Consider the following 144179-nt stretch of genomic DNA (forward strand, 5'->3'; position numbering starts at 1 on the left):
GGGCTTGGTTTAGAAAACCTGATGGTGTGTAATAGACCTTACCATTCTCAGATCAATGCCACAGCACCAGTGAATTCAGTTCATTTCCTTCTTTACAACCAACCTACCTTGACTGGATCGTGAACTCTTAATATACAATCAAAGAACAAAGGAAGACAGGCAAACCAGAAAAAGGAAAAGCGCTAGCTAGCCAAATGAGGCTCTGTCTAGTGCTCTTCTGACAGAAATGCTAATTTGTGTGCTTCTACTTCTCATATATGCCAAGTTTGTTTTTGTCTTCTGGGCCTTTACCTTCACTGTTCTATTTCTGGTTCCTTCTCATCCTTCATGTTTCTCTTACAGAGGCCTTCCCAGATGACACTTTCTAAAGTACTGCCCCCAAGCAACTCTCTCTTCTACTTCTCAGTTCATCATCCTGGATATTTCCCCATCACTATCAGAAGTTTGCTCCTTTACTGTCTACCATCATTAAAATGTGAACTTAAGTGTAAAGGGGAACCTTCTTTATTTTGCTCACCCTTATACCCAAGCATCTACAAGTATTTGCTGAATCAATGAATGAACGGAAAAGAAGAAAATGATTAGTAAGAGTGACAATGACTAGAACTCGAAGATCCAGAATGGCAGTCATGGGAAGCACATGTGTCAAGTTCCATGGTTACCTCTGGAAAGGAGGATGGAAAAATTAAGAGATAAGCTGGAGAAACAAAAGGCATGAGAGTCTAGCAGAAAGGAAGGAACAACTCATTTTTAACTCTTGAGGTACTGTTTTAATAACTGGGGAAACACAGAGACTTGGTAGGGGTATTGCTAGCTTAAACCAGCCAACACTCGCACAACTGCATCAGCACAGCACTGTGCCAATTATAACCCATAAAGCCAGGCTCTTGAGTTTTTTTTCTGGACCCAACCTTCTCTTGCCTCTAAGTTCCCAACTGTCTTTTCTCCTGAACAGATACCAGAGCCCTAGTCCTATGGCAGTGAACTTCTAATATTTTCCTATCGGGGGCGCGGGCGAGGGGGGGTAGTTTAAGAAACTGGCAACACTGGCACAACAGAATAAATAGCCGACTAAATTATGACTTAAAACAGTACAAAGTTCACTCTAAGCTCCTGGAAGGCAGGGGCAAGATCTTACACATCTTTTTTATCTCCAACAGCTCAGACATCTGCTCTCAAACTGACTGAACAGAGGACACTTTGTGACCAGAGATCCTGCATTAGTTCAATCTATTAAATAGGTAATGATTACAGTAAATAAAGATGGATTAATGACCGGTAGGGCAGTGATTTCCTTTCTTAATTACATTTAAAATAATATATCGTATAGATTTCTATTTCCTCTGTATATTTAATAACAAAAAGGCCACTTTACCTAGGTTCCAAAACATTTTGTAAAATGGGAAAACTTTCCAGAAAATGAAGTCTTGGCTGGAATGAGTAATACAAATATAATTTTAGCAAGCACATTAAAATATAAAGAGTTTTAAAAATTAACTTTAGAGGGTGTTATTTTACCTATTTTATTGCTAATTTAAAAGGTTAGTATTAATTACATCAATTTAGGGGGAAAATATTTTTTTCTTTTTTTAAAATTAGGTATACCAGGCTATTAGTATGAAAGGCAAGGAAAGCCTTACAACTTTTTACTTTCTGATTGGTAGATGTTTTTACTTGAGAAAGATAAAGCTTTCAAAATGACATCTCTGAGAAATGAGGTTAAAATTGGTATATAGTTTCCTACATACAGTATCTAAACACACAAAGAGCATCTTTTGGAATTAGCTTATTATGTCATTTACAACACCTATTTAATAGTATAAATTTACAATTAAGGAATTAGAGTTTGGTATAATTTCAATCTACTCTGTAGTTCATATATTTAAACTGGACATCTTTTCAGTCTTTAACAGGTATATACTCTTTTTATATCAATGCTGTTCTTAACTTGGATTTGGAAATAAATGTTTTCTACCTCTAAAAGTCAATTAAAATTCAGTAATCAAAGTAGCTGTATACTAACTTTAATTACTATGCACTGTTAGTATATTTTAATAGTCATATCACTATACTCAACACTGTATGGGGGTGTTTTCAATCCTAAATACATGCACTAAAAAATCTTATACATGCAAATGTGTTCAATTAGTATTTTAAGAGAAAATCTTTTGACCACTCCACTTGAAAACAACAAAAAGAATGAAAATGAATAATTCACTAAATAAAAACCAGTAAACATAAAAAAAGATATTCCACTTTACTAATAAGCAAATGTATGAAAATTAAAACAAGATTTATGTTTCATCTTTTAAGGAGGAAAAGATGCATCAACAATAGTAAAATTGGTATATAGTTTACTTATAGGAGGAAATTATCCTCACACAATTGCAGGACTAAAACCGATACAATCTTATTGGAGGGAAATTTAATAGGTATCAAAGTTTAAAATGTATATACCCTTCCACCAAGCAATTTTACCGGTGAGAAATTATCTTAAGGAGATAACAGTCCAAGTTCACTAAGATACAATATATTTGTAATACAAGAATACTTCATTTTATGGCGCTTCGCTGTACTACACTTCACAAATACTGCGTTTTTTGTATATTGAATGCTGGTAGCAACCCTGCATTATCAGATGATGGTTAGCATTATTTTAGCAATGAAACATTTTAAATTTAGGCATGTACATTTTTTAAGACATAATACTATTTCACAGTTAACGTACTACAGTGCAGGGTAAACATAACTTTTATATGTACCGGGAAACCAAAAAATTTGTGTGACTTGCTTTATTGTGGTATGCACTTTTATTGTAGTGGTCTGGAACTGAATCCACAATATCTCCAAGGTACGCCTGTAGTGAAAAAGAAGAAATCTGTCTAAATGTTCATCCAGATGAATCTTTTAAACTAGTTATGGTATATATGAAGGCTTTAAAAAGAATATAAATATCAAAGACCCTTTTCTACTTGAGTGAAAAAAGTAGATTACAGGCAAGCATACATGGTATGATGACATCACTGTTGAGAAAATAAAAACAGTAGTTTTAACAGTAGTATAAATTCAGAAGAAAATAAGAAAGTTAAGAAAAACAAGATGTTAAAAATAGTAGTCAATTTACTTTTAACTTTATTTTAAAAAATGTTAAATTTATTTATTTTTTGGAGGTAGAAAGACTCTGCAAAAAGCAATCACACAGGACATCAGTCAGTCAGTCAGTTTGAATATATGAGAAAAAACTGGGGCAAGGTAAACTTCACACGACTATAAAAGAGCGATTTTTTTCTTGGCCCGAAGAGGGGTAAATTATGTCTTATGTACATCCTTATACCCTTCAACATATCACCCCAGTCAAAGTGTATATACTCAAATGCCTACTGTACCTCCGAGGATATCATTATTGACAAGTTATTACCACTCTAGGATCCTAATATTTCAAAGCAAACAGCACTTAATCTTAGTTTCAACTGTTACCTGTGTATTTAGGCTATTTCAAGTTTAAAATATTCCATTTAAAAATTCCTTCCCTTTTAGAAAATCCTCATGGAACCACTGGAAATTTTCAACGGACAGTGACAACTATTCCCTGCTTTAAATACAGACTGGAGAAATCATACACAAAATAGAAATATGATAATCTTGTGGCACTTCAATTTCATCCCAGTATCTGAACAACAAAAAATTGTAACTAAGTTCACAGGAGCTTTCTTTTATCTTAACATGAGTTACCAGGGTGTATACATAAGCTGTGAACAACAGAAGCTCTATAAGATATCCAGATACACAGCTGTTGAGAAACAGTCTTTACAATGCCAATCAAAGAGCAAAACATCTGGTTACTAAATGAGCTGCTCTGCCCTCCGTGACAACTGCCAAGCAATAGGCCCTTTATGTCTTTCCCATTCATTACTGACTGATGCAGTAGTTCTCAACATTTTCACTAATTCTATGATCATTCCATTTTTTCCCCCAATCTTTCAAATGTATCTGTCCACTTGCTCACAGATAAAATTAGCAAGTTAAAAAAAAAAAAATTAGCAAGTTGATGGCACACAAGATTCATTTTTAGCTCTTAATTAAAAAAAAAATGTTATGGAGGGACTTCCCTGGCGGTCCAGTGGTTGGGACTCCACACTTCCACTGCAGGGGGCGCGGGTTTGATCCCTGGTCAGAGAACTAAGATCTGGGGAGCGCACCCGCCCCCCCCCCCTCAAAAAAGCTACGGAATTTTATTTTCTAATTTTAATATTTTTTCCAGTGGAATGTTTTTCAAAACATTTAAACAAATCTTATAATAGGTGACCTGGTATCAACATGCTACTTAGACATTCCTAGAATAAATTAAAGTTTACTTTAAACTAAGTTTAAATGAAAACTTTCATATTACTGAGTAAATTTCTGAGGATCCCAAATTAAAGAAATCATTCAAAATGTGATACAGTCTAGTGTTTATTTTATGTTATGGCAGGTACACTTGAATTTCAAAAATTTAAAACATATAAAAAGTGGTTAGGGACTAACATTTGTATCAACAGTTGATAAATGTCTAAGATTGTTTATTATACAGCAGGGTTCAATGGTAGTGCTAATGCCAACAGGGCACCATGGAAATTAGTCTAAAAATTATCATTAGGCTTTATACAAGCAACAACATTTGCTGCTGTTTTAGAATTTTGGGACACAGCCTGCTTCTAATGCTAAGCAGTCCTTTAACATTTTTAATGTTATACAGTGTTATAGTAATTAGTTTGGCAAATGTTTCAAAATAAAGTAGAAATGTATTCATAACATCACAGAAATGCACATCCAGTTTTGTTTTCAGTAAGAACCATAATAGGTACAGGTTAGAACTCTTCCCTATATGAAATAATTTACACACAGATGAATGCTATAATATCACTATCTAAAATAATCACTAAATACAATTCTTTTTCAGAAATAAACAAGCAAAGGTTTTTCATATCAAATATCAAAAACATAGAGAATGCATGTTTTTCAAACAAATGATACTCTAAAATTATTGAAATAATTTCAGTGAATTCAGTGAATGTGCAACCTAAATCAACCAAGTATACTGAAGTACAACGATATTAAGAAACCAATGATCAGAAAACACAACTGTATGAAAGAAATTTATAATCCACGAAACTGTTTCTCAGGCCTTAAGGTAAAATAGTTCCACAGTTTACAGGTAAAACCGAGGCAACAAAAATGCGTGCTTGTCTTCAATAAGTAGGTATTTTATGCAGAAGATGTAACACTTTGCTTGTAGACAGCATGGTATGCATTTCTCAGCAAGACATAAGGAAAACAAGATTCCAAAAGATCCATTGTCAGGAATGGGGATTCCTGCACAATCTGAAAAATCCCAAAAATGCATCAATTCAACTTATTTATAATGGGAACATTTACTGACAACTAGTAAAGCACAATTTTATATTGCCGTTATTGGGAACAGACATAAGTTTTCCTTTCACTTTAAAATCTGAAATGCGAATGTGCCACAGTGTATGCTATCAAAACGTTTTAAATCACTACTTTTCAATTAAATCAATTAATCAACAGGAAATACTGAGCACTTGCATTGCCCTCAACAATATATCACATTTAAAATATGGTCCATATCATCAAGTCTAACTGGAACCCAACATTAAGCTAAAAAGCCAAATCAAACATGAGACCATCTATGATTAAGTGGAAAGCTGTTAAGTTCCAGAGAGTTCAAAAGAGTAGAAAAGTTAACATAGGCCAAAGTAATCAAGAAAGTCTATCTGAAAAAAGATTCGAGCTACGAGGTATGCCGAATCATTATTAGGATAGACACAGACCTCTGCAGATAAAGGAAATTATTGTGAGGAAAGAATCACATGGTAGAAACAAGCACAGGTGGTTTCACGGCAGTAAAGAGAAGGAACTGACGAGGCACAGAAAATTACAGGAAATGTTATTAGATGGGTGGGATGAAGTCAAAAAACAGAAAATTCGGAAAAGAGTTCAAACTGATACACTAGGAAAATATAAAGCCTGAGTGTTTCCCAATAGGTTGAAAAACTATTCATAAAAGAATACTCTACAGGTAATGGTGATCTTTTATTCTGTTGTTTTCTGATGCGATTATCATATGGTAAAGTACAAGCGATATCAGTCTATTTAGCAATTATTAGAAAGTGTGTGGCTTGGGTGGAGTGAATATAAATGGTCAAAAAAATACATCACTGTTATAAAGCAGAAACTAACACACCATTGTAAAGCAATTATACTCCAATAAAGATGTTTTAAAAAAAATACATCAGCTCTTATTATAATTTAATGACTGAAGTATCAAGAAAAGACTATCAGGAATGACTGGAACTTTTTTGTTGTTAGCAAAAATTAAAATAAGACTTACCATATCTAGCAGTAAATAAACAGATTCTCTATTTCTTGTTGTTGTTTTATCTGTCTCCTGGCCAATTTTCAGTAGACTGGAGGATGCAAGCTTAAAAGTGTACATACATTTTAAATAAGTTTTTTAAAATAAATGTTCACCACTTATTTTCAGTATGCTTCAACTTGCAACACATTTCAATCATAAGGTGAGCTTAGGCTCTTTACATTCAAGCAACAATTTAAGAGCTATTAAGGTATAAACAGATACAAAGGTAATAAATGTAATCAAATATTCTTATTGGTTTTTAAAACTGATTTTTTTCAGAACAAGTCTTTTTTAAAAAAATGATTTAAATTGCTTTTTCTCTTCCCAGTAACTGTATTAACTATATTTCTTAATTCCCAAATAAGAAGAAAATTTCACATTGAGTTTGAGTTAATAGGACCACAATGAGATTAAAACATTAAGTCTTAAATAAAGGAAATAAAGAAAATGAAAAGAAAAATTTTAACTCTTAATACCGTTTTCTTTGAAATAGATGTTATTTTGTCCTCAAGTTAGTTTGCTACTACGTTTACTTTAAAAATTAAAAAAAATTTTTTTAAAGCTAACAGGATTTATAACTTAAAAAGAAGCAAATATTCTAGTGTTCTTTATACCACACTGCATCTTTCTTTTAATTAAAATATGAAAAAGGTTAAGTTGATAAAGGGAGGGAAGAGCTACACTACCACAGAAACTAAAAGCTATACTTCATGAGGCTAGAGTTAGCACTACTACCCTCTTTTGGCAGTGAATAGTATTCTTACTTTTGAGTTTGATTCCATTAACTGTCTTTCTCCAAATAAATAGAAATAAGTAAAATACATCCTTTTAGAGGGATACATTCATCTTGTGCCTCAATTTTCCTTTGTTTTGTTTTTTCCTCTTTCAAACTCTAGGCAAAATTCTAGGGCAGTCCAAACATCAGCTTAGGAAAAAAAGTCACATTGCAGAGCTCTAGAAATGAGAGACTTCTAAGTCAAAGGAAAAAATGCTAAACTAACTGCTCTTTGACTTCAATGCCCTGTCTTTACTTATTCCTTATTCCAAAAATTAATTAATTAAGAGAATTTACTTTGTTACACTTCATAGTTACGATTTTTAATTTTCTCTAAAAATTGTCATGAGTTTTGTTTGATTATACACACCGCCAGAAATTCTTTAAGCCGATCTTCAATGCTTCCCTTGTGAATTGTAAACAAAGCTGCAGCGATCTGGTTGATGGCTTTGGCCAAGCAGTGTATGTTGTTGCAGTGCCCTGAGAAAGCGCAAATAGGGTTTGTGGTTTCTGTGTGACCCCAAAATATCAAATCTTTAATGACTTCATAATCTACATAAATAGTGGCATGATTAAAAACAGAGCTGAAGCATCATAACCTGCCTTGCTTGCTCTCCCTTCACTTTCATGAGAACTAGTGCTTTTAAGAACAGTGTAGAAGAGAACAACAAATAATTATATCTATATTAAACAGGCATATTTTCAAAAACCCCTAAAAGAAACCATATATCAGTTTTATATTGTCTTGGAAACTTAAAAAATAAGTGCTTAGCTGCTTTACAAATATTTCCTCATTCAATCCTTAAAATAATCCTAAGAGTTGGATACTCCCTTCACCATCCCCTGCCACACACACATTCAGGCACCCACAGGCTCACATATACACATTTCATATGTGTATACGAAACTGGGGCTTAGAAAAAGAAAAACTGACTATCCAAGGTTATACAACTAGTAAGCGGCAGAACTTAACCCACTTTTTATTATTAAAAAAAATCAATTACTTGAAAAGTACCTACTATGTCAAAACTCATAACTTTTCCAGTGCCAAAACAATTTTAAACCACTATTACCTTCTATAGCAGGGCTATACTGAGACATCACATTACTGGCCAGTGTTGGCAAAGAAACTGCCACAAAGACCATGAGGAGGCAGGCAATTTTATATTCTTCTTCTGGACTTATGTTTTCTAAGGGATAAAAATTAAAAATAAAGTCAAGGTATTTCTGTCAAGATTAGTTAAGAGTTGATCATCTAAACCAGAAAAAGCATAATTTAATTCTTGTGTATTTTACTGAGTCTCTATAGAACTGATTACAATTTTGTTACAAGACATACAGAATGAATAGAAATAAAACACATTACTATTGGCTATTATCAAGTCCTTAGGCATATTTCAAGGACCTCTAATAAAACAATAAAGCAAAAAAAATTTTTTTTAAACTGTAAGATTTAAAAATATTAGTCCTGTAACTAAATACAGTTTTAGTTACAGGACTAAAAATATGTTTAGAATTACTGGAATCCTAAAATTTCCTAATTGAAAACTAATAATAAATTACTTTATAGGAAAATTCTATGTTTCAGTATAGAAAATTATGTCATAACTTACTCTGCAAAATCATCCAGAAAACTCTTTAGTTTTTTTTCTAAAATAGATATAAGTGAAATGTACTATTAAAAAGAGATAAATGTGGAAAGTAGACTGGATTTCTAACTTCTCCATTTTAGAAGACAGGAGAAACCAGTCATAAATGAATACAACTAGTATTGTCCTAAGGTTTTAAATATTTATTGTAAAATAATTTATCTAAAATATTTATTGTATCCATATACTAAAACTGTGGGTTATCTAGGTACTTCACTTATCGGGTACCTGGGAACTTCTAGTCACCTTACTATTTATCAACACATATAACTAAGAATTGAACATACGAAAAGAGCCAGAATATATTTTAAAAATCTGGCTGGTCATGACTATTCACAATAGCTAAAACATGGAAATAACCTAAATGTCCATCGACAGATAATAGATAAAGAAGATGTGGTACATATATACAATGGAATACTACTCAGCCATAAAAAAGAATGAAATAATGCCACTTGCAGCAACACGGATGTAACTAGAGATTATTAAACTAAGTGAAGTCAGTCAGGAAGAGAAAGATAAATACCTTATGATATCACTTATATGTGGAATCTAAAATATGGCACAAATCAACCTATCCACAAAACAGAAATAGACTCACAGACATAGAAAACAGACTTCTGGTTGCCAAGGGGGAGGTGGGTGGAGGAGGGAAGGACTGGGAGTGTGGGATTAGCAGATGTGAACTATTATATACAGGATGGATGAACAACAAGGTCCTACTGTATAACACAGGGAACTATATTCAATGTCCTGTGATAAACCATATGGAAAAGAATATAAAAAAAAGAATGTTTGTATGTGTATAACTGAGTCATTTTGCTGTACAGCAGAGATTGGCACAACACTAAATCAACTATATTTCAGGGGAAAAAAATCTGGCTGATTAAGAAAAATATAGCTGTGGCAAATCAAGTAATTATCCATGTAACTATAATTAACATACTGTAAGAATGATGAAACAAAAGTAATGTCAAATCAAAAAAGAACTGATGGGGCTTCCCTGGTGGCGCAGTGGTTGAGAGTCCGCCTGCCGATGCAGGGGACAAGGGTTCATGCCCCGGTCCGGGAAGATCCCACATGCCGCGGAGCGGCTGGGCCCGTGAGCCATGGCCGATGAGCCTGTGCGTCTGGAGCCTGTGCTCCGCAATGGGATAGGCCACAACCGTGAGAGGCCCGTACAGCAGGAAAAAAAAAAAAAAAAAGAACTGATGAACTCAGTCAAACACCATGTTACATCCAAGGAAGTAGGGGAAGGTATTTCAGTGCCAGAAGCAGATGAAATGTTTTTACTTTGTAGAAAAATCTAGAAATATCTAGAGAATTCTGTGTACCACATTTCAAAGGGCTGATTCTAAAATATTCTGAACGTTTAATATTACATAATAATGCACAGACTCTTTATGGTAAGTAGCTCTAGTCCAATTAATATAAGACACCCTTTTCTATTTTTCTATACATTTTATCTATTTGTTTGTTTGGCTGCACAGCAGCTTGCGGGATCTTAGTTTCCCAAGCAGGGATTGAACCCTGGCCCTGGCAGTGAAACAGCTGAGTCCTAACCACTAGACTGCCAGGGAATTCCCAAGACACCCTTTTCTAGATAACAATGCTTCTATCTATTAGACCATCTCCATCAGCACACAAATGCTATTATTTCCCCATGTGAAAAATATCCTTCTCTTGATTTTACTCTTGCCTCCTGCTACTATAATTTTACTTCTTTGCTCCCCTTTTTACAGTAAAACTCTGTGAGAGAGTTGTTTTATACTCATTATCTCTAATTGTTTTCTCCTAAGCCCTCTTTAATGAGCCTTTTGCCTCTAAGACTTCACTGACATTGCTCTTGTCACACGTATTAATTCTACATAGCTGATCATTCCCTTTCCACTCTCCTCGAAGCGATTCTTTCCTGGTTTTTCTTCTCCTTCACAGATCCTTCCTTCTCAAATTTATCTTTTAGTAGTTCTTCCTCTTCTCCCTGAACTCTTAAACTTGAGAGTGTACCAGGACTCAGACTCTGATCCTCCTTATTTCTGCACACTAAATGGGCTTAATAACCTCAGTCTTATGACTTAAATATCTAATCTGTATGTACAACAAACAAAAAAAACCCTTGATATAAAGCAGGCAGTTGAACAAACAAATAAGTATCACAGCTATATCTGTGTTGTCCTGGTTATTTACTAAGACTACTACATAATTACTAATGCATTTTACCTGATTTTTGTGAGGAAAGAGCTACCACCAAGGCAGGATCAATCTCACACGGTAATCCAGCAGCTGATGACAATTCATATACATTCATTGCAACCTAAAAAATACAAGAATTATAGATTTCTTGATATAGATATAGATTATAGATTTATAATCTATATAGATATAGATTATAAATTTCTGAGAAATCTCACTTTAGTAAGAAAAGGTATAGTGTTTAAATTAGAGTCTGCCTACAAGAACACTAGAGAATTTCAGAAACTTGGCTATAGAAGGAACTACAGAAACTTGGCTATAGAAGGAACTACAGCACAACTAACTACACTGAACAAGCTGATTTAGTATTTTGTGTGTGTGCACTGCTGATTATAACTTGACACTACTAAGCCAAACAAAACTTGTATGCTTTCTGTGGCAATTCCAACAGAATCATTCTAAAGCTATTATTTTTCTTGGAAGCATAAGTGTAAGATCAAGATCAAACCAACAGATATGAAAAAAAGAACAAAAGTGAATCAAAATTACCGGCCTTACGTTTTATGTCCATACTTGTCTAATTTAAAATTATAGTGGCTCAATGCCTAATCATACAGTAAATTACTTATTATAATAGATTTTTAAAGGAGTACTAATTTAAAACCTGATAAAGCAATTTCAAATGACTAATTTCTTTTGGTATCACATAAGGATTTCAAGGATACTCCGCTCAATAACTCAGTTAAAAACTACCTACATGGGACTTCCCTGGTTCCACAGTGGTTAAGAATTCACCTGCCAATGCAGGGGATACAGGTTCGATCCCTGGTCTGGGAAGATCCCACATGCCGCAGAGCAACTAAGCCGGTGTGCCACAACTACTGAAGCCCGTGCGCCTAGAGCCCGTGCTCCGCAATAAGAGAAGCCACTGCAATGAGAAGCTCGCGCAACACAACGAAGAGTAGCCCCTGCTCACCACAATCAGAGAAAGCCCGCACACAGCAACGAAGACCCAATGCAGCCAAAACTTAAAAACAAAACAAAACTACCTACATAATTGGTTAGCCCTGATATTACAACAACAAATGTTTACAATCTAGTATAAATTTAAGTGTTAAAACACAACTATAATACAGGGCAGAATATATTTAATTCTACAATGAACAAACATAAAGTTCTCTGATAATACTAAAAAAAAAAAGAAAGAAGAGATGAAATGATCACTTGGGGATCCAGCAATATTTCTTAGAAGATGGCAATTGAATCAGGCATTAAAAGATGGCAGGATTTCAAAAGGCAAAAATAGAAGCAGCCAGGATTTTCAGGAAGAATAAGTTAGAGAACAAAGTAGAAAATGTGAGAATGCACACAACAAGATTCGGTCATCTTACAGGACCCAGTGGAAGAGAGGGATAAAGTAAGGAAGTAAAGAGAGAGAGAGAAGGATGGAACAAGTAATGGAAGCTAAGCCTCAAAAATAAATTTGAGACTTGAACGCCATACAGAAAGTTTAGAAATAACTTTTTCAAGTCAGAACTTTTCAAAATATGCAAAACAGAAAATAATCTTTCCAAGAAACATTAAAGTTTAGAAAATATAGATATGATAGGTTACTTACTAGATGTGTAACCACTGGTAAATCTGCTGGGATTAAATCAGTGGCTGATTTAATAAATAAATGATCAATAAATTTACAAAACAAACAAAACCTGTGGACTCTGGTAAGGCTACCAACCTTCTTATATTTATTTAAAACAGGATACTAATTTTAAAAATTATAGCCTATAATAAACATCCTTTTATAAGATTTTTTTAACATCAATTTTTAAAAACTGAAATTAGCTTTATTTAAAACAAAACAACTCTCATTTCACTGGCTTATCTTTTTTTTTTTTTGCAGTACGCGGGCCTTTCACTGTCGTGGCCTCTCCCGTTGCGGAGCACAGGCTCCGGACACGCAGGTTCAGTGGCCATGGCTCACTGGCCCAGCCGCTCTGCGGCACATGGGATCTTCCCGGACCAGGGCACGAACCTGTGTCCCCTGCATCAGCAGGTGGACTCTCAACCACTGTGCCACCAGGGAAGCTCTGGCTTATCTTTTTCATTCTGCTTATGACCATGTATAAACAGCTATCAGTTTAAGGAAAAGGTGATTGATCTTAACCCATTTTACATTGCTATAGGTGATCAAGGAAGATTGACTTTCAAAATGCCTATATAGTATTTTGGTGCTGAGCTCTCTAAGATGCATTTTCAAAGGCAAGCATGCTAACCCATCACTCTAAAATATAAACTTTATAGTAGCTTAGGATTTACTAAATTTTACTTCGTATGTAAGTTAAATATGTCATTTTAGAAACTGTAAAATCCAAATAGAAGTTTTATTACCTTCATATCAGTTTCCCTTGGAATGTGATCCTTGAAATCTTCAATTGAACTGACAAGAAAAGGAATGTGGTAGGACAAGACCTAGGCAGGAAAACAAATTAAGAATGTAGAATTATTTTTAAAAAGCAACCTCTAAACTTATGAGATATTACCATTCAATTACTTCTAGTTTGCATAAAAATTATTTTACTTTGTCTATTTTCAAGTGATTTTCTAAAGTACTACAATACACATAAACGGAATGTATTTGATGCCAAACCAAGTATAGTCAAAATGGAAAATGCTCTAATGAAGAAAATAGTTGAAAAAGTAGCACAATATTCAGGCAAGTTATATCCCCTAAATTTAAATACCAAAACAAAAAATGAGTTTAAGTAACTATAATTTTTATATGCTTTATTTCACATAAACTATGAAAACTGGAATTTTAATTATATTACTGCCAACTATAAATTTTTAAAGTTACTTTTAAATTTCTGGGAAATTAAAAAGGATTATTTGGCTATAGGATATGTACTCGTAATGGTTTCTTACATCTCTAAGTGCTTCTTGTGCCAATGATCGGAAGGATAAAATTACACCAATTATTGTCATCCTCTTCAAGACACTGTCAACAGCTAAATTTGAAGGAAGGGGAGAAAAGAAGAGAGTGAATTGGATTCTTTCTTAACCATGGAGAAAACTCTTAGTCATAAAATCCCCATGATAAAAGGCACAATTAAAAACAATCTGATTACAACCAATGATTAAAGAGGCAAGGGTACTGAAAACTGATGTTAAAATTAGGAAATTATAGTTTACTTCCAGTGGAGTACACCCTGTTCTTTAAAATGGTTTAGATGGTTCATCAGAATCCTGAAACAATCATGCAAGTAGCCACCTGTATAATCCTATCACATTAATGGTAGTGATAGGAGGAAGGAGAGAGAGACTAGGGGAAAAAGAAGCTGATCAGAGTGGATCCTCAAAAATCAACTGGTGGGACTTCCTTGGTGGTCCAGTGGTAGAGAATCCACCTTCCAATGCAGGGGATGAGGGTTCAATCCTTGGTCGGGGAACTAAGATCCCACACGCCTCCGGGCAACTAAGCCCATGCACCACAACTACTGAGCTCACATACCTCAATGAAAGAGCCCGCATGCCACAAACTACACAGCCCGCGTGCTCTGCAGACCACGTGCCACAACTACAGAGAAAAAAACCTGCATGCCACAACTAGAGAGAAGCCCACGTGACACAATGAGGAGCCAGCGCACTGCAACAAAAGATGCCGCATGGCTCAATGAAGATCCTGTGTGCCGCAACTAAGACCCAACACAGCCAAAAAAAAAAAAGAGAAAATATCAACTGGCCCTGGAACTTGGAGATGCTAAATTAAGCAGTTGAGATCTAGAGAGTCCAGAAACAAAATGACTATTGAGATCATAAGCAGTAAGACCAGGTTTCTGAAGACTATGAATGGATTTGATCACTTACATTTTGGTTAGAGAACATTATTCTGAAATTTATTGCTATTATATTCAATATCAAAACTTGGTTAAATAAAATCAGGAGATATTAGAATTAGAAGGATCAATATCTTCATATTTTAAAAAACCAAAATTTATTGAATTACTCCCCATACACAAGTCATTGTACTATATAAAAAACAAATATAAACAAAATAATAATCTAGACCTTAATAACAGTCTAAATGGACTGTCAAGAAAACTAAGAAAATATGACCCTATTTATATGAGAGAAGGTATATATGTATATACATATATACACACACATATTTATATATACATAATAAATTTCTCGACAGATGTACAGAAAACTGTTAACTGTAGTTAAACCTTTGAGAAGTAGAACTGGAGAGAATTTTGTTTTGACTTTCTACCTCCTGTGTGGTTTGTTTAAACCTTTACCATAAGCATCTTTTATTAATACACATGGAAGGCATAATAGAAGCCAAAATGTGATGAGAATTAAAAGTGTTAACAAAATCATGCAAGGCACAAATATGTTATAAATTCCACAGGAGCAAAGTCTTATTAATCTTTTTATCTATTTATAGCACTCAGCAGAGTGCTTAAGACCCACAAGACTAGAAGATGTTCAATAAAATGGTTATTCAAGAAATGAGACTAGAAAGTTGTTACTATCCAGATAAGGAGAGAAGAAATGAGGGTAAAAGAAAATATTTCTCTGAGAATATGTCATCCAATTTATGGGCATAAAGGAGTGAGAACAAAAGGGCATTCCAGTCCAAAAAACAAGACAGCAAACCCAGAAAAAAGAATGCAGAGAATAAGGTGAACAATCAGAAAATAAGTAGTGTGATATAATCATATACTTCGATGTTACCCAGAATTTAATGAAGTTTGCAAAGACTATAGCTATAACCTCCTCTTGAATATGCACAATAACATTAAAAGTTCTGAGAAACTTCACATTAAGAAATCTTGTTTAACTTATTGTTTTAATAAATAAAATAAATGTGCTCAAGTCACATAGTCAGAAATTCCAAAAAACTAAAAGTTAATTTCAGGTTGTCTCCCAATTCAGAGCTACATTTTTTTTTTTGGCCGTACCACGTGCCTTGGAAGATCTTACTTCCCCAACCAGGGATTGAATCCAGGCCATGGCAGTGAAAGTACCTAACTATTGGACCTCCAGGGAATTCCCCAGAGCTACTTTTAATAAATTATATTGCTTTCTCTTTTTTAGGGTATTTAAAAGAATGTGTTTGTTGACTATGAAAATCAAACTGCTACAAAAGTAAAGCAATTTCTGTATATGGGATAAAGGCAGCACAAAGGTAAAGAAGAGATCAGAAACAGAAGAGAGTATTCTGGAAAACAGTTCAACTCAAAGCGTAGCTTTCTCTATTCCCCTAAATAAGTCACTCTCAAGCAGATCTTTTCTTTTTCCAAATCACAAAAAAGATTTTGTTTCAAATCCACGAATAGAAGAGTTAAAGTAACAGTAAACATGCATTGAACACTGCAGTGGATTAGCTGCTTCTAACCAGATGACACAGTCAAAACGTTGTTTATTAGCATGAAATTAAGTAGGGTTAAGGCCAGCTGGGTGATCAAATGAGTATTTAAAAATTAAAGAAATGTGAATAATAATAATAAAGTAAAACATACTAGAAAATATAAGTATATAGTATAACAATGAACAAAAGATTGCCAGCAAACACAAGAAAGGATGCTCAAAATCACTAATCATTAGAGAAATGCAAATCAAAACTACAATGAGGTATCACCTCACACCGGTCAGAATGGCCATCATCAAAAAGTCTACAAACAATAAATGCTGGAGAGGGTGTGGAGAAAAGGGAACCCTCTTGCACTGCTGGTGGGAATGTAAATTGATACAGCCACTATGGAGAACAGTATGGAGGTTCCTTAAAAAACTAAAAATAGAACTACCATACACCCAGCGATCCCACTACTGGGCACATACCTTGAGAAAACCATAATTCAAAAAGAGTCATGTACCACAATGTTCACTGCAGCTCTATTTACAATAGCCAGGACATGTAAGCAACCTAAGAGTCCAATGACAGAAGAATGGATAAAGAAGATATGGCACATATACACAATGGAATATTACTCAGCCATAAAAAGAAACAAAATTGCGTTATTTGTAGTGAGGTGGATGGACCCAGAGTCTGTCAAACAGAGTGAAGTAAGTCAGAAAGAGAAAAACAAATACCGTAAGCTAACACATATATATGGAATCTAAAAAAAAAGAAAAAAAAAATGGTTCTGAAGAACCTAGGGGCAGGACAGGAATAAAGACGCAGACGTAGAGAATGGACTCGAGGACATGGGGAGGGGGAAGGGTAAGCTAGGAAGAAGTGAGAGAGTGGCATGGACATATATACACTACCAAATGTAAAACAGATAGCTAGTGGGAAGCAGCCACAGAGCACAGGGAGATCAGCTCGGTGCTTTGCGACCACCTAGAGGGGTGGGATAGGGAGGGTGGGAAGGAGACACAAGAGGGAGGGTATATGGGGATATATGTGTATGTATGTATAGCTGATTTACTTTGTTATAAAGCAGAAACTAACACACTATTGTAAAGCAATTATACTCCAATAAAGATGTTAAAAAAAAACAATGAACAAAAGAGATCAGATAGGGATTTAAAAAATAATATCCTACTAAGATTTTTAAAAAAATTTTTTTATTTTTGGCTGTGTTGGGTCTTCATTGCCGTGCATGGGCTTTTTCTAGTTGCGGTGCACGGGCTTCTCGTTGCGGTGGCTTCTCTTGTTGCAGAGCACGGGCTCTAGGCACACAGGCTTCAGTAGTTGCAGCACGCGGGCTCGGCAGCTGCAGCACATGGGCTTCAGTAGTTGCGGCATGCAGGCTCAGTAGTTGTGGTGCACGGGCTTAGTTGCTCCGCAGCATGTGGGATCTTCCTGGACCAGGGATCGAACCTGGGTTCCCTGTATTGGCAGGTGGATTCCGAAGTGCCACCAGGGAAGTCCCCTTACTAAGTATTTATTCACACTCCTCCTCCCTATAATGCTACCAAGTCAATCTTTCCTTTTTTTCATTTCATTTTTTAAAGTTCCATACAGTAAACTTGACTTTTCCCCCTTTCAGTGTACAGCTCTAGGAAAAATTTAACTTGTGTAGATCTGTGTTACCACCATCACCACAGTGGTGACCAACTTCATCACCCCAAAAAACTCCTTTGCTGCCTTCCCTTTACAGTTCTGGCAACCACTGATCTGTTCTAAAAGGCAACCTGTAGTATAGTTTTTTTTTGTTTTTGTTTTTTTGTGGTACGCGGGCCTTTCACTGTTGTGGCCTCTCCCGTTGCGGAGCACAGGCTGCGGATGCGCAGGCTCAGCGGCCATGGCTCGTGGGCCCAGCCACTCCACGGCATGTGGGATCCTCCTGGACCAGGGCACAAACCCGTGTTCCCTGCATCGGCAGGTGGACTCCCAACCACTGCGCCACCAGGCAAGCCCCTGTAGTATAGTCTTATATTAACTTTTATTAAATAATTTTGTATTTTTTTATTCATTTATTTTTTGGCTGCGTTGGGTCATTGTTGCTGCGTGTGGGCTTTCTCTATTCGCAGCACACGGGCTCTAGGCGCGCAGGCTTCAGTAGTTGTGGCACAAGGGCTCAGCAGTTGTGGCTCATGGGCTCTAGAGTGCAGGCTCAGTAGTTGTGGCACACAGACTTGCTCCACGTCATGTGGAATCTTCCCGGACCAGGGCTCCAACCCGTGTCCTCTGCATTGGCAGGCAGATTCTTAACCACTGTGCCACCAGGGAAGTCCCTAAGTTTCTATTTTTGAAAGCAGGATAAGATAGCCTAATAAAGTGATTCTCTAAATCATTTTATAGTTTTATAAAATTTGATATAGCTGCAAAACATTTAAAAGAAAAACATCAAAGGAGAAGTATATAAAATATATGCATCTTTAATTTACTTCAGGGTTATTTTTTACTTGGGAAAATAAACTCTCTGGTTTTCTCAAATACGGAGAATATTTTATTTAGGATTTCACTAAATTTTTAATGTTGTAAAGGCTTTTGAATGAATCAGTAAGAAGTATGACTTTAAAATAATTTTTAATTATAACTTTGAGTTCAAGGACAAAAATCAAATGAAATTAATTCAAGTACATCTAAAATAGGTACTTGGCTAAACATACTTTAATAAACACTTAAGATTCACTGCTATTTCAAATATCTCCCACAAAGAATCAGTATCAAGAAGATTTTTTTTTAAGTTGTAGGCTCAGGTTTTCATACAATGAATACTAGTTAGCAATAAAAGGAACAAAGTACTGATTCACTTAACACAGAGGGGTGAATCTCAACAATATATACGAAAGAGTATATACTGTGTGATTCTGTTTATATGAAGTTCTGGAACAGGCAAATTTAATCTACAGTGATAGAAATCAGATCAGTCACTGTCTAATGGTGTGAAACTGACTACAAAGAGTCATGAGAAGTTTTCTGAGGTGACTGGACTGCTCTACATCTTGACTGTGGTAATGGTGATGTGGATGTACACAACATTTGTCAAAATCCATCACACCGTTCACTTAAATGTGTGCATTTTACTTACATAAGCAATACCTCGATAAAGTTGATTTTCAGAAAATTACAGACTCTAAAGTTAAATCTCCTTCAGTCTAAATTAATATAGACTTATTGTATTTAATTTAATGGGTTCATGAACTAATTGATAATGATATCAAATATCTGACACATGGTACTAAGAGTATTGTAAAGAAAACAAAATATGAAACAGGTAAGCCATTCACTTAAAAGTTCCTTTGACTGCAAAAATTTTCTAGTTCTCCTCATTACTGAAGAGTATTTTTCATAACTTACTATTTATATTTATAAAATTTGAGCAAAAGCTAAATACTGAGTGTCAAGGTGTTCTTAATGCTTATAAAAAGTATCATGATTTACTCACATGATAATCTTTTAAAGAGTGCAGCCATCTGGTCGGGTTTGTCAAAGCTGGTCCTCATTTGTGTTAGCACATCAACATTTTCTACCACAAGTTTCTAAAGAAAGGAAAAGGAAGATTCTAGGTCAGGCATAGACCTCCTTATGTTGATGAGATAAGAACATGCTTGGAAATTACAATCTAGCAAGTAGGAAAAATAATACATGAAATCTAGATGCTCTATGCTATGTTTCTGTTATTGTTTTCATAAAAGAATTTTAAAATTATTTACATAAAATTAATGTTTTCCTTCAGTTTGCAAATTCAAGAAGGGAGGAGTTCAGGAAAAAGCAATAAAGATAAGTAGTAGTATAAAGGATTATCTTCTGCTTAGACACAGAACAGCACCAATAATAAAAAGCAGACACTGAAGTGGATATAGAGAGCAATAAATTCCAACTAAAACAAAAAGAACTTGCTAAAGTTAAAGCTGGCTAAAGGTAGCCTAGAGTTCATCATTGGATATATATATAATCAGAGGGAGAAAAACTTGTAGGGGTATGGTACCACTTCACAGAGAACAGAGCAATGTTTCCTAGCACAAAAAGGAAATGTCAATTATCTACCTCCTCTTTCAGGGACCACTGAGAAAAGGGAAGAGAAGAGAGGGAAGAGAGTGAAGGATAGCTAATTAAGAAAAGTATAACTCATTAAACAATGCTTTTCTTAAAAGGAGTACTGGAAAAGTAATTTCATTTAAAAGTTATAACTCAAACAAATATAATTAGTTTTATTCTGGCAGAGATAGTGGGTATATGTATTTGGAAAGCCTGGATATCTCAATTCAGCAGGTCTGGGTGTGGAGATGTATGTAGCAAGCATATTGTTGAAGTGCCATAGTGGTTGTGTTACAAGCCAAAGGCTGATGACAACTGATTTAAGGGGAGCATGAAAAACTCCATGGAAAGTCTATAAAAGTAATTTTTCCCATACTAGTATGAATTTTGCTTATGTTCCACTTGAGATCATTTCTGTTTATGCTCTCATTCAGATGTTCAGCTCCAGTAACATTTATTTGCTAAATTCAACCTCTACAGTGTCTAATTAGACTACCTGCTCTCTCTGAGGCCTATTCAATACTTGTCCCATCAATCAGTATACACTCAAATATATGCCCAACCTTGACTGTGCTCACGCACCTTGAACATAATATCATGTATCAGTGAATCAAAGACAGCAATGAATATTAAATGCACCATTATCTAATGTGCCATTAAGAAAAAAACTCAGGCTTCCCTGGTGGCGCAGTGGTTAAGAATCTGCCTGCCAATGCAGGGGACATGGTCTGGGAAGATCCCACATGCCGTGGAGCAACTAAGCCAGTGCACCACAACTACTGAGCCTGCACTCTAGAGTCCGCGAGCCACAACTACTGAGCCTGCGTGTCGCAACTACTGAAGCCCGCGTGCTGCAACTACTGAAGCCCGCGTGCTGCAACTACTGAAGCCCACGCACATAGAGCCTGTGCTCCGCAACAAGAGAAGCTACCGCAATGAGAAGTCCACGCACCGCGATGAAGAGTAGCCCCCGCTTGCCGCAACTAGAGAAAGCCCGCTCACGGCAACGAAGACCCAATGTAGCCAAAAATAAATAAATTAAATAAATTTAAAAAGAACCTCTACCAATTAAACTGACACAATGTTTTCTAATCATATGACTATAAGACATGTATAATTTCAGAAATGCTAATATAGGATAATTGTTTTAGAATCAATAAATTATTGTATATATTTAATAGTAAGATTCTGTAATCATTTTTAAGCTCCTCTACTAGGAAATTTACAAACAATCCCATTTACCCTGATCCAAATGAGGGAGGTGACAGTCCAATTTCACAACTGAGAAAACTAAGGCTCAGAGAAGTTAGATAACTTGCCCAAAGTTATAGATATTAAATAGTGGAATTTGGAATTTAAATTCAGGTATGCCTGATTTTAAAATCCATGCTCTTAATCCCCAAAGAAATGGTTGTTAATCTTCAGTGTGCATCAGAATGATCTGGAGGACTTGTTGGGTTCTAGCTCCACAGGTTCTGATTTAGCAGATCTTAGGTAGAACCAAAACTTGTGCATTTTTATTAAGATCCAAGGCAAGGCTGCCACTGCTATCTGGGGACCATGGTTTAAGAACGATTACCCTGAATTATTTGTTTGCACATTACTCTTAAAAAAAAGTTAATGATGTCTCCTCTTAAAAGTATAGTTTATATAAATTTCTTTTCTCCCTCAATTGCACCCTGAAACAGAGCTTTCTATACATTTTTTTTTTTTTTTTTTTTTTTTTTTTTTTTTTTGCGGTACGCGGGCCTCTCACTGTTGTGGCCTCTCCCTTTGCGGAGCACAGGCTCCGGACGCGCAGGCTCAGCAGCCATGGCTCACGGGCCCAGCCGCTCCGCGGCATGTGGGATCTTCCCGGACCGGGGCACGAACCCGCGTCCCCTGCATTGGCAGGCGGACTCTCAACCACTGCGCCACCAGGGAAGCCCTTTCTATACATTTAAAGCCATTGATTAATATCTCTGACAAATGGCCCAAAAGCTGTAACTAGGAATTATAACTAAATGGTTTGGAACAAACTGAGACTAATCAAGTGAAAAGAATCAAGACTACTAAAAAAAATGTTGGTTTTCTGTTAGAAAGTGTTAAATTCTTGGCACAATTCATATTTAAATTTCTTACTTCATCCTTCTAGGACTCTGAAGAACTAGAACTGAAAGAACTGGCAAGACTTGAAGAAGTTGACTCGATGGGCACAACACCCCAAGAATTTTAGTAGGAATGGAGACACTGGTTGTTTTCTTCTCCAGAAAGTAATAAACACGTTTTATCATTAGTACATGTGCATAGTGTTGACTATGTCTGACACATGATTTACTCACAACCATTAAGTATAAAGAAGCTTTCCTTTTTTTTAATTGGCCCACAAATTTACTCTGAAATAAAAAAGGTCCTCAGCTAAAACAGGAACTGAAACAATCAATTAAGGTAATCTTTAAGATAAAAAGAAGATGCAGCCACATAATATTTAGTTTATGTCAGTTTAGATTAAATATAAAAAATAAAAATAGAGAAAATTAAAAGCTAAGATGTTACAGAACTATCTTAAAAATATTATAATTCCCCCCAAAACACTGTATTCACTAATTTCATAAAGATTAAAATGCTATTTCGGTATCATCATGCTCTAATATGGGGAGTGTGAGTTACAATCTTTTCTGAGGGATATTTGACAATATCAGAAAAAAATGATCCACTTTCAGAAATTTGTCGTATAGAAATGTTCAAACAAGTATGTAGACTACATGCTGGCTAAATGTAGAGAACTCTATATGTATGTCTAAACTCTGCTTCTTTCAGAAATACACTGAAGTGATAGGAAAAAAATAAAAAGGCATAAATCTTTGGTAACAAAGGAGATAAAAGAAGAATGAGAGACGCCAACAAAATTCTAGAAGATGAAAACTGGAGCAAAGAATAAGTGGAGATGAGAAATTTGAGCATTTAAGTTCCTATAGGGGAGATACTATGCAGAAGGCACGCTAATGCAAGCCTCAGGGCCTAGGCAGGACTCAGAAATTGTAGGCAGTGGCATAGAAAGGAAGACTTGGGCTTGATAACAAGAGGGTTATTACATGTCTGTAAGGGGGAGGGGGTCGTTACACACCCAACTTCTCATCGTCTTAAGAAGTGATGCTGACAAGGAAGACTCTACATTCAGGAACATCAGGAACAGAAGGTGGCCAGAGAGAAAGGGAGAACGACCTAAGAATCATGATAGCCAGCCAGATGTATTAGACCTTCTCCCTCCTCCCTCCCTTAATCTCCAACGGACTTCCACTCTTCAACTGGAGGTGACTGCATGTGAAAAATTATTTGCAGGAATCATTTGAATCCTAGGATGAAGATACCTTTCTCCAGAGAGGATTTTTATTAGCGTCTGCCAAGCACCTTGGGGCACTACTAATCTAGGACCACTTTTAATACACATTCAAGACTTGAGATTCAAAACAAAAAGAGTAACACAAACAGGGCTGAAAATCCTGGGGTACGGGGGTGTGTGTGAATCATTTCCAGTTCACTGTTACCCTGAAGGTATAACTCTTTGGGGTATCTATGTAAAGAGGGTGAAAGGGAATTTAAGCAGAATTCCTTTCCACTCCCACTCTGGGCAGTCTTTGGGTTTTGATTATGGAGCCCCTTGTTCCACAAGACCACCAAGACTCAGCTGAATCTTAACAAATGTTACTTCTGGATCAGCAAATGTCCTCACATCAGCACAGTGGCTTCCAGGGCTTTCCTTGATTTTAGCCTAGAAATAAACACCTCACTGCCCTTTTAGCTCTTTTTTAGAAAATGTTTCATATATATATGTATATATACATACATTTCAAAAAAGTTGTCCTTAAGGGAAAAGTTGATCTAAATAACCTAGCCTACCAGTATTGGAAGCAGCAATCTGTATGTTATTTTACTTCCATAATTTCATAAATTTGTATTCTAAGGAAAGTAATTTTATAGGACACTGAAAAATGCAAAGCAATTAGAATCAGCACTGATAGACAAGTACTTTTGGAGATTTATCTCAATGAGATATAAAACACACTGAACAGTATAAAACACACTGAACTTGTCTATATGAAACACCATTATATTATGATCATAAGATTTCTTATGGAATAAATTATAAGAATACACATTGAAGTATGCCTCAGTACACAGAGGCTGAGAATACAAAGTCATAAATAACACCTCCAGTTCTTAATAATATACAAGTAGTTAAATTCAGAGGGACTTCCCTGGTGGCTCAGTGGTTAAGAATCCACCTGCCAATGCAGGGGACATGGGTTCAATCCCTGGTCGGGAAAGATCCCACATGCCACGGAGCAACTAAGCCCGCGAGCCACAGCTACTGAAGCCCACGTGCCTAGAGCCCATACTCCACAATAAGAGAAGCCACCACAGTGAGAAGCCTGTGCACTGCAACAAAGAGTAGCCCGTGCACTGCAACAAAGAGTAGCCTGCACACTGCAATGAAGAGTAGCCCCCGCTCGCCACAACTAGAGAAAGCCCACGTGTAGCAATGAAGATCCAACGCAGCCAAAATAAATAAATTAATTAATTAAAAAAATAATAAATTCAGAGAAATCTGAATTACAATTTGGGATTATTAAGAAGGATCTCTAAGAAAACCACTGTAAAGCACTGTGCAATTCCAGAAAACTAAATCCTCAGGACTAGCTTTGTTTTGCAGAAATCTAAATGATAATGGGCACAATGCTAGAAATGTAACGCTTTCATATTTACGGTTGACCACATGAAGAAGACGTCTGAAAAATACTCAACTAAATCAGGATTTAGTGTTTGAGAAGCAAAAAAATAAAAATAAAAAGCCCCTAAATACCAAAACATAATTATGTGATTTTCTAAAAGTCTTACAACTAACATTAAATCATTAATAAAATAGGCAAGTTTTTATGAAGGTAAAAAGAAAAGTTAAGGAAAATCAAATAGATTACTAAAATCAAAAGTTTTAGAGAAAAAAATTTTAGTATCCTAAACCATCTTGGTTTTGGGGTATACTACATTTAATGAGAAACCCAAGCTAATTCACACCCATGTATCTCCAAAGATAATAAATCTAAGTTCTTACACAAAAAGTTTCTCTTGTCTAGCTTTTTAACTCAGGTTTAATATTACCAAATATTTGAAAAAGAATCCAGCCAAGAAATAACACTCATGAGTCAGAAAACTCATAGTATTAAAAAAGAAGTCAACACTATACTATTATGACATCAACTTTAAATTAAATTTTAATATCTGAGAAAGAAAATATGGTCATTCCAAGATACAAAAGAGAAATGTTAAAACATAAGCTCCTTCCATTTCTTTTAAAGAATAGGAATGTATTTGATAACATTGATACTTAAGGACATAGCTAAGACAGTTAAGTTTATAAAAGGATTACTGAAAGACTATGACAAAATCTGAACTAAAAAAAATCCAGAAATAATGAACAATATCTAACAAGATAAATTATTAAAGGAACAAAAATAAAGGTCTAAAAAACGAAATCACACAAAATACAAGATGTAGAAAGCCTGGTTCAAGTCTGTATATGAAAACAAAAGGGGAGGGGGACAGGGGAAAGGAGGAAAGGAGAAGGAGGAAGGGGGAAGGGTACCTGATTCCAAGTTGAAAACAGGATGGTATAGCTATGTAAAGTGCTGATGCTATCTTAAACTGTATCAGTAAGTATGGTGTCCCGGGTAAGTAGGTGCACCCTCACTACTCAGATCTCTAGCTGAAGTTTATTCTCAGTTCAGGGCACCAGCCTCTAAAAGTGACACCAGTAAGACAGAATTTGTAACAGAAGAGAGTGAGACTAAATATGAACATACTTCACTTAGGGAAGAGAAAGGTAATACCAACAAAAGTTTCTAAATATGTGAAGGGTCATGTTGTTAGAGGCAGTCTCTACCTCTTGATGTAAGAATGAGGACCAATCAAAAATTACTACTTAGATATTAACATAACTAGAGATATGCAGTAATTGATACGACTGCCTCATTTTCAAGAAGACCAAATCATCCACCCAGAAAAATGTATATTCCAGCATCAGATAAGGGTGGGTTAGCTGACTGCTAAGATCTCTTGCATTTCTCAAAACAGTGTAGTAGGGTACTAGTATAAACTCTGGAGCCAGATAGACTATATAGATTCAAATTAAAAGTTTCACCACTTATTAGCATGTGAGCCTGGACAAGTTACTTCATCTTTCTTGGTCTTACTTTTCTAATTTGTAAAACAGGGACAATAGCAGTTTTAAGAATTTAAAGGAGTTAATAAAAAATATATAAAGAGCTTAGAAGAGTCCTAGAACAAAGTAAAGAGTAAGGAAAGCTACCTGTTTTTATTTTTGAATCCAACAGATATTTACCAAGCACTACTATGTGCTGGACACTAATTTAGCACCAAGGTTTTTTTTTTTTTTTAATTAATTAATTAACTAAATTAATTTTTGGCTGTGTTGGGTCTTCGTTTCTGTACGAGGGCTTTCTCTAGTTGTGGCAAGCAGGGGCCACTCCTCATTGTGGTACGCGGGCCTCTCACTATCACAGCCTCTCCTGTTGCGGAGCACAGGCTCCAGACACGCAGGCTCAGTAGTTGTGGCTCACGGGCCTAGTTGCTCCGTGGCATGTAGGATCTTCCCAGACCAGGGCTCGAACCCGTGTCCCCTGCATTGTCAGGTAGATTCGCAACCACTGCACCACCAGGGAAGCCCTAGCACCAAGGTTTTAAGAGCGTTTATAATTGAGTTTTTATTCTAGTGAGTGACGTAAGATGCATGACATGAAAGGTCACAAGTAAAATACAAATAAAGCTGGATAAAAAGAATAAAAAGTAATGGTTGCGATTTTTAAAAGTGTGTTCAAGGAGGGATATTCTGATAATTGAAAATACATGAATGTTATGAGAAGACAAGCTGAGACAGTATCTTAGTGAAGAGTATTTTGAGATGACACAATAGCAAGTAGGCCAGCCAGGATGGAGGAGTGTAAAAGGTGAGAAAAAGTGGAAGGCCAGATCCTCTAGGGGCCTTGCAGCACTGTTAAGGATATCAGATACCTTGAATTCTCATAGATATGAATAGACTAGTTTTTATTATCACATCATAGTACTCAACCCACCACATTAAATGGCAAAGAAGCACTAAAAATACAAACAGTTCTAGAAGAATCTGCTTATTCAGTCTGAAATAAAAAATAGTTGGCAAAAGCTAAATTACTGGACCATAATTCTTCTATTATTTCATACAGAAAAGAACACAAGAAATTAAAGATGAGAAAATTGTTCCCTGAGGCTTCTAGGCTTGCTGCTCATATTCTTGAAATGTTTTAAAGCTAAAATCAATAAAGACTATATTACCTTAAGTTCAGCAACTTGTGATGAAATATGCCACATAAGGCTTTCACTTAGGAACTTCATACCATATGGGCCTAGCAGTTCTGATAACGACCTCATTTCTGAAAGGAAATGGAATTTTATACTTTGACACAGCAAATATTTTAAGAAGCAAATTATTAATGGAAAACCCGAAGAAAAGTCAGTAGAATAAATAAGAACACAAATGCAAAGCTAAGTCTAAGATACAATGTATGATTATCCATATAATTGAATAAAAATAGTCACAACAGAATCAAAACCAAAAGAATCAAGCTTTCTTCATTCTCTAAAACATGTCAGAGTATTATTCACCTGATATGTCAGAATATTCCTCTGCGTTAAATGTTAATTCATTTTCCGTAGGTAAGTTCACAAATGCTTTCATTGCAGGGAAATAAGCTATATGACCATTGCTGACTTGTCTTAACAAAGTTTCCAGATACCTAAGGCGAAAAGTAAATTTACAAATGGAGAAATTAATTCAAAATTTATTATGGTATACATTACTGCATATAATTTTAAAGCTGACTAATAACATGAATGAGCAATTATCCATTAAAAAAAAACTTTCAGAACGCATTCATTACAAAGAAACTTTATATCACTCCAAATTTCTAAATATGTTCCTTACCAATTTGTGTACAGACTTGTAATGGTTGGCTCTCCATGACTGTCTAAATGTTGTGTTTGTTGAAGAAGCACATTATTAAATACTCTTGTAATATCAATTTGCACATAGTTTTCTATTGACTGGAGTACAGTCATGTATGCTCTTACACTTGTCAGAAGCTCTGATGGTTTTGCAATTTCCTGTGTGGCTTGATTATACATAGTCATTCCAACAATAGACCTGGGGGGGGGGTAAAAAAATAATTAAAAAGTTCTAATTGTTGTATCTATATAAACAGGCCATTCAATCTACTGCTCTCTAATATTAAATAAGCAATGAAATTTTAAATACACTTTGTTACAAGTTCATGAAATTACTACTATGTTTATCTTCCAAAGAAACAACTTTAAAAAAGAATATACACCTAAAAGGTATAATGAAATGGAAATGCAAGTGATTAAAAAAAATACTAAGGGCATCAGTAATAAAAATTATTTAAGAATAAAGAGGTTTAAAAAATTCCTTTAACACGATATGCTGTCTCCAGCAAGTACAGTGGACTATTTAGTCCATAGCCTGAATTCCTTTGGCACTGTTATGTGCCAGTAGTTTTTTAGGCTTTATATATATTACCTACAATCTTCATATTTAATAACCCTACTATGCGGTTATCAGCACCATTGCATAGAGGGGGGAAAAAAAACAACTAAGGTGCAGAATTCAAGTAAAATGCTCAAGGTCAATTTGTTTGGAAGTGGTGGGTCTAGGATTTGACCCCACACCTGCCTGACTTAGGGTTACCTCTCAACAAAATGCATGACAATCAAAGCATGGCAACAACAAAAGCTTTATTGTACAATAACCACTCACACCACATAAAACACAGATCTGTTTGGTTTATATCCCAAGAAACTGTATAAGCCTAAAAGGAAACAAATGTTGAAAATACTTTCCTAAACTATCTTTTCCCACATTAGCCACCTTCTTTAAAACTCCCTGAGCATTAGATTTACAAAGATCTTAGACTTGTATTTGTAAGGATGAATCCATAAAGACACCAGACAAACCCCATCACTAGTATCAGTCCCAGAAGAACAACTCAAGACAAAAACTGCTATCCTTGTACACAGCCCCTAAGTCCTAAGACTGTGCTCAAGTGATCAGCAAAAATCAACAAACTAATACTCACAAGCTATTTGTCCTGGCATAAAAATCTTTCCCAGGTAAACAAGTTTATATAGCCTTGCCTTGATCCTGATCACTAAGTAGATGTTTGGTAAAAAGAACATCTGCTTCTCCGTGGATTAACGGACCAGACTGTTTACAGAAGGAAAACAACGGAGTTGTAAACTGAACCCTACCTTCCACCCACCACTCCCTACCCCACCCAGTTGAGAGCAATAAATACCAGAAGGCGTAATGTCCCTTTGGTCTAAATACTGGAACAGTCTGGGTTTCACTTTCAGGATGCCTACCTTACTAAAGAAGAGCAAAAGATAGTCTTTGCTCAACACTGGACTCTTCTCAGCTGATGACTTAACACTCAATTTACTGCCTATTTAAATATTCTACTTTGTTCTATAATTGTCGAAGCTCTAAGCTTTATACCGTTTCATTACTACTCATAGTACTTAACAAACACAATGTTATGCATATGGCACAAACACTTGTTAGTGACTACAACCTTTTGCTAAAGTTTTTGAAAAATCTTTGGCAAAATTTTGCTTCATAAATTGCCTTAAGGCCTTCAAGAAAAATATGTTGAATCAATATTTTCTTTAATAAATAAGTGTGTAATTTTAGAAAAAGGCTGAAGCAATATTTACAAAATTAAAAGATTTCTGACTTGTTACATAAAATATTTCAAGAAACATATATATAACTTATAAAATTAGAATTGAGCGCCTCAAGAGTCTAGAATTCTACTGGCATAACAGCATACGTTGGAATTCACAAGACTTAAGTGTTCACCTAGTCCTGAGGTTTTCACACATTTGACTGTGATCCACTATAAGATATGTATCTAGCATCACAACACAGTACACACATACATAAACAGTTTCATGAAGCAGTATTTCTACTTACTACATGCAATGCACTGATTTTTTTCCTATTTCTTCTTCCTTCTTTACTTCCCTCCCTCTTCTTTCTTCCTTTAAATATTGACTACAACCTTCTAAACTGATTTCATGATCCTACTGGGTTGCCACCTGTCCGCTGAAGTACACTGATTTGCTCTAATCTTCTCCCTTTTTCTTACAAGGAAGTTAAGACTCACAGAGATTAACTGGCCTGTCCAGTGTTACAACTAGTTAATAAATATGGGATAAGAATCTGGATAATTTAAGTAATTCCCAGTTCACTATTCTTTATACTTCCCAGTTCATTATTTTTTATACTACAGTTTCTACTAATTTATATATTATTTATATACCATTTCTACTAATGCTTTCCCTCATAAAAGTAAACATTGCATAGATATGAAGAATAAATATAACAAACTCATTAACTAAACCAACAAACAAAAACAGTTTTATACTCTTTCTTACTTAGTAAAGCGGATTTCCAGATGAGAAGTCAAATATTCTCGTGGGGTAAAGGTATGTTCCCAAACCACCATGTTTGGTACATAATTTATAGAGAAACACAACTCAGAAAGTGCAGTGTGCAATTTATCAAGGCTGAAAAAATATTATTAAACAGTAAATTAAAAAAATTTTTTTAGCATTTCATCACAGCAATACAAAATTAATTTTATAAACATATCAGACTTTATTTGGGAATAATAACTGCAAAATCGATTTTTTCTCTCTTAAGATCTGAACTGACAAGTTCAAAATCTCTAAGGGTATCACTAACCTTTGAGAGCAATTTTCTAAAGACAGCATCATTCGTTTCTTCATTCAGATGATGACTATACTGACTTAATATACAAGAAAGCTTATTCTGCACTCATAAAGAATTATTTCCAACTCCTGCTGTATTTTCTGTTCTGGGGGAAGAAAGCTGTCTACAAAATGGCCAATAGCTTGCTCAACACAGGAGGCAAGGAAGTAGGAAATTTACTTTAAACAAAAAATATTCACCTATTATTGCTCATCTATACCTCCCCTACAAACAAACAAACAGCACTGAATGCTATCTAGTCTAATATACCCATTAAAAAAAAAGGACGTCAAGTATTTTCTAATATATGACAAGATGCCAAAATAGTGTCAGACATCTGACTTTAAATAAACTGAAAATTATAGACTGCTTATAGTATACCCCCCCAAATTTTTAGACAGATTCTTGGTCTTCAATATTCAACATATAAAGACAAATGACATCTATTACATGTATTTTCTTCAAAAATCCAAAATATGTATTTTGAGATAAAATAAGCACTTACTGGCTAATCAAGTTCACAAAGGTCAAAAAAATTAACAACTGGGAAATGAAGAATTTACAATTACCAGCATTTCCTCAGTACTAATGCCATACAAAAAATGAAAAAATACTCCTCTACCTGTAACAAAAAGATACAATAATAGTGGATGGCTTACTTGGTCACTACCAGCCTGTTTTTCCTCATGCTCTCAACTCCTGGTTTTTCCCTTTCAGGTTCCCCTTTCTTACCAGTCTGTTTTTTTGACTTCTTATTCACTGCTTGACTGATGGTTTTGGCACAATGCTTGGGCAGCAACTAAATTTAAAAAGAAATGAAATCATACAAACCAATTATTTTGAAAACATTAACTACTGAAACAAACCTTAGCTAAATCCAGACTATGTGGCAAATATCATGCTAGCACTAAGAAGAGAGGTAATAGGTGAGATGTAGAGTTTACCTAGCCAGCTTGGAGAGCCCACTCAGCTTGGTGAAAAACAGAAACAGGTAAATCTTGTGTGAAGAAACACTTCATAGAGGTAGTTATATCAAAGCTACAGTTAAAGGACAAGTTAAAAAATACCAGGCAAATGAGGAATAAGAAAGAACATTTTACTGAAAGGAAAATGGCCTATGAAGACCAAGACTATGATAGGACATGATGTGTTCAGAATCTAGTTAGAATGACTAGGTAGTGGTGTATAAAGTACAGGCTAGAGTGGTTTGAGCTACCTTAGGAAGGGACTTGAATGCCAAGCTAGAAGCTTAATTTTAAACTGTAATCCTAAGGACAGAGGGAAGATTTTAAAAACCTAATAATGGAGTTTCACAACATGAGGTAATGAGATTTACTGATAGTGTGAGAATAAAATTAAAAAATGGAAAAGAACTAGCTAAGAGATCATTTTCTTGCCTTCCTACACAATTTTCCTATCTGTAAGGGAACATTTAAATTATCACCTGGTCACTAAGAGTACACTGTTCCGTGCAAATATCAGTGATGAGATTTCTAGCTTGTTTGGCCATTTCATCGAGGAACATATTACATAAGGAAAGACTGCGATCTCCAATATGATGTCTCTGTTAAAGCAAAACAGTAACAACAACAATAATAAAAATGATAAGAAAGTAGTTTGAATTAAAACACTTTTTAAATAAACATGGAAAATAAGGTTCAAGTCTATTCTACAATAAGGAGTGAGGATGGGAGATGTTATAGATTTCTTTTATCTCTTTTAACAACTAACCTACCGTACTGTATTTGCACACAACCGACATAAAATAAGTACCTGGTGATTATACAATTATGATTGCAAGGAATCTGAAAGGATCAGTGTCTTCCTTAACATGAAAAACTATTAATTTTCAAATTCCAATGTCCTATATCCAGTTCTTAAATACTAAAATATCAAACACACAATATGAAAGATCAGACTTAAGAGTTATGTTTTCTGATCTCACCTGATTATATACAAAAATCTTGAAAACACAGAATTTTGTAGTGTATAAACAGAAAAGAAATGTTAAAATATTTAAATAAAATCATTAGATATCAACTCAGTAAACAAGCAAATGCACAAGGCATTCAACTCTCTAAAATCAAACTCCCCATCCCAGAAGAGAAAAAAAAGGCTGACCACAAATGCATTTTCTGAACACAACAGGGGAGAAAAGAACATTATATCTAATGTTTGGGAGATTATATACGTATATGTAGATACATACACTCACTCAAATCAATCTATCTCTAGCTACAGAATTCTGTATCATTTTAGTTTTGGTGGGTGTTGCAATAGTTTAATGGGTTTTTCTTATCAATGGTAACTGGAATGTTGAGTATATAATGCTGTACAACTTTGCACTATACATTTGCAATACTTACTAAGAGACAGCTTTTTAAAAAAATTTTATTGGAGTATAGTTGATTTAAAATGTTGTGTTAGTTTCTGGAGACAGATTTATAAGTTTTCCTTCCCTGATCTTCCATAATTATATAACAAACATATGCAGACATTACAAACATTATTTCTATGCTGAAATAAATATAAGATAATATAAAAGAATATAAAAATACTTAAACATGTAAAATAACTGTTCCTAGATGTACCATGCTACCTTATAATGTATTTTAAATGCCCTTTAAAACTTGAATAGGGGGCTTCCCTGGTGGCGCAGTGGTTGAGAACCTGCCTGCCAATGCAGGGGACACGGGTTCGAGCCCTGGTCTGGGAAGATCCCACATGCCGCAGAGCAACTGGGCCCGTGAGCCACAGCTACTGAGCCTGCGCGTCTGGAGCCTGTGCTCCGCAACAAGAGAGGCTGCGATAGTGAGAGGTCCGCGCACCGCGATGAAGAGTGGCCCCCGCTCGCCACAACTAGAGAAAGCCCTCGGACAGAAACGAAGACCCAACGCAGCCAAAAATAAATAAATAAAAAATTTAAAAAAAAAAAAAAAAAAAAAAAAAAACCTTGAATAGGAAGCAAAACCTAAAGGGATCTACAGACCAGATACAATTAAATAATGGTTCACTTTATTTAAGGAAAAATTTTAAATTATAAACATTTGCATTTTATTTAACCAAATTTTGACTCTTGAAAGATAAAACATATCCCTTGCTATCCCTTCTTCCTGAAAAAAAGAACTCTGAACTAGCACTGCTTCAAACTTACTAGACTAACTTATTTAAAATACAGATCTGATTTCACAACTTCTCTTCAATGGCTCAATAATGCTAAGACTGGAAGGAAAACAACTAAGATTTCTTAACTCTGGCTCTGTGCTGAGAACAGAGGATAATGGCAGAAGCAAAGAGACCACTTAGGAGACAATAACAATCAACCAGGCAAAAGATGATGTGGCTTGTTCAAGGGTGAGAAGAGGCAGGAGTTTGAATATATATATATACATATATAAAGGCAGAGCCCAAAACAGAAAGGCTTCAAGTTGGGGTGGATGTGGAAAATCAATAATTCTATTCTGGACATGTTACACTTCAGATGGCTAAAAATATCTAAGTTGCAGCAGGATATAGAGAAAATCTAACTCGAAGGGAAAGGTGTGGGCTGCAGATATAGATTTAGGAGACATTAGCATATGGAAGATTTTTAAACAATGAAACTGGAAACTGGAAAAGATGAGTGAACTACTCTACTGGATGGTACAGTTATAGCAACACGATAATTAGTTTCTCATTAGTACTGGCTACCATTATCTGGGAATCCTGCTGACCCAGGAGGGTGTGAATTTCAAATCTAGTTCAAAAGGTACCATCTTTCTTCAAATTCACTGTAAGTACTACAGCTTAAACTAAAGCCTCAGCATTAAGAAGTTGTTCTAGAGGCCTTTTATAACCTTTCTGATCTAAATGAGATGAATGGCTATAACTAAAATTACAAAGCAAGACTGCACTGAGAACTATTAACTGTGCACACCAACTTACTCTATCCTCTCTTAGGTGAATTCCCTCATCACCCTTAAGTGAATTCCCTCATCACCCTTAAGTGAATTCCCTCAATGTTCCCAGAATGCCCCATGTATATTTCTACCACAACACAGATCATCAGATCACGGATTTGTCTAGGGTAAAGACTGTGTCTTTGCATCCTTTCAATCACAGGTTTAAGAAGGCACAGCTGGAATATAACAGGCTTTAACAAGTTAGCTAAATGAAAAACAGAATAGTACCACTTACTAGCTATATGAATATAGGGAGAAAAAAACCATCAGTCCACCAGAAATTATCAGTAGTTCTGACTATGCTGTTACTTTGTTGTAATAATCAAATACAACAAAAGATGAGAAAAGCTGTACAAATTTTATGGTTCTACATAAATATAAACACACTATTAATTACCTGTTGTAATTATTTGGTAAGAATTGAGTCTTACCCCATTAAGGAACCATAACTTTACCAACAAAATGAGGTAGAAACGTTAAAATAAATGATACAGGTAAGATGATGATAGATAAAATAATGATGAAAGTGCTATGAAAATATGGTTAAGGAGAGACAAATTTTAACTGGAGGAATGCTGAAAATCTTTTTGGAGGAGGTGAATTTAAGCTGATTACTGAAGAAAAAGTAAGAGTACGACAGGTAGAGGTGTAGTGAAATGAATTTTATGTATGAGGAAAAAAGCCTCTAAGATGCCAAAAAGTAGACTAGTAAATGAGTACAGTTTACCTAAGGTGGGATAGTTACAGTAGGGAGTGGAAAGTAGAAGACTGTGAGTATATAGTGGATAAACAAAATGTGATATATACATACAATGGATTATTATCATTCATAAAATGAAAGTTCTGATATATCTATAACACAGATGAGCCTTGAAACAGTATGTTAAATGAAACAGGCCAGACACAAAGGGACAAACATTGTATGATTCCACTTATATGAACTCTCTAGAAGAGGCAAATTCATAGAAAGCAGACTGGAGTATACCATTCCAGTGGAATGCTGAAGGATGGGGAGTTATTGCTTAAGGGTATACAGAGTCTCTGGTTGGGGTGATGAAAGTTTTAGAAATGAACAGTGGTGAGGTTGCACAACACTGTAAAGGTAATTAATGTCACTGAACTATACATTTTAAAATACTTAAAATTACATTTTTATGTTTATATATTTTTTTCTTAAAGACATATAACAAAAGAAAAAAAAGAATGGGGGTAGAGATCAAATTGTTGAGGATTTTAAATGCCTAAGAAATTTTTACTTTCTCCATATGCAATGGAGAACCACTGATGGTTCTTTAAGAAGGAAAGAGGCACTCTGGTGGCACTGTGTTAGTCTTTAAGGCAGATATTGAAGGAAGAAAAATCATTTAGCAGTACGGATGAAAAACATTGAAAAGCTGAACTACAATATACCATACAAATAAAATGAAGAGGACTTGATGGGTAATTAATGGGAAGGATGATGGTGAGGAAAAACTGACAATATATCTTAGGTGTCACGATTGGGGGAAAAAAATCTTTTAATTGTAAAAAATCTACAAATCTATTAAAATTGGTGGTATTATATCCTCACAGATATTAATCCTAAAAGCACTCCCTAATAAACTTCCTGCAGGCTAATTTCTGTCTGAGTCTGCTTCCAATGGAATGCTGAAAAACAATCTACAACAGATACTACCTAATGCTTAAAGATAATAATAATGCTGCTATTTGTAAGTTTTTTTTTGACAAGTTCTGCAGCTCTAAGTAAAGGGATTCAACACTAAGTTAAATTATTTTTTAAAATACTATTTAATTTTAATATATATTCTTACCATACTCACAAAGTGATATTTCTTCTTGAAAGATTAGAAGAAATACTGAGTACATTTTTGATAGATACTTGGTATCTGTAAAACTTGAGTAGTTCAATTACTCAGTAACTGTGTGTGCCTGTATGTGAATATATTACAAATACCAGCAAATCTGGATTTTGCTTACTGTATCTATTATATTGACGAGTCAGTGAAATTTCTCTTTGAAATGTTTATGTTTAGTCAGTAATCTCTCCAATTTTCAAGTCTTTTCAATGAGCGTTTCAGAGGAAAACTAAGCATTCAAAAATCAATCACTATATAACTTTACCATAAATATTAATACCTGACTCACTATTTTAATAAAGGTAATTCCAAGTGACTTTATATGTTCTTACAAACATGTATGTATATTTATCTGATTATTCAGATATATATTATGTCTATATCATATATCTATTCAAGCATTCTTCTGATTCTGCACAGAGATGCATTAAGTGGGCAGCTAGATTAGATAATTAGGACTTTGTGAGTCTTTGTGAACATTCGGTCAGCTTTATGTTTGGAGTAGTTTTTTCTGCATACCATATAAATCACAATACTACTCTGAAATTACCTCTTCTGGACACAGTTCATGTGTGCAACTCATAAAATGAGTGCAAAGTAGTGGGAATGCAATTGAGTATCTTGACTGAGAGGGTAACTCCAAACATTGTTGAAACATCTTCTCAAAAGCACGACTATAAAAACTATAAGGAAACAAAAATTAGAATCACAATTTTTATAGTTAAAATTAAAATTTTATGACCCAGTACCTTATATTTAATTTAATTTGATTCAAGTGAGTAAAAATTACCAACTGTAGCATTTATTCTCTTAGGAAAAGAAAAGTTATTTTTCCAAAGAGTTATCTCTTACACACCAATAATCATTTCAGAGTAATAAAAATATTATTTATATAACATCAACACATTTTTAAATAAAAAAATTAAAGAGAAGATAAACCATATCTATGGCATATGAATATATGACATTCAAATCTTACATCATCAAATTTTATCAAAGCTAAGTCACTATCAATTTTAAGAAACACCATTATTTTATGTACCACTAAGAAAGAAAAACATTGTCAATTAAACAATGACACACCATCAATTTTAAATTACTTCCGGATTTAAGAGATGTTAAATCTAAAAGAATGTGAGGTGATAAAATATAGTACATCTTGGAATAATGAAGACAAACAGAAGTCGTAAACATGTCTTTATCTTGGATATGACAAAGTAAGAATGTGGTTAAGAGAAAATATGGATAAAAACTAATTAAATGACTGAAAATTTGCAAATTTTAAACATTATTCAAAGTGCCTTTATTTCCAAGAAAGAGAAGAGGAATTTCTGATTGCTGTATCCTTCTTTTGCAATAGGAAGCTTTCTGTAGCTCAAAAACACCTAAACGTAAAATGTTCCATTTTCTTTCCAAGGTAGCCTTTGGGTCAGACAATAGGATAGGGTTCCAAATAATCCTTAAAATTCTTACAAACTTGTTATGTGATAACTGTGTTTCATGAGTTGCATTAAGAGATCCCTATGCCTTCCCCACCTGGCGATTTGGATTTCTTCTGTAACACTGTTAATTAAAGCCATACTACAAACTGCAAAAATCAGTGTAGATTGGTTTTTTCCCCCATAAATAAAAGCAACGAGACACTTTTCATAATGATCTCTATTCAATACAAAGAAACTACTATCACTATCCACTGAGACTATCTCAGCATTTTAGAATTAAAGGGATCTACTAGACTATTCCCATCAACTTCCCTAAAGGAAAAAAGGTCAGGAAGCAGAAACAGAGTTGTTATTGTACAGCTCTGGTGTAAGAATACTTAAGTTTGAGTCCTGACACCACTGTCTATTACTTTTATTACAATCAGGCTCACTTATTCATTTAGATATTTATTAAGTACCAACTATATTAGACATTAAGGAAACAAAAACATGACCTTCTTCAAGAACCATATTATGGGGCTTCCCTGGTGGCGCAGTGGTTAAGAGTCCGCCTGCCAATGCTGCAGACACGGGTTCGAGCCCTGGTCTGGGAGGATCCCACATGCTGTGGAGCAGCATGCGCCACAACTACTGAGCCCGTGTGTCACAACTACTGAAGCCCGCGCACCTAGAGCACATGCTCCGCAACAAGAGAAGCCACCGCAATGGAAAGCCCACGCACCATAACGAAGAGTAGCCCCTGCTCGCCCCAACTAGAGAAAGCCCACGCACAGCAACAAAGACCCAATGCAGCCAAAAATAAATAAATAAAATTTAAAAAGAACCATATTATGTGGGGGAGAAAAAGAGTTGTAAAGTACTAAGTATAACAAAAGAGCTATATGATAGAAGCAAAGGAGAGTGGAGCACAATGGAGGGAATAGTCACCACATCATCATAATATTAATGTCTAACTTAATACTACAGAGTGAAATTATGTGCTATTTAATTTCCAATGTTTGCTCTATTTAACCCTGACCCAAAACTTTTTTCCTTTAGTCTAATGACACAATCTGAAGTGACTGTTTTCACCTCCTCAAAGAAAGTGTAAAAAATAAATTCACATCAGTAAGAGTTGCTCTTATAGAGAAAAACAGATATAAAATCCCAACTTGGTAAACTTCATTTTATTGGCAAGCTGTCCACTATTCCATTTATTCTTAAGAGTCTATTACTGAACTGTATTAAGCACCACACTAACATAAATAATCAAGAAATATACCTTTGGATAATAAAAATTTCAAATTCTGATTTAAAGAAAATTACAACATACCAAAATATGGAGAGATCTGATGTTTCCACCAACATTTCCACCAGGGAATCTACCATTTTTGTGTGAAAAATTATTGTATTCATCATCTTTCCAAGTTCTCTGTGATCTGAAAGACTAAGTGAAGCCTTAGAGACACTAGTATATGCCTGTAAAGTAAAGCAAAAAACAAAAGTAGTTTAGGTAATGACTTTAGGTATAGACCAAGTCTACAGGGGGGAAAGCAAAAAGAAAAACACACACTACTGAAAAATACTTAAAGTTTATTATGAGCAACATCACCTTTTAAAAATTGTCTACAGTGACCCAAACTTGAAATTCCTATCAAGAATTTCTTTAAATAAACTGAAATACTGTCCATAAAACAGAATCTAATACATGGGTCATTCATCTTGAATGCCCAAAATAAGTGAAGCTACAACATCAAAAGTATAAAACAATGAATTGTCACAGTGTCCCTACCAAAAGAGGTTTTCAATCTATTTCAAGAGAAAACATATATAGGAAACCATAAGATGAAAGTAGGTATTGCACATGTTGATTCAGGGAGGTTTTAGATTATACTGAATCATTAAAAACTGGATAACATAACACATTGTATTAACTGATGGATTCCAGAAAACCACTGTGAAGATGGTAAAATTAGTGTAGGTTGACCAAAAAGGCAATAGGTCTTAACCGAAACCATCAGGATAGGTTGTGAGGGAAAGAAATTCCACTAAAGAGGTACCAACTCACAGAAAGCGAAACCTGCCCACAGATGGTGGACATTTCAGAAGGGTGGAGAACAAGAATAGGAGGGGTGCCTACAGAACAAAACACTGCTCACTATGGCTGTGGTTAGAGTGCAAAGAAGAGAAAGGAAATGGTAAAAGAAGAGATTCAACCAGATCCTGCAGACCCTTGAAAATCATGTTAAAGAATTTAAACTTTTTGGTGAACCACTGAAGGTTCTGTGTGATAGCTAATTATTGTTTAGAAAGATTATTCTTTGTGGAAGGGGAAACAGAGAGGGGTGGGCAGAAAGGGAACAGGAGGCAGAGATCTGTTAGGATGAAGTGGTGGCAATAATCCAGACAGGATTATGCTATGGTCTAGGGTCATACAATTCAAAAGTGTTTAATCTGGGAATGACTAGATGTGAGAGGCAACAGAGAATTATGGATGATGGCCAGGGTTCTGGCTTTAGGGAGACATTCCTTCATAAATCTCATATGCGTGCCTACACACCCTGCTGGATATGCCAAAAACGCAAGGCCCAGACCACTCACTATCCAGGCCATTTCTGGGGGTTATATTTGCATCTACCAAACTTGAGAAATAAAGAAATGTGTCCCTCTGGAACAAAGAGCAAGTATGCTTACTGTTGATGACAAAACAGAGGGTTCCTCAAACTCAGTCCTCCTTAGCTGCAAGACATGACCAATGCATAGCATTCATCTGGGTCTCTCTGTACTACCCACATGAGACACGGAAGCAAGGGAAAAATGATGTATACATACTGATGTTCATGCCACTTCCTGTGCAGTGAATTAAGTCCTTTGTCTCTGATCCAAGACCCCCATGTCTTCTGCTAGTACCCATGAAATATTAAGAGACTAAATAGTTATTGCCTTTTAAGTAGGATAAAAATCAAACCTCAGCTTCTACAATGGGAAATCTCAGCTTCTACATGGAGAAAATTACCATCCACTGAGGCAGGCACATCACAAAGCAGAGTTTTATATTTGTTGTTTGTGTCTGCCAGTAAAGGGGAGAGAATGAGGAATATGATGGCAGTACTCTAATGGCAAGATATATTCTGGACATTTATCACAAACTAAGTCTAACGGAAGTTTAATTTACCTTTCATCAGATTTAAAGTATAAAGAGAAACCAGTAGTGGCCATGAGTTCAATAAAGACTTCCATTAACTGAGCCTCATTTTAAAAATTCTGAATTAAAATATCACTGTGAAAATAAATTCAGATGAAATAGATGGTGACAAAATGAGATAATTTGATTTAAAACACTCATTTGAAATGCCTGACAACAATGGAAGAAGAAACATACATTACTAAAAAAGAATTGGTTTAAATAATAGTCTAAGATTTGAACAACCCAAGTAAATTAGAAGGCAGAAGAGAAGAAGCTAAATGAATGAGTGACTGAAGATGCTTAAGGGACTAATGAGACACAGTGGAATGAGATGCCTTAGGAAGCAGAAAAAAATGGCAGAGAATACATGTAGAGAAGGAGAACTCTTCTTTTAAGACTACAAAGACTCCAGTGAAGGCACAAAGCATATTATAACATTCCCCCAAATGCTTATCCTTCTAGCCCTTCTCTACTCAAGAAGTGATATCTATAGAGCTCAGGACATCTCTCTCTGGCCATATGCTTATACCTAATAACTCTTGTCCTTCTACCAAATCACTGATCAAACGCAGATCATTCATATCTTTTGTGAAGATACTGATATTTTCCTTCTTGTAGTAATACTTTACACTAAAAAGTTTCTTTACTTGCCCTTTCCTGTGTAAGCTATTTTCCTATTCAAATTCTACCTATCTTTCAATGTCTGGGTTAAAACGTTGCTTTCTCTATAAAGCCATTACTAGCAATTCCAACTTGAAAAAAACTTTCTCCTTCCTAAGAAAACTATAATTAATTGTTAATCATACTCTGCTGGTGGCATATTTCAACTTAAGCTTTTAGAATTTTAAACTGCTATTTAATTTTTCATGTTTTATGCCTTGTCTTCATAGCCAGATTTATAAAATACCCAAAAGAGGATTTGTACTCTTCTACAGATTATATAATACTACTGTCAATATTTTATATCCTGCATCCTATGGTCTAGTCTGTAGTCTTAGAACCCTCATTGTTGACCTGCTCTTAATAATCTCTGCAAACCTCCTAGATTCTGGACACTGCCACCGACCTCGCACTTCTGCCCCCTCTTCCTAGTTAAGACTTCTCTGGCTCAGTTTTATGTCCCATTATTTCTTCCTTGGTATGTTCTGACCTATTATCACTAAAAAATAAGAACCTACTATGCAATAGAAAGGGGTTGAGTGACTGTATGCCACAATCCTGGTTAAGAGCAATGTTACGGGTTAAATTATGTCCTCCAAAATTATAATCCCTAATACCATAGAATGTAAAGAGTCTTTATAGAGGTAATCAAGTTAAAATGAGGTCATTAAAGTGGACCCTAATCCAATATGATCAGCGTCCTTATAAAAAGAAGAAATTTGGGCTTCCCTGGTGCCGCAGTGGTTGAGAGTCCACCTGCCAATGCAGGGGACACGGGTTCGTGCCCCGGTCCGGGAAGGTCCCACATGCCATGGAGTGGCTAGGCCTGTGGGCCATGGCCGCTGAGCCTGCGCGTCTGGAGCCTGTGCGCCACAACGGGAGAGGCCACAACAGTGAGAGAACCGCGTACCGCAAAAAAAAAAAAAAAAAAAAAAAAAAGAAGAAATTTGGATACACAGATAAACAAAGGAAGACTATGTGAAGAGAGATAGCAATGTCATTACAGTGTTGCATTTATAAGCTAAGTAAAATTAAAAAATCTCACAGAGGGATATATCAATTCTATACCTCTAATGCTCACTCAGATGCTTTATATTCTGCTGTATGACTGCACTGGACAAAGGTAAAATTCTCAAGTAAATTTTTCAAATGAATAAGTTTAAGAATCCTGGAAGTATTTAATAAGGGTAGATTTGAACTGCATCTAAATCTCTAAAATTCTCTGAACCTAAATGTTGGTTTAGGCACTCCCACAAACTAAGAGTAAGAGACTGAAAGCAGTTCAAACTTTGTGGCAATGACTTTTAAAATTTTTGATGTATATATCTTTTGGCAGAGTAATTCCACTTCTATTTTCATTCATTTTATAAGCACTGCTTATGTATTGTTTCAGAGTTTTTTTGTTTTTTGGGTTTTTTTTTTTGCGGTACATGGGCCTCTCACTGTTGTGGCCTCTCCCGTTGCGGAGCACAGGCTCCGGACGCACAGGCTCAGTGGCCATGGCTCACGGGCCCAGCCGCTCCATGGCATGTGGGATCTTCCCAGACCGGGGCACGAACCTGCGTCCCCTGCATCAGCAGGCAGACTCTCTACCACTGCGCCACCAGGGAAGCCCCAGAGCATTTTTTAAAACAAGAAAATGTTAATTTCTAAACTTTATTTTTAGCTGGAAGAAAATAACCTATAATATATACACATTAAACATTTGGGGATGGTGGTATCTCAAGTATTCTTTCCCTGATCTCCCACTAACCAGCTCTGTAATCTCAGGCAAGTTACTTAAAACTGTGGCTTAATTTATAAAATCTTAATTTCTAAAAATATGCTGTTGTAGAACACAGATCAAGAGACAGAAAAGTGTCTATATATTTTGACACTGGAAGGAAAGAACCTAACAAAAGCAAAAGCACCTCAGGGAACTAAGCAGACTGCCAGAAAACTATGCTCTTTCTATGAGTGCTTCCTGAGACTGTATTCATCTAAAAATCTCTTCCTCAAACACATGGTGCTTATATTTTCACTTTTAATTAAAACGCTTTAAAATTTTTTTATGTTGCAGAACAGTATACAGTATAACCTCATTTATAGGTTTGAACATCTAAAAGGATACTGCATAGACCAATTATTAAAAGTTAATATTTCTGGGGAATGAAACTGGGAAAAGTGTGAATTTTCCTTTTCTACTTTACCTCTGGATACTTTGACTTTTTATAATGAGAACATATATTATTTTTAAATATACAGTTATTGAAAATACCATGCCACAGTTTTCCCATAATTATGAAATATTTAAGGGGCAATTAAATTCTATCATTAAATTTACAGTACATACAAAAATTTCAGGCTCGAATTTTAAAAAGTCCTTCAAAACTATTTATGTGATGGTTATATTTTGAATAAAAACTTTTTAAGTCTAATATTTATTTCTGCATTTCAGAAAAATGAAGCTTTTAGCACTAGATCAGGGGATGGTAAACTATGGTCTGTGAGCCAGCTGCCTGCTTTTATAAATAGTTTTATTGAAACACAACTATGCCCATTTGTTTACATATTAAATAAAGCTGCTCTCACACTACAATGGCAGAGTAGTTATAACAAAGACTACGTGGCCCAAAAACCTAGTTATGTAAAAAATATGATACTGTAATCAAAACTTTTTTATTGGTATAAGTGAGAAATATATTTATCCAAATTTAACAACTAATACAAATTGTGTCTTCTATATATACAACTCAATAGCAAAAAACCAAAACAAATCAATTAAAAAAGTGCAGAGGATCTGAATAGGTCTTTTCCCAAAGAAGACATACAGATGGCCAACAGGTACATAAAAAGATGCTCAACATTACTAATCATCAACTCACACCTGTTACAATGGTTATTATCAAAAAGACAATAAATAACAAGTGTTGGTGAGGATGTGGAGAAAAGGAAATCCATGTGCATCATTGGTGGGAATGGGAATGGGTGCAGCCATTATGGAAAACAGTATGGAGGTTCCTGCAAAAATTGAAAATAGGACTAACATGATCTAGCAATTCCATGTCTGGCTTTTTACCTTAAGAAAATGAGAACACTAATGCAAAAAGATATCTACACCCCTTTGTTCACTGAAGCATCATTTACAATATCCACAACATGGAAACAACCTAAGTGTCCACTAATGGATGAATGGATAAAAAAAGTTGTGGGACACACACACACACACACACACACACACACACACACACAGGAATATTATTCAGCCATGAAAAAGGCAAGAAATCCTGCTATTTGTGACAACATGGATGGACCTTGAAGGCATTGTGCTAAGTGAAAGAAGTCAGACAGAGAAAGACAAATACCATATGATCCCACTTATATGTGGAATATAAAATAACAAAAAAACAAAACAAAATGAACAAAAGAAAAAACCAAACTTGCAGGTACAGACAACAGATTGGTGGTTGCCAGAGGCAGGGAGTCAGGGGTAGGTGAAATGGGTGAAGGTAGTCAAAAGATATAAACTTCCAGTTACAAAATAAGTAAGTCCTGGGTATGTAATGTACAGGATGGTGGCTATAGTTAATAACACTGTATTATATATTTGAAAGTTGCTAGGAGAGTAAATCCTAAAAGTTCTCATCACAAGAAAAACTAAACTTTGTAACTACATGTGGTAACGGATATTAACTAGGCTTACTGTGATCATTTCAAAACATACTTATATATTGAATCATTATGTTGTATACCTGAAACTAACAGAACGTTTCATGTTAATTATACCTCAATAAAAAAAAGTTTCTTTCATGAAGTGGACTATGTTAGTTATACAAAAAGAGTCTTTTCAATAGGTATATAATAATGAATATTTTTTTCATATTAAGTTATGTTTTCATGTTAACTAAGGTATTCAATAACAAAACAGAATGACAATGAAAATTATTCTTACCTGTAATCTAAACCAATCTAATCTCATTCCTCTGAAATCAAATACTTCCCCGTCTTCAACTATAATAATAGAAAAAAGATTACAAACCAAATTAATGTAATTAAGTTGTAATTAATATAATTTGTAATAATGTAATTATACAAACCTATAATCACATTTTAAAATTTAAGAGCTAAGACAATTCCACTTCTGGACATATATACAAAAGAATAAAGCAAGGTCTTGAAGATATGTGTACACTAATGTTTACAGCAGCATTATTCACAACAGTCAAAAGGTGGAAGTACCAATAAGTCCATCAACAGGGGCTTCCCTGGTGGCGCAGTGGTTGAGAATCTGCCTGTTAATGCAGGGGACACGGGTTCGCACCCTGGTCTGGGAGGATCCCACATGCCGCGGAGCAACTAGGCCCATGAGCCACAACTGCTGAGCCTGTGCATCTGGAGCCTGTGCTCCACAACGAGAGAGGCCGCGATAGTGAGAGGCCCACGCACCGTGATGAGGAGTGGCCCCCGCTTACCACAACTAGAGAAAGCCCTCGAACAGAAACAAAGACCCAACACAGCAAAAATAAATAAATAAATAAAATCCTACCCCCAACATCTTAAAAAAAAAAAAAGTCCATCAACAGATGAATGGATAAACAAAATGTGATATAAACACACAATGGCACATTATTTAGCCTTAAAAAGGGAATAAATTCTGCCACATACTACAACATGGATCAAATGTTGAGGACACTATGCTAAGTAAAATAAGTTAGTGACAAAAAAGACAAATACTGTACAATTCAGTTATGTGAAGTATCCAGAATAGTCGAACTCATAGAAACATAAAGTAGAATAGTGGATCCAGGGGCTGGAGGGAAAGGAAAATGGGGAATTGTTATTTTTTAGAGTTTTAGTTTTACAAGATGAAAGGTTCTGAATATTTATTGCACAACTATGTGAGTATACTTAACACTACTGAACTGTACACTTAAAAATGATAAGATAGTAAATTTCATATTATGTTTATTTTGCAATTTAAAAATAATTTAATAGGTAAGAGTGAAATAATTCTCATATCCTATGAAGATGATGATAAAGGAGGCAGTTATGCTAAGAGAAGTGTAAAGTACAGACTTCTCTCCTAAACCCTATGACTCTCAGTTTGCTTACACGTCAATATAAAGGACCTAAAATAGAGCATGAGGAATCCTGCAAATAGAAACTGCAAATAGAAACGTGCTGAAGTCCCACAAAATAACTTTATATAAACCAAACACAACCAGGCAAGGTTACAGTAGATTCATTACTTAAGTGTGATAACTATAAAGGTTAATAAAACTAAATAAATTTATTACTCAGAAATTTTCAAGGTTTCTGATACCTTTTACTTAAAGATTATAAAACTAGAACATCATATCAGTCTACTGGAATAGAGTATTCAACTAATGGAGAGGCAGTCTATTATATGACATCAACTTTTGAGATGGACAGACCTGAACTTAAGATCCTACTGTAGTAGTCAACATCTGTTAGAGTGTGGGCAAACCATGTTAAATAATTGGGAGGTTAACCCTCAAACCTTAAGTTTCCAAATCTGTCAAATAAAAGTAGTAACAGCTTTTTAACACTGATGAGGATTAAATAGGATAATACATATAAAGTGCCTGCCCAGATTAATCATTTTATTAATGGTATCCATTATTGTCATAGGTAATGCTTGGACCAAATATGCACTTTGTTACGATGTGGAGTGCTCATTTTTCTTTATTATTTTTTTATATTACAAAATGCTTTCTTCCCCCTGCTGAATAATAGGAAATGTTAAGCTATACTTCTTATGATTTTATAATCATCACACATCCATTTTGGAAACCTCTGCTTCAGAATGAACAAGTTAAAACAAAAGAGAACAGGTTAAATATGTCCCAAAATGAGATAAGTAATTCTGTAAAAACTAACTGCTAAATCCTCTCCTTAATAACCTAATTTGAAACCTGATTACAAGAAAATGTTTTTATTTAAAAGACTTATTACCTTGTTTTACACTTAGAGAAGTCATAGTGTTCACAAAAGAGGACATGATGATTGATTCATCTTCAGGGCAAACAGAAAGATTCTGAAAATCAAAAAATAATGATAAAAACATCTAGCTGGGAAAAAAACTCATAGGTCCATCAACTGGTAGATGGATAAACAAACTTGCATATCCATAGTATGGAGTATTTTTCTGCAATAAACATTCCTTTCCGGAATGGAAGGTTGATACACACAATAACATGGATGAATCTCAGAAACATTATGCTAATTGAAAGAAATGAAAAACAAGAAATTATATCATGACAATTTCATTTATAGGAAAAACTTTTTTACAAGGCAAAAGGTGACAAAGAGCAGACAAGGGGTTGCTGGGGGTCTAGAGAGGGAATCAACTACAAAGGTGCAGAAGAAAACTTTTAGTGTTGGAAATGCTCTACATCTTGACTGGTGATGTTACATGAATGTATACAGTTGCCCAAATTCAAACAGTACACTAAAAATGGATGATTTTTATCATATATAAATTCTACCTCAACAAAATTACGGCCAAAAAAAAAATCCCTCTCAAACTGGCTAAAAAAAGTGAATATTTGATAACTGCATGTAAAGTAGATGCTAAATGATTAACTTTTTAAAAAGTGGATGCTTAGCTCACAAAAAGCATAAATAATTTTCAAAACATTAAGACTTATACAACAACGTAAATGTATACAATGTCCTATACTATACACTTAAAAATGGTTAAAATGGTAACTTTTATGTTATGTATATTTTACCACAATTTAAAAAAATTTAATACCTATTACAATGAACTATTTTAACAGGTTAATCTTAGTTCTAAATTTAAATCCTAACAAATGGTTAAAAACACTATGCATATACTTTACAACAGAAGTGGGTGGTAAAAAGCTCAGACATTTGAGTTAAGACTTGAGTTCAAATAGTGGCTCTATTACTCATGAACTGTGCAATACTGATCAAGTTACATAAGGTCTTTTTTCTTCACTATACCTACCGTCACAGAGTTGTTGTACAGAAGTAATATACTATCAATAAATTTGCCAATTATTAATATTAGTATTATTATTTCTGCTGCTACTACTATTACTATAATCCCAGAAAAAATAGAAAATTAATTTTCTCAGTATTGTTAAAATCCAATTTATATAAAAGACACCAGAAGACATGGAGTGACTTAAAAATTCTAACACTTTAACATAAATCTGTAAAATGTATTAATAAATATCCAACTAGTCACAGTAAGTTTCAAAATGCCATGAAACCAAGAGTCTGGTTTACTTTTTTAGATTGTGATAGCACAGTAGACTTTGGTTTATCTGGTAAGTAATAACTATTCCAAAAAAAACTGCAGCAAAGCAATAACACTCTAAGCATAAAATCAGCTTTTCTATCCCCTCTTTTAATAGACATTATTAAAGGAAGCATATGAGCTCCATCTAGTGGATAAAAGAAATAAACTAGTTTAGGATAGTAAACTATAAACTGTATATAATCCAGGGTAAACAATTTTTTTTTAATTTGCATTTTTAGGTAGGTTTGAAAGAAAATTCAGATATCAAAGTATGGTTATTTATGTGGAAAACGACTAGTTTTAGAGTAGTCTTAATATAAAGATAATTCGTGATGCTCTTCCTCTGTACCATATGTTAGCTTATAGTAGTTTATAGACATCTGATTTTTTAAAATGAAAACACTGAAATATTATTTTCCTTACAGTCAATTTATTTGGCATAAAAATAAATCTATATTAAGATTAAAAAGACTGAATCAAGAAATTATGGAAAGCAAAAAAATGAAAAAAGCTAAGACTAAAAGTCAATAGAAGAAAATCCAAACTGAAAATAAAATTAGGACATTTTATTAAACTACGGCATCTAGACGAATTTTTTTTTTTACTCACCGTTCTCTAACACACTATGCGAAAAGATTTATCTTCTGTTTTCCTCTAATACTTAATTATCAATTATAATGTCTCCATGAACTCTTCTTGATCTCCATAGCCACTGCCCAAGTTCAGGCTCTCAACAGCTCTCACTTAGCCTACTACAGTAATTTTTCTTCTGATCTCTCTGCATCCTCACTTGGCCCCCAGCAATCTATCACCAACACTGAGTCAGGGTGATCTTCCTAAGTATTAAATCTGATTTATGACTAACCTCCTCCTTTGCAAGACCCTCTATAATTTGGTTACTGTACCTCTCCACCCCCAAGATAAAGAATTATCCCCTGCATGTGTTCACTATGAGTTTTATACACACGTAAGCATAATGCCCATCACACTGAACTACAAGAAAATGTTTTTGCCCCTCTAGATGATGATCCCCTTAACAAAATATGACCATGACTTACTTACATTTGTATCTTCACCACTTGGCAAAAGATTACTTTCGTAAATGTTTACTGAGCAAATAAATCAGTTATTAGAGAGGAGGGAAATAAGGAACAAAAGGGAGAATATGACATAATTTTTTACCTGCACAAGTTCATTGAGGACAACAGCATCAAAGCCAGAAAGGTACTGCACGTAATACCTCTGCATTACAGGTCCGTATTTCCTTACATGTGCTCTAAGCTCTTCCATGTAAAATATTAATTCAGCAATGTGCCTTTTTTAAAAAATTCAAGAAAAATATTTCAAAAATTAAATTTACTGTTATCAAGGAAAATATGAAATGCCTTTGATATTGCTACATTAAGTTTTTTCCTTAGAAAAAGCATTGTTAAATATTTAATGTCAACTAATTTCTTTTTATATTATTTCATATAAATAAAGAAATCATGGAAAGCAAAAAAAGAAAGCTAAGAATAAAAGACTGATAAAGGAAAACACAAAATAAAAATAAAATGAGGATATTTCATAAATATATCATTAAAAAATCATAAATGAAAGAAGATTACAGTATTAGGGAGAAGTAAGATTTTTCTGTATGCTCTTATTTCTCTGATTCATTTACCTAACTTGTATTGAGGGACCATGGACTAAAATGAGAGAAAGATATTACAAATGACACAGTTGCAACTCCATTAGGATTCTTATTCAAATTTTTGTGTAGTACATAATTTTGAAACATGAATTCCATAAGAAATACTATACTATAGCAAGAAAACAAACAAGAATTCTATGACCACCTAGAGTACTAAAGAGAAAATATTTAAAGCCCTAATTCTAGGCTAAAATTGACTTTGCATTGTAATTCATATCACCTAACGATATATTATAAATATTCCCTCCATTACGACAAATATGAAAAGCCTTAAAAAAAGTTTTTAAAAATAATGTTACTTTAGTCCCCAAATTCCATAGCCCATAAATCAAAATATACAAAAATTATACTTTTTAAATGTTGCTAACTTACTTATCTATAAAGTCATCTGCACTCTTCTTTGGCATGTTATCTGCATGACGAAGTAGCCAGATAATTTCATCACGGGCAAAGGATAATGCCATAAAAACAAAAAGTGCCTGATAGATATTAAAAAAATAATAACAACATTATTTACTCTCATGCAAAGATTAAAAACAAAACGTATTCATAATCTTTCTCCAAGTGAAAAGTCATTAGCAAAACTGATAATACCAACTTTAAAAGACAGAAATGAGAAAACAAAGGAAAACTTCAATGTATCAGGGAAAGCATGCACATAAGCAAGATGTGAGGAAAATGCAGGAAGGTCTGATTTACGAGTGCCAAGTCAGCAAATCCACTCTCAGCTAAATATAAAATCCACTTATGTAGTCCCTGACTCAAAGTTTAGTAAAATTTCACTGAGAGAGAAGAAAAAAATTTTTTTAATTTTAATATGACACACTGATTGTAGTTGAAATAAGGATTAAATCAATTACCTTGGGACCTAGCAAGCCAGGTTGATCAGAGAGGACAGTAGCCAATTCTTTCAGTGCAGACCTTAAAAACTTGCGTCTTTCTCTGTGCATTGAACCGCTATAGGGAAAGACACCCACCATTACAGTTTATCTGTTTCTAGTAAACTTATTATTGGCAATTAAATAACATCATTTCAGGGTCAACTTCCAAAGTTTTCTTAGGAAACAGAAGCCCTTACAAATATCTTCTATGTGTTTGTCATTAAGTGACTTTCCAATCTCATCTTTATCTCTGCCTTTCTTGTGCTGTTTTTTTTTTTTTTTTTGCGGTACGCGGGCCTCTCACTGCTGTGGCCTCTCCCGTCGCAGAGCACAGGCTCCGGACACACAAGCTCAGCGGCCATGGCTCACGGGCCCAGCCGCTCCACGGTACGCGGGATCCTCCCGGACCGGGGCACGAACCCGTGTCCCCTGCATCGGCAGGCGGACTCTCAACCACTGTGCCACCAGGGAAGCCCTCTTGTGCTGTTTTTAACCATGCTTATTTTCTTCTCTCTAGCTATCAAAATCCTACCCAAACTTCAAGACCAATCCTTCAAGAAGTATTTCCCAATACACAGATGTCTATTTCTGAGTAATTTCTGCCAGTTTAGTACCATATAGACTAGCACTCTATAAACTATACTGTGAAATCCTCAAAAGTAAGCACTGTTCTGTTGTATACACTTGTCACCCCCACATAGAATCAATAAATATTACAATAAATATCTGATAATCTATATCCTACTTTATTAAGTAATATTCCTATTAAATATATAAAACTGACTAAATAGGGGCTTCCCTGGTGGTACAGTGGTTGAGAGTCCGCCTGCCAATGCAGGGGACACGGGTTCGTGCCCCGGTCCAGGAAGATCCCACATGCCGCAGAGCGGCTGGGCCCGTGAGCCATGGCTGCTGAGCCTGCACGTCCTGAGCCTGTGCTCTGCAACGGGAGAGGCCACAACAGTGAGAGGCCCGCGTACCGCAAAAAAAACCAAACAAAACAACAAAAAAGAAACTGACTAAATAAAAGCTATATTCAGTAAGGTACTGGGATGAAATCTATTTGGTGCTACTGTTCAAAAACAGAAAGATGAGGAAAGGATAATCATAAATATTCATGTACTAGGTATCTTAAAAATAAAATACAAATTAGAAAAATTTATTCTCACACATTAACAAGGAAAAAAAAATCACAGAATATTCTATAAATTCCAACTACTCATACTATTCAAAACATACACCATTCCAAAAAAGTTTTAAAATTTAGATAGTTGCAAAAAATAAACGGCCACACACACACCACACACACCATATGCCAAAAAACTAAGTATTGATAGAAGAAATATGCAACACCAGAAATTAAGCTGTGACACAACAGATTAATTTTAGAAGATACATTAAAACCCAATCTTTGCCTATGTGACCTTAGGTTCCATTTCTCTAAGCTTCAGCCTCTTATCTATAAAGCAGGGATGATGACACCTGACTCAAAAAATACATCTTTCATGATGCCTAATATATAGTACCTTTACAATGTCAGTATAATTCTAATGACAAGCTCTCTTTTAACTGACAATAATAAACACATCTGGTGTAATATCTAAGAAGAAAGTGGGCAAATGTTTTGATTATTTTGCTACACAGGGTCGCTGCAAGGAATATTAACATCGAGAGAAAATATGGAGTACCATGGCACGTGTTAATGAAGGATAAGAATTACTACTCCTCACTATTTATACCTGTTTTATATAATAAATAAAGGGAATAAAAATGCCTTACTTTTAAAAGATCTTTATAAAAGATAGCTGAGACACCATATATCTGCCTAGGGTCTATCTAACACATGAATAAGTCATAATCATATGTATTTCTGTAGGTCAGGAAAGAAATTCTAACACATTCCAAAGTATGTTATTTGTACTAGAGAATCATTTTATAATAATATAAGTACTTTATTCCAGTGAAAAAATGCATGGGAAATAATATACTACAGTTAGCAATGAATAAAGATGATTTAAATTCCCAATATCCATTTTATAGCCTAAACCTAAATTCTAAAACTTCTTGTGGTTTTATATTTTTACCTGTGACAATGGTGCTTATCTTTTCTCTGCCTTATAGAAATACTGAAAGATCAGATAATGTTATCTCTACATTACCTAGACTTACTGGAGAAACTATTCTATACAAGTATATCATACATAACAATTAAATGAAATATCAAATTATTCATGAGAAAATTGAAAAGTTGTTCAAACATCTTAAATACACTAATTTATATATTTACTAATAAAATATATTTACTAAAATTTGGGAAAGGTATGGGATTAACATACTTTGAAAAGTAAATATCATTTGGGAGAGTGTAAAGATATGTCAATTTTCATGAAGTATCATAAAAATCATCATAACTTGCAAAGTATTGGCACCAAAGCATAGTGGCAACAAGAGAACTGAATGATACCAAAATAAAGTCCTCTGTATAATACTCCTTACAGCATTTTAAAAAACAATTCAAAAATACTTAAAATCTGTCTGCATTAGCACCAATACAGAGATGTTGGTGTTAATACACTGTACTCTGGTACAGATACAGAGGTTATAAACTTATTCCTCACTGGTTGAAAGTCCTTCACTTCTACGACCATATCTTACACACCATTAATCTGCACTCACTTCAACAAAATAATGCTTTAAGAAAGGAATTCTTGATTAAAAGATCCACAGGTAAGTTAGAACTACTTACGCATGTGACACAGCTGCCTCTTTGCATTCTCTTATGTCATTAATACGCTTATTATAGCTATGAGCAAAAAGAAAAAAAGGAAATATGTTAATCTTAATTTGGTCAATAACAGTAAAAATAAGTTAGTCAAATACTAGTCAATTAAAAATGTCTTATTATCAACAAGAAAAACTGGCCTTCAAACTGGAAATACATGGAAGAAGTCTATCCACATCCTTTTCTAGCACCTTAAGTATCCAATCAACTATTCTTAGAAAAATAAATCTCATATTATATTAAAATCCAATAATAAAATTAAAATTTACCACGTAGATTTTTATTTTATTAAATACACTTCCTTAAACCCCCAATAGAGACATTAAAATTATACTTCTAATATAATAAGCAGTGATTTCCAAAAATTGGAAGTGCTGACAAAGCTATTACTTCTGGCTTTTTATCACTTGACTTTTTATGCTATCTCGTAAGCATAAAAAAATTTCTCAAAGGACACATACTAGTGATCAATACTAGTGACTGTTTGGGAATACGGCTTTTGTGGTGGAGAAAACTGGGGCAGGAAAGCATTTGACTACTTTAAATCATTTGAAGGAACAGAATTATGGGTGATTTTTACTCACCATTTTTAAAAAAACACTTTTTTTTCCGAATTAAAAACATTTAAATAAAAGAAACTGAACACCAACATCAAACAGTTTAAAGGTACCATCTAAAAAATAAACGCTAATAAATATATGTTAATTTCCTTACTACTAAACGCAAAAACTCAAAATTCCTAAAATGTTAAAGAAAAATTATCTTCCTGACAACCTGGCTAAAACCACTTAGACCAAGAACTTCAACTTCTAAATTAAGTACGCTAAGATTTTTGTGTTCTTTAGGGAAATGTCTAAAATACACTAATTCTGTAATCACTGACCTGTATAAATAATGAGCTTTTATACTTGTGGTCTGACTTGTAATTACTATAATAATTCACATTTTAAGTTGGATCAATCACTCACGATTTAATAAAAAATTAAAACTTTTCAACTTTAAATACAGAGATTCTTAAATGGTAAATTTAACAAAAATTTGCGTAACAAGGGAATCCCCGGGCAGTCCAGTGGTTAGGATGCAGGGCTTTCACTGCTGTGGGCCCAGGTTCAATCCCTGGTCAGGGAACTAAGATCTTGCAAGCCATGTGGCATGGACAAAAAAAAAGGCGTAACAAAAAGACAATCAGTTTCATGATGCCATTTAACTTATCTGTACCATATGTACCATATGCTCACTCGATATATGGAGACTGTCTGGTTCTAAATGTTTACATATATTTAAATATAATTCCACAGACAGGATGTCAGTATGCTAAGACATCACGTAAGTTTCAGGATTTTTGAACTGAATCAATCAGAAAATGACAAAGCTCACAACGACACAGGATATTTCCAGGTACTCCACCCTATATAATAAAAGGTGAACTAAGAGTTGAAAAATACAGAGGGTACTGTTTCTCGTACTATGACTGAGAGACTACCTGCATGAGAATATCAGAATCACTTATGGTGACAAAATCAAAACAGTGGTCACTTGAGAAGGCTAGAGGGAGAGGGATCAGGGGTGGCAGTACTGATCAGAAAGAGGCACAAGAGAATTTTCTGGGGATAACGGAAATATTCTGTATCTTCATCTAAGTGGTCACCAAGAGTATTCATATGCAAACTTGTTGAGCTGTACACCTAAAATTTATGCATTCTTCTGTTTGTAAATTTACCTCAATAAACTACTGGGGGGGGAAGGGCAGATTTCTTTAATCTCTCTAAGATACAGATAAAGGAGATACAGAAGGTTAGAGGTGATGCCCAGGAACCTAGATTTTAATTTGCATCCCAGGGTACTTCACATGCACACTAAAATTTGAGACAGTATAGTGGCTTCAACTGTCAGTACTAGACATAGCTTTACGTTTTAACAACTAATAGATTTTTAAAAATCTCAATTTCTTTAGGACATTACTGAATTGGATATGAAACAAATGTAGGTAAATTTCACTTCTGTGAAGCTGCTGACAAACCCAACACAATTATTCAATATTTTCAGGTTCGGGGGACCCCCAGGATATTTTAGATGCTCCTAATTTCAAAACATTTAAAAACCAAGCCTGAATTCAACAAATGCAGGCATTAAAAATTCCAAGAAAACAAATTTGAGGATCATTTGTGTTACAGGGAATGAATTACTTAGAATACTTCCTTATTATAAGGAAACATGATTTCCTTTTTGCAGTGTCTGACTTCTGTACTTGTTATAATTAATTTAATGAAGTGTTTTTGATTGATTCATATACTTTTCTAAATGCAAGATATTCTAAAATACACTTGTAAAATAGCACTTCTAAAAATTTCAACTCTTAAAATGTACATTGTGCTTTTAGTAATATTTATGTCTAAAACCATATTACAATATGCAAAACAGTACATATCTTCTTTCTCCTAGAATGTACATTTTGAAAGGGCAGGAACACTAGATTTTTTAACCTGTGAAATTACCTGTAAAAAATATCAGGATCATTGCTAAAAACAACTTGGTGTGGCTGGTAAGTTGGTATAGGCTATATCTTCTCGTGTAATATGATCCATCTCTATCCCCAAAACTTTAATAGATATTCCACTCACTACTCTTCTCCAAAAAAGACAAAAAAATTGAAAATGCCATACCCTCGTATGTTTACGAATAAGTCTTCCGCAGCTTTGTGAATGTGGAAAACTTCATCCCGAAAGAGAGAGAGGCAAGAGCTACTTTGAAGAGCTAGCTTCCAAAGGTTCAGTGCTGTTGCATCAGTATTTAGGATCCCATGGCACAAAATAAATCCAACTTTAAACAAATGAAAAAGAAGTGCAAATATAAAAGTATTCCAAAGTTAGATTATTTCAGTTACAGGGTAGCTTTTTAAAAATAAAGAAACATTAACAAATCACTAAACTGAGGCTTTTAAGTGACAGTTAATAATACATATACATACAAGATACCAGCAATATTTCTCTTTTTCAATTATAATTTTCTGTACTCTGCAAAACCAGTGCTTTGAACCTACACTGATGAAATGGGGGAAAATGTCACTTCTGGGTTGAGAAGGAAGCGGTTTTAAAAAATGAGTAAAAGATACTTTAAGCCAGAGATCAGAAGCTACCAATTCACACATAATACAGTAATCATTAGTTTTTACAAAAACTGAAAAAGCTAATCTACTCTTCTAAATCTCCAGAAGAAATTAAATAGCATCTCACATTTTCATAGCAAATTATAGTTACTAAATAAGTCCTTTGACATGATTATCCTATAGTGTAGAAAGAACCAGTGGTATCCTTTTCTTATCATTGAAGAAATGAAGGTCAATGACTTGACTAAAGTTATACTAATAAAGTATTAGAGCTAGACTTTGCCTCAAGCAGTTACCATTAAAGTCCAATATTCTTTCAATATATTACGCTGCTCCCTATCATATGAATTTGAGTATCTTTTACCTTCTGTCATCTAATTTAGAAATCCTACACAAATGTGTAATGCTGCATGTTTGTTTATGTCCTCCCTAGCGCTCTATTCTAGGCCATAGAACCTCATCTTTCATTCTTTCAACATTACTGAGTGCGTATTATAAACTAGGTACTGTACTGGCCAGTTACAAATTCAATCCTATTTTCTGAGATTTCCCTCTGATTCTCAATAGTCACTCCCATCTTTAAACTCCTGAATCGTTAACATTTAACTTGCCATTTGTCTTTTATTCTTAGCTCAACCTTCCTTTTAAAGGGTCACTATACAAAGCGAGCTAACTCTTAAGCATATATTGAGGAGTCATACATACAGAAGTACATTGGGGCTTCCCTGGTGGCGCAGTGGTTGAGAGTCCACCTGCCGATGCAGGGGACACAGGTTTGTGCCCCGGTCCGGGAAAATCCCACATGCCGCGGAGCAGCTGGGCCCGTGAGCCATGGCCGCTGAGCCTGCGCGTCCGGAGCCTGTGCTCCGCAACGGGAGAGGCCACAACAGTGAGAGGCCCGCGTACCGCAAAAACAAAAACAAAAACAAAAGTACATTGAACTTCCTTAAATTTCCTGAAATATACTAAGATGTTTTTCATACAACAGGGCCCCTAAATGCAAGCCTAATTATTTGATCTAGTATGTAACCAAAGAAATAGAACATACTGTATGAAAATTTTAAAAATCCTTGAGAAGTTTTATAAAAATTTTTGCCTCGTGTACTGACATTTTTTTTTAAATAAATAAATTTATTTATTTATTTATTTTTGGCTGCATTGGGTCTTCATTGCTGTGCACGGGCATTCTCTAGTTGCAGCGAGTGGGGGGGCTACTCTTTGTTGTGGTGCGTGGGCTTCTCATTGCAGTGGCTTCTCTTATTGTGGAGCATGGACTCTAGGCACACAGGCTTCAGTAGTTGCGGCACGCGGGCTCTAGAGAGCAGGCTCAGTAGTTGTGGCGCACGGGCTTAGTTGCTCCGTGGCATGTGGGATCTTCCCGGACCAGGGCTCGAAACCATGTCCCCTGCATTAGCAGGCAGATTCTTTTTTTTTTTTTTTTTTTTTTTTTTAAGCAGGCGGATTCTTAACCACTGTGCTACCAGGGAAGTCCCATGTACTGACATTTTATACTCTAATGCCCTTAGTACAATGAAATTTCACTTAGTGCCTTGTACCTCAATGTATACTTAGATTCACAAGATTGCTGTTGATAATAAAATTTCTCTGAGAATATTATCAGTTTCATTATGGGTTACTGTATATTTTACTTTTTTAAGATATGAGTCACATTATACATTAAGATATATTCATTTGTTTATGATAAGGTCAATAAAAGGTAAATTAATTTAAAATAGCCCAAGATTAGGAAGACAATTTATTAATTGAAGCACACATTAACCTCCTTTCCCCACTAAGGTCCTAATAAAAGGACAGGAAAAAAATTTTTTTAAGCTATAAAAATATTAGAAAACAAGATAGAAGACCAATACTAGACAAGAAAGTTGGAGAAAATCTTTGAAGAAAGAAAGACTGTACTATCAATTTAAAAAGAGGTCTTTCCCAAGGAGTCCTCTTAGTGTAATTAATAGAGTAAGAACGGACCCTGAAAAGAATATCAGGATAAGTTATGGTGTAACTGCATTCAAAAGAGCAGGGTCCTCAACATTCCAGACCCTCAACAATGCTTGGTCCTAGGCTATAATCTAGACCAGTGACTCTGAAACTTTAGCTTTCTAGCAGGATCACTGGGAAGGCATATTAAATCACAGGTTGCTGGGATCCATTCAGAGTTTCTCATTCAGTAGGTCTAGGGTAGAGATCAGTATTCTGCATATCTAACAAGTTCCTAGGTGATACTGCTAGCCTTTGAACTAATCTAGAGCAAAGCTCTAAAGAAAGTAGACCATCTTCTATAGAAAGTCCTAGAGTGGGAATTGATGTCAAAAAGAGAAGTGCACAGTTTGACCTAATTCTATTAATTCTACTCAAGGCTCAAATAAATGAAAGCAGTAAAACTGAGTAAACATTCCTTACTTTGGGCAACTGTGGTTATCCCAAATCTGTTTGCCTTTTCCATGCCCAGGTATCCTCCCTTTCCATGCCCAGGTATCCAGACTATCCTCCAGGTAGTCTGTCTTCTGACTCGCATCCCTGGCTCATTACACAAAGCCTGTATTCAGCATTCCCTTTTAAGGTAAAGACTGCGGGGAAACAGTCCTATTTAATGCTAGAGGTCACTCATGCCACCTAACTCTACTAATCACACTAGTTCTTTATCCACACATCCATAAACATAAAACAGTCAAGGATCACCATACTTTTGAGCAAAATCAATACTGTGAAAGTTGTGTTTTTAAATCAACAAAGCACGAAAACCTTAACTACCATTATAAAAGAAAATATAAACATCCAAACCTGATCAACATAAAAATTATAATTAATAAAAATGGCTAAGGGCAGGGGGTGTGTGCTAAATTCTTCCTCTTTCATACTAATAACAGTGCTACTCAAACTGCCAGTGCATACTGAGATTAAGTAAAGAACTAAGAGTATTTAGAAACTTTCATTTAGAAAACTTTTCATTGACAGCAATTTATAAGTAGAAACCTAATAACAATCAAATTGTTAGATTAAATTGAATCTAATAATTAAAACGTGGGCTTTTATTTTGTCTTTGCTTATTACTTTATCTGATAATTCCAGTAATTCAGTTCCACTGTACTTTATAAAAGTATCAATCTAAAAATCACTAAAAAAGAAAAACTGGTCCTTCACCAGTTTTAGAAACAGTATAATAAAAAGTCATCAAATAGTACCTAAATGTTAATAAATTAAGAAACAAGAACTATAAGAACTAAAAAGCACAAACTGCTCAAAATTATTCCCCTCTGCCAGTGGACCTGGGGTGGTAGAAAAAATTATAGCAATTCTCATTTATATTATATCTGTGTGTCTATTTCTCCCATAGTTTGTGAACTTCCTAGGAGTGCAAACAAGTAATCTTATCTCCCATGCAAACATATGAGTTATCTATTACATATACTAAAGTAAATTAAGACCAAAAACTTTAACTGAATAAATGCAATATGAAGAAAATCATTAAAAATAAAATAAAAATTTAGTTTGGATGGCCGTGTTGAGAGGAAATATAATGTAGACCATCAGCCTTGGATTTAGTGTGGGTTCTCTGTCTTTGTCACTTACTAGCTGTGTGGACGAAACTTTAGATTCCTCATCTATAAAATAGACCATCTACCCTAACAGGGTGAGTATAAGGGTTGAATGAGGTAATGTACATAGAAGTCTTAGTACAGTGCTTGGCACAAAAGTAATACATGTTACCTGTTATTTTTCTCTAAAACTTAAACCTGAGGGGGTAATCAAAAACTAACCAGTTTTACTTACAGATAATCCATTTTTCCATGGCATCCAAAGAGAGATATTCACAAGGCATCTTAAAAAGAGAAAATATAAATTTGTGGCTTAAAGAAAGTCTTAAAAAAATATTCTGTACTGAGTCACTCCTCCTTCTCTTCCTCCTGAGAAGTCTGACTACTCAACTCTTGGTTCAAATACCACCACAACATATTTGAAAAGTTGGATGAAAGTTTTATAACCTATATTTATACTTGCAGTCCATAAAGGACAATGAAAGCTGTGCCTCTTTCACATTTACACACCCTGAAACTTCTCTTTAAAAAATACTGTTGCTAAATTGTTTTCAATCTGGTAAATGACTAGTTCCAAATTTCCCAAGTCTATTGTAGAGTTTGCAGTATTCCAAAGGATAAAATTTTCGTCAAGTTAAAGAAAAGATTTATGTACCTCGATGTTCACTGTCTCACCCAAATCAGTAATTATGTGTGTGTATTCTCCATATGCGTAACATCTATGTTCATATACACAGAAAAAAGCTTGAAAAGAAATGTAACAGAATACAACAGCGATTTTCTCTAGTTGGTGAGATTTGGGATGATTTTTGTTTTCTTCTTTATAATTTTCTGAATCTTCCAAATTTTCTACCATAATAAGGCTAAGCAAATTTTTAAACCTTAAAAGAAAATACTCGTACTACTAATTTTACTAACTTAACATCAGAATCTAGAAATACAAAAACTAAATGGTATGATTTTAATATTGAGCATTTTACAATAAATAAACTTCACTGACAGGCTAATACTTATTAGAAGAAAAACTGCAATAGCACTGCTTAACTGATATTTTTTTTAAAAAATCAACTTTACTATTTTCTTTCAAAAAAGAAAATACAGAACCATACAGTGTCAGACTGTGCAGGGTTAAGCATTGTACTGGGTGCACTGATGAGACTCAATAATTGAGCATTTCTCCACTGGTCAGCTGAAAGATTCCTTCGTGGATACACCATCTGAAGAGAAATCAGTGCATCTGAAAGAGACTAATTAAATAGAAAAAAAGAAAGTTGAGGAATAAAATGGTTTTTTTTTTTTCAATTTCCATTTAAATTCCAGCTACAACTGCTGTGTGTTTCTAACTGTATCATCGTAAAACAATAAGAGCATAATTACAACTATGCTCCATATAATATTTGAGGTGGGTTCCAGTTATCCTCCTCTAGATTTTTTTTTTTTTAACTTCATGAAGCTACATAGATTCTGCATTCCTCAGCAAAAGCTTAGCTCAAGAAATCATGTTACTTTCTTCAGGTGAAAATGTTTGGCAATCTTGAGATCTTTATTTCAAAAAGGGTAGAGAGTCTAGGGTAATCATTTTGTGCATCACTTTCTACTCAATAGCTCTCACTGAAAGAAAAAGACATTAAGGTTACATGACTAAGTGTTAATAGAGCTCAACATGTTTCATATTTCTTCAAAGAATGCCTTCTAAAAATAACCCACTGTACTTTATCTTAATAAATTACTTAACTTCTATTTGCCATTTGGTCTATTAATTACAGCTTTACTATCTAGGTATTTAATTTTTCATCTCATCTGATTCTTGCTTGCTTTTAACTATTCTTTGCTATTCACTCCTCCTTCCTAAAAATTCTGTACGAGTGGTTCTTTAATCTGGCTGCACATAAACTGCCAGGGAAGTCTGTTCAGAAAAAGAGAATCCAGGGCTCTGCCTGAACCAGAACCTCTGGGAGTAAAGCCCAGGAATCTGTTCTTATCACACTCCACCAAGTGATTCAGAATAGCTTTTTAAATTAAATTAACTGAATTTTAACAAATCCTAGCAAATACATGATGGTTTTTCTATCAAAACCCTGAGATATCACAGAACATCGGAAAAATCAAGATTAGGAAAAAACTGGTCTAATCCAAATGGACAATTCTCCTCAAGTAATTATTAATTGTCTAATATAAGCTAATGGCTATGGAGAACTTAGAGATCCAACAGCCTTTAAAAGAAATTTTCATCAACTAACTGGGAAAAGAACCAAATTTGAACTGGCTAACTAAAAACAAGGCCATACATGATTGGCAAGAAGTTAGAAACAGATCCAGAGAAAAAATAGGAAAGGAGTAGGGAAGACATTTCTAGATGAGGAAAAAGGACTATCAAAATCAGAGAGACAGGGGCTTCCCTGGTGGCACAGTGGTTGAGAATCTGCCTGCCGATGCAGGGGACACGTGTTCATGCCCCGATGCGGGAAGATCCCACATGCCGCGGAGCGGCTGGGCCCGTGAGCCATGGCCGCTGAGCCTGCGCGTCCGGAGCCTGTGCTCCGCAACGGGAGAGGCCACAACAGTGAGAAGCCCGCGTACCGCAAAAAAACAAAAACAAAACAAAATCAGAGAGACAGACAACAATGATCTGCTCAGCACTTTGAGGAATCCTGGCACTTTCATCTACAATGCTGATTTTTACTTCAAAACTAATGTCATCTACTAGCCTCTTTCAAATGATTCAACTAACTCCAAGACATTAAACCTACATAAATTTGTAGATATAATACAGCTATGCAAAGAAATTAAACTGGAAATGCATCTTCAGAATTTTCATGGGAGTAAGAAAACTGAAGGAAAATTCTTGCTGTCAACTGTATGTCAAAAAAAAAGCATAGATTCATACAAAATACTGTATTACTAAGAAGTCTAACTCGGGCTTCCCTGGTGGCACCATGGTTAAGAATCCTCCTGCCAAGGCAGGGGACACGGGTTCGAGCCCTGGTCCGGGAAGATCCCATATGCCGTGGAACAACTAAGCCCGTGCACCACAACTACTGAGCCTGCGCTCTAGAGCCCGCGAGCCACAACTAGTGAGCCCATGTGTCACAACTACTGAAGCCTGCGTGCCTAGAGCTTGTGCTCCACAACGAGAAGCCACTGCAATGAGAAGCCCATGCATTGCAATGAGAAGCCCATGCATTGCAACGAAGAGTAGCCCCCACTCGCCGCAACTAGAGAAAGCCCGCGCACAGCAACAAAGACCCAACACAGCCAAAAATAAAATAAATTTTTTAAAAAATTCTAACTCTCATCATTCAAAGAGAACAACGGGCCAAGATTCTAATATCCTGGGTTTTAGCTCTAGTTTTGCCACTATTGCTACCAAATGGCTTACTTCATCATATCACTTTTCCAGCCTCAATTTCCTTATCTATAAATAATGAGGATACCTGTAAATTTCCTTGATGTGCTTAGGAACTAGCCCTCCCTCAGAGAAGCCATAAAGGCAAGACTCTAAACCAAAACTATTTCATTAAGAACTAGTTTTTTAATATACCATAAAAGACAGACATGCCAAATTATCACAAAACTCCTGTGGTATTTCTCTCATTAAGAGGCTATATTATAATAATATAGCTAAAATTTATTAAATACTATGTACCTAAATACTCTTTACAAAGTAACTCATCTAATACTGCACTTTTACAGGTAAGAAAACTGAGGTACACTGAAGTTGGTTAAGTAACTTGCCCAATATTACACTGTAATTGGCAGAGCTGGGATTAGAACCCAAGCAATCTGATACAAATATAGACATTCTCAAATACTAAACTTCACTATCTCTATACACTATACTGAACCTAAAAACTACAATGGATCAATATATTCCTGAATCTCTATTCACTATTCTGAATCTAATTAATGAGTTCTCTGGTTCACAATTAGATAAAACCATGCATAACTATTATTCACATCTCATTATAATTTTCTTTCTTAAAAGTAGTTTATCACTCTAACTATCCACCCTTAAGCTGTATCATATGCCTATTGAAGCACCCCTAAAAACCAGCTCTTACCTTGCTATGGGGTACAAATTCTTCCATCATCTTCTTTAAAGGGTTTTCATAATCCACAATCATCTGACCAAGACGTGGGTATTCTCGGTCACTTAAAACAGACATATCAAATATCACTGAGTTGTAAGCCATAAAATTAATTGGGAATTTCACACAGATTTTTATAATGCAGGTTTACCTTGCTCCATGGGTCATTTCATGCGCATAGTTGTATAATCCAATGATTGCCTTCCTTTCTTCAATTCGAGACAGCAGTATCATTAGTGTTGTATACGTTATGATCAAATCTAAGTAGTTCTTCGTTAAATCAAAGTTTACAGTCTAGGGGAAAAAAACCATTAAGTTCAACTCCTTCCTATTTCACAAACTTTTAAGCACACACACAAAAATCTTCATGGCAAAAATCTTCATGGCAGCTCTACTGAAAGCTAATAATTTTCTATAGTTATTTGTTTTACCCCCATTTCTGAAATTCTATCTAACTCCTTTCACCAAAAACATGCCTATAATTTTGGAGTTATAGATAATAGTTTTGTGCTTGTGACAAAATTTTATGGATGAAACAGAGTCTGTGATCACCCTATTCAAACTGCTAACAGTTTAAAAGAATAACCAAAACCAGAAAAATAATAAACATGAAAGCAAATCTCACTAAGCAAGAAAAAAGGAGTATTAAATAAATAAACAGGTTCACCATTAAGTCAGTGGAGACGTTTTTCACTTTGACTTCCTATATCTAGAAATTGACTTATCAAGAAAGATTTTTATCAAGTATGCTTTTTATAGAGAAAAGGATTACTTGTGTAACCTTTTAAAATTGGGCCTATTAAAATACTAAAATTAACAACTATTTCCGAATATGTACAAGATTTATATTCAATGACAATCAAATAAACAAGTGAAAATACAGTATAACTCCTTACCTTAAAAAATACAAGCCAAATTAACAATGCTGAAACTTTATATACTAATCATTTACATTTCCTCTAAAGAAAAGCATTTGATCCCCTTAGTTCTACTAGAAACAGACAGAAGAATTGGAAATTTTTCTGAAAATAATACTTACAATATCAAAGAAGACTTGGCAAACATCAATAGTATTCAGCAATTCACAAACATGGTCCTGAAAATAAAAGTTTATTTAAACCTTTTACCTATATGAATACTACTAAATTCAGAAAACACACACAAATAAAATGTATTTTGAATTTTTGTTCTAGAAGAATTCTAATTTTATTATCTACAAGTGACAGAACAATTTATATGATTAACAAATATCAATCTATCTCTGAAATGTTAAATTCTATACATTAAAATACATACCTTAAATTCCATAACATCTACAAATGTGAAGTAATATAATGCCAGATTTTTCAGAATCTCTGATTTTTCTTTCTGTAGTTGTGCAAGCTGTTGCTGTGAAAACAAAATTAGAATGCATTGTTTACTGAGAACAAAATTATTTAGTTTTACTACAAACTATCTTCTTTTATGATTGCTAAATGGAAGCACAAGCTTTTAGGACAATATTTCTAGATGATTAAGGCTCTTTTAAAAAACCAAAATACTTGAGACAGCAACTGCTAATAGCGACCAGCAACTGACATTGTGAGGCTATAAAACGAATCAAAGCAGATTAGTACCAAACTGCACTACTATTAAGGAAAATTGGAAAGTGTTAGGAAAATTATCAAATGAACTCTTTAAAAAAACTAAAAACAACTCATGAGCATGACCACATTACTAGAAGTGGGAGAAAAGAAAGTGAAAAACATTATAACTTACACTACAAAAAACAATATGCTTTATAAATTTGGAACTTACCAAAAAGAACATCCAGGCAAAGCCACGTTACGCATGCAAAATAAAATGTAGATACAAACATAAAATACAGTAATGGTTCCCTGACCAGATCCACAAAACACAATAATACATTAAAGAAAAGCAAAAACCAAAACAACAAAAAAGATATGAGAAAGAAGCAAAACTAGAGTTAAGACACTGGTAAACATAAAAAGAAGAAAAATGTGAATACAAAAGACAAATATTATTTCAATCAACTGTATTATTAAATTTACAAAAGTCCTAAGTTTTCTCTTTAAAACAACTATTAATATAATTTCTGAAAGAATCCGGCCATATTTAACATCATATATCATAAGTCTGCCAGAATTCCAGAAAAACATCTAGAACCTATCTGATACTCTGAATGTAGTCTACAGAATAGAAACTTCCACATCTTCCACTTCTGTTAGAAGAGCAGAATCTCAGGCCCACCTCAAACCTACCAAATCAGAATCTGCCATTTAACAAGATACCCAGGTGATCTGAATGCACATTAAATATAAAATAATTCACCTAGAACATGAGAAAACCAGAAAATATGAGAAAGTGCTTCAAAATATCAAACTTGCTATCAAAGCCCATAGTTTTGAGGCCCTCAATCAGTTCTTAAACTTACACCTACACAAGAGTGTTGGGGGAGAGGTGCCTCTACACATAATTGTATTGAACCATTATGATAAGTCAGAAAATTTATAATAGTGAGCATAGCATCAGGAGATTAAAAAAACTATTAAAAGACTATTTAAAAAACAGCAAGCACAGGGGCTTCCCTGGTGGCGCAGTGGTTGAGAGGCCGCCTGCCGATGCAGGGGACGCAGGTTCGTGCCCCGGTCTGGGAAGATCCCACATGCCGCAGAGGGGCTGGGCCCGTGAGCCGTGAGCCATGGCCGCTGAGCCTGCGCGTCTGGAGTCTGTGCTCCGCAATGGGAGAGGCCACAACAGTGAGAGGCCCACGTACAGCAAAAAACAAAACAAAACAAAACAAAAAACAGCAAGCACAGCATTCTGGTAGACCCAACTATTATAAAGTGCCCTAGACACGGCAGTCCCTGAGGACATGTAAAAAAGTGTAAACGAAGTATCTCTACTTCCCCTATATGCCAGGCAAACTGAGATATATACTTATAGTGATGGATGTAACCGTTCTAGCTTTATCTGTGGTAGTAGTTGACTCTATTTTGAACAATATATGTTTCAAAACAATTCTATGTTTATAAGCACACTTTTAATCATTACCACTCACAACATCAAGCAGACACCTTTCTAAATGATTCTGTTTCCTCAGATTATACTACCTTTACCTTGTTCAATAACATTAAACATTTACAATTGACGTCTTAATCCTTTCCCCTACTTTTCAGTACTTCAAATTTGAACTTTGCAAGGTAACAGGTGAAAGTAAACATAATATAATAGGATAAAAAGCAAAAGTGTAATTTGGTTGCTACTGGGTTAATTATTAATAGTGCCTCTTTTCAATTTCAGTGTCCTAGTTTGGACAAAAAATGACACAGTCACCATCTTATTATGGGCCTTAAGGATCTTTTACACAAATTCTCATTTTGCATATTAAGAAGCTAATGCTCACAGAACTTAAAAGAATCTTCCCAAGGTTATATAACTACTTAATATGACAAGGCCAGGATTAAAAATTTCATATCCATGCTCCTGATAAAGTGTTCTTTCTACCATTCCACATGCCCCCCATCTTCCTTTTTAATAGTAAAATCTCATTATGGTCTCAATTTCTCATTCAATTTTATTTCCCCCCAAATTGTATGTAACTAGCCTCTACACTGGCTAAAACAAATTTACTGAACTAAAGGATATCTAAATTCAAAATAACTACTCAAGTTTTTAAGACCCTACATAATTTGGTCCTAATTTACCTTTCCAATCTAAATTTCCCCTATATCCATTCACACACTATACACAGTAGCCAAAACAAACTATTCATTATTTTCTACACACATCTCATGTTTTCTTTACTGCTTTCTCTCTTGAGATGTCCAAATCCCACCACTCACGTATGTCCAAATCCTACTACTCCTAAACTACTCAATTTAAATGTTGACTTTCAAGAAAACATCCCTGATTGAACTTTTTCCCTCAATGCAAATAACATCTCCCTACTCTAAATGTGTATAATTTCTAATAATATCACTTTCTACCTTATATCAGTTACCTGCAACACTATGAGACAGTGTATCAAACTCCACAGCCCATATCAAACAGCTCTGCACATAAGAAGTACACAATATAAACATCTATCAGATGAGTGATTAGGACAATTTTAAAAAACCTTTATATGTCAGCGTCAGATGACATGTTTTAGCAAGTGACACCCACCTCTTACTGTGAAATCACGGCTAAATGACTTAACCTCTCAGAGTCTAATACCCCCATTATCAAAATGGGAGCTGATGTGGGCAGTTTAGCCAATATAATATACATGAGAACACTTTACAGTGCCTGGCACCCAGAAGCTGCTCATTAAATATTAAGTGAATAACAGAAGATGCTCACAGACCACTTCTCCAAAATAAGCAAGAATAAAGCTGTTTTAAATAATCCCAATACTACTCATAGTACTTCTAATAAGACCTGATATTTAACTGAGCATGCTCTCTTTGCCAGGCAGTGTTCCAAATAACATACAAGTATTTCACAAAATCCCCTCAATGTCTCTACATATAGTTACAATTATGTTCCCTATTTAATGAAAATAAATTCCATAAAGCTCTGCATGAAAGTTCAACTATAACAACAAAGAATAAAAGTGTCTACAACTCCTGGGCTTCAACTGAAAAAAAATGCTCCTATTTTAGTTTTTAAAGTGAAGTAGAGCAGACACTATCAAAAAGTATTTAACTTCTAGGTTCAACATCCAGAACAAGTTTTTTTCCCATTATCTCTTTGTTTTATAGTAAATAAAAAGTAGGAAATGGTTTAAGAATATAGCTCAGTAATAGATTGTTTGATGCTACAGAACAGAACATTAGAAAAGTACAATTTTGAGAAATGATTCTATTAATATTCGCTAACACTTTAAAAGCATATAATGGATACATGGGTTAACTATATGAGCAAAATATCTGTACAATGCTTTCATTAAAGCTTCTGACTGTGGAACATTATTCTTAAAATTTAAGTAAAATGTGTAGAAACAAAATAAACAGGATAAATAGCCATGCAGATCACAAAATAAGATCATATCTTTGCAATGAAAAATCTTGGTAATTAATCTTTGTACAATTAAGAAGCATTTTCTACACAAAATATAAGTATCTAAAAAACTGATTGAAATTTAGTATTTACTAGCTTTCATTCTTTCAAAGAAAAGATACTAGCAAATTACAATAAGGAACCAATGACTAAGAGAGCTAACTCAGATTTTCAACATAAAGGAAAGTGACTGAAGTCCTTTATTCACCCATTTCAAATATTCTTTCATCATCGAAACTGCTTATGCATAATAAATTATTTTTCTTGACCTAAACTATGCTAGTATTTTGTTCCTCTTAAAAAACCAACAAGTACAGAGGTTTGGTTCAGGGAAGGCTTTGTTCAATTTCTTAGTATGATATTCTAAATCAGGCTTTTCTTTCTTTTTTATTTAATTTTATTATTATTTATTTTGGGGGGGCTAAGTTGGGTCGTCATTGCTGCATGCAGGCTTTCCCTAGTTGCAGTGAGCAGGGGCTACTCTTTGTTGCGGTGCACGGGCTTCTCATTGTGGTGGCTTCTCTTGTTGCGGAGCATGGGCTCTAGGCCCGGGGGCTTCAGTAGTTGCAGTGCAAGGGCTCAGTACTTGTGGCTTGCATGCTCTAGAGCGCAGGCTCAGTAGTTGTGGTACATGGGCTTAGTTGCTTCATGGCATGTGGGATCCTCCCGGACCAGGGCTTGAACCCGTGTCCCCTGCATTGGCAGGCAGATTCCCAACCACTGTGCCACCTGGAAAGTCCCTAAACCAGGCTTTTTAAAATAAGAGTGCTGAGAGGCTATTTGTGTAAACCTCTTTTTTTTTTTTTTTTTTTTGCGGTACGCGGGCCTCTCACTGTTGTGGCCTCTCCTGTTGCAGAGCACAGGCTCCGGATGCGCAGGCTCAGCAGCCATGGCTCACGGGCCTAGCCACTCCGCGGCATGTGGGATCTTTCCAGACTGGGGCACGAACCCATGTCCCCTGCATCGACAGGCGGACTCTCAACCACTGCGCCACCAGGGAAGCCCATAAACCTCTTTTAAGGAACTGTCCAGCCACCACTCTACTCATCAACACTCATGTGGACTACTAACTATAGTATAGAAGCCTCCTAACTGATCTCTGTACTTCTGCTCTTGCCTCTTCAGTCTTCTCCATATAGTGGCAGGAGAGTGGACATTATAAGGTAACACACTACCCTGAAGAGATGATTCCAATGAAGGTTATACAAGATATTAACACTGGATGAAGAGTATACGTGAACTCACTGTATTATTTTTGTTTTAGTCTAATATTATTTCAAAATAAAGGGTTTTTTAAAAAATTTTAGTAAGTTTCCCATCACACTTAAAATACAAAGTCTCTTACCAATGTCTCAGAATAAAATCTAAATAGGACCCCTGCCTGTCTCTACAACTTCATCTCCCCTCATGCTCCTCCAGCCTCTCACAGTAATTGTCATACTGGTCTGCGTGCTATGTTCATCAAATAAATTCACCAAGGTTGGTCCCACCTCTGAGCCTTTGCACTTGCTCTTTATCATGTCTGGAATGCTCTTCTCTACTTCTTCACATAGCTCAATCCTTCACTTCACTTCTCTTCAGAGAAGCCATTGTTGTGCACTTACCTAAAATAGTCTTCTCACCCACGTTACTCTCTTACTCCTCATCCTGCTTTCTATTTCTTCCTACCACTTATCTCCAAATAAAGGTACGTATTTATTCACTTTAGTTGTTTGTTGTCTAACATCCTAACTTGAATTGAGATTCCACAGAGGAAAGGAGGTTTGTATTATTTCATGCTATTGTATCCAAGGTCTAGAATACTAGCACACAGTAGATGCACTTTAAATGAATAAATAAATGATCTTCAAGTTTCTCAACATAAGTCATAGAATCCACTTTTAAATTGTACTAATTATCAATGAATGCAATATCAGGTATCAATTCATGTCTCAAATGAGTTTATGTATCCTAACACGGAGTGGTAATTTAATCCCTTGAATAAATCCCTGTTGGATAAAATACTTCATTATGTCCTTACAGGATAAGAAATGAGAAACATTTGAAGAGAATGACATATTCATATCAAATATAAGCAAATCTCCTAAGATTATATGAAAATCCAAATTAACACAAAGATTAGTCATTTTAAAAAAGGTTCATGGGACCTTGTTGAACTTTCATTTTATTATATACAAATGATTCTGTTGGCATTCAATATTTCATAAATGCATTTTTCTGAGCAAAAGGTAGTAAATACATTTTAGGGAAAGTTATCCTAACACTTGCCTAGTAAATAAGCATTACTGAATGTTTAATATTTGTTACTAAACTAAATCCTCACCACAACTTTGCAAGGTTCATTTTTTAAATTGTGGTAAAACATAACAAAGTCTACCAAGATAGCCATATTTTATAAGTGTGCAGTTCACACGTACAAATATATCTGCATTGCTGTGCGACCATCACCCCACCTATCTCCAGAATTTTTTTCATCTTCCCAGTCATGGTATATTTTTATCCTCATTTTCCAGATATAGAAACAGACTAGAAAAGGGTTAAGATGTTAATCCAGGTCAATCAGATTTCAAAGTTCAAAACACCTCTTCAATACACTTTAAAATTCAAGTTGCCAAACCATGACAAAAGTAGTATAGGGATAAGCAAAGCTAAGGCTATTTTCTTGTCAGAAAATACTTCTATTTAATTGTAGCTTCATCAATCTCACAGATTGAAGCTTCTAAGAACTCTAATTCAACCTCTTCATTTTATATACTAAAGTGATCTTTTTCAAGTTTATATTGCTGTCATCTGTTTAAATTAATTCTGAAAAGCAAAGAGTTTTGTTTTTTAAAGAACAGAAAGGCAAAAAAATTTAAAGGTTTTATGCGTGCCTCTTTGCAATAGGACTTTACTGTTCCTCTCATCAAGAGATGTAGTTTATTTTTCTACCCTTACAATCCCAGCTGGCCTTGTGACTTGCTTTGACCAAGAGAAAGCAGCGGAAATGATACTCTTAACTTACAAGGCCTTGTAACTTCACATTTTGTTCTTTTTTGGAACACTGTCCTAAAGTGTCATGTGTGAGAAAGCTAACATATCCCACAGAAAGGAAGGTTCCACATCCTCTATCCCAACAGGCCCCATGCCCCAACCACCCACCAGATGAACGCAGCTGTAACCTAAGGCTGGTGAGACCAGCAGAGGAACTGCCCAATCAACCCCAGAATATGAAATGAGTTGTTGTTGTTTTAAGTCCATTAAGATTTGGGGTGGTCTGTTAGGCAGCACTTGGTAACTGAAACAAAGATCAATAAAAGAAATTAAAATAATCTCTATTTCACCACCTGAGCACATTAACTTGCACCAGGAAAAATCTTGGAAGTTTAAGATTTCTGGTCACAAGATGGTTAAATTAACGCAAACTGATGAAACTAATTTTATCATTAGTACTAGAAAAGCACTAAATATATGCCCCAGTATAGTGTGGTCAGTCAGATCTAACATCTTTGTATGAAAGATATCACACTGTACTAACGAAAATACAATTTACCTCATATAATGGTACCATTTCCCATTATGAAGGAAAATGTAAATGAAGCTAGCCCCTTTACACTCAATTTTAATAATATTTTTTAAAAGTCTTTCAGATATGTGGTTAGCTTGCTTTCACAACCTGGGTACAGAGAAATAAGTCAGGCTTTTCTTACTGATTAGATATCATAACTGTAATCAATTATACTGAGCTAATTATGTCAAGATGGCCTCAGGCGCTACTGACATGTGCAAGGTAACATGCCAACATTAAACAGTCCTTGCTGGCTATACTTTTTACTTTTTAAAGTTTTTATTTCTCTTCCTATCAATTACCATTTGCTCCTGATGAGAATACCCTTTAAGGTACAATGCATTAGAAAATATACGTGTTAACAATTTTACCTAAGCAAACTCAACAAGCTTGGGCACAGTGAGAACCAAAAAGCTTATTTCTGAATAAACTTCATTTTTTATAAACTACCATTTCTGGTTGCTCAAAATCATTTGTTTTTTACAGGTTTACTGAGGTATAATTTATATACCATAAAATTCATCCATCAGAAGTGAACAATTAAATAATTTTAGTAAATCTACAGAGTTGTGCAACCACCAGCCCTACCCAGTTTTAGAACATTTCCATTATCCCAAAAAGTTCCCTTGTGCCTATTTACAGTTAATCCCATTCTTACCCGCATCCCTAATAATTACTGATCTGCTTTCTGCCTCGATAAATTTGCTTCTTCCAGACACCCTCTATAAAATGAAATCAAATAATATATAAGCTTTCTACATCTAGCTTCTTTCATTTAGCCTAATGTTTCTGGAGTTCATCCATGCTATAACATGTATTGGTAGCTTGTTTCTTTTAATTGCTAAATAGTACTCCATTAACTGCATATACTACCAATTTACTTTATTCATCAGTTGATGGGCATTTGAATTATTTCCAGTTTTAAGCTCTTATGAACAATGAATGCTGCTATAAACGTATCTATATGTGGACATGTAATGTACTTTCATTTTTCTTGAGCAGATTCCTACAAGTGGTATTGCTTCCCAGTTCCCAGATGTGATTCAGAGAGGCTTGTGATATGAAAAGTAACCTCTAAAAAGAGACAAGTTACTGTAATAATATTATTATTCATTTAGTTAACAATTATTTAGTTAACAATTATATTATTCATTTAGTCAACAAATACCCCAACATGATATTATATTGTCAGACACTGTTGGAAGAGCTGGGGATAAAACTATGAATAAAATGATGACCCTGCCCCTAAATGAGCATACAATCTAGTGAGGACTGTATATCTAGATATACAGGTAATTCTCACTTTTTTTAGATTAACTATCCAGTTTTAGAATCTGGTTACACCACACTAACTTCTAAGTGTAAGGTTCAAAGATGGTGAAAAACTACAATGATTAATTCCCACCTTCCCTTCAAGACAAAGACCCTCACTAATTTGTAATAACATGAAAGAGGTTTATAAAAACAACAACAACAACAAAACCCCACACACAAAATAGTACGAGAAAGACCATAACAAGAAAGTTCAGAGCTTCTAAGGGTGGTGAAGATAAGAAACAAGATGGGGAAAATTAAAGGAGGGCCTAAAACTCAGAGAGCACTCAGGGATTATTTTTGTTAATTGATTACATACTAACAGAGAGTGGTGGCTCATATTAAATTGCCTCAATCAGTAGGCCTGTAAAGAGGAATAAAGTTTATGCTTAGGCCGTCTTGACTTTTTTCTGGCCTTTTTGGACATCTGTTGTTCTTGGGAGATTTGGAGATAAGGTGACGTGGCATCAGTGGAAGAATACTTCCCACTTGATATCTCTAATACCCTCTTAATACCCTACCTTCATCAATTCTTTGAGCTCAGAGGGAGCTCCTATTCATTCACCCTACTACCTTTTTATTGAAATACAACCTCTCATGTTCGGTTTCCTCTTTTGGCCCATCATTATATTACTCCCTTGTAATATAATGGTCCTTCATTATATTACTCCCTTGTCCCTCTATCATAATTACCTGATAAAACCCACAGCAGGAGAAAGCCTATGTCTATGCTGACTCCATCTCAACCTGAATTCACAATCATTAAATATAACTGAGTAGCAACATTATGCCATTTTCACCATCAATTCACTCTCACACTCTCCTCAGTGATTATTCCACTCCTTCTCCTCTCTCTCAATAATTCCTCTTCAACTTGATTCTCAGCTTAATGCTAGCCTGAGCCCTAGGCTTATATATACAATTGGCTACTCAACATCTCCACTCAGACTTCTAGTAGGTCTCTCAAACTTAACATATCTAATATCAAGCTACTGAGTACTATCCCTTCTATACTCCCACCCCAAACCAGTTCCTCTTGCTTCTTCACTCCAGTAAATCTTGATATTTCCTCAATCCAAAAACCTTGGGGTCTTACATTTCTCACTGTCTTATATACCCCATACCCAATACATTGGCAAATACCATAGGCTCTGTCTTCAAAACATCCAAAATCTGAACAATTTCTCACCTGTACCACCCTAGACCAAGCGACTATCAGCTCTCCTCTCAATGACTGCAAATTTCCTAACCAGTTTGTTTTTACTTCTGTTCCCCTGCAGACTATTTCTCAACCCAGCAACCACAGTGATCATAGGTATATCATTTCATTCCTCTACCACTCTTATCCAATAACATCTCAACTCAAGAGTAATTAGCCAAAGTCCTTACTATGTCCTAGAAAGCCGTATCTCATCTGCCGACCCCTTCAATCACTGTCCTCATCTCCTACCACTATCTCCCAGCCCCTTTCCCCAATCACTCTGGTCTATTCATAATGGCCTACTTCCTGTTCCATGAACAAGACAGGCACACTCCCGCCTGAGCCTTTGCCACTGCTGCTCCCTCAGCACAGAAGGCTCCTCCCCCAGCTCACCTCACTCCCTCCTATCTTTAAATCTTTTGCTATATTGCCTCCTCCTCAGTAAGGCTTTCCCCAGGTCAAGTAAATTGGCATCTTCCCACTATCACTTTGTTCTTTTTAGAACTCAACTCTATGTGGCACTATGTGTTTTTTCGTTTGTTTGTTTGGGTTTTATTTTTTGGTCTATCTCTGCCCAGCAGAATGTAAGCTCTACAAAGCCCAGTGACTTGTTTATTTACTGCTGGATTCCCTCTCCCAGAACAGGACTTAGCTAATAGAAGGCACCCAGTAAATGTTTTAAATAAATAAATGAATAATAGAGAGGACTATGAGAACATACACAAGCAGCACTTAACCTAATTTGAAAGAGTTAGTAAAAGCTTCTCTGGAATGGTGACATCTAAGGATAGACCTGAAAGACAAGTAGAAATTATCCTAGTGAAAGAATATGGGAGAGAAAGATTGTTCTAGATAGTAAAAACAGCATAAACAAAAGACCCAGAGGCAAGAGAAAGAATGGCCATTTGTGCCATGGAAGTGTACACTCTCCCAAAATAAAATATTTCTTTAAAAAATAAAGCAATTAAATCTATTTCCCCATTTTCTACATTCTATCCTACACCAGACAATGAGGACTAACACAGTATACTATCCTATATGTTCTTGGCCAAAGACCATTACTGTACGTATTTAAAACATTTTTAGCCAAGATGAGTGAGTGCTAGGAAGAACAAAAGAAAATAAGTATTTTACAACATTTGTTATTCATTTCCTTATAGTTTCTTTTGCTGGCTTCAATTTTGGATCTTGGCAAATAACTTTTGATTTGACAACAGGTAAAACCAGACTGGCCATGAAAAACAATAAGATACCATGTCAAAGGTACTCAAAGGATAGCAGGTTAAAAGTGGCTAAAGGCCCCTTCAAACAAATGACCAAGAAAACAAAAGCTAAAGATCAACAGGTGATTAGGTACTGGTAACATCCTTTGCTATTATGAAGGAAATCATTATCACCATTGCAGCCAAAGGGATTGGCTAACAACGTTTGGAAGATAGCTGAAAAACTGGCAAGATATAACTTCAGGAAATTTGAAGAAGATGGATAAATGATTGCAAATGGCAGGAATGCATCTCCTTGGGGACTATGCTATGAAACCTCAGTATAATGCTCATTGGCCATTTCATTTGCAGAAAAACTGACAGCATCCTTGAGCTAAAGAAGGTATTACTGCAGTTTAGTATGATTAGAATATAGAGTGGGCAAGATTCACAACATAAGGTGATTTTAAAACAGATGTGTTTTGGGATCATAAGAACCACCCTTGGGAACATGACAAAAGCTGAAAAATACATTCACACAAGAACTCTGTACACAATTTCAGGGGATTTCCAAACTCTATGAAACTCAGTGTGAAAGTTCAGGTGAAAACCATTACACTCAGGACAATAAAGAGAAATATGTCCCAGGATGAGAGCTATGCAGCAGGCTTATGCAAATTATCCAGAGGGAAGTTAGAAGACAGAGGATTATAGGAAAGTGGGCTCCAGAAAAAAAAAAGCTTACAGAAAGGTGGTATCATTATTAGACTGGATAAATTTTAAAATTCTATGAAGGCACTTAACTAATTCAAGAAAGTCAATATATCTATGTAACAAATTTAACTGAAATATTCTGGAAGAGAGAATCCATTTCACTTTGATAATAAATATATGATATTATGTATATAAAAATACATATAATGTAAACATATTATATATTTGGACTTATAAGAATAAGTACAAAGTGTGATAATGGAGTGCAGCAATGCAAACCGAACACTCAGGTCTTTATTAATTTTAATTTTTAGAATCAGCATATAATTCAATCTCAGAACACTTTATGATTACAGAACCAAAGGAAAGCATTAACAATTTTGACAACATGAAAGTATAAATGACCAAGGGTAAGGGTACAAATATAAAGAACTATATATTATTTAAAGTTTAAAAAGGAAGTAACCAATGATCCAAAAATGTTAACAAAAAAACTATCAAACATCAGGAAGAGGGGAGAGGGTAAATGAGGGGAGGAAACCTAACGAGCTAAATCTTCATATATTGTAGCAAAGAATTAATAGATCCTGTCTAAAGTTGGCAAATGAATATATAAAAGAATCAGCATATTCCTTATAGTTCTGGAGGTAACCTCCAGATACACTAAAAGCAGAAGTTCCCCCTGAGAAATATGACCAGGGTGGGAGAGAGTGGGGTAGGATTACATACACTCGCTTTTCATCCTTAATTCTTCTAGACTATTCAATTCGTTATCATGTATTCATGTTAGCATGGTAAAAATTAAAAATAAAAATAAAAAGATTTAAACGTTTAGGTAGGTCATTAGGGCTGATGCAATTCCCTGCCATCACTTGATCTATTTCAAATACTTTTCAAATATATTAAAGCAAGGCTTAGTTGTTTCTTCTAATGAGGGGTTCATTCTTATATTTACTTTCTTTATTCAAGGCAGAATTAAAGACTATTACATGTAGAAGAGATATTAACTAAATGTTGAAGATACATTTTTAAAAGAATATTGACACAAGTTAGTCCTCACTGTATTAAAATTCTTTGAAATTTGGTAAAGTTTAATTGGTCAAAACCAATATTTCTTTAAGTTGTCATTAGGATACACACACATACTTCTTCACAAAAGTACATCATGAAAACTCTGTTACAGGGCTTCCCTGGTGGCGCAGTGGTTGAGAGTCCACCTGCCAATGCAGGGGACACGGGTTCATGCCCCGATCCGGGAAGATCCCACATGCCGCAGAGCGGTTGGGCCCGTGAGCCATGGCCGCTGAGCCTGCGCGTCCGGAGCCTGTGCTCCGCAACGGGAGAGGCCACAACAGTGAGAGACCCGCGTACCGCAAAACAAAACAAAACAAAACTCTGTTATAGGGCTTCACTGGTGGTGCAGTGGTTAAGAATCCACCTGCCAATGCAGGAGACACAGGTTCAAGCCCTGGTCCGGGAAGATCCCACATGCTGAGGAGCAACTAAGCCCACACGCCACAACTACTGAGGCCGCGTGCCTAGAGCCCATGCTCTGCAACAAGAGAAGCCACTGCAATGAGAAGCCCACGCACTGCAATGAAGAGTAACCCCCACTTGCCGCAACTAGAGAAAGCCCACGCGCAGCAATGAAGACCCAATGCAGCCAAAAATACATAAATAAAATAAAATAAATTTATATAAAAAAAAGTTAAACAGGTTTCCAAAGGTTCCAGTTTAGGTAACCAAGTGAATGGTGATGGCTCAAAACAGAGAACACAGAAGAGAAACAAAATGGAGGATAATCATGTATTCAACACTGGATACAATGTTTGATATTTAGCTTGTGGAGCTGTCCAAAGGGTAACTACAGATAGTATATTACTAGATAGTATACTATCTAGTATATTACTTAGTTGATAGTATATTACTTAGTTGAAGCCATGGAAGTAAAATGTTTTCATACATATATACTGCAGGGTGTGAAAAAAAAGGTCATTTAGAAATACCCACATTGAAAGAGCTGCTAGAAGAAAAGCCAGTAAAGTAGACCAAAAAGTCAGAGAAGTAATATAAATAACAGCTTCCATTTTTCAAAAGCAATTTGTTACACAAATCTGCTAAGTGCTTTAGGAGATATTAAACTGCTTAAGACTGGAATTATCACCATTTATTTATTTTTAATCTATTTTTAATTAAATTAAATCAATTAATCAATTTATTTATTTAATTTCTGGCAGTGCTGGGTCTTCGTTGCTGCACGCGGGCTTTCTTTAGTTGCGGCAAGCAGGGGCTACTCTTCGTTGCAGTGCGCAGGCTTCTCATTGCGGTGGCTTCTCTTGTTGCAGAGCACAGGCTCTAGGCACACGGGCTTCAGTAGTTGTGGCATGCGGGCTCAGTAGTTGTGGCTCACAGGCTCTAGAGCGCAAGGTCAGTCATTCTGGCTCATGGGCTTAGTTGCTCTGCAGCATATGGGATCTTCTTGTACCAGCACTCGAACCCATGTCCCCTGCATTGGCAGACGGATTCTTAACCACTGTCCACCAGGAAAGTCCCTATCACCACTTTAGAGATAAGCACAAAGAGACCTTAAGATGTTGAATGATCTGTCCAATATTATTCAGCTAAGTGGAAAGACCAAAATTCAAATTCTGGTTTGTTGTCCATCCTCTTAACCAGTATACTACCATCATAATGGAAGCCATGATAAGACAAGTAATGCCCATTTAGAGACTAGGAACGAGTAAGTTTTCTTATCCTTTCTTTCTGACTCCTGACTAAACCACAGTGCATGTGTCAAGAGCCTCCCCAACCCCATCCCCAATACCACCATCCCACCCCCAGAACACATTTATATTTTCAGGAAGCTGGGACTCCACTAAAAATTAAAAGTACAGTTATTTTTATAGCTAATAACATAATGAAGTTTTTTTAAAAAGTGTTGGTAAGTTTGAATCCTGACATAGTTCTAAGACAATGTTTGAATAAATGAAAATTAGCTAAATTAAATCATATCAGTTAGGTTCATTCACTCATCATTATTTAGTGCCTCTTATCTGCCAAGCACTAGGGATAAAATGGTGTCTAAAAACAGACTCTAATGCTGTATCTCTGAACAAACCTTACTGCAATGACGACACCTTTAGAGTTGCTTTATTTTGTCTTGCCTTGAGTGCCATTTGTAAGCTACTTAAATAAAGAATATAATTACATAGTATTTGTAATACTGTGCTCCTTGAAAGAGGAAATAAACAATATCTATAACACAAAATATTCCTCTAAGTCTGAAAGCTTAATTTCAAATTATTTCAATAATGGCCTGTATCTAAGTCCAGAATCCCTATATTATTATTGTGCCACTCTACTCACAATGTCTTCATTCTTAGGGCATTAAGATCTAATTTAACATATACAGGACAGTAATTTATATCATTTCCCCCTTAATTTGGGAATCAAGTCCAAAATTTTGTATTAAAATGGACAATAAAGAGGAAAATCCCATAATGACACTTTTGTGCCAGATACTTTTACTGCGTAGGAAGAAAGGGGAAGGGAGATTAAGTTTTTTAACTTTTAGAAAAAAAAATTTCTTAAGAAAAGTTTTAACATACACCTGAATATTAGCTTTTAGGATTTCTTGGGCAAAACAATTTTTACCTGTTGATAAAATAAGGAGTTTCTACTATTTTCTCCATCCAGGGAAATAACAGATTTCCCTCTATATGCTCATAAGAAACCTATGAGAAACAAATCATAAATCCATTTGACAGTTACACTTTCAAAATAATGGAAGATATCATGTTATAGGCAAATTAGATAATCTCTCAACTCAGAAATGCTTTCCTTAATCTAAACTAAATAAGAAAGTCTATAAAGTCTATTAAAATATATAGCCTGGCACATATCAGACACTCAATTAAGTGTCATAATTATAAAACTGGATGGCTTTTATTCATATGAATTTTACTTAATCAACCTGCTTTGAAGCGTATAGGGCATTTAGTTCAATACCATGACCCAGGAAAAAAGCAGAATCACATTCCTTGGTACAGACTCTCCCTAAGTCCAGAATTGGGGGGGAAAGTTTGTAAGTTTAAAACTGGTCACAAAAGGGCCTAAGCAAGACAGTAAAAGTGACTTGACAGAGTGCAACATCATCACTTATTGAAGCCGTGTTAGGAACCAATTCTGCTATTAGTCGGCACTGCCTTCCTTCATTGTATACTAGATATCTATGTGCTCCCAGCTTCTACTGGATTTCAAAGTATAGGAGCTGGAAGCAGGAGCAGTTACTAAAGAAACAATCAAAAATCAACAATTTTTTGGCTACAAAATAAGACTGGCTTTTTTTTTTTTTTTTGTGGCATGCGGGCCTCTCACTGTTGTGGCCTCTCCCGCTGCGGAGCACAGGCTCCGGACGCGCAGGCTCAGCGGCCATGGCTCATGGGCCCAGCCGCTCTGCGACATGTAGGATCTTCCCAGACTGGGGCACGAATCCGTGTCCCCTCCATCGGCAGGCGGACTCTCAACCACTGCACCACCAGGGAAGCCCAAGACTGGCTTTTTTGTAAGGATCTATTTTAGAAACTTGAAAGCAAAAATTTTGCTGAATTTTTCACTGAAAAAATCTTAATTTTCGTGACTGCCTTTTCTGAAATTGGGGACAAGTGGTGCTTGTATAACATAAATCAAAACAAAAAAGTGCTAACCACTAATCTTCTTGATCCCTGAGATAAAGTAAGCATGTTCTGAAGCACATATTTATACAATGGCCCAAAGAATAAGAAAAGAGTAAGGAATAAGAAAGAAAAAAACCAACGTGATATCAATACTATTTCTTCAGTGTGCTTTAGTAGCCAGAAATCTGCAAGCTCCTATCAATACGAGATGCTACTGTCATTCCCTGTCCTTAAGCTTCTATTAACTATTTCTCTAGAATTAAATATAACAATAAAACTAAACTCCTCACTTCTCATTTCCTAACCTAAACTGGCTAGGAACTTCTCAAAGGATTTTAGCAGGCCCAAATCAAAATAAGATCACAAAACTTCACAAATACTCAAAAACTACACAGTGCTTCAGCAGGTTAAAAAAAAAAAAAGAATAGCATTACATAGAATAGTTGTAAAGACCATATGACAGAACTCAGACTTTGCAAACAAAACAACCAGAGTACATTCTACAAGTAGTCATAACATTCAACAACGTTGTATAATTGATTTTATAGGTTAAACATAGAATTATCACATGACCCAGCAATTCCACTCCTAGGTATACATCCAAGAGAAATAAAAAACATATGTCCACATAACTTTTACACAAATATTCATAGCAGCATTATTCATAATAGTCAAGCAGAAACAACTCAAGCATCCATCAACTGATGAACGGATAAATAAAATGTGATACACCCACACAATGGAATATTTTTTGGCAATAAAAAGAAATGAAGTACTGATACATGCTACAACTTGAATAGACTGAAAACATTACACTAAGTGAAAGAAGCCAGTCAAAAAAGACATGTTATTTGACTCTATATAAAATCTCCAGGATAGGCAGGCATACAGAAAGCAGATTCATGTTTGCCTAGGGTTGGGGGCAGGGGAGGGTGGATGTTGGCAGGAGTGACTGCTACTGGGTCTGGACTTTCTTAGGGGGATGATGAAAATGTTCTAAAATTGATTGTGGCATTGGATGCACAACTGTGTGGAGATACTAAAACCCACTGAATTGTATACTTTAAATAGGTGAACTGCATGCTATGTAAATCATACTGCAATAAAGCTGTTATTTAAAAAATCAATTTTGTACTGCAAAAGTTAAAAAGGTAAGTAAAAGTATTAAAAAACAAACAAGCCAAAAAAACCCCCCAACAGCATTATTGTAAACAGCTTGCCCAGCAAATCAAGAACAAAGATTCTCTATTTATTCTTTAACAAAAAATTTTACTGTTATGAAACAGTGAATATATATTTAATCAGATCTTGCTAATTTTCTAAGAAAATGCTCATTCTCACAGAAATTTACATATATATGTATATAAATTAAACTGAAAAGATTCTCTGAAGAGCTCATATCACAGAGATTTTGAGCCACGAAAAAGAGAAGTGTATATGAAATTAAACGTAAGACAGATTTTATTATAAAATCTCTTTAATTTAGAGTACATAATCTCTCAGATAAGTTAGCTAATTAATGTCAATAACTAAAAAAGAGTTCTCCACACAAATAACAGTGTTCTTAAGGATGTGTGCTTTGAATCACTCACTTGTAATCAGGAACTAATTGTGATACCTTAATATACCAATGATAAAACACAATCTTCTGTGAAACAAAGAAAGATTTCTATTAACCCATACTCACAAAAAACATAAAAACTTTAAAAAATTAATTCTTTAAAAGCACTTTATCAGATGTATTTTGTTAATTGTGACTAGTATTTTTCCTCTACATTAAAATATTTTTAAGTGAAAGATGAATCAACAGGCTAATACAAATCTTCAATGAACATACATGATTTGAGGAAACCAAAAGATGACAAAATATTTCTTAAGCAGAGCTTCTTAAAAGTAGGGAAATCACATGTAAGAGGAAATTTCTAGACTAAGTTTGTACATTAAGAAAAAGAGATAGCAAGAATTATAACATAAGACTATCAAAGAAAAAAATAAAGGAAAAAGAGAAGACATGCAGAAAGACTCCAAGTCAACAAAATTTAAATGAAAAGGCCACAGCAAGGTGAAAAATAACTCCAATTTCCTAAAATTAGTTATTCATAGCAGTTATTATAAGTAATTACCAAAAGATATGTGAACATATTGGGAAGACTAAATATTTCAATAGAGTACTATGAAAAATTTTCCCATCAGAGAAAAGTAATATGGGATAATAAAGATCCTAACACCATCAGCTTGTTATATTATTTTTCAAAAATGTTTTTCTCAATTATAAAAAAAACTAGAGAAACAAATACATTTTAAAGCTAAACACAGCTAATTACTAAAAACAATACAAGCCCTATGAAGACATTTTCTAACTTCAAGACAAAGTTAAGTCTATGACTATAAGAAAACACTCCCCAACTAGTCATGCAAATATTTGAAATACACATGTATCTATTACCTTACTCTTTGTTGCAATTTGAAAGGTAATAAGTGTATATAAGAAATTAAGATCATATGTTTTCTATAATAAAATGGCAATGTAGCTCAGTCATTTTTTTTTCCAGTTTAGAGATAAGAATATTATCTCTAAAAGCCCTTAATCAATGTATGCAATTTGTATGTCTAAATATAAAGTAGATAAATAACAGCTACTTCAAGCATTATACTGACCACTACTTCCACTACAGATGGCTAAAATCAAGTAATATAAAAATTTAAATGACTTACATTGTTGTTGCGGGTTTCTACAGCAGGGAATTTTCTGACTATGAATTTCACAGCAGATTCCAGGTTTTTGTCAATAAGGTAGGATGGTTTTGCCTTGGGGTCTCCACAAGCCTATAAAACAACAGTAATAAAAGTGAAATGCATCCTTCTTCTAAAACCAAGGAATAATAGCAAATCTGTAATCAGAAATTAAGGAGATATTTGTTTTTGGTGAGCAGGTGACAAAATGAATAGGCAAAGTGCAGGGATTGTCACAGCTGAAATATGCAATGGGAGACAATACAGAGATGTTCTTCTACTGAAAAAAATGCATGGAAAGTTTCAAAGCAGTTAGCGCAGAACAGCAGTGAAGGAAAAAGCTCAAACCTAAAAAAAAAGAAAAAGAAAAAGAAATTCTTGGTTTGAGGTAGGATTGTATTCATTTGAGGCTATTAAAATATTACAAAATTAAATATTCAGTAGAGTACTGGAAATGTTTCTTTCTACGTGTTATATAATAAAAGCTTATGTTTAAATGTCTCTTCCAAAATGTTTTCCTCATTCACTTTAAACATTTTAATACAAGAGCCCTAGTTCAAAAGAACTGGAAGCTGCTAAAATTGTCTTCACAGCACTAAAGCTGTGTTGCCTGTTCCTCCGAACATCTGAGTTACAACATTGGTTTCCATCATACCAGCAGCACTTCAAACAATGAAATCTACACCTATTCTATATCTCTTAAACACAGAACAAATGGAAATGTTTACATTTTGCCCACATCAGCAGTACAGCATTCTCTCTAGTAAACTGTAAATCATTGTACAAATGTAAGGTATTATTATTAGAAAGAACTTTTTATCTGAACTATGAGCAATACAGAATAATCTTCAATACTGTTCAGTTTCATTCTGTGACATTTAATTAACTGCTTTCTAGTGAGATGCTATTTCTTAGGGAATTACTAAAATTATAACATTCTTACTTAACTTCTTTTTATTGCATTTTAAAGAGGATGTGTCCTTTGAAAAGTTAACTATTATGTGTGAAGAAATACAGTTTTGCAATTTAATGTTTTTTCATCATTCACTATGGCTATGTTGTGGATTGCAGAAAGAGAAGTTATGAAACATGAAACTGATCTGAAAGCGGGCAAGCGGGCAGAGGGAAGGTGAAAAGCTTTGCAAACCTTCCAAACTTGTCCTTGCTGGGGAAGCATTGTAATAAAAAGAGAGAAAATTACTTGTAAACAATGATTGTCAAACTATGACACACGTTTCAGTAGAGAACTTATGCACTGCAGACTACGAATAACAAAACAAGATGAGAACTATATGGTGCTATAATTTTAAAGGTATTTTAAGTAGCAAGTTTTAGTATACAATAGATTTATAGAGTTTATATTATTTATATATATTTAAATACTACTGTGTAGGTGTACAACCATGTCACTTTCTTGGTGCTCTTTCTAAATCAACTTAAAATAATACTAGAAGGAAAAATAAAGACTACATGCAACTATAAAAACAGGAACAAAACCATCAGTGAAATTTTACATACCTTAAAAAGAAATGGTAGCCAAGAATAAAAATAAATCGTTATTGGATGACTTTTGCACTTCAGCTCAAATTAAAACTATTTTTCAAATATCAACTAACTCCTTTCCAAATCAAAGTATAAAAATCAATGCAAACATTCCTATATTTTCCAAATGGAAATAGGAATGCAATAAGAATTACCTTAATTCTCAAACATAATTAGATAAGAAATTTAGAACTTTGTAATCCTTAACCACACCAATAAGAGGCTATTTTGTAAATTCCATTTCAACATCATAAATATTAAAATATATCTGACTTTTCCTTAGAGTAGACTATCATTTGCTTAAAATATTATTTCTCATAAATTAATCTTCCAATTAATCTACTTCCCCCAAAATATTATACTATAAAGAATAACTAAGAACCACATAACTAAGAATTTGTCCCAATAGAAATAGTTACATATTAGCATTTCCTTATATCAATGATAAAATGAAAAGCAAGTTTCATAAACATGCCTGAGGCAGTGAAGAATCCCAAAGTGATTCCAAATTCTTTTTAAATGATATGTATTATCTTTCATACTCTAATTACTTAGAAATTCAGTTATCCATCCTAACAATATTAGTGCAATCAACAAATGAAAATATGATAGACTATCATACCCATTTCCAATGATCACAAATTATGTAAGAATTTAATCAAGTAATTAAACATATATCTATATATGAATGGCTCTTCCTTATTAAACTGAAAACATAAAGAATGGAATTTCATGGAAAAATAAATGGTTATATAGTCTTTCCTTGGAATTAATTTATCTTTTTCCACACTACTCAGTGAGCCATAACTAAACAAACTACACTGGGAGGCAGTATGCCATAAAGATTAAGAATACAGACTCTGGAATAAGACTGGCTGAATTTCAATTTTCATCACTTACTATCCATCGAACCTTGACTATATTACATAACATCTCCTAATCTCAGTTTCTTCACGTGTAAATGGGGAAATCAGTACTTACCTCATAGAGTTAATTATGAGGATTAAAAGACAGATAGATAAGCTATGTACAGTATTTAGCAAAAGGACTGGCACATAGTGCTCTAAAAATGTTAACTGTTGTTAATAATAGCTATAATTATAATTACCTAAGTAAAAGTCTCATATGAATAGTAACCACAGAATAGTCTTTATCAGAGTATACAGAACTAGTAATAATGACTACAACTCCTTCCCCCAATCACTTATTTCTTTATTTACTCCAAGTCTAAACATACTAAATTTGCTTTACTTATAGAAAAAGATTAGCCTAGTAGTTAAAAACATGGATATAGGCTGTCCATGTTCAAATCCTGGCTCCTAACTGTAATATACCCAAGTGATTTTCTGTGCCTCAGGTTCTTCCTCTGTTAACTAGGTGATAATAATTACAATGTACCCAAAAAGGTTTTAAGCCCATTACATGAGTGTCTGTATGTGTGTACATGAGCAGAATTCTTAAAGGTATCTGGTATACCACAAACACTCAAAAAAGCTCAATAAAAAATATAAGATTGGGCTTCCCTGGTGGCGCAGTGGTTGAGAGTCCGCCTGCCGATGCAGGGGACACGGGTTCGTGCCCCGCTCCAGGAAGATCCCACATGCCGCGGAGTGGCTGGGCCCGTGAGCCATGGCCGCTGGGCCTGCGCGTCCGGAGCCTGTGCTCCGCAACAGGAGAGGCCACAACAGTGAGAGGCCCGCATACCGCAAACAAAACAAAAAACAAAAAAAAAAAAAAAAAAAAATATAAGATTAATAGACACTATACAGAAGTACTAGGCACATTTTATTTTTTTCTGAAATCAACCTACTTGATTTATTTACTTAACACCCATACAGACACTTGCAAATACTCTGGCCAAAAAAAGTGCAAGAAAAAAATAAAACCCAACTAAAAGTACCTAGGTAATAACAGTATCCTCAGTTTATGGGTTAGAATACTGAGGCTTAGGTTAAGCAACTTGCCCAAGGTCATCTAGGTAAGTACATCTTGGCAAAGAGCCATACTGAATAATTTAGTTAAGAAGAATGTCCTACTATACTGAAAGAGTACAGCAAAATTCCAACTAACCAGATGTCTTGTTTTATAAAGATTAATCTTCTTTCCCACTCTAACTCAAAAATTTCATTTTGATGACATTGAGGACAAAGGAATCATAAGATAACAACTTATATTTTAAGAACACAGCCTACACTTGATACACCTAAAACCTTATCTTACTGCAATAACAATATTACACAAAATTAATCTTTCATTCTTAAAAGTAACGCCCTTTGAAATAGCAGATTTAAGAAAATGATATAGACTACTATATTTAGTTATCAATTCATTTTAGACTAATACATTCCAGAAACACTACCAAAAAGATTGAATCAAAAGGTTTAATAAATTACCAATTCAATTAAATTAAACTCTTGAGTACTTCTAACCTGCAAACCGCCGCCCCTGCCCCCCACCCCCCAAAAAAGAAAAGGTGAGTAGAGGGCAAAACTGTGCCTAAACCCCTGAATCTTAATGGCCCTACAATAAAAGGTGTTTTGCATAATTGGCTAAAAGGGCTATTTCACCAGACAAAAAGGAAACTATATCTGAACTACACAATTTTTTTAAAAAGCACCACACTAAAACCTTATGTTTTACTTTATCTTGACTCAGCATGATTTCATAATGCATAAAATACTATAATTTAAAATCCCAGAAGATCTAAAGCAAATTTAAATATTTATATACTTAAATTTCCAGTTTTCAGAATTGGAACTTTATTTTCCATGAATATTCTAATTATCTTTAAATTCAACAAAGTTAAGACTAATGTGGCAGATAAAATTACACAAGTGTTAAAGGAAATACTGTTAAACATAATAATTAACAACTCTTGTCTCTAAGCGGATCACAACCCATATGACCTTAGGCAAGTTGCTTAACCTAAGCCTCAGTACTCTAACCCATAAACTGAGGATACTATTATTACCTACTTCATAGGGTAGACTGTTCAGATTTTTTAAAGACAAAATGCACATAAAGTGCTTATTTCAGGTGCCTGGCACACAAGTACTTATAACTTTTAAACAATTCTATTTTTTTAAGTAAAACTTTTCAAAACACCTGGATATCTATAGTGAGTTCCCAATTATCAAAATAAGATTTTCCACGTAACCAATTCAATGTCAGTATTGTCAATTCAGTATTTCCTAATTCGTTTTTTCACAAAACACAAATATAACGTTATTACCCAAAATAAAGAACAAAGATGTTTCAGAGAACCACATAATATTCTATTAGGGGCACAAAATAAACATCTTTGATTAGAAACCTCAAGATCAGACTTTATGTAATTTTAAATATGACTTTAAAACAAATCTTTCTGCCAATCTACCACCAAAATTCCTTCCCAAGGCCTTTCCTCAGATTGTCTCAATATAGATTACGTACCACAGCTTAACTTCATATGGTTAATGTTACGTGTTTTTTCAAAAACTGCCTTACCACAATGTTAAAAAATATATAGATAGAAATAGTCCTCTCTCTATTCATAAGAGATTAAGCAACAATCATTAAAAAGGAAAACAATAAAGACACAAGAGTAGAGAGTAAAAGGAACATTTACTGGGCAGCTGTTGCGTGCAAAACACCTTGGTTTAGAAATTATCTAAACCATCACTCAACAGAGAGGAAAGGAGCATCTGAAGTGACTTGCTCAGGGTTTTACAGTTACTCTGAGTACCCAAAGATTCCAAAACACTAAAAACACTTATTTAAAAACATATGCTCCAAAAAAAAAAAAAAAAAAAAAAAACATATGCTCCAACTTCCCTGGTGGCACAGTGGTTAAGAATCCGCCTGCCAATGCAGGGGACATGGGTTCAAGCCCTGGTCCAGGAAGATCCCACATGTCGCAGAGCAACTAAGCCCGTGCGCCACAACTAATGAGCCCACAAGCCACAACCACTGAAGCCATGCACCTAGAGCCCGTGCTCCGCAACAAGGGAAGCCACCACAACGAGAAGCCCACGCACCGCAACGAAGAGCAGTCCCTGCTCGCCGCAACTAGAGAAAGCCCATGCACAGCAACGAAGATCCAACATGGCCAAAAAATAAAATAAATTTAAATAATAATAATAATATAAATAAATAAATAAAAACATATGCTCCCATGGGCTTCCCTCGTGGCACAGTGGTTAAGGATCTGCCTGCCAATGCAGGGGACACAGGTTCGAGCCCTGGTCCAGGAAGATCGCACATGCTGCAGAGCAACTGAGCCCGTGCACCACAACTACTGAGCCTGCACACCGCAACTACTGAAGCCCACGTGCTGCAACTGCTGAGCCCGCGTGCTGCAACTACTGAAGCCTGCGTGCCTAGAGCCCGTGCTCCGCAACATGAGAAGTCACTGCAATGAGAAGCCTGCACAGAGCAATGAAGAGTAATCCCTGCTTGCCACAACAAGAGAAAGCCCACGTGTAGTAACAAAGACCCAATATGGCCAAAGATATAAATAGATATATAAATAAATAATTTTTTAAAAAAATAAATAAAAATAAAAACATATGCTCCCAGCTCAACATCAAAAACACAAAACCCAATCAAAAAATGGGCAGAAGATCGAAATAGACATTTCTCCAAAGAAGACATACAGATGGCCAAAAAGCACAGGAAAAGATGCTGTACATCACTAATTATTAGAGAAATGCAAATCAAAACTACAATGAGGTATCACCTCACACCGGTCAGAATGGCCATCATCAAAAAATCTACAAACAATAAATACTAGAGAGGGTGTGGAGAAAAGGGAACCCTCCTACACTGTTGGTGGGAATGTCAATTGGTACATACACTATGGAGAACAGTCTGGAGGTTCCTTAAAAAACTAAAAACAGAGCTACCATATGATCTAGCAATCCCACTCCTGCACATATATCCGGAGAAAACCATAATTCAAAAAGATACATGCACCGCAATGTTCACTGCAGCACTACTCACCATAGCCAGAACATAGAAGCAACCTAAGTGTCCATCAACAGAGGAATGGATAAAGAAGTGGTACATATATACGATGGAATATTAGTCATAAAAAAGAACAAAATAATGCCATCTGCAGTGACATGGATGGACCCAGAGACTGTCATACTGAGTGAAGAAAGACAAACATATGATATCATACTATATCATATCAAAGATATATCGCTTATATGTGGAATCTAAAAAAATGGTACAAATGAACCTATTTACAAAACAGAAAGTCACAGATGTAGAAAACAAAGTTATGGTTACCAAGGGGGAAAGGAGGGAGGGATAAATTGGGAGACTGGGATTGACATATACACACTACTATATAAAAAATAAATAACTAAAAAGAACCTACTGTATAGCACAGGGAACTTTACTCAATACTCTGTAATAACCTATATGGGAAAAGAATCTAAAAAAGAGTGGATATATGTGTATGTAAAACTGATTCACTTTGCTCTACAGCAGAAACTAACACAATATTGTAAATCAACTATACTCCAATAAAATTAATCAAAAATACATAAATTTAAAAAATAAAAATATATGCTCCCAAAAATGTATACAAAAATAGTTCCAGGGCTTCCCTGGTGGCGCAGTGGTTGAGAGTCCGCCTGCCGATGCAGGGGACACGGGTTCGTGCCCCGGTCCGGGAAGATCCCACGTGCCGCGGAGCAGCTAGGCCCCTGAGCCATGGCCGCTGAGCCTGCGCGTCCGGAGCCTGTACTCCGCAACGGGAGAGGCAACAGAAGTGAGAGGCCCGCGTACCGCAAAAAAAAAAAAAAAAAGTTCCATTCTTTCAATACCTCAGCTGCTCAAAACTTTTATTGGAGTAATCACTATTAAAGGAAAATTCCGATGATTTCAATAAGTTTTATTTTTTAATTTCTAGTCTAACTCAGCAATAAAACACATTCCTTTGCCAAAATACTACAGAACAAAACGATTTTTTTTTCAAAACGATTTCTTTTAATATAATAACTTAATTGAAAAGACCATGAACAAAATCCCAGGGATCAGAGTGAGAATGCTATTTTTGAAAGCATAGGAAAGAAATTAGCCTCATCTGAATCATATCAGGAAAGAGGAGAAAAATACAAAATGTGACCAATTTATGCTAGAAAGAGGAATTTAACTTTTTACTCAATAAACAAGAAATAATAAACCTGTTTTAAAGCAGGCTTTGCAAAATTGAAGGCATAAAGGGACAAAGATTCTCCCTTGAGTCTTCAGCAAATTGAAATTAATGCCTAGAGGAAAAATGGACCCAATAAGATCATGGACTATAAAAGGAACTTGTGTATAATTCTTTTATTTTCTAATTTTAAAAATAATGAAATACGGTGTGAAATTTTCCAGTAAGTATTGGAAACTCTATCAAGACCAAAACAAGCTTCAAATTCTATTATTACTGATTAATTTTCCATTTTTTCCCCTCATTCGTATCACCTATATTTTGCCCAACCAATTTGCTTTCAATTTCCCCCTTGACCTGGGGTAGGTGAAAAAAAAAAAAAACGGAAGGAAAAAGAAGTAACCCACTTCTACAGTTTGGATTAAGAAGCTTGATAGGAAAGTATACTGAAATTATTAGAAATGCTTTAGAATTAATGTAATTTTATACATTACCTCTTAATTAGAGTCAACAGTAGCAGATTTAAAGGTATATAAATTATGATTACTGTTTCCTAAGCACAGGTTCTGGGAAAACCATAAACTTAAGAAATATTTCAATGCATTATATATTTCAAAATTCACTGTTAAGCATTTTAATGACTCAAATAAAAGTTACTAATTACCATTCAATTCTCAAGATGTCTATGTCCTTGTTCTCAAACATTTTTCAGCTTCTCATATACAGAAACATTTCAGTTTATAAACAAAGGCATTCTGTTATAGTTTTTTAAAAGTGTTATATCTGGCCACATTTTTACTACTTTAAAGAAGTTGCTCTTTAAAGGACTGCTGAGAAACATACTTCTGAAGTACAAATAGTTATTTTGTATTAGCAGTAAGTAGATATCAAACTATAATATCAGACAGTAAAAAGGAATAATTAAGAAATGCTTCCTAAAGGTGGTCTTGAGCTGGGTTAATAGAAAAAAAATGAACACTTAGTAAATGTCCACTATGTTTCAAGCCCCAGAAGTAGAACTAATAGCTAACATTTATTTACTTCTTACTCTTGTGCCAGGCACTACACTAGCACTTTATGTGAATTAACTCATTTAATTCTCAACCTTATAAGGCTAATTAAAGAGTATTCCACAAATGTGGGAAAACTGGAATATCTATCTAAGATTGCAAGAATTAGAATCAATAAGACTAATATGGCTTAGAAAACCAAAAACTATAACTTGAAGCATAAGAGAAGCTGAGAGCAAATAAGTACCCTATAGATGGTTTTGCTAGTATAGGGTCTACATGCAGCTTAGCATTACAGAAATTTAGTTATCCCCAAAAAACAAAATTAAATCATTATAGCAAACGATTATCAGAAAAAGAAATCAGAAGTATTAAGAAGTTACACTTTACTTATTTTAGTGGTTCTTAACATCAAAACCACTTCAGGGGCTTTTTCTTTTTCAGTAGGTTTGGGTCATGACCCAGATATATGTATTTTTAAAAACCTTCTAAAATGATTATATTGTGTATCCCTGACTAAGAACCACTGGTCCTCTCAATTTCTAAATAAAGAAACCCTAATTCAGAAAGACTAAACAACTTGTCCAAAGTTTAAAAAAAAAAAAAGGATCAGAGCTTTACCTAGAATCTAGCCCTCTCAACCCACAGAATATGCTACAAGTATGGGAAAATAACAGAGAAGTTTAGAGGCTATATGCCAGCAAGAAGGACATTAGATATTACTAGGGGATTTTATAACTTTATATTTTGTATCTTTATATACTCCACTGAAAAAATGTCTGAAATCTTGAATAATGACTGGCTGGCTACTCCTTGTCACTGCCCAGCTAAAGTTTCTATTCATACTTCAAAACCAAGCACAAAAGTCACTAACTCTTGTTCCCATCTCTCCCAGACAGGAATCTTTAACTCCCTTTTCAAGACACCCACAACCACACTTAAACACTGCATTTTAGTTAGCTATCTATACATCTCTCTCACCCACTACAATATGAGTTTCTTGGCATTGGAAACTGTATCTTAATTTATCTGTTTCCCTAGTGTCCAGGAAGACATTCAATAAATGAAGAGTAAATGAATGAATGAAAAGGAAACTCCCAGTTTTTGGTACTGACTAAAAGAATAGTTCATATGACTTATAAAAGTTTTAAAGACACAGGTTTATTACTGTCAAATATCTAAAATAATCAACTGTGCAATAAGAAAGTTTTTCCAGTACAAGGCTCTTTTACTTAAGAGATTCCTTTGAAACCTTTAACCCATTATATATTTCAAAATTCATTATTAAAAATGTTAAAGATTCAAATAAAAGTTACTAATTACCATTCAATTCTCAAGAAGATGTTTATGTCGCTGCAAGTGGAATTGAACAACATAGACAAACTAACAATTCAAGAGCTTATTAACTTATTTAAGTAAAACATTTCAGTACAATAGTATGTGACGAAATGATTAAGTAGGAGATTCTCTCATCACTGTCAGATTAAGTAAATCAAAATCTAATAATTACACTACTGCAAATTCCTAATAGGATCAAAGTTAAGATTTTACTACATTTACTAATAAAGACAATATTAAAAACAGTCAACAGAAAAACATGCCTTGGGAATAGAAAAGAATACTGCTATTTTTGTAAACTCCAAGACAGAAAGAAATACACTTACCGGTTACACTTTCTTAATTGCATTTCTTATAATTCATGCAGGGTTTTTCAATGAAAAAACTGTTACCATTTGACTTTAAAAATTTAAATGTAAAATGAAAAAGTATATTTAAAATCTCAAAATTAAAGATAGAATATCTTCAATGAGGAAATGATTGTATGCGTCCTTAAAATTAAGGAAGATAAATGCTATTTCACTGTTTCTTTGAGTTTACACCTTTCTTCCTGCTTTATATATATTCTACCCCCAGTTTAAAGCAAAATTTCCTGTTAGTTTCCTTAGTATTACTTGTATGGTCAGTCCTTTCAGTTTGTATATTATAATATGTCATGAACTAAATATTAGAAATAATCACAAAGGAAAAATGCATATAATATGAAGTGTAAATACAAAATACATGTCCTCAAAAATGCTAATAAACTGAATTTTAAATTTCCTAATTCTAAACTATTTCTCATTTTAATACATTACGAAGCTAAACAGAAGTCTTTAATAATCACTGGTATACTGATAATTATGATCTCAATGATCTTTTCATAACAAATCAAAAGTACTACTAGTAGTACTATCAAGTAGTACTACTACTTTTGAATCATAATACAAAATGTGCATGCACATATATCAGCATTTGTACAGAAAATTGTTTAACTATATACAGCTTATTTTTAAAAGTGGGAGATGAGCAGGCAGAGAATTTTTGAAGTCATGTTTGAGTTTTTGACAATAAACCTGTATTCCTTTTATAATCATTAAAAAAATTAATATTTAAGTTATCTAACAATTCCACAAAGGAAACACAAGATGGATAACCTACCCCTGCCACTTAAAAAAATAATTTTTCCTATGCAATTTTTCAGTGACCTTCATCTCCTCAGCCTACCATCCAGCATAACAAGAAACAGAATTATCAAATCTTCATTTTTTACAAGCAGCTTCCTTGAAAGTTACAGATGTAGTAGGATTTGTTTATGTAAATATATATATTATTTAAATACAGATTCATGAAGAGACTGTTTTCTTCTTAACACGTTTAAGGATCTTGATAATGAAATCTCCCTGGGGAAAAAAATCTTATGCATACTAACAATGTTTATTAGTCTACAACTTGCCAGAATCCCAATCTTTGGAACATGCTTCTGCTCCTGATCAACCAACACAGAAAATAAGGCCCTAAATGAAGAGAAACGTAACACTGAAAGGGAACACTAAATCTAATTCCCCTCGCTTTACCTCGACTGCATCCTTCACATACATTTTTTTTTCCTCCATTAGATAAGCAGATACCAGCTAAAGACTTGCAATTTTACACTGCTATTCTATTAATTTCTTTCCTCATGAAATAAATTCATCCAAAATCATGGGGAGAACACTGTGGGAAAAAAAGTACTCCTCAAATAAAGAAGTAAAAGTACATTGAAACCTGCAAAAATACACCATTAAAAAGAAGTCTGCAATAGTTGGGTAGGTCTTTTCTCCTTTTCTATCCTTTAAAATTGAAGCAATAATTTAACAAGATGAAAAATATGAAAGTATTAACTGATACCTTTTGTTATCCGTTGTTATCAAGTTCATGTTGGTGATGGTGTAGGAAAAAATAGAAAAAACAAGAAAGAGTAAACAAGAAAAAAACATTTTTAAGGTTAGCTAAAATGTCTTCTGTTGGAATTTTGGCATATGTGTTTGCTAAGCAGTAGTAAATTATTTCAGAGAAACAAATGTTGCCCCCAAAAGTTACTGAGACTCCTAAACAAATACTATCTTAGATTCAGAGAAGTTTTAAACTGTTTTCACATTGTTATTATCTTTTATCTTCACAAAAACAATTCTGTAAAGTAGGCAGAGCACACATTACCATCCCTATATTAAGGAAAACTAAACTGAGCTCAGTTTCTGTTTAAAATAGACCTTAATGTCTACTTGAAAGATAACATAATCAGAGCTGGAACAGACTTTAGTGTTCCTTTCACAGTTAATTTTCCCCCATTTTACAGATGAGGAAAAATGAAGCTCAGGGAAGTCAAGACACCTACCCAGTATTACAAATCTCTCAGAGACAGACTGAAACATTGGAAGGCAGGTCTCCTAACTTCTGGCCCAGTATACTTTATTTCCACCACCACACTGCCTGCCATGCCATAGTAGCAGATATAAAAGTAGCCTGAAAATGTTAAAAATCACTATATAAGTGAGTAGCATTATTAGGTCCAGAAAAGGGAAGACATATTTTTAATTTAAAAAAAATTAAGGAATTATGCAATAAATTTAAATGTGAAACTATCTACCACCTTCACCTCTTTTCCCTAAAATCCTCCTTTATGTGTTCTTACATCCCTGATTAGACTACAAATTCCTTAAAATTTTCATAACCTGTATATATAAGGATCTCAAAAATTTTTCAATTGATGAAATTTTATTTAAAAAAGCAAAACATTTTCCAGAAACCATGTTACATTCCCCTAATAAGCATTAAAGCCTATTACTCTTGATTACAGTAACTTAAAAAGTTATTTTGCTTAGGTCACTGAAGTATTTTTCACTGTGTATGCTCACTAAAATATTGCCATTGCAGACTTTCAATTGAAACAGAGCAATCAGATCTGATAGACAATCTAATGCACACATGCATTAATAAAAATGTGATAATTGACTGGCAGGCACGTATTATGCGGTAGAAGTTCTTTTTGAGGTATAAGAGATAGAGATTGAAAAGATTATGTGGTTTATACTGTCATAAAAATGTAAACAGCAGGAACCTTATAAACACATGGTAAACAGATCTCACTCACTTTTTTGGCAAGATTTTTGAACAAATGTTTCAATCCTAGCCAGCCAGGAAGCTATGCCAGCCTTTACAGACAACTCTATACAGGGCAAAAGATTCAAAATCCATCTGATGTATGTGTATGCAAAATCACACAAGGAGAGCAGAGCAAAAGCTATTACTATTAAAACTAGAGCAAGATTATACACATATTCATATATATGTTGCATATATATAAAATATACTATACATAATGTATTCATCCTTTTCAACAAGTCCTAACTGAAGGCCTCATGGACCAGGTAGGACCCTAAGTACCAGTAATTCAAAAATAAGTAACACTGTCCCCACCCAGAGAGAACTCACAATCAAGCAAGGTAGAAAAATATTTCTCAAGAAATTATAAATGCGTTAAGTGCTGAAATATAACATTTCAATAATTCAAAATATTAGCCACTTGGATATAATGATCACATTCAACTCATTTTAAATTTTACTAGTTTAATAATACAAGAGCCTGGAGTTTCTCAAAACAGGAAGTGAAAAAAAGATATGCTTTTGAGAAAAGGCAGTGAACTGGAATTATAAGCATTCAAATGCTTAGAATTTAGTCCAACCTTATTTCATTTATGAAGATGAAATATGTAAAGTTTGATTGTATTTATGACATAAAAATGTTCAATGAATGCTTTAAAAAAAGGTATTTTGCCCAAATACCCAAATCACTTTTGATGTTACTCTCACTTCCTCTTCTGGAAACCATCATAACCATTTCCTTTAACCACAATACCACATGTCTAGAAACTTTTAGTAATGTTTGACTTGCTCGTTTTTTGCACAAAGGGCATATAGGAGCCAATTTCCAAGTTTGTTAAGGAGCGTAATTTCACAAAAACGTTCTGGTCAATACAACCTATAAGTAATACTATCTAAAATTAAATTATTCCTAATTTACATAAATTTACAACCAAGGCTCATTGGTAAATGCAGAGGGCTTCTTTATAATGACCCTGAGCTCCTGCCACATAAAATGTAACAAAGTGAACAGGCATGTTGCAGTTACTATCCCGATTGCACTGCGTTTAAAGTCAACCAATCCTCACGTCCAGGTAAGCGACTGGAACATAGCTATCTTTACACAAAATTTACCACTATTAAGCCAGGACAGTTTTTTCTCCTTTAGAATTCAGTGTCTACATCAAATTGTTCAAATAAGTCAGTTTTACACTGAACCCCATGTATGAATTTTTTTTAAATATTCTTTCTTCAGGAGTCCTAATTCACAAGGGCTACAACTCTACTGCTATGATTAAACTAAAAAGAAACCTTCAGGATGCAATAAAAAGCCAACAAAAATAATTACGAAGATATAACATCAAATACACATTGGAAACTGTCAGGATCTAGATTGTCACAAAAAATCTTAACTTTCTCTTTATCAAATTATTTAAAACTTTAACTTTGTCTTAAAAGAAAGAGGATTTTGGTCTTTCTTTCCTAAGATAAATTAATATTTGTTCTATCTTTACATCTATTTTTCTGAACTCCAACTCAGCCCCTCATTCCTTAATCTGCTGAAGCCACGTAAAGACTTTCAATGGGCCTATTAGCTAGATCTACTCAAATGATCAGAATACGCTATAAAATCAGCAGTAATAGCAACATATTCACAGTTTTTATTTTGTATAGACGCCGAACTTTAAGAAATGATGTTTTGGTATTATCAGACATGGTTGGAAAAACTAAGATGAGGAGGAGTAAAGAGAGAAGGTTGTTATTCCTGTTCTAGTGACTCACAACCCAGAAGTATTTCAGGAGAAAACTGGTTCCACCCTCACTTCCCCCTCCTCTCCACCTTCAAAATGAAATAATTCCAAATCGTCAACACGCTCTCTAATGGCTTTTATTTGGCAATCTAAAATAAAATGGCAAAAGTGGAGGGGATGCGGGGTTCATCCTCATTAGCCATTCCCTTCCCACATTCCCACACTTAACAAACCCAAAACAGAAAACAACTGCTTCCATCTCCGCCAGGTTCCTACCATCCGACCTCAGTTATTGAACACCCAAGTTTTCCTATCCCCCTTTTAGACTCTCGCCCACCCACCCTCCTCTCTTTCCCGTAGAGCCCGTTCCGGGAGCCGGGGCGCCGAGAAGGGGGCGAGAGCGGCGGCGGCGCCCCTCACCCCGCGCCGGGCCGGCCGGATCTGGCCGCTGGGAGCGGGGAAATGGCTCCTCTCCGCCCCTGGCCGGCCCGCGAGCCAGCAGGAGAGGCGCCGGGACTCCGCATTAGGCCGCGGCGCATCCCGGCGACCCTGGCCGGGCCTGCAGCCGTGAGGCGGTGATTTCTGTCCCGGGAGCCGCCCGCCGCCCCCACCGCCCGGGCCTCCCCAGCTCTCCATCCCTCCTCAGCCCACCCGCCGCCCCCGCCGCGGCCTCGCCGGCCCGTGCGCACCTTCTTGATGTTGTAGAGGCGGGTGAGCATGCCGACGCCCCGGTCGTTGAGGATGGTGAGCTTCTCCGCCAGCTTCTGCTGACTGGGCTGCAGCACGGAGCGCGACATGGTGGTGGTGGTGGTGGTGGTGCCGCCGCCGCCGCCGCCGCCGCCGGCCGCCTCGCGCCGAGTCACCGGACCGCGGCCTCCGCAGCTACCTCTGTCGGGCCTCCTCCCCTCCCGCCCGCGACCTCCGCCTCAGGGGAGCGCGCCCATGGCCCTCGCGCCTTTAACCCGCGCCGGTGACAGAGCGAGCCGCGGCGGACGCCTCGGGCTCCCTTTCCCCTCAGCAGCCCGCGCCCCGGCAACCTCCTGCCTTCCGCCCGCCGCCCTTCCGTCCCCACCCCCGGCGCTCTCCGCCCCAGCCCCCACCGCGCCGCCTTCCCGGGCTCCTCCACTAGGTGTGGCGGCGGCGGCGTCGTCTCCGGCGGCTGAGAACGAGGCCGCTTCCCGCAGCCCGGGACGAGCGCTCGGTCACCTGATCGGCCGCGCCGGCGCCCCCGCGAGGCCGGACAGAGAACTGCGCCTGGGGGCCCTCGCCCTCCCCGCCCGGCTCCGCTGCTACCGCCGCTCGGGACGCGGCCTCGGCCCCACACCCGTCTCGACCCGGCCTGGCCCGCCCACTGCCCCTGATCCCGGCAGGGGAGTCTAAGCTGGAACCTGATGACGTCACGTTTCTCTGTTCGCCACACACCCCTCTCCTTCAAGTTCCCAAAAGTTGCTTTTCCACACCACCTCCCTAAAGAAACCACCAGAAGCCCGCGGGGAGGAGTGGGGCGGGGGCAGGGCGGGTGTTTTTCTGGCGAGTTTCTCCCGAGAGTGGGCTGGTGGCTCCATGCGCTTCTCCCTCCCACTGCTTGACAGACGTTCCCGGCTGAACACAGCAGATGTGCTCTGCGAGGCGGGCCTCGCCTCTCTTTCCCTCCCCATCCCATCCTGACTCTCCTGCTTCAAGGCAGTTCGTGAGAGAGGAGGTCGGAAGTGAGGGCAGCTCAAGTTCCTGAGATAATCAGAATCTGGAATTTGTCGACGAGGATCACCCTTCCGGAGAAGACGCCAATAGAAGAGGCCCTGGCACGTGGGAGGCAGAAATAAATGTTTGTTCAATGAATGAAGGAACGGTCCCATTTTTTTTTCTGGCCTCCACCCCAAATCCCACCCCTTTAGCATTCTACTTTTCCATCTCTCTTTTCTTTTTTCCTGATCAATTTCCTCCCAGTCACACCCGAAGGCTACTCCCTCTGGTCAAATATATTAGATGTGGTTCCAAAAGTGAGCAAAATTAAGGATTTATGTCATTGACTGGGGTGAGGAATTCCAGCAAAGAGGAGTCAAGCTGTTCTGATGGTTTTTTTCGCCCTAATTTCCTCTGATATATTAATCTTTTATATTATATTCATTAATTTTAAGTGAATGACAAAATATTCTGCCACCTTCAATAAACGACATTGTAAGAGTAAATATCATTTCATTGATCAAAACACTTTAGGGAAAGGAAATTTTGACGAATATCTTTTGAAACATTTTTTTAAGCTAGTATACGTACAGTTCCTACAGAAATCTTCGTTTTAATATGTCAAGGAGAGAAAGGCAGTAGACGGACTGAATTTGATTTAAGAAGCTTTAAATAGAGTCCTAAGTCCACCAAAAAGTCCTACCTGCCTTTGTGCTTGGAATCCTATACACAGAACTTAACTTGAATGAAGGTTTTTAATGCAAACACCTCAGAGAGATCACCTATTGAGCTATTATTAATCATTAGCACGTTGGGGGGATTTAATTTATCTGGTTACATTCCAACCTGATATTTTAAATATGAATTTAGAGGAGGTAAGAGTCTGGAGCCTGAGATAGTGAGAGCAGACCTGGGAAGGAGAGGTCCAGGGAGGGGCTTGGAGAGTAAAGATGTGTTCTTTTCAGGGACCACAGACAAATTTAACCAGAGGCAGGATTACAGAATCACACCAAAGAAAGGTTATATCATTTTCTACTTTTTCAAAACTCCTGTATAGAGAGAACAAGAAAATGGTGCCATATTAAAATTTGAACACAACTATCACTCAAGAAAAGCCACTGTCATGTTTCCATATGAACTTGAACATTTGTAGCTGCTTATAACTCAGAGTACCCAATAGAGGGAGAACTCTGTGGATTCTAGTCTCATTATTGAATTTTTATTATAAACAACTTTTAGACATATTGGCCCTAGATTGAATGGAACATGTCTATTCGAGTAAAAGATATTAGGTCTAGATGAAGTATTCACAATTCTTGCATTTCTCTACATTTTCCATCAAAAAGCATTTTGTTATTAAGAGCCAACCCTTTGGAAGTTTGACTGTATGTGTAGTATAAACTATACTGTCAGTGCTAAGGTAATAATCATATATTTTGCCATGCATGTATGATTTTACGGCAAGTGTAATTAGTATGTGTCATTTTATATTTCCTCTCAGTTTTCATACCATGTGAATCAGTCTATAAAGTTATTAAAAGAATTGCCCCTCTTGTAGATTTTTTTCCTGCTACAGTTTTCTGGAAAAGCATAACATTTTAAGAGTGATTATGAAAGTTTAAAAAAGACATTAGGAAAGTAAGTTTTAAAAAGCATGATTGGGCTTCCCTGGTGGTGCAGTGGGTGAGAGTCTGCCTACTGATGCAGGGGACACGGGTTCGTGCCCAAGTCTGGGAAGATCCCATGTGCCGCGGAGCGGCTGGGCCCGTGAGCCATGGCCGCTGAGCCTGTGCATCCGGAGCCTGTACTCCGCAACGGGACAGGCACAACAGTGAGAGGCCCGCAAAAAAAATAAAAATAAAAGTAAAAAGCATGATTGAAGATTTTATTTCCCTCATCATATCAAGCACGCTCTTCACAGTTCCTTTGGTACTAAAGATTTTCAAATAGTTTCTCTTCAGTTAAGAGATTTCTACTGTTTGTCTCAGAACATAAGCCTTCAGAGAGATTTAGAAAGTAGAAGACAGCTTCATATTTGTAGTAATCATAGAAAGTTAGCTAGCATAGACCAGTATACCTTAAAAAATGTGAATTTTACTGTACATAAAGTATATCTTAATAAATCTGACTAAAAGTTATATATCTATGTTTGAAAATTTATTTTTTTATTGAGAAAAGTATAATGGTACCCACTCTAAGGAAAGTAAACATTTGAAAATCCTAATTGGAAAACGTTCAATCATTCATAGTAACAATCCTGGATGGATTTAAAGAGTATTTTTCTATTCTATATAATAATCAAACTTATGTGTTTGATTAAACAATAAATACTTAAATTGTGCAAAGTGCTGTTGTTCTAGGAGGAGATATAAAGCTGTATAAGATATAGATTTTAATCTCCTTGAGCTCACATTCTCGGTGAGAATAGAAATATACACAAGGCCTGAGATACAGGGCTACAAGGGAAACCTAGGGAGAAGAGTTCCAACCTGAAGTTCCTGAAGTTCCTAAGAGTTATTCTAAAACTTATATTTGGGCTTTGAATGAGAAGTAAGTCTTGGACTTAAAAACTTATAGAAAAAGGGTTTCCCTGGTGGCGTAGTGGTTGAGAGTCCGCCTGCCGATGCAAGAGACACGGGTTCGCGCCCCAGTCCGGGAAGATCCCACATGCCGCGGAGCAGCTAGGCCCGTGCGCCATGGCCGCTGAGCCTGCGCGTCCGGAGTCTGTTGCTCCGCAACGGGAGAGGCCACAGCAGTGAAAGGACCGCATACCGACAAAAAAAAAAAAAAACTTAGAGAAAAGGACACTCTAAGCAGAAGGTGCAACTTTAATAAATGCAAAATGATTTTTAAAAAGTGCAGGAAAATAATAGGAATGCTCATTACGTACATGAAAGAAATAATGGGAAATAAAGCTGGAGGTAGAACAGAAAATATGTAGGCCTATGATTGCTAAAGCAGGAGAAAAAAATTCAATGGAGAAGAAGAAATATCCAAAAAAAATGGGAGAACTAAAGGTAACCCTTGGGAATTTGAGGTTAATAAAGAAAATTTGAAATAGTTGCTGACTGTGACAAGGATTCCTAATTATCCTTCAGTATATTTCTCTTTCTTCCTTAGAATAAAGACTACATCTCCCAGTCTCCCTTGCAGCCTAGTATGGTCATATGACTAATGTTCTGGCCATTAGGATGTAAGCTTTCAGGAACCTTCCTTAAGAGACTGCTATGATCTCTTTTTGCCAGTCATCCCTTCTTACTTCGTTCTTCCACATGAAACAAGGATGCAATGACCACTATCTTAGGCCATGAAGACAATGGCCACTCACTAAGGATGGCAGAACATAGAAATAGAAGGTACAAGTGGGCTTCTTAGAGCAGAACTACCATACTAAACCTGCCCTTTCTACATCTGGATTTTGTTTGAAAGAGAAAGTTTTATTTAAGCTTCTTTTATCTGGGACTTCTTTAAAAAATTACTCACAGCCCAACCTTATACTAAATGATAACAGTTTTTGAGGTCAACATTATAGTACCACTACTAGGAATAAAACAAGGACTAATAATCAGATTTAATATTGACTAAGTGTTTTTGTACTGTGTCAGGTGCTACTCTTTGAGTTACATTTTCTCATCACCTCTCTCAACAATACTTTGAGCTATTATTATCCTCATTTTATAGGTGAGGAAACTGAAATACAGATAGTTTTTTCGTTTTTAACTACTGAAGGTCACACTCATAGAAAGTGATAAATCTGGTACTAGATTCTTTATCAGTCTAACTCCAAAGTTCATGCATATTCTTAACCACTGTGATGTAACTGACAACAATTTAGATGGCATAAATTTGGCATGCATCAGTGAACATGATTCTGTAGTTTCTGCTAGAGTTCCTTAACTCTGCCCAGACCTTCATAAACAGTCCCTTCATTAAAGTTTCTTCAGTTAACAGCTAGACTCTGCCATATTTTTCCCAGATTGGTATACCAGTCTTTTAGGTGGTTTTCTTTAGCTTTGCCTCCTCCAGAAACTAGAATGGGAATTATTTCTGTAACACTTTTTGCTAATCATGAAGTATATTTCAGTTTGCCTTTTTAAATCACCCAGCCTTCTGTTCCTTCCCTATTGAAGACAAAAAGAAAGAAAAATTGAGGAAAAGCTTCTTCCTGGGTAGGGTAAAGCCCTTTGATTAGGATATCTCCTGACAAAGTTAATGTCCCACTTATTTTTTTTCCTCTTTCTCTCCACTAATTCTTAAAGACAAATGCAACATTTTTCCTCGCATCAAACTTCAAACCAGGTAGCTATGTATGACTAGAAAAGTATGACGAAATTTCTCTGAGAAATAGCCTAGAAATATCATAGTAGACATATATTGGTTTTGTCTGTCTTCCATCCCTTCCTATTGTGAAACTGCTACCTTCTGACAAAATTGAGTACAGAAAGCAAAAAATGAGTCAGGCTGTGGGGAAAACGATCGGGCATATGTAAACAAGAAATTAATGGAGTGTTGCAAGGAATTTTTACTTTTTAAATTGTTTTAAAGACTGCATGGACTTCCCTGGTGGTGCAGTGGTTAGGAATCCACCTGCCAATGCAGGGGACACGGTTTTGATCCCTGGTCTGGGAAGATCCCACATGCCGCAGAGCAACTAAGCCCATGAGCCTCAACTACTGATTCTGCACTCTAGAGCCCGTGAGCCACAGCTACTGAGTCCACGTGCCACAACTACTGAAGCCTGCGCAACTAGAGCCCGTGCTCAGCAACAAGAGAAGCCACTGCAGTGAGAAACCCACACACCGCAACGGAGAGTAGCCCCCACTCGCGGCAACTAGAGAAAGCCCACGCACAGAAATGAAGACCCAATGCAGCCAAAAATAAATGAATAAATAAATAAATAAAGACTGCATATATTTGGACCATACCAAAGACAGAGGAACCGACTTTGGGTGAAGAACTGTGGAAAAGGACAATAGGAGATTTCACTGTGGTTTAACTGTGGTCATAAAAAGGATAGACAGTAAGATATATGCTAAATCCATACTTAAACTTCTGTTCTCCTACATATCCAAAGACCACAGGGTATGAAAATTTACTCAACTAAAAATGATTAAGAAAATGAATAAGGAAAAGATGGAGCAACAGTATCCCAGTATCTGTAGTAAATGAATAAGGAGTTAAGGCTTAGCCAGAGATTGCAACTTGGTATTGCAAAGGAGTAACCAAGACAGGTCTAAATGAAACATAAGATGTCTCCAGTAGTCAGCAGAAGACATGCCAGAAATAGAACTGATCCAAAAAGTTCAAAAAGAAAACAATGAAAAATTCATTACAGCCTTGATCTTGACCATTCACATCCAATGAAATTCATCTTACAGCCTGCCAGATCTTGATAATGCACTTCACACATGTTTATTTGCTTCTGTTCTGCAAACTGAAGATAGATTTATCTTTCCTTTTAAATTCACTCAAAGAACTTCAGTTTTTTCTGTGGAAAAACTCTAATGTAATGAACAATTTCAGTTTATGATTGGTTTTAAACTTTCTTGGTTCTTTTCTCAGTACAAAGGACTTGTGAGTTTTGGGGTCTTTTTAAAGAAATTTATTGTGTTTAGACTTATACCTAAATAGTAGATGACGCATCAGTGTATACATACACTTATTGGTTGATCTTTGGAGTTTGATCGTAAGCATTTTTAAAATATTAGAATGTTACGTGTAAAATTGGCAAAAACAATGGTAGAACAAAACTTGAGTTAGAATACAGGCTAAACCTACGATGATAACCAACTTCCAGCTGAACATAAAATCCATTTATATTTTACATTTAATCTACCTTAAAGATGAACAGTTTTTCAAAAACTGGGAAGGATATTGAACATACTGAACTGGACCTCCAAGGAGAGCTCTAGACTAGAGATGTAAATTTAGGATCATCAGAATGTGGGTGGTATTTGGAATCATGGCAATAGATGAGATCACTTTTGGAGAGAGTGGTTTTTGTGTGTGTGTGTGTGTGTGTGTGTGTGTGTGTGTGGTACGCAGGCCTCTCACTGTTGTGGCCTCTCCCGTTGCAGAGCACAGGCTCCGGACGCGCAGGCTCAGCGGCCATGGCTCACGGGCCCAGCTGATCCGCGGCATGTGGGATCTTCCCGGACCGGGGCACAAACCCGTGTCCCCTGCATCGGCAGGCGGACTCTCAACCACTGCGCTACCAGGGAAGCCCACAGGAGAGAGTATTTTAAAAAGGAAACTAGGGCCTAGTCCAAAGCCCTGAAGAACTCTGAATTTTAGGAATCAGATACAAGAAGAGTAGTCAGCAAATAAGACTGAACAGGAGTGTGAAGGGAACCAGAGACTAGGGCAATAGCTGGAGGGGTCAAGGGAGGGTTCTTCATCTATTTTCAGTAGTAGTTGTCAGATTATCCTGTAGAGAGGGAGAGAATTATAACTCAGTAAAGAGAAAGCATAATCAAAGGTACAGAAGCCTTGACAGAACAGGAAGGAAAGAGATGAAGGGGAAGCTGATGATAAACAGCCAAACTAATGTTGACCAGGTGTTTCAGGAAAAGACAGGATAATGATACTAGCTAACATTTGTTGAGTACTTGCAATGTGTCATGCTCTGTTCCAAGTGTCTTACATGTATTAATGTGTTTTTATCTTCATAACAAACTCTGAAATAGGAACACTATATCATTCCTATTAAAAAGATGAGGAAGTTGTACCTAAGGTCACAACTGGTAAGGGGAGGAGCTCAGGCTATTAACCACTTGCTGTGTACACTGATGTAGGTCAATAGAATTGGTTTGTGGAAGATCAGAAAGTTTTCTCATATCTTGTATTTTCTCAATAAATTAGAAATAGTTCATCAGCCTAAACAGGAGGTCATGTGTCAGAAATTGTTGAATGTTCATTTGAGTTTGATGTCATATATTTAAATGTCTAACAGAAAAAAGCCTAGGCTCTGGGGTCAGACTGACAGGGTCTGAATCCTGGTTTTGCCACTTACAGTCAACCTTGGATATGTGACCAAAGCACTCTAAACCTCAGATTTTCACCTTAAATGGAAATGATTGTACTTACCTCACTGGATTGTCTGAGGAATGTATGGGATAATTTTTAGGACTGTACCTTGTGTAATTCAGTGAGTATAAATATTTGTTGTTACTACTATTATGGTGATTATTATTACTGCCTCAGTCTGCCCAGTTGTGTGATTTTCTACATTGGTACATGGCACAAAAGAGATGGAGGGTTGTAGATTTTTCTTTTTTTAGTTGAGTGCCATGGAGAGAGAGAGTGGCAAAGGAGTTGAGAGTAGTGGTTAGGGAAAAATATAGCTAACTCTGTATTTTAGCACTTAACCAAAAAAATTTTAAAACCTACCTAATTATATTAACATTGCTTTGCTTGACAAATTCTATTTCAAAGTAATAATTTTTGAAAATGACATTTTCTCTATTTCATGTTAGACACACAGCATAATCATTAAGCTTCTAAGTGTTGATTATGTGCAAATGTTAGGGACATTAAATAATTTCTTATTATAAAATATACATTATGCTAAAATATTATAAACGCATTATAAGATGATTTCCCTCCATTAAAACATCACTGAAGTCTAAATGTTTACAATAAGTCAAGTGTTCACTGATACTTAAATTCAACTTTCTATTCCCACTTAAATTCAAATCCAGTGTTACTTAACCACCATCATACGAACCTGCTACTGTTTCTCTGCTTTAAAACTATGAACATTCACTGTCCCACCCAGATTATTTGCATGTTACATTTTTACCATTTCTTCCATTATTTCTAATTAGTTCAACTGGTTACTCTTTTCCCAACAAAACTTTAGAATCAGAATTTATTCAAATTTTCCTCAATTACTTTGTGTATTTCTCCCATTCCCAATGGTCTTTATTTGTGCTGTATTTGAAATGATAGGATGAACAGTTAACTTTCAGTTTGTGAAGAGAGGAAAGCCATGTTTCCCAGCTAGTATCAAATTTTTTACTTATTTCATATCATAGATTCCACATTTACAATATTAGGAGCACGTTAAAACAAATTTTAGGGCTTCCCTGGTGGTGCAGTGGTTGAGAGTCCACCTGCCGATGCAGGGGACACGGGTTCGTGGCCCGGTCCGGGAAGATCCCACATGCCAAGAGCGGCTGGGCCCATGAGCAATGGCCGCTGAGCCTGCGCGTCCGAAGCCTGTGCTCCGCAACGGGAGAGGCCACAACAGTGAGAGGACTGCGTACCGGAAAAAAAAAAAAAAAACCCACAAACTTTAGCATATACGTATAAATAATTTCTTGTGTCAGCTTTTAATTATAGAATGGTTTGATATTTGTAAGTCAATTTAAATAGAAAATATTTATGTTATCTAATATATTAGATTTAAAAATGGTAGTCATTCTGTTATGTAATAGATTAGCTAAAAATGCAACCACTAGTTTACGAACTACAGTACTTCCAAACACCAGAAGGGAAGGTTGGTAGTCAATCAGTTCTGGAAGTAACAAAGTTAGCCTAGCTCACGCTCTTGTTTTAAGAGAGGGTGTGATAGACTTAAAGCTCATGAATTGAATCAGAAGAAAGGAATGAAGCGAACAACTCATCTTTACTCATTTCCCCCAAGGAGTTGAAGCAGAAACAAAAGCAAAGCTGCAATCATTTTTTCCTTACATGTTGGTCTTTATAGGCCAAATTAATTCTTGGTTCTAACTAAGGTTCCTAATTAGCTTTGGCTCATGGACCTTATATAAGTCTAGTAAAACTAGGCATCCTATCCATAAAAATATACAAAATTTTAGTGCAATTTTAAAGAGTTCATTGTCTCACTAAAGCCAATATAAAGACCCATGGACACAAGATTCAGAACCATTCTGGATTGTAATACGTCCATCCAAAAAGGTACAGTAAGAGCAATTGTATACCCAAAGTAATCATGTGTTAAATGTCCAGGTTTAACCTGACATAAATGTTGAAAAACAAATTTTTAGACCATCATCCAAAGATGCAAAAAGTATCTCTTTCCTGATCAGTTCAATGCATTAAAACCGACTCTATGGAAATCTTTCCACAGAAGTGATAGGGTAGACTTTGTAATCTACATGCTATCAGGACAAAATATCCCACCATAGTTAGATTACTCAAGTTCCCTCTTTATCTGCCTCCGTCTGGCTGCCAGACCTTTGTCACCTCCAACAGAAGGTAGGAAGGAGAACCGAAAGCACGCAACCCAAGTTGTTTTATTTTCAATTGAATACCTTGACTAAACAGTTTAGTGCAAAGGAAACTGCTATTTAGCACTAAATTTTTGAATTACATGCAAGTTATCATTTGCCTACGTAGCCCTTTCTCTTTCTGCTATGTATAATTCAGGGTTGGCTGCCTCCTTAATGAAACATACAGTACTTTAAAGGGATTCTATGGCTTCTGCACATTACATAAGCCATAGTCTGCCTCAGGATGACTGCAGAAAAATTGTAAATTTAGTCTCAGAAGTCTGGTGCTAAAGCAGAGCCAGCCAGCTTTTCAGCTTTCAAAGCTGCTTTGTATAAAGCAGCACATTTGGAAATCTGTTGCTGGTACACCCTATTCATACTGGACTTATAACAAGTAAAACTTAACATGAAGAAGAAAGAGACATAGGATATATGAAAGGATCACAAAAATGCAAAAAGCAATAAATTCTAAGAAAATCCAGTATTGGTTAGGTTTTCAAATACCTAGATATTTATATGTCTTTGAATGTTGACAAGGTGCTCTTGTTAGTGAAATGTCCCCTCTCTTGACCTCGATGCCTGGTGGCAACTTCCCCCTTTACACTGTACGATATGCCCTAAGTTTCATACTGCTATTGCTTTTTCAGGTAGGCAAAAAGTAAATATATAGTAAATACCACCACCATCATTTAACATTAAATAACTGTTTGACACAAAACAGTGGACTTGACTACAATTATCAGAGTTAGGTGAGGTGGCTTAAATTCTCTGTGGAATGAGATCATGTGAAAAAGATAATCAAAAAACTAAGATTGGGCTTCCATGGTGGTGCAGTGGTTGAGAGTCCGCCTGCTGATGCAGGGGACGTGGGTTCATGCCCCTGTCCAGGAAGATCCCACATGCCGCGGAGCAGCTAGGCCTGTGAGCCATGGCGGCTGTGCTCCACAGCGGGAGAGGCCACAACAGTGAGAGGCCCGCGTACCGCAAAAAAAAAAAAAAAAAAAAAAAAAAAACTAAGATTAAGGGTTTTTTTTTCCTTCCCTCCATAGGAGACAGATTAATTTATGTGAAAGATTTCTTTTTCTTTTATGTCTCTTTTATTTCAAGAGGTGTTCCTACCTTTAGTGGGAAGATTTTTTTATTTTAACCTTTTGTTACAAATTGTTTCAAACATAAAAAGAATAAAGAGTATAATGACCTCTCATGTACTCATTACTCAGCTTTGACACTTACCCAAACTTGACTGTAAAGGGTTTTAATATGTCTGTAATCAAAACTAGAATTCTTTTATTTATGCAATAAATAATATATAATTAGAATATAAATAATATAAATGATAAATAATTAGAAACTCTTGGAAGAGATTATTTTATAAAGACAACTATTGTTCCTTCAGAAAGGAACTGGACTTATTAACAGAATTCTTAACAGAAGTTAATTTTATTTTCATGGTGCTTGATGGTAATTTTTAGAAACATTTTTAAAAGAGGAGACTGTAAGAATAAATATCAAAGTGACATGCTTAGCAATAGCCAAACCAAGTGGTCAAACTTATTAAGATCAGTTAAATACATATCTGTCTATCAAACTGAAGCTAAGCTAATAGCATGTGATACACCACTGTGTGAGTTGGGCTTCCTAAATCTTGATTTCTTCAAGAAGCAAATGAAGAATGCAGTTAGTGCATTCATTGTGCTGAGTCGCTGGATTGAAAGAGAGAAAGATAAACCACCTACTGAACAATCACATTTTTTTCTTCTAGGTGATTCACAATTCTTTGAAGACTGGCAGGCATGAAGCCACCAGGCATTGTGCTACCTGTCCTGTCTACAATAATACTCACCCAGTGCTTGTTTCATATATTTTGCTCTCAGGCAACTTTGATTATGGAATTTGATTATGTAAAAAGCTCTCTGACTGGTATGTAGGTGTAAACAGAAACAATTTTTAAAAGATTAGATAATTTTCAGAATCATAGTGTTTTATTTATTAAAACCTTTTTCAGCTAGTATTAAACATTTACTAGATATTTGCACTAATTGACAAGAAAAATTACAAAATCATTTTGATTGATTCTGTCTAAGAATAGTTTATCCTTTTTTTATTTTCAAAGAATCATAGAAGGGCATTTTTGCTGGCAGTATTGGCTATAGCTTTGGAATATTTAACTTATTATATTGATAAGCTTGATTAATATACTCTTCATTTAATTTTTGTTTATTAAATTTTAAACTAAGCCTAAGATCTATTGTAAGAAAAAAAGCTGTAATAAAATAGAGAAATATTAGTCTTTATAATTTTGTATTGTTTGTGATATCAAGTGCCTTTTTCTCTCTATAACATACAAAAGTCCAAACTGTATTTTCTTCATGAATTTACAATGTGAGAAAAAAAGAAGTCTCTAAAATTTAGAGCAGCAAGACTCCATGCTTTGGAAAAGAAGAAAAACTAAGTTTAAAACGAAACTGCTTTTGTAGTGAAAAGAGCACTTTCATACAGCGCTGTAACCCCTTTGAAGATTAATTTGGGCATATGTATAAAGAACATTCAAAATACCCATGCCTTCTAAATATGAATACATACTAATATATTCAGCTCCTGAAATATTCATAAGGAAAAAAATCCTAAATAAAAAAAAAATTCTGCACAAGGATATTTTTATAATAAAATAGATGAGGGACTTCCCTGGTGGTCCAGTGGTTAAGAATCCGCCTTCCAGTGCAGGGGATGTGGGTTCGATCCCTGGTCAGGGAACTAAGATCCCACATGCCACGGGGCAACTAAGCCCATGTGCGCTCTAGAGCCCATGCGCCACAACTAGAGAGAAGCCCGCCTGCCACAACAAAAGATCCCACATGCTGAAACTAAGACCCAATGCAGCCAAATAAATAAATATTTAAAAAAAAATAAAAAATAAAAAATAAAATAGATGAGACACAACCTAAATTCTCATGGTAAGAGTAGTTACAGGAGTTATAGAACATCCACACCAAGAAAATTCTAAGCAATTCCATGTCAATGAAAGAAAACATGGATATCCATGTCTTAACCAAGACCTGTTGTATATCTCGTGCTAGCTGGGGCTTTTGATAAAAGTTCTTGGTCTTCTATTAGCTTTTGAGAACTGAAAGGTATGTCTTTATAGGTAGAGTAGGCCCTATACCGAAACCAAGTACATCACCAACTTGATGTGATATGAGTAACACAATAAGCTCTTGGTACTCAAGGTATTATAGTGATACTTTTCCTCAGCTCAGATTCTACAGCAGAAGGGAGAAAGTGAGTGAAATACTAAACTATCTTTCAGTCCCCTTTAAAGGTCGTAATCCAAGATTAAGTTATTCAGACAAATAGGCCTTCAAATAAGGGAACCTGAAACCTTGGTAGTCTAACAAGAGGTCAGGACCAGGCAGGCACAGCAGCTTTAAGAGCCACTTGGACTTTGGACAATGGCTGATAGAGTTGGACTTTTGAAGCCTAAAATCCACTAACCTCTGGGGACCAAAATGAAGTTTACACTCTGGATTCTTTGTATCTTCTATGGTTAACCAATGCCAAAACCATCCCTTTCATAGACTGAAAAGGCAATTGTCAAAACTCTCCCTTTCATAGGCATTCCATGGTGTTGCTCTACCCTTTTAAAATCCCCGTCATCCTTTAATTTAGCCCAAAAATGTAGCTGCACTGACCACAAAGAGCTGCTTTTAAAATGTACTTATGTCAAAAGGTAAATGCAAATTCTCCAGTCCCTCTTTTTCCTTTGTGAAGCATGGATTAGGTCAGGAGGCAGCTTCATACTGAGGGTAAGAGAGAAGAGAATTTAGTATATTTACTAAGGGGAAAAATGACAGTGATACTCATAGTGGTCTGGCCACGTTGTGGTGTGAGGAGTCTGTCTTCCCTGATAAGAAGAAGAGGAAGTTTCCCTTTGCTAAAGAGTCAGCATTCAAGAATGCTGTAGGAGTAGATGTGGAACTCCAAAGGCAGGAAGCAATTTAAAAGGAATTTACCTGTAGAGCTGGGCTTAAAGTAAGGCCTGCTCTCAAAGGAAATGTATGGTGCCATAATTCTGCCTAAAGCTGCTTGAATAACGGTTTAGGACACCTGCCTCCTCCTTCTTCCTCTAAATCTTGGAGCATAGAGAATTTAATGTCACTGGAGGTTGTGATGGGAGGGGAAGTAGTAGAGATACCAAAACCCAGGGAGTCAGCTTTCCATTTCCCTGGAACTGAAAAGGGTTGGGTAGAACCAACTCCTGCTTTCTACTGTTCTCTCCATTGGCACAGGCTCTGGCCCAGCCCATCTGAGGATCATCATGACTCTTCCAATTCCTTGGAGGGCTTTGACTCTGAAACTCCATCAGAGGAGATGAGGAGGTGTGAGTGCAAAATGAGTATATTTAAAGCTACAGAAGTTGTTTTCCCCCATGTAAGAACCCCTTTCAATCTGTCCTCATTTTAGAAAGTTAAGACATTCTAATGCAAAGAAAATGTAGCCAATTTTCATAGGAAAAGCAAGACTGAAATATTTAGGATTTGTAAGAATGGCAATCCAGTCATTATGGTTGTTTAAAAACTCTCCTTTATCTAACCTAGTAAGGGGAAAAGATCGCCTGACTTAGGTTTCAATTATTTTTATTTCCTGAGCTCATGTTCTCATAATGGTTCAAATTGAGTAGAGATATCAGAAAATCATAAAATTTGAGAGCTAACTAGACCTGGGAGATCAGTTCTTCCTTTTCATTTTACAGCACAGAAACTTCAGAAAGGATAAATGGCTCAAATGTAGGAAGCCAAAAAGTTGCAAGAGAAGCAGTAAGTATAGATAATCCATAAAATGAAAATCAGACCAAATGAAATCTTGAGTAACTTCCTGGCAGAAAGAATAACTTCCCGGCAGAAATTGTCATTACATTTAAACATATTTTCTCTGCAGTTTTGGGTATATGTTTGTTGTCTGTCTTTTTGTTGGTTAGAAATGGAACAAAGTTTTCCAAAATTATTTTTTGCTGCTACCATGGAAATCTACAAAAATGGGTAATAGACTATTTCGGGACCATTGTTCAGAAGTGCATTTGTCTTAGAAATGGTTACCATGGAGATGAGCACATGTTGTATGACTCTATAGCTTTCCAGTTAGAGTCTTCTATGCTACTAAGACATAAATAGTCATATATACACATAGATGCACATGAGCCCAGGCACACATGCACACTGAAGTTACATTGTTCCTCTCTTTTTGTAATATAATAATAATAAAATTCCATGCAGTGCTCATCTCTAGTGATGGAAGTACCTGTAAATTCTAGACATTTTAAAAAGTAATGTTGTATAATGATATAAAAATTACTTTTTAAGAACATTGTAGTCTAAACCAAGCTTAAAAACTAATAACATATATAACTTGTAAAAAAAACAGTGAGAATATACTTCTTAGATGTCACTGCTCTTTCAAGTGTAAATATAAAAACAAGAACATTAAAAAAAACCCAGAGCATATTACAGAAAGTTTCCTGAGTTACTTTCCCAAAGCTTTCAATAATACTAGGCAAAATTATTTGCCTAGTGATTTTCCGTCTCCATCTTGTTGGCTATGTCATTTCTTTTTTTTTTTCTTTTGTTTCCTTTCCTTTTTTTGCCTTTTCTTTTCCTTCTATATATATATATATATATATTTATTTATTTAAATTATTTATTTATTTATTTTTGGCTGTGTTGGGTTTTCGTTGCTGCATGCAGGCTTTCTCTAGTTGTGGTGAGCAGGGGCTACTCTTTGTTGTGGTGTGCGGGCTTCTCATTGTGGTGGCTTCTCTTGTTGCAGAGCACAGGCTCTAGGCACGTGGGCTTCAGTAGTTGTGGCACGCAGGCTCAGTAGTTGTAGCTCGTGGGCTCTAGAGCACAGGCTCAGCAGCTGTGGCACATGGACTTAGTTGCTCCGTCATATGTGGGATCTTCCCAGACCAGGGCTTGAACCCGTGTCCCCTGTATTGGCAGGCAGATTCTCAACCACTGTGCCACCAGGGAAGCCCAATAAATATATTTTTTAAGATGCTTAAATTCCTGAGAGACTGACCACTTTCAGGGGATTACAAAGGCGTATGTTTTGATTAAAAGTTGTTTTTTTTTATTTTACTTTTTTGTTTATTTTTTTAGTGGACATTTTCAAATTTTCAACCCCCCCCCCACCATGTACCCATCACCCAGCTTCAATACCTGTAACCATTAGGCCAGTTCTGTTGGTTACCTGCCTTCCCCCATCATTTTAAATCTAATCCAAAACATCATGATAGAGATTATTTTGAATAATTACAGTAGCCAATAAAAAACCTTTTTTTCCTCCATAATTTGGATTTTTTTCTACTTTTCTTGGAAATTTCAAAGGTTTCATTGTGTATAGGGTGCAACATGAAGCACTAAATTCAGTAGTGTAATAATGACTAGAGCTAGAATAATAACAATAATAATCTTGTTTCCTCAACCATTCAAGGAATTTAATACACTGATGATTTAGCCGTATTTAGCTTTGAAGTTACACAGCATCATTTGTGTTTCTTTTCTTATAACAGAGCTAATTTTTTTCAAGGCTAATTAGTGCATATGTATTTAGAAGTATATTTAAAGGAAGCCATGCACCTTGACTTGTTTTATAGAAACATAAGAAATGTACATCAAATAAACAAAATCAGTATATGTTTTTGCTTTTTTCCCCCAAGACAGCTATTTTAACATATTTGATTTATAAACAAATACTCTATAATTGCTAAAAAGTACCAAAAAAATACAACTATAAAACAGCACATCATCCTTCACAGTCTTTTCATAAAAATAGTCATGTAAAGCTTCTTAATGTTTTTTTTAAAAATGCTGCCATTTTCCAACTGAAGCATCATGTAGTTTTACAGCTGGGATAAATTCTTCAGCTGAAAAGCAACAAAATCAAAAACCGATATCAGCAAAAAAGTTGGTAATATAATCTTTATTCCCTGACTTTCACTTTAGTGCTCTTCTCACACTGCTTTCTTGAATTTCAGTACTGAAAGATTTGTGAAATTTGTATTTTCCCCTCAAATTCATCAATTGAATATGCTTTATTGTTCATGTTAAATACTTATTTATAATGTATTATTTTAAATCCAAATCTTTAAAAATCTAAAGTCTTTACATCTTGACCTTTTAAACCAAAAAGTAACAGGACTTAACTATCATAGAATGAGATACCTCTCCAAGATGAGAAAAAAATCCTTTCACTCTATGTAGTCTCATCCTAAAGTAATTAATATAGTTTTGACTACACATTGTTTACAAAGAATGAGCGCTTTCTCCTATATGTATAGGTGTAGTGATTCTAGTTTCTATTCATCATCATAGAATATCTATAGGGATATTTCCAGAGAAATATTTATTCTTTTTTTCAATAAAAATTTATTGATTGATTTTTGGCTGTATTAGGTCTTCGTTGCTGCGCGCAGGCTAATTGATTAACGGTGAGCAGGGGCTACTCTTGGTTGCGGTGCTCAGGCTTCTCATTGCGGTGCTTGGGCTTCTCATTGTGGCGGCTTCTCTTCTTGTGGAGCACGGACTCTACGCGCATGGGCTTCAGTAGTTGTGGCACCTGGGCTCAGTAGTTGTAGCACGTGGGCTTAGTTGCTCTGCGGAATGTGGGATCATCCTGGACCAGGGCTTGAACCTGTGTCCCCTGCATTGGCAGGCGGATTCTTAACCACTGCGCCACCAGGGAAGTCCCCAGAGAAAAATTCTTTAGGAGCATTTCTAGGGGAAAAAATGTTATGTGGAACTCCTGAATCGATTGAGAGAGGATTGAAGATAAAAATATGACACGTCATTTTGCTTTGGACCAATTCATCATCCAGCTAAATGTTGACACTAAGATACATTTTGAGGGGAAGTACTATGGCTTTCTAATTCATCCATCTAAAAATCCAGGAAAATAGATGGTTTCCTTAATAAACTGGATCATGTAACACAAGATCCAAATGTTTTATACACTTCTTGACCATTTTTCCGTTGTTGGCTTATTCCAGTGCTTTAGACAACATATTCAGTTAGCTTTACCACTGATCATGTTTTTTTGGTTGACATAAAATTACTTATTTCATTTTATTTTATTTATTTACTTTTTTGGCCACGCTATTGGTTTGTGGGATCTTAGTTCCCCTACCAGGGATCAAACCCAGCCCTGGCAGTGAAAGCTCCAAGTCCTAACCACTGGACCACCAGGGAGTTCTCAAAGTTACTTCTTTTAAATTTCAAGATACACTCTTTAGTATTTTTATTTTTGTAAATATTTATTTATTTTATTATTTATTTCTTTAGGGTGCTCTGGGTCTTAGTTGTAGCACACGGGCTCTTAGTTGTGACATGCAGGCGGAATCTAGCTCCCCAACCAGAGATGGAACCCGGGCCCCCTACATTGGAAGCGCAGAGTCTCACCCACTGGACCACCAGGGAAGTCCCTTTAGTATTTTAAATGTTCTAGGATTTTATTAACTTAGTTGACATGATCCATATTATTCCTGATTTAAAATAATTTGGTCATGTTTCTTCTCAGTTTTTTATCATTTTAAATAAAATACCACATATATTTTATTTTTTCCCTTTTTTATAATTAATGTAGTTAAAGATGTTTAAAGAAGAATAACTTCCTGACAGAAAGTGAGGAGGTCAACATTCCTTGAGGTTACACCCTGGAATGGAATTTTCTGTCATTGACAATCTAGCACTTTCTGAATATGACCTCTGTCTGCCCCCACTTCCAATCTATTAAATCCCTTTAATCTCTCTAATTGGACAGCTGTCCCTACCACTTTATTGAGGCTCTTCTATGTAAAATCATCAGTTGATTTCATTTTATTGTGTCAAGTTATCTCTTCTTGGTTCTCTGTATCCTGACTTCTCTGTAATTTTTATACAACTTGTTTTTTTAAAACTCTATTTAGCCTTTGATTATATGGCCCAGGTTTTCTACAGGCTCCTATAGCTTCCCCTTATGTGTTTTTTTTTTTCATGTTTCGCTTGCTTTTTCGGTCCCCAAGATTTGTCCCCCATGATGTTGTCCTTGGCTGGGCTTTCTCCTAAACTGACTCCTTTGAGAAATTCATTTCTTCTCTTTAAGCCATCACCTCTACATGAATGATCTCAACTCAGCTCAGATATTCTGGCTTCACTCACTCACTCACTCATCCATCTGTGAAATATTTATTAAATTCTTACATTGTGGCAGGCACTAAGTAAATAAATTGTGTTCCTCAACACTGTAAAAATACAACTCATAACCCTCTAGAGAGGTTATGAGACTAACTAGAAACTGTGACTAACTAGAAGACTAGCTAGAAACTGTGAAGTTATTTTTGATGAACCTCTTTCTTCAATTCCTATATTCATTCTTTCATTAACTTTCATTTATTTTTTAAAAGTACCTTGAGCGATCAGTTTTTCTTACGGGCTTCAACATAATCCAAGTTGCCATGTCCCTTATACCTTGGTTATTATCTTTGCTTCCTAATTGGTCCCCTATTTTCTTCAGCTTGTACAGTAATATTTCTTACTGCATCACTCTTACTGTTCATAAACATTACAAGCCCAAACATCTCCACCTGGTTTTTGAGGCTTACATAATCTAGACCTAGCATACCGTGTAAATTGTGTTCCCAAGAAGCACTTTTCTTAAACAGCCAGAAAGTTTCCCCGCAGACATGTATTATTTTCACTTCTATGTTTTTGCTAATACTGGTTTTCTTATTCTGTGATTTATTTTTTTCTCTGTTGATGTTTTTCCCCTCTCAAATGGAACTATAAGCTCTTAGAAATCAGGATCTATTTTTAATTGTTATTGAATTTTATCTATTCCAAAATGCACATTTTTTCACACTATTAACTTCCCTGAAGTCAAGATGCATCTTAATTAACATCAATGGTGTCAAACATTGTAACAATGTAATTGGCAGTACTTCCTCTTTCCTGGTGTTACATAAAATAATGGTGTGTCTTATAATCAATGGTATCTTAAATTTAATGAAATACCATTTTTTGGTAACTTCACAGCCGTTGGTGAAGTATTAAGCTCATTGCAGATACTCCATAAATGGTTGTTGGTTAATTTAGCTCCTGGTTATATGGTTTTGAACCACAGACGTGGCTGCAATAAAGATAACCTGCATACCCAGCATGTTACTAATTTCAAAAAATGAAAGCAAAAATAGTTTCTTTTTTTGGAGTGGAGGTAGAAAATATAAAAAGGAATTAGTAAGTGTGTGGCACCTACTTTTTTTTTTTTTTTTTTTTTTGGCGGTACGCGGGCCTCTCACTGTTGTGGCCTCTCCCGTTGCAGAGCACAGGCTCCGGACGCGCAGGCTCAGCGGCCATGGCTCACGGGCCCAGCCGCTCCGCGGCATGCGGGATCTTCCCGGACCGGGGCACGAACCCGTGTCCCCTGCATCGGCAGGCAGACTCTCAACCACTGCGCCACCAGGGAAGCCCTGGCACCTACTTTTTAAAAAATGTATATCACAAAAGATTGAACTTTGAATTTCTGAATTATATCCTAAGCTCTTTTGCTCCAGACTTTGGAAAAGACCTCACTTGTTTTGGGCTATATGAGATCCTTAAATATCACCACAGACATATAAATAATTAATATTTGGAAGGAAATACAGAAAGTTCCTGCTTCTGTTTTGTTGCTTCTTTTGTTTTATTACTATAACCATGCATATATAAGCAAACTATGTTTTGTAATCAAAATGCTCCAGTAACAAATTCATATGAGGCATTGTATTCATAAAGAAAACTTGCATTCAAACTTGTTTTAACTGAACTAATTTTTTTAAAAAATGTCTTTAAAAAGATTGCAAAGGGAGCAGTGTTATAACCATGCATGGAATTTGGTATATTTCTGTATTCATTTCAGGCTGTGTCTGTGTTCTCAGTGAAATGCAGAATTGAGACTATTAACTCAGCCAAAAATTGTAATGCAAAATGGATTTTTGATTATTTATAATTTTTTTACCCATATAAATCATATCTGAGATGATAAAGATTAAATATTTCCATGGTGATTTTATTATGTGATATGTCAGAATGTGTAAATGTAGTGGGATGAATGTGGGCCTTGGGATCCAACAGATCTGAGATTGAGTACAAGAGTCACTGCTTACTAGTTCTTTGCATTTCAATTACAGTTGACCCTTGAACAATGCAACGTTAGGGGCACTGAGCCACCAAGTAGTCAATAATCTGAGTGTAACTTTACAGCTGGCCCTCCGTATCCATAGTTCCACATCCGGGGATTCAACCAACTTTGAATTGTGTAGTACTATAGTACAGTATTCATTGACAAAAATCTGTGTATAAGGGGGCCCTTGTAGTTCAAACCTGTATTGTTCAACTGTCAACTGTACTTTATCCAAAAGTGAGATTCTTGTGTTGCTTAGAGATAATACTAGGAAAATGCATAGCATTTGGCATAGACACTTTAAATCTGTTAGGAGAGAGAAATTATATGGTGGGCATGGGAACAAATTCCAGGATATATTCAATTCACATGTTCCCCTTTCCCCAGACCCCTTAGTCCTTGTAAGGATGTGCTCCCTCTTCCAGGACAATCCTTTACCAAACCTGTCCCAGGATAAGCAATGCCTCTCCCATGGGTGGGTTCCTACCTTCTTCCTCTGGCCTGGGTCTCCTAACAGTTTATTTCTTCTTTTTCTCCTGCCAGAACTCCAACTCTTCTGCACTCAGGCTAGCTTAATGAAAAGGAATTTTTCCCTTAAAGGACTTTTTAGATAACCATATAATGCAGTAGAACAAGCATTAGATACTAAGTTAAGAGACCAGGGACAATGAGTGATGTGACATTGGGCAAATCAGTTTACTTCTCTGGACCTTGGCTCCTCTTTTGTAAAATGAACAGCTAAGTGGGATAGAGTCTAAGAATCAGCATGTTAGTATACAATGCTATTGCAGGCATGTTAGTATTACAGTATTATAAGCAGGGACTGCAGCTGTTAATCTGTAATCAACAATTCTACTCATCCATTACAGAATGATGTGGCGCAAAGAACATGGCTTTTTGAGTAAGATGGAACTGTGTTCAACCATCTTTGCTACTAGAACCTAACAAACAAATACCACCTCTGTGTCCAAAAACGAGACTAACTTGCACATTAAATGTCCTGTTCTGTAAAAATGTGGTAGACATTACTTCCCTCACTGGGTTGTCATGAAGATTGAATCAGATAATGTTTGTTTAGTGCTGGGACATAGCATCTGGTCTTGCTGAGGGGGCCTTTAATCTAGTGTAAGAGCTCAGTCTCCATCTCACCCATCACTATCAGCAGCATATGACACAGCTGATCACACTGTCCTTCTTGAAACACTTTATTTATACCCTCAAACCTCTCTTTCTTTTCCTCCTACTTCCCAGATCTCTCCTTCTTTGTCTCCTTTTCTGGATCCTTCTCACCTTCCTGACCCCTAAATGAGGGCACATATCAGGCTTCTCTATCAACATTCACTACTAGATCGTCTCATTCAGCGTCATGGCTTTAATTGGCATCTTTAAGCTGATTACTCCAGAACTTACTTCTCCAGCAGAGATCTCTTCTATGAAGCCCAGATTCATAAGTATAGCTTCCCACTTGACATTTCCACTTGGTAGACTAATAGGCATATTAAACTTAACATGTCCCAAACTGAACTTTTCATCTCCACACCATCCCTTTCTTGGTAAATGGAAAATCTACTTTTCAGTTGCTCAGGCCAAAAAACTTTGGAATTATCCTAATTTTTCCCACATCTGTCTACGAATAAATCCTCTTGGCTTGGCTCTCATATATATCTAGCACCTGACTATGTCTTCCCTCCCCCTCTACAGCCATTCTAGCCCAAGTAACTGTTGTCTTCCATCTGGGCCAATGTAATAGCCTCCTAACAAATCTCCCTGCTTCCATTTTGCCCCCTCTCCTCACAGCAGCCAGGAAGATCCTTTTGCAGCATAAGCATAGTACCATGTCACTTATCACAGACTGGGTATCTCTGGAAGTGACTGAGGTAGTGTTTAGCATGCAAGACTTTTTTAAGGAGTGCTTTGGGGATCAACATTTGTAGAAGGGAATGGAAGGGTCAGGAGTGGACAGAAGTCAAGAGGTTATGCAGGTCCAATGACAGTCTTGGCCAACCATATGTTGGCCTTTGAAGCTGGAAGGGCCCTTTAAAGTTGTCTCAAGTTGGGCTAAGGTAGCCAGGCCTTTATATTCCCTCATCAATCAGTCTTGGTTATGGTCTGTTCCATGAAGGGTACTACCTCAGGCAAGGCAGCCCTCTGTAGCTGAGGCAGTCCCTGAAGGGATCATGACCAGTCAGCCAGCAGCACTCCCAGACAGCAGGTATTCATTGAACGGGGAAATGGGTAGCACAACACAGGATCCACCACTCCTCTGTTCTCTCTGGTGGCTTCCCATCTCACTCAGAATAAAATCCAAAGTCTTTACCATTTCTCTTTGACCTCCTCCTCTCCCACCACTCTTCCCTTCAATCACCCTCTGAAGCCACATTTGCCACCTGGCAGTTTCTTAAACTTCCCCAACTCTTACCTCTCACCAGTATACTGCTGTCTTAGCACTTGTGGTTCCTTCCACTTGCAAAGCTCTTGTCCCAGGTATCTACAGAGCTGGCTCCTGCACTTCATTCAAGTCTCTTTTCAAATTTCACTTTATCAGAGGAGCCTTCTCTCACCAACCTATAGTGAATAGCACACTGCCTTTTCACTCTGTTACCTTATTTCACTTAGTTTTTCTTTTTAGCTCTTATTTCATGACCTAACATAGCTATATTTGATTTATTTATTGACTGTCCATGTCCTCCCTCCATTTGGATATAAGTTCCAGAAAAGAAGGGACTTTGTTTTTATTCATTGTTGTATCACCAGGGACTGTAACAGTGCCTGGCACATGGTAGATGCTCAATAAATATTTGTTAACTACAACTATTTTGGGGGCAGGGAGTATTCCATAGTAAACAAGAGCTAAGGCATTGGATGGAAACAAACCTAAATTTTACCTGTGGGTCTAAACTTATGATCTGTGAAATGTAGGATATGTTATTTGCACTCTCTGCATTTGAGTTCCCTCAGCTGTAGAACTGAGCTGTAGATGATTTAATACTATATACATAATAAATTTGTGATGAGAGCAAATGGGATAATGTGTGTAAAACATCATTAAGCACCTGACATATAACACTAAGAATCAAAAACTGCTTATAAGCACAGGACCTAGCATGTAGTATGTGCTCAATAGCTGGTAAATTTTTTGATCATTTTATGATCAGAATTTATCATTTTGTGATAAATACACGGAATGATATATGAGAGTTAGAGTTGTTTTTGATGAACACGTGATATTTAAATGATGCAAAAAAGTTCTTCAGTTCTTCATTTTAGAATGCCCTGTAGCTAGTCTGGGCTGATTTATCACTCTTTTCAATATGGAGAAATTTGGTTTATTTTAAGTCAGTTTCAAATACAACAAAAATTTTAATAAATTGTTGTGAATAAGTGTTCTCTAAGTGCAGCTTCACTTTATACATGTGTTTATACATTGTGTCTAAGCCCATATAAAATTGCATTTTAAGTGGGGTAAGAAAATTTTCTATTTAAAGGAATCTTGTGACTTCTTTGGTAAAACATATCATCCTTTTCTAATCAAAATCGTTCTATAATTGAACAATTTTGTAAACTTGGATGTTTGCATCCGCAATTTCTGAAATTATGTATGAAAAGACTTGCGGCCAATGCCTCTCATAAACAGAGTGTATATTTATTGCATGAAGACTTCTGCAGTTTTACTGATAATGAAAATGTAGGCGAGAAGTCAGGGGGAAAAATGTACTAAGCTCTTATTAACCTGCAATATAGGAACATAATTAGAAAATTACTTTCGCAGGTTTCATTTAAATTGTTACCTTACAAGTCTGCACAACAGTTTTTTGTTTATGTTTTTAATCTAGTAAATGTTCCTCTTGGCAATAACATCAGAAAGAAAGAGTGTGAAACACATAGGAAGCGAGGAATAACTTTCAACGTCTGCTGTAGCCCCCCGGATTAGCCTAAAAGCAGGCGGACAGGCACGGTTCTGCACAGTAGGAAGGTTTGCACTGTGACTCCGCAGCTGTACTAGAGCAGGAGGGATACCCAGGTCACCACAAGAAACACCGATCGAGCATATCCAGAAAACCACTGCTTTTAAGGAGAGAGGAAATGTCAGCCTTCTCTCCCATTAAGTCTTATATTTTATCATTGGGTGTGAATAATAAAGCTAGCTTTAAATAGCAACAGTAAGAAAACTCTTTGAAGGGTAATTAATTTTCGACCAACCGGAAGGAGAAACAGCATCCAATCGGCGCCCGTTTCTCAGTGGCCAATCAGATTTCCCCTTACATTGCAGCGCTGGGAAAAACGGAGCTGGACTCTCGAGACTCCCAGCGTGTGGCTGATACAGTTACCTGCAGGACAGTGAACTACTGAGGCTGCATTTGTTAATTGAACATTAAGAGACTAGCAGTTCGGTCGTTCACTGTGCTGGCTGGATTTGCTTGTGTTTGTTCTTAGTCACTGCTCATGTAATGCACTCCCTTAACCAGGAAATTAAGGCATTCTCCCGGAATAATCTCAGGAAGCAATGCACCAGGGTGACAACGCTAACTGGAAAGAAAATTATAGAAACATGGAAAGATGCCAGAATTCATGTTGTGGAAGAAGTAGAGCCGAGCAGTGGGGAAGGTTGTGGTTATGTGCAGGACCTTAGCCTGGACCTGCAAGTTGGTGTTATTAAGCCATGGTTGCTCCTGGGTGAGTATATTGATTTGCCACTAAGTTATTGAGTTCATTTAACTATATTAATTAACGTTTTCCTCCCTAATAATAATAGTCTGTACTATCAGCTAAACTGCTGGAAAATTGAAATGTTTCCTTTTTTGGATATGGAACTTACTAGCTAGCTACACTAGCTAGTCAGGGATGTTTCTGCTCTACTATATACATAAGAGGCATAGATTCTAGTAACACATAGCATCTGGTATTTGAATTTCTAAAAGCTTTCTTCCTGTTTTTCTAACTTCTCTGGAGGATAACACATTGATGTTGTATTTTCTTGGATAATAAAAGGATATAGCCTTAAAGATTATCAAAGTAAAAATAATGCTTTTATTAGGCAAAACTACAAGTGACAGGGGTTGAAGTTATAGAAAATATTTCAAAAGGCAAATGCTTTTTTGCCTGCTCTGGGGTTGCAAACCATATGGAGTGCATGCCTCCTGTGGCCACATGTGTTCATGGTGTCTGTTTTTGTAGTGTTAAGGAGAAGGTGGACTGATACTTTATAGCTATGAATCTGATGGTTTATGATTTCTTGTATTATGGAAAATACAGATTCCCTATACAAAGCATAATCCACAAATAACAAATGTAGCACAGTTATAAAAGTACAAGCTTGTTAGCTTGGCAAGAATATGATATGGTATTCTTAAAAAATAGTCAACAGTGTTTTAAGTAGGTTTGAATTATTTTTGATTTGTGAATAGAGAAATTAAGACTTGGAAAAATCAGTGATTTGTTAGTATTTATACAGCCAAGCCTCTCCGGAGTAACAAGAGAACTGAATTGGGTGTCAGAAATGGCCAGGTATTATGTGGAGTGCACATAGCATCTCACTCCTTTTAAAAACTGTGAAGCAGGGATCATCAGCTCCATTTTACAGATGGGAACTGGATTTAAGATTGGTTAAGTAACTTGCACAAGCTCAAGTCTGATACACTCCGGCTCTCCATTGTTACATAGACTGACTCAGGGAGTCCAGGCTTTTAGCCATGCTCTACGTAAAGCTAGATGAGCTAGTGAAAGTCATTTATTCTCTTTGGTCCTCCAGAAAAGCCATCTGTAAAGCTGAAGTAACAGTATGTGCTTATCTTATAGGGTTGTCCTGAAGTTGGAAAAGGTTTTTGAAACATATCAATTGCAATATACATATGAGTTGTTATTGTATTATGTATTATATGAATTGTTACATGACCTGTCTTTTCACCAAATAAATATATCCAATTAATTTCTGCAGCCCTGTGAAAAAATGAAGTGGGTCATTTAGTCTGGAAGGTGCACCCAGGATTTGCACAACATTTCTAGGAGAGGAAATATAGCAAGGCACATGTTTTGGTTATTTGGCTTCCATTGTAGTGATAATGGTTTAAAATAATTATGGTAGAATTAAAAAATATCATTCACCCTTTCAGAGTTTTCATGAACTTCACTTATTTTTTTATCTAGACTTATGCAAAGTGAGCTGATCAAGGTAGTGTTCTCAGATTGGCATTGGAACCCTTCCAGGATCTTGAGCGAGTGCTGGGAGGGACTTCTGAGACTAGTCCTTATATGGTCGCCTCTTTGGACCAGGAAATGGGATAATTTCATCAGGTACAACCTCCTTTCTTCTGAGAGGTAGATAGACCTTCTTCTGCCCAGTTACAAGCGACTTATTCTGAGGGACCTATGGATGGTTACATCTAAAGTTCTTCCACGTGAATGATGCAGGGGTTGTTTCTAGGTTGCTTCAAAGAGCTTCTTTCATCTATTCAAAGCAACACAGCTCCCACCTAGCACTACATGAAATTAAATTTTGTTTTGGGTGGGAAATAAAGAAAATAGAAAGCTGTCAAAATACAATGTCTTTTTTAGTTAGCTCATAAATTCACCCAAGCTTCTGCATTTCAAAAATCTTACATAGGCCCTTGAACTACCTAACAAGTTGATAAAAGATCTTAGTCAGTGAATATTTTTGTCCTAGGTTTTGCAAATTATATTTTTACAACAAAAATCACTAGGACTTTTCTTATATCCAACTTGATTTGTAAAAGTGAAAAATTCCATTTCTCTTGGGTAGTTAAAAGGGTACAGTTATTTCTTGTTATGTCCATCCTGTTAAGAAATCCCAACTGGTCACATTTTGAGATCTTTGCTTCAATTCTAGGTGAAAATCTTGGGATCCTTTATAAGGTTGTAGAGGATTTCTGATATCCTGGAAGCCCAGTATTTTTAGGAGGCAAATAATACATTAAATTTGTATAGCTCTTAATTTTGTAAAATTCTTTCACAAATATTATTTTACCTTATTATTTTATCCTTATAGGAATTTATGCTCCTATTTCTATCCATTTATGAATGTTTACTCCTACAAATTTTCTCAAAACATTTCTCTTTGGAATATTATTTATTTCCCTTTTCAGTAATGTAATAATATCTTTTTGGTTTATTTCAGTAATAATTTTTTTGTTTAATTTTTTGATGATGAAAATAGAGATTTGTAAATCAAGACATGCTGCACCAGAATTTATGCAGTATTTAGTATTTTCATAAAAAAAGATCTCTTAAAAATAGAAACAGGATTCTGGAGATCTTACGTAGCCTATTTTTTATGATACATATATTATGATTGCAACACATTGAACTTGTTAGAAGACCCAACTCCAGTAGCACGTAATATACTTTCTAAATCAGTTACTTCATCTGTAATATTTCCTTAATAATTCTTGGCCAAGGTCTTGAATATTAGTGGTTTGTGTCATTGTAAAATATAACTGTAAATTATTATTATTATTATTAGACTTCTTTCTTTAGTTGTAGTCCTATTTATCAACTTCTTTTTCTGTTATTTAAAAAATTGCCATACTGTTAAAATTGACTTGCTATTCAGTTCTATTAAGTTTAACACAATTATAGATTCATGTTGCCACTGTTAAAATCATAAAATTATTAAAATTGATATTTGTTTTAAAATTTCGATTAAGATAGTTTATAAAAGGATAACATTCTACTTTTTCAAAACAAAGGTTTAAATAACACATTGTTATAATGATTTATAGTGTTTATTTCTTTTAATGATAAGTGTTTTTCCAACAAAATTTTAACGCAAGACTGCAACACAAAGCAATCATTTAAAATTGGAGAAAAGCTGAGTTTATGTCTAGAATTTAGAGAGAATTAATGTGAACTGAATACTACCAAGTATTAGATGAAACATACAAGCCAATTACCTGAAGTCCATTTGTGCTGACTAAAATTATTCCCCCACATGATTAAAACTCATGTAATTTTCCTATTGTTTGAAAAGGCAGTGATACAAGTTGATTTTTGGTCTCAAGAACACTAAATTTGTACCAATATATTCATATTCTGGAAGTCATTTTCAAAATATGGCAGCCAACTCTGGAATATAACTGACCTGTTCTGTTTGGTGTGTGTGTGTATTTAATGGAAATAATGAAAGTATACAGGTTTGATAAATATAATAATGATAGTTTTGGATAGAAAAGAAAGAATTTCATTCATGCATGTTTCTTTTTTTTTTTTTTTTTCTATTTTAAGAAATAGGCCGTGTAGAATTATTATTTAAAAGATAACATGCGGGCTTCCCTGGTGGCGCAGTGGTTGAGAGTCCGCCTGCTGATGCAGGGGACGCGGGTTCGTGCCCCAGTCCGGGAGGATCCCACATGCTGCGGAGCGGCTGGGCCCGTGGGCCATGGCCACTGAGCCTGTGTGTCCGGAGCCTGTGCTCCGCAACGGGAGAGGCCACAGCAGTGAGAGGCCCGCGTACCACAAAAAAATAAACAAACCAAAAAAAACAAAACACAAAAAAGATAACATGCATATTAAACCACCAAATTTCAGTTAACTTATTTGAACCCATTTCTCCCCCTGGAGATGAATAGGACTTCCTACAGAAAACTGAGAAATTATTTTTAAATTATGAAGTATTTCAAATGTGTAAAAAATTACAGACTACACTATAACAGACAATTACATATCCACCATCCAGCTTTAACAAATGTTAATATTTTGATAGGCTAACTTTTAAGTAAAGTTGAATGTAGACTCAGTAAGGAGCCTGTGAGCTTCGTATTACCAAGAGAATATTGGCCAACCAGCATACTTGCTGGCCCTCCACCTACCTAAAGTCACATAATAGAAGCTGGCAGATTTCCCAGGTGGATAAGGTGAGAAAAGTGTTCTTTATAGAAATGGAACTTAATTCAGGAAAGTAAAATACTTGAAATCGTAATATAATAAATGCCCTATCTTTTCAGTTGTGTCACTCACTTTATTTTAACTAGTTGTTCTCATGTATAATAACCTTGCTTATTACCTAGAGTCATTTTCCAAGTGTGAGAGCTCTAGAAAGCCAACTTTGACAGGAAGAAACTGGAAAAGGATACAGCCCTAGTGGTACACAGAACGTGGGTGGAATTCAATAGACCAGCAGTGTTTGCTCTAAGCTACTGGGTGTTCCCAGACCAGCTGGCACTAAATCATTTTGTGGGTGTCTTTTTTAAAATATCCTTTTTTAAGTTACAAAAGAAATAGATACTTATTGTAAAAAGTACATATGAGCATAAAGAAAAAATCACCTATAATCCTACTGTTAACATTTTATTCTGTATACTTCCTGTCCATTTTTAAGCATATACATAGTTTTTGTTTTTACAAAAATGGTTGATGTTTTGTAACCTGCTTTTATCACATAATATATTGAGAATATATTTCCATGCCATAAATATTCTTCTACATTTCTCATTTCAAAGGGCTGTATATATTTTCACTACATAATTGTACTATCTTTAATAGAACCCAACCCCATCATTGGGTTTGGTTGGTTTTTTTGTTTGTTTTGTTTTTATAGAGTTTATTTTGTATTACAGACAACACTGTGAAGAACATCCTGATAGCTAATCTTTGCAATATCCAGGACTTTTAGGAAGAATTCCTACAAGTCAGATTTCAGAGTCTAAGAGTATATATATAATGAATATTTTTTGATGAATATTCCTGAATTATCTTTCAGAAAGTTGGACTGAGGTCCTCCCAAGTTGCATTTCTTAAAATAAATGAATAGCTAACAGAGTTGTTGCAAAAATTAGATTAAAAGTCAGGATGATTATTTTTATATTCAAGGTGATGTTATTTATTTCTTATAGGGTCACAAGATGCTGCTCATGATCTGGATACACTGAAAAAGCACAAGGTAAAAGGAAATGCTTCCTGTGTATAGGAAGTATTTTAATTGTTACATTTATTTAGGAAAAACTGCATAGGTCCATTTCAGAGTTGGATTGGTGAGATTTGGCTATAATTTTAATAAAGTTACAAAAATTATTGCACTTAATTCAAATATGTGAATTTGTAATCCATCTTTCCAGTTTTATTTTCTCTCAGTCTCCCTTTACATTTCCTCATGAACCTGACTTTGGAGGCACTTCTTCCTGTTTCTGCTTATGTAGTTCCTCTGTGTGGAATAGACCTTCCCCTCTTCTCTTCTTGTCCAAGATTTACCCATGCCTTGAGTCCCAACTCACATACCACTTCTTCCCCAATGCTATCTCTTCCCACCTTCCCCCACACAACTGATGTGATTTATTACTTATTTCAATATTTACTGAAAAAAAAATTATCCATCAACTATTTTGTTAAGCAAGATTTCAGGGTCATGGAATTGCTGTGGTTTGAGGAATGCAAAAGGTTCTTGTTCACATGAAGTTTATGATTTGAGGGGCAGAGAGGGAAGAAAGACAAATAAGCAGCTACAGTACAGTGTATTGTATGTGTTGATGGGGATGTGCAGGTGCTATGGGAGAGCATAGGAGATGATGCCCTTAACCCATGTTTGTTTGGGTTGGGTTGGAGATAGTAAGGTCAGGGAAGTCTTCCTGGAGGAAATAATATTGAAGTTTTGCTCTGAAGGGGGTGAGGAGGGAGCAGACAGAAAAGTGTTCAGATAGAAGAAATGGCTCTGTGAAGGCCCAGAGACAAGAGAAAGGCTGATGCTTTCAGGAACAGAAAAGAAGTTTAGTAACCCTAGAATAGAGAGTGTGAGAAAGAAGGGTACCAAGAGACAAGGCCAGAGAAGTAAGCGTGAGTCAGATCGCAAAAGTCCATGTAAGCCAGAGTAAACTGTTTGGAATTGATACAAAAGACAGTGGAAAGCCTTTGAAAGGCTTTATGGAGGGAAGTAACAGGATCAAATTTGCATTTTAGAAAGATGGATGGTTAGAGGCAGTGTGGAAAATAGGTTGGAGGATTGCTCAAGCTAGAGATGGGAAGACTAGTTTTGAGGCTGTTTGTAGCAATCTGAAAAAAGATGATGGTAGCTTAGATTAGGATTCAGTGGGGGTAGAGAGAAGTGGATGGATTTGAGGGGTTTTTAAGAGGGTAGAATTCTCAAAAGTTAATGATTGACTACTTGCAGGACAGAGTAGAAGCGGGGGGTGAAGTTGAGAAAGGAGGAGGAGTCAGAGGTGATATTCAGCTTTCTTGGGTTACTAAGTAGGGTTGGTGTCATCCCATGAGATAGGGAACAAAGTAGGGAGGAGCAGGTTTTACAGGAAAAATAACAAGCTCAATTTTGAATAATTTAAATTTCAGATGCCGTGGATAATCTCAGTAATGTTATTCAATAGACAGTGTGGGTATATGGGGTCTGAAGTTCAGGAGAGAGGTAAAAATAGAGATTCAGGAATCTTCAGCTTATAAGTAGTGATTTAAATTGTTGGAGTAGATGAAATCACCTGGGGCAAGGTGAGCAGAGAAGAAGGCCTACACCAGAACCCTGAGTAATACCAACCTATAGGGAATAGTCAAAGGAAGAAGAATCTGCAGTGGGAAAGGAGGTACTGTAAGAGTTTGTAGGAAAGTAAAAAAATTGTGGTGTCATGGAAGCCAAAGCAGAGTTCTGTGGAGGATAGAGTCAGCGGTGTCAGATGCTGCCCAAAGTTTAAGTATTGTTGGGAATGAATTACAACAGTTGGACTTTAGAACAAAAAGTTGTTACTGACTTTAGTGGGAACAGTTTCATTTGAATTGGAGGCCCAAGCCAGATTTCAAAAGATTGAGAGGTGGAGGAAATGATCACACCAAAAAAGGGCAGAAGAGAGCAGGAAGACCCATAGGTGATGAGATCAAAAGAGGGAGATGGGAGAGTTTTGAGCGTGTGTAAAGCTGATGGTAGAGAAAGGAATTGAAAACACAGGAAAGCAAGAATTGTGGCTAGAGGGCCAAGAAAGTAGGAGGCAGTGTGACCCCAAACACAGGTGCCAGAATGAGCCTCATAAAGGATGTGGGAGCACATCATGCTCTGTATTAAGAAGGTAGAAGGAAAGGCTGAATGCAGGTGTAGGCGAAGTTGTTAAATTTGATGGTAAGATTTGATGGAAAGGGTTCCTATGTGATGACTTGTCTTTTTACTGTAAAATGGTAAGTGAGGTGATCTACTGGGAGTCGGGAAGAGATGGTAGGGTTGAAAGTTATTAGGAGAGTAGGGAATGTTTGAAAGAGCTGGTATGGGGAATGAGGGAGAGAGCCTACTAGGGAAATATAGTTGCTAAGCATCATTAAGGTTCAAGAGAGGTTGGCTCTCATGAACTAATGGTGGCATGAACTGCAGTATTGTGTGAATTTTTTCCAGCAGTGCTTAGCAGTCTGGGTATAGAGGGGACTTTTACCAGTCAGGTGCAGGGGAGGTAGACCATGGACTATAAGCTGAATAACAAAGGAAGTGAAGGCAAGAGGGGGCTGATAGATCAAATAGAAAGATCAAGGAGTTGATGGTTTTTGTGAGGTGTAGAGGGAATAACTGAGTGGAAGATGGAAAAATAAGAGTGGGATACCTGAGTTAATGGGATCAGAGCTGGATCAGTCCTGGGCATTGATTGGTCTTGCAGAGGTGGTGAAGGAGAGTGGTGATGAAGGTCATTGGCGATGAGGTCGTCAGGGACCTGTTAAACCCAAGTGGAAATTGATGTCACCCAGGATAATGGTAGGACATGGGGTAGGACCCAGAAAACTGAGGGTCAGGTGCCCAAGGAATGCAGGGTATAAGATGGAATAATCAGCTTGTATGAATCTCAAAAGAGCAAGGATTTTTACTGGAGGGTAGAAAAGAAGTGACTTGAAAGAGGCAGGGAGTAGCCAAAAGAATGCAACCCTGCCTCTCACCCACGATGTAAGTGGGGTGCTAGGCCCTTTTCTAGTTGCAGGAGACATAGAAATGAACAAGCAGTAAGGTCCTTGATTTTAAAATATATTTTCAGATGAGAATACATTCTCTGAAAGAATTGAAACAAGGCAGTGAGAGGAGTGGCAGGGGAATAGGCCTCTGAGGGTATTATATTTCAACTGAGACCTTATGACAGAGTCAGCTGTGCTTAAATCAGGGAAAGAGCCCTTAAGGCTGACAGAACAGCAAACGTGGAGGCTCTTGGAAGGAACAAGTTCAGTGTGTGTTCCTCCCTTCTGGTCTCATAACACTTTGTTCTTCTCCTGTAGCTCTTACCACCTCTACTTTTTATTATTACTGTCAGTGAACATGTTTTCCCCTCTATTATTCAGCAGACTTCTAGAGGATTAGAGACCCTGTCCTACTCATCTTTCATCCCACAGCTCTGAGAAAAAAATTTGATTAAATTGAGGCTGAAAATTTTATGTGATAAACACTTGCAATTAATTTCTTCAAGGAAATACTAACGAATTCATTAACTAATTTGATATGTTTACTAGTCAATGTACTTATTTGTGTTTAAATTGGACTCCCCTTGTTTTATTATAATAATAACTGCCTGACAATAAGAGACAATGGCCTGAAATTGCATAAGGATATGAGAATGACTGTATATCCTGATAGGAACCCTCTTAGATCAATATTTCAACATAAGTAGAACATGTTTTAGAGTCTTGCTTACATGAATAAATTAATATTTCTCAGGGTAAAAATGGAAATTAGAAAAACTGATAAATCTTTTCATTGGCAAGTGTTTTATTATCTAGCCCCGTTATGATACACTAGTTCAAATTCACTTTCATCCTGGTGATGTGAACCCAGCTGCTGTTTAAAAGATCATTCTGTCTCTGTATAAAAGATCCTGTTAGATGCCTGGAAGAAGCAAAAGTAAGCTGAGCAGCTGAATAGAGGGTTTCTACAAAATCTTAAGGATGCTGTAAAACAAAATTATTGATTTAAATGCATGACACATTTCAAAGGGATTTCTCGGGGTTTAAGTAGAGTGCAATAACTAATAGAAATTCTCTTGTGGCAGATCATTTCAGAAATTTCTATAGGTATTTCATTATAATGTTTAGATATGGTAACAAGAGTTGTTTTATTAGTAAGGTACTCATTGAATGCCTGGTGTATGCCCAATAAAGCATGGAGGAAACCAAGTGTAACATAAAATATTCCAAGTTGTTTACTGCAGCACTGTTTATAATAGCAAATTTATTGAAAACAACCCCTATTTCCATAAGTAGGGAATTGGTTAAATGACCAATAGTCCACCCACATGATGGAATACTATATGGCTTTTTTTTTTACATCTTTATTGAAGTATAATTGCTTTACAATGGTGTGTTAATTTCTGCTTTATAACAAAGTGAATCAGTTATACATATACATATGTTCCTGTATCTCTTCCCTCTTGCGTCTCCCTATATAGCTTTTTAAAAGAACACACAAAAAATGGTCTCTAGATACTGATATGAAAAGATCTCCAGGACATTTAAAAAAATTAATTAATTTACGTATGGCTGTGTTGAACCTTCATTGTTGCATGTGGGCTTTTCTCTAGTTGTGGCGAGTGGGGGCTACTCTTCATTGCGGTGCGCGGGCTTCTCATTGCAGTGGCTTCTCTTGTTGCGGAGCACGGGCTCTAGGTGCACAGGCTTCAGTAGTTGTGACGTGTGGGCTCAGTAGTTGTGGCTCTCAGGCTCTAGAGTGCAGGCTCAGTAGTTGTGGTGCACGGCCTTATTGCTCTGAGGCATGTGGGATATTCCTGGACCAAGGCTTGAACCCATATCCCCTGCATTGGCAGGTCCAGGACATTTTTAAATAGGGGGAAAAACCCAAGGTGTTGCCTTTGTGTAAGAAAGGGAGTACATAAAATATTTGCATAAAGATACTCTAAAAGAATATACAAGAAACCAACAAAGATGGTTACCATATGGATGGGAGATGATGGAGTGGAAAGAGGGTGAGAGCAAGACTTCTTAATGTTTCTTTTTTTTTATAATGTTGTGCTTTTTGAACTAGTTCAAAAGATAATTTTTTGATAATGCCTAAATGTGAGGATTAAGTGAGTTAACCTGTATGCCTAGCACATACTACGTACACAATAAAGGGGCTATTCTTATTATCCCTATTATAAAGGGCATCACAAGGTCAGCCATTGTTAGGACCTCTGTAACTGCATTTTGGAAATATGCTTGATTACTTGAAGGGTTTTAGGCTAGGTCCCCATCACCATCACCACCATGACCTGAGACTCAGTAGAGTTCTTTTCAAGCATGATCGTTCAATCAATATATATGTAAGTTGCATTTCCAAGCAGCTAAACTACCTAGACATTGGGTAGTTTAATGATCCACAATATTTGTAAAGCACTTTTACCTTTCAACAAGTTTCCCCAAGATTCTCATTGGGTCGTCTTTGTAATCCTGTGATGTATAGGGAAGCTATATAGATACAGATATATTCTGTAAGTGGTCAGACCTCATTTTTGGTCTTTTGGGAATGCAGAATATAGTTCTAAAGGTAAGGCAAACACATCAATATTATAAAACATTGGCACATCTATTAATTCAGGGCAGAATCATGTAGTCCTGGCCAGAAGTCCACTTGGAGTGAGAGAGTAGCTTGGCACAGTCAGGTGGGACTTCACTGGGGAAAGCAGAAGGACATTTCAGACTGTATCTTCTAAAACAGTTCTTCCCTTCTTTCTAGGTTCTTCCATCTCCTCTCTATGTAAGAGTGTCTCTTGAGAAGATTTGGGGTTTTTTTCTGTTTTCTTCTTTCCACAAGGCAGTTAAGTTAGTAAATAGCCTGTGGCCTTCTTTTCATGAGGCCTAGTTCCCTGAGTGTCTTAATACTCTTTCGATTGTGGACCACAGAAACCTGAGCGAGGAAAGAGAATGTGTATGATGATTTAGGGGGCTCTCTGGAACCTGAGGGAAGAGAGTGGCCATGCCAGAGAATAGAAGGCCATCCAGGACAGCCTCTCTCTCCCACTGGCACATGGCTCCTATCTGTACATCTGTGTTGTTGTTCTCATTTGGGAGCAGAGATCTTTCAGCTTCCCTGAGCACTTAATAGAAAACGGCTGTTCTTAAATCTCCCGAGTTTGTGGATCATTCTAGCTGTCTCACACACCTATTTTTTAAATTCCTTGAGATAATCTGCTCAGTCTAGCTTAAGTCAGGCGTCCACCCGAAACCAATTAGCTGTGCTTAGGGAAGGAGTGGGACACAGCCAGAGTCATAGCTGGGAGGGTAGTGGGGGCAAGAGAGGCAGGCTGGACAAGTACTCTAAAATATGATGAGACACAAGAAAATAGCAAGGTCAGGCAAACCCTAAGATCCAAACTAAGAGAGACAGTAAGTTCAGTGAGAAGCATGTCCTGATAAGAAACAGGGACTCATATTTCTGGTCTGTTTAGACTTTGGATTCTTTTAATAGACTTTCCACATGGCTCCTTCCATTTGCTTGGTGGACTCCAGGAAAGGAGCCTGAATGTATAGATGGATGAGGAGGTTGCTTATGTGTGCCATTTAAAAGAAAAATCTTTCATGACCATCCCACCTTTCAACCAGACTAATTCATCAGAATTTCTGGGTTTGAGACCCTGTGGCATTGATATTTTTAAAACACTTACTGATGGTTCTATATGCAGCCACACTTGAGAACCACTGTACTTACAAAGAATACAAGAGGAAAATAGGGAAATAATTATTGAAAGGGAAGTTGTGTGCTACTGATGCACTTCCCTTATGTAAGTTTTTATATGGACATTAATTGATTTATTCAATAAATATTTTAAGTACTTTCTGTGCTAAGGTCACTGCTCACTCACAATGCTTACTTACAATAGTGAGTAAGCTAAACCTGGTCCCTGCTCTCATGGAGTTTCTAGTACAGTGAGGGAGATAAACAGACTCTCAGTGGTAAGGGCTATAATGAGGCAAGTAAAGGGTGCTTTGGAGGTATATAGAAATAGCACTTCTGGTAAGGGATGAAGCAGTCAGAAAAGGCTTCCTGAAGGAAGTGTTATTGAGTCATGCTTAAATTGTTTATTCTTGTTACAGCTCTCAACATCTCAGTCTCTGTTTAATTAACCTAATTCACGAGAATTTTAAAAAATCATCCTTTTTTTTCTCTTTAAGGTGACTCATATTCTCAATGTTGCATATGGAGTTGAAAATGCTTTCCTCAGTGACTTTGTATATAAGAGTATTTCTATTTTGGATCTACCTGAGACCAATATCCTGTCTTATTTTCCAGAATGTTTTGAATTTATTGAACAAGCAAAAATGAAGGTAAGTTTTTTTTTTAATTAATTAATTTATTATTCATTTTTAGTTGCATTGGGTCTTTGTTGCTGTGCACAGGCTTTCTCTATTTGCGGCGAGTGAGGGCTACTCTTCATTGTGGTGCGCAGGCTTCTCATTGCAGTGGCTTCTCTTGCTGTGGAGCACGGGCTCTAGGTGCATGGGCTTCAGCATTTATGGCACACGGGCTTAGTAGTTGTGGCTCACGGGCTCAGTAGTTGTGGCTCGCGGGCTCCATAGTGCAGGCTCAGTAGTTGTGGTGCATGGGCTTAGTTGCTCCGCCACATGTGGGATCTTCCCGGACCAGGGCTCGAACCCGTGTTCCCTGCATTGGCAGGCGGGTTCTTAACCACTGCGCCACCAGGGAAGTCTGTAAGTTTTGTTTTGATCCACAGTTCTTCAGAAGCAGATATTTAAAAATATGGGTCCATTATCCAATATTTATTCTTTCTGTAATGAATATGTAGGGAACAATTATGAAATTTCCCCTTCAACAATATTTCATTAATTCCTACAACTATTTAGTTTTCCAGTTGCTCTTTTTTCAGTGAAATATTTACTTTTAACTTTAATTTCTCATATTCCTATGCCTTCCTGAGAAATATTCGGATTTAAAATTTTCTGCTTACTGAATTTTCCTGTGTACATAGGTATTGCGTTGGCCCAAAAGTTCTTTCCGGTTTTTTGTAAGGTGTTATGGAAAAACCCGAACGAACTTTTTGGCCAACCCAATAAGCAGGTTTCCTTTGATAGTTTCTAACCACCTGCCCTCTGACCACTTTGCAAGGTAATCAGGTGGACTGTGGGATAGAGGCTGCTCTAGTCCTGTTAGTGTATTTATGAAGATTAATATTCCTGAGATTGTATAAAAATGCTGATCAGAAGCTGTCCATTGGTTCCCTGACTTTAGAAGACCAACAAAAAATACAGTACTTCAATCTTGGTACTGATCCAAGGCAGGGCTTCCAGGCTGGCTGTTACCAATAATTATACCTTGAAATGACATCATTTTTAGTCAGTATATAATTCTTACAAAATTTATGTTAGATAAATACATGGGAATGTAGAAGCACTTACAGAGAAAAGTTAACTGTCCTGGAGCACCCGACAATTAATGACAGTTAATAGAATCCAACTTAATTAAATTCTGATGATCTCCCTTCTACCTTATCTCTTTCCCTCTCTCTCTTACTTCCTTTCATTTAGTAATATTTATTGAGTGCCTTAGGTGCCCAGCACTCTTCTCGATACCCTTCTCTAGATTACTGGAAAAATGTAACACTTTTCTACCTTATTTAATAGCAGATATTTGGATGAAAGAAAAGGAGGAGATTTTCTAATTCAGAGCCTAGTATTGGCCAGTCTGTTCTCTTGTGAAAAATTTTACAGACTCTAGATTGTCACATTCCAGTGTGCCAGCTAACAGTGTTAGAAATAAAAGTGACAATGTTTCTGTATTAGCTGCTTTCCTAAGGAGATGTAGAATGTACGTTAGACGGTAAAGGAAAAATGTAGACATCATCCATATTCATATTAGAAGATATGCACATGTTGCAAGTAAAAAGTGAAATGGGTAATAGTTAATAAAAATGGTCCTTAGTTTGGGTTTCTCAAAACACAGGACCTGAGCCAAGGATTAAGAGCTGATGCTTCATTTGAGAGGTGCAATCCCTAGGCAGTGAGAGTGAGAAGAAAAGGAAGTGACTCAGGTAAGGATGAGAAGCAGTGTAAGATGATGTGTTTACCTTGCTGAACACAACTTCACAATGAGCTGACAGCGAAATAGCTGGGTACTTGGTAGGGTGGTACCCAAGACATCCCCAGGCAGGGAGTCCAAAGAAACTGCACCTCAGTACAGATTTTGGGAGGGAGGGAAGAGAGAGAATTTATCTGCCTGGCCATCTGTCAGCTTCTATTTCCCATTGGTCAAAGTTTACCCATGGAGAGGTAACTAACCTCACAATTCCAGGTTGTAGCACCCCACCCCTTCAGTGGCCACCTTGAAGCCAAACCCAATGCCCTGTGGTGTGATTTGCCATCCAAGTTCAGAAGAAGCAAGCGAATCCAGAACTCAGAGTGTACCTATGCAGACTGCCATCGGGGAAGAGCCAGGTGTTCTTAGGCAAGCAAAACTTAATAGGCTTAAAGGCACAATAGGCAGTCAGCCACAGAGGTTGTAGTTGAGGTGGAGCAAGCTGAGGGTGAGATGATGGCATCAAAGGAATCCGAAGAGATGCATAAAATGTTTCTGCTACAAGATGTATTTGAATTCTGTAATATGTTCTAATTTCTCAAGCCTTATGATTTTTACTGAAATCTTAGCCTCAGCCAATATTTCCTTACCCTGAAAATTCTTTATTGTTTAGATTAATACATATTTAGTTTTAGCAATAGAAGTCTTGAATTTTCTTCATTTTTTTCTAGAAGAGATCTCTTCATGATTTTCCTATTGTATATGCACGTATTATTAAATGTGATTACTCAGTGAATTGCATATTTCAAAACTACCTTTCTAGGTCCTAGTTTGTTGTTTTCATTTTTTACATACAGCTGCCAGATGGAATGTCTTCCATTTTCCCATGTCTTTCCTCATTTCTCTCTGTACTTATAAAACCCTGTTTGTTTGGTTTCTCTGTCCTTCTTCTATCTCCGCCTAATGCGTTATTTGTCAGGTTTATGCCCAAAGGGACAGAAATACACATGAGAGGGAAGTAGTAAAGTAACCTCCATAGCCTCAAGAGTTCTTTTAGGAATATTTACTTGACCCCCTTTTTTTATGTGCAAAAGGTTTTGTTTGTTAGTATGAAAATGTGTATTTGATATTCCATGTTTACTTTATTATTTATAAGATGTGATTTTAAAAACATGTAATTTATAACATTGTAGAAAAATTGGAAAATATAGATAGGTAAAAATTAAGGTCACCCACTTCTACCATATAGATATAACCACTGTTAGTATTTTAATATATTTTTCTATATATCAAAAGACCTGAACTTGACTAAGTTCATCTGTCAAAAAATATGAATTACTTACTCTGAGAAGATACAAGGGATGTATATTGCTGCCCTTAAGGAGCTGGCAATCTAATTGAAAGGCTGTTCATAACAACACGAGAACAAAGCAAGCTGTGTAAGATGGAAATACTATAACATAATTCCTATCTATCTGCCCATAGCAAAATGGTGATTTGATTCTTTTAAGAGAATGTTTTCTCAGAAATGCAGAACAAAATTAATTTGTTTGCTTAGCAAACATTTATGGAATACCTACTCTGTGCCCAAAATTGTACTAAGTATTAGGCATACAAAAATGGCTTGGATATTCCTCCTGCCCGCCTCTCACGCAGAGAGAGACAGCCTTCTTAGAACAGAAGCCAAAGTTAGCTGGACCAAGAGAGGAGCAAAGGCCTTTCAAGCAGAGGACAACAGCAAGTGCAAAAGAAAAAATTTCTTTATAAATGATTTAATTGTCACTACTTTGAGTTCTGGAAAGGGGATATGAAGCTAGTAGTTTGTTTGGAAATACTTTCAAGGGCAATATGATACCCAAGGAATAATAAAAGGTAAATAGGTAAATTCAAAGGCTGTAGAAACTAACAGAAAAGTAGCTGTTTATATAAAGAATGTAAGAGGGAAGAAAATACTAACATTTTTAAACATTAGCTAAAACTAATTGCACCGTGTATAAGATTGAAAATAAAGCTAGTTTCATTTTCAAAAGCGTATGTATGG

At 35.9% G+C, this 144179-nt stretch overlaps 2 protein-coding genes across 3 annotated transcripts in view; one reads left to right on the forward strand and one right to left on the reverse strand.

The window, feature by feature from the left end:
- Nucleotides 1-5244: 5244 nt before the first annotated feature.
- Nucleotides 5245-101901, reverse strand: NCKAP1 (NCK associated protein 1). Of its 2 annotated transcripts, XM_065880127.1 has the most exons (32): nt 101794-101901; nt 87367-87384; nt 86202-86312; nt 67086-67178; nt 66829-66885; nt 65941-66083; nt 65763-65853; nt 62811-62948; nt 61937-61985; nt 57708-57864; nt 55009-55065; nt 52242-52338; nt 51754-51860; nt 50871-51003; nt 48374-48455; nt 46350-46408; nt 39905-40050; nt 37701-37833; nt 32798-32917; nt 32013-32152; nt 31017-31148; nt 28489-28707; nt 28170-28300; nt 27840-27937; nt 19879-19972; nt 13958-14040; nt 13424-13504; nt 11063-11156; nt 8267-8383; nt 7564-7673; nt 6392-6481; nt 5245-5361 (listed from the first exon to the last, which is right to left on the reverse strand). In XM_065880127.1, exons 1-32 carry the CDS (start codon nt 101899-101901, stop codon nt 5245-5247), a joined length of 3405 nt encoding a protein of 1134 aa, XP_065736199.1. The 2 variants fall into 2 exon arrangements, with proteins under 2 accessions (XP_065736199.1, XP_065736200.1); XM_065880128.1 differs by lacking the exon at nt 87367-87384.
- Nucleotides 101902-127658: 25757 nt separating this feature from the next.
- DUSP19 (dual specificity phosphatase 19) overlaps nt 127659-144179 on the forward strand; it is an 18579-nt gene continuing 2058 nt past the window's right edge. The window contains exons 1-3 of the mRNA XM_065881112.1: nt 127659-127884; nt 133056-133102; nt 140281-140433. Of these exons, the coding sequence (XP_065737184.1) occupies nt 127659-127884; nt 133056-133102; nt 140281-140433 (426 nt within the window). The remainder of the gene's footprint in view (nt 127885-133055; nt 133103-140280; nt 140434-144179) is intronic.

This window comes from Phocoena phocoena, chromosome 7, assembly GCF_963924675.1.
Source record: "Phocoena phocoena chromosome 7, mPhoPho1.1, whole genome shotgun sequence".
NCBI classification, from domain to species: domain Eukaryota; kingdom Metazoa; phylum Chordata; class Mammalia; order Artiodactyla; family Phocoenidae; genus Phocoena; species Phocoena phocoena.

Coding starts and splice junctions, on each gene's coding strand:
- NCKAP1 (XM_065880127.1), bottom strand. CDS start 101,901: ATGTCGCGCTCCGTGCTGCAGCCCAGTCAGCAGAAGCTGGCGGAGAAG. Junction 66,084..66,828: donor GCCAAGTCTTCTTTGATATT/GTAAGTATTATT, acceptor TTTTTCCCCTAG/ACTGTAAACTTTGATTTAAC. Junction 40,051..46,349: donor TAGATTGGTTTAGATTACAG/GTAAGAATAATT, acceptor TTTACTTTACAG/GCATATACTAGTGTCTCTAA.